We start from the raw sequence: 114,301 nt of genomic DNA on the forward strand, positions 1-114,301 counted from the left end.
CAGTGTGATAAAGAAGGAGGGAGAGAGGCACAGTGTGATAAAGAAGGGGGGAGAGAGAGGCACAGTGTGATAAAGAAGGGGGGAGAGAGGCACAGTGTGATAAAGAAGGGGGAGAGAGAGGCACAGTGTGATAAAGAAGGGGGAGGAGAGAGGCACAGTGTGATAAAGAAGGGGGGAGAGAGGCACAGTGTGATAAAGAAGGGGGGGAGAGAGGCACAGTGTAATAAAGAAGGGGGGGAGAATCACAGTGTGATAAAGAAGGGGAGAGAGAGGCACAGTGTGATAAAGAAGGGGGAGAGAGAGGCACAGAGTTATAAAGAAGTGGGGGGGAGAGGCACAGTGTGATAAAGAAGGGGAGGAGAGAGGCACAGTGTGATAAAGAAGGAGGGAGAGAGGCACAGTGTGATAAAGAAGGGGGAGAGAAAGGCACAGTGTGATAAAGAAGGGGGAGAGAGAGGCACAGTGTGATAAAGAAGGGGGAGAGAGAGGCACAGTGTGATAAAGAAGGGGGGAGAGAGGCACAGTGTGATAAAGAAGGGGGGAGAGAGAGGCACAGTGTGATAAAGAAGGGGGGAGAGAGGCACAGTGTGATAAAGAAGTGGGGGAGAGGCACAGTGTCATAAAAAAGGGGGGAGAGAGGCACAGTGTGATAAAGAAGGGGGGGAGAGAGGCACAGTGTGATAAAGAAGGGGGAGAGAGAGGCACAGTGTGATAAAGAAGGGGGGAGGAGAGAGGCACAGTGTGATAAAGAAGGGGGGGAGAGAGGCACAGTGTGATAAAGAAGGGGGAGAGAGAGGCACAGTGTGATAAAGAAGGGGGGAGAGAGAGGCACAGTGTGATAAAGAAGGGGGGAGAGAGAGGCACAGTGTGATAAAGAAGGGGGGGAGAGAGGCACAGTGTGATAAAGAAGGGGGGAGAGAGAGGCACAGTGTGATAAAGAAGGGGGGAGAGAGAGGCACAGTGTGATAAAGAAGTAGGGGGAGAGGCACAGTGTGATAAAGAAGGGGGGGAGAGAGGCACAGTGTGATAAAGAAGGGGGAGAGAGAGGCACAGTGTGATAAAGAAGGGGGAGAGAGAGGCACAGTGTGATAAAGAAGGGGGGAGAGAGAGGCACAGTGTGATAAAGAAGGGGGGAAAGAGAGGCACAGTGTGATAAAGAAGGGGGAGAGAGAGGCACAGTGTGATAAAGAAGGGGGGGAGAGAGCACAGTGTGATAAAGAAGGGGGGGAGAGAGGCACAGTGTGATAAAGAAGGGCGGGAGAGAGGCACAGTGTGATAAAGAAGGGGGATAGAGAGAGGCACAGTGTGATAAAGAAGGGGGGAGAGAGAGGCACAGTGTGATAAAGAAGGGGGGGAGAGAGGCACAGTGTGATAAAGAAGGGGGAGAGAGAGGCACAGTGTGATAAAGAAGGGGGGAGAGAGAGGCACAGTGTGATAAAGAAGGGAGAGAGAGAGGCACAGTGTGATAAAGAAGGGGAGAAAGAAGCATGGAGGGCGCAGTGTGATCATAAGGGGGTACAGTGTAGTTGTGATGAAGGGGCACAGTAATGTGTATGTGATGTCACAGGGGGCTTGTGGAAATATAGTGTGTGAGGTAAGTGGTGGCTAATTTTGGGTTCTATTTTGTTTGTAGGGTGATGGTGGGCCAATTTAATAGTGGGTACTAATAATTTAAGATGGGGTGCTTTGGGGGCTATTGAATGTGGGGGTGAGTTTGGGGAGAATGAGGTCTATTTATTAAATGCGACTGAATTATTTAATGGCAGTGACGGTTGCGGGAAATAGGTATATTTCTGAAATTTAAATACTATTAATTTATTGTGGGGGCTGTTTGCAGTGAGGGAAATAGGTTTATTTATTAAATGGGAATACTATTATTTTAATGTTGGGGCTGGAGGAAGACCAAATTATTACTCGTGGGTGCTATTGATTTAACATCGGGGCTGGTTGTAATTTTCTAAATAGCCATTTTTTTGCCAAATAGGGCCCCCAACATTCCAGGACCCAGAGAAGTCACAACTAAATAAAGCATCAGCCACAGGTGGTGAAAGTGAGAAGAACAGGTAGGAGAGAGTAGGAGAGTGTGTGAAATGTTGTGATTCTAGTGGGACAATCCCAATTTTTGGCGAGTGTTCTGCCCAATGTAAGGGACAGGCCAAGACTGTGAACTTTTTATGTACACACTGCATTCTTTCTATACTACACTATGGTGCTAGATGTCCTGAAAGTCAGGAGTGCTGGGACATATGTCACGCTCTGACAAGCGGGCACTGCACCCTTGTGTCAATGGTGTACACAACAATGCAGGGTTTTTTTCCGTAGGAGGGTGGCCTAGCACTTTTCACCTGCTAGCCACACCCCAATGATGCATAGCCATGCCCAATAGTATGCCCACACCCACAATTTTTAAAGGGGGACTGTACCAGGGCCCTGAAATCCTCTTGGCAGCCCTGTTTGTATATATAAATAAAAATATACCTTCCCGTATACAGTGTGCCTGGAACGGCTTTGCACTGACAGTATAGGAAGATGCCCATTAATGACACACCAGAGTCCCGTCATACAGCGAGATGCAAGATGATGTGCGGACACCAGGATCTCCATGCAGCATGTGCAATCGCCACATAGTACAATCTATGCACAATAAGTGTGAGGATGCCCAGCTGGCATTTAGATGGGAACGCCACGATCAGTGTATCTTTTACGATAAAAAGATACAACATTTTCCTCAAAGTTTATGCCACCTTGAACATTAATCCAGTCCGCTCCCCCTCCACAAAAAAATAATGTGATATCACAAAACGTAATTTGCTTTATAATTACACCAGCAGTTTAAAAAACACACAAGTAGTCAGTTTTGTAAGTGACCAGAATGGTACTTTTATTATATAAAAAATATATATAATTTTTTATTCTGGAGTCATCAACAACAGTCATTATGGGTCTGATTCAGTATTTGTCGGCAATTCTGAACTGCAACTTTTTGGTGCTAACAACTCCTTAGGTCTGAAGTGGCATGAGGGACGGGCGGGGGGTCATATACAATATACGTGTTTGAGCTATTGCATTCGGATTCAGACTGGGACATAGTCACAGATAAGGGAGAAAAAAAAACATTTATTTGCAGGTGGTCATGGGGCAGGTGTAAGTAGCGGATGATAATGATCGAGGAACACCAGAGCTAGCGTACAGCTTGTACTTAGAGGTTTGCAAATGTTTCTTAGACGCTTTTTGAGACTTTACTAGTCGCTCGCCCATAGATTAGGACTTGCCGAAAGTAGCAACAATTAAAAGAAATCTTTTTACGCATGTCGGAAAGCTGTTCCTGCTGTAGTAGTTATGTTATTCAAATTTAAATAATTCTTGATAACAATTTCGTTCTTAGCTTATAAAATAATAGGTTTTTATACATGTTCACAAGTTGTGTTTGAGTGGGTTTCCTCCGGGTGCTTCGGTTTCCTCCCACACTCCAAAAACATACTAGTAGGTTAATTGGCTGCTAACAAATTGACCCTAGTCTGTGTGTATGTGTGTGTCTGTGTCTGTGTGTGTTAGGGAATTTAGACTGTAAGCTCCAATGGGGCAGGGACTGATGTGAATGAGTTCTCTGTACGGCGCTGCGGAATTAGTGGCGCTATATAAATGGTGATGATGATGACCTAAGTGTCTGAGGGGTGTGTCTGAAAGGTCTGTCTGAGAGGTGTGTCTTAGGGGGGGTCTGAGGGGTGTCTCCGAGGGGTGTGTCCAAGGGGTGTGTTTGTTGTGGACGCATGTTCATCTCTGAGTTCGGCGGACATACACATACACTTGCCTACAACTTTTCCAATTGCAAGTTACGTTTATGTTCCACTCTGAATCCAGACCCTATGTGTTTAAGATGGTTTGTCAGTAACGATAAGCAGCAGTATGCTTTGAAATCATTCATATTAAAAGCAAGTGTAAACATTTATGCAAGTAACCCTTTCATTCCCTCCTTTTGTGCAAAATGAGAAAGCAGAATAATTTATTACACATCTACATTGATAAGGTCATTGCACTTAGCTCGCCCTTCTGCATAGACAGATAATTCATGGATATTTGTCTCAGCATAAGATGTCAAAGATACATTTTTGTTTTTTTAATTATCATTTATATTCAAGTAATATTTTAAAACAACTGTGGCAATGGGAGTTGTTTTCAACAGGCCTCTAATAGTGGAATTAGCTATGGTGCTAACTGTCTGCAGGTAAAAGGCTGCAGACCAAGTTATATACAGGTGTAGCACTGGGCTTAAGTTCAGTAATGTACAGGTCAGAGACATGTTGTAAAGTAAATGTAAAAAGTCATTTACTTGCATGCTTTAACGTGTCTGTATCCACAGAGCTGATAGGGGTGACAGTGCTGATTAGGCGTTACAGAACACCTGAGGAGCCATCCTTTAAAGACAAGATGGGAGTGTCGCCTGTCAGTCATCCAGGCCTGTGGGAGGAGACATCTGTATTTAATCCTGGAGTTGTGCTCTTGTCAGAGGTGACTGACGCTGAACTAGTTGGCCAGTCAGTAGGGAGCTGTACTTTGTCTAGTTAGTGTTTAGGGTCACCAGGAGGTGCAAGTAAAGTTATTGCTTGCTGGTGTCATCCTGACAGAAGTGTTATTTATTGTGATGCCAACAATAAATATGTTTGATTTAAAACAAGAAGTTTCGTGTTGCTGATATCTGCTGGGTGTTCTTGCAACAAAAGGTGACAAAAGTGCCAAGAGAAGGGTGCGGTTTTGTTACACAACTTATACATTATAAAACAATATGGTCTTTGTTTCAAACCACACTACTGCCAAGAGATGTTTTCAAGCAATAAGGCAGCAGCTAAATGTCCGTGGAATTATCAGGAATATATGTGTTATACTCTGTACCCCTGTTGCATAGGTGACAGCAGAAAATCCTAAGCCATTAATACAACTACAGACAACTGATACTGGATAAAGCAGAAATCAGAACAGAACAGTGGTACGGTATTGACCATACATTAGTTTTAAGTATGATAAACCTTTAGATTGTAATTGCCGGGCCCTCCTTCCTCTCGTTTCCTTTCTCCTGTGTCTTCCCCTCTTGTCCCTCCCTCACTACTTGCCCTCGGCTACTTATGACATCCTTGTTATTGCCCTGATATTGCCTCTGGTTATATGACTCGCATTATGTAAACCTTCTTGTACCACTGCTTATAAGGGTCATCCTGGGGTTTCAGTGCTATTTTTGCTATGTTCATTTCATACTTGCCTACATTGGCAAGGACTCCTCCGGGAGATCAGGGGGAGCCGGGCGTGTTGGAGGCTGGACCCGATGGGTCACGTCATTTGGCCCCGCCCCCCCCGCCCCCCCAAAATCACTGACTGTTCCCAACCAACTACATCAGTGGGTGGGGCCACGATGACGCGTGATTCGCGCCCTAAGCCCCGCCCCCGGCACTTTACTATAGGTGGTGATTAAAAACCGGGAGGTTGCCTCGCTCTCTTCCGGAAGGACTCCCAGAAATTCGGGAGAGTAGACAACTATGGTTCATTTTTGAAAACTTTTGTGTGTTTATGAGACCTACGTCTACCCTATCTGTAATACTGCCGTGTACGGCGCAGTGGAATTTTGTGGCGCCCTAAAGAAAAACACTAATAATAATAATAATACTAATAATCTTTTTCTCAATGTGAGATTAACCTCTTGTCATTTCTGAGGGCAGGTAGGATGTATCCCAATAATAACTTTCTGTCTAGTCTGTAGGCACCTAAACCATGGACAACAATAATCATCTTGCTTACCCAGTGTGTAGAGTTATAATGTATAGTGTACAATTGCAATGATTATATATAGAAATATTACATATATATATTACTTACTAAGCAGCATGCATGCAGCACATTTCATTAGAGTGTGCACCCAGGGTAACCTACAGCCCCCAGTTCATTTAATCCCAAATAGCTATGGCCCCAGTTCACATTATGACAAACAGTAGTGACCGGGTCATATTGTGACGGGTGAGGCCTTAAGCTGAACGCCTGTAAACGCATCCGTTTGTCACAAGTCAGGCACTTACCTTAAAGGGTTAAGTCTGATGACATGCTGCAGCCTATGGGAGCAGGGGGGAGGGGCTTGGCTGAGTCTATATATTCTTCCCTCACTGGATGTTCTCCCTCTTTACCTCACGGATCCTGAGGTGAGCGCTGTCAGGCTGAGTCCATATAGAGCTTAAAATGATTCATTGGTTTTTTTTCTTCTGTCAGTCTGCTCAGTGCTTGTTGCCTTTTATTATATTCACTTATCTCTCAGTTTTTCTTCATTTTTCCTCTCTTTGTACCTCACACTATCTGTGTCTGTGTTTTCATCCATCATTCCTGTCACATTTTTCCTCCTGCCCCCCATCATGTCCAGTACTAGGAGAAGTCACCCCTCCAAACAGCAATTAGGGTCCTGCACCGCCCCCCACCCACAGGGGATGGGGGCAAATAGTGATGTGCCTGAAACTACGCAAATTAGACAGAGTGATGGCAGAGTATAGACACCAACCTGTTTCCACTTCTTCTTCCAGACCTAATAGACATGCAGGTAGGATTCCCCTGCACATTCCCCCTCCAGCAGCCCATTAATGAGGCACAGTATCCCCTCTCCAGTCTGTACATGAGGCACAGTATCCCCTCTCCAGTCTGTACATGAGGCACAGTATCCCCTCTCCAGTCTGTACATGAGGCACAGTATCCCCCCTCCAGTCTGTCTGTACATGAGGCACAGTATCCCCTCTCCAGTCTGTCTGTACATGAGGCACAGTATCCCCCCTCCAGTCTGTCTGTACATGAGGCACAGTATCCCCTCTCCAGTCTGTACATGAGGCACAGTATCCCCCCTCCAGTCTGTACATGAGGCACAGTATCCCCTCTCCAGTCTGTACATGAGGCACAGTATCCCCCCTCCAGTCTGTCTGTACATGAGGCACAGTATCCCCCCTCCAGTCTGTCTGTACATGAGGCACAGTATCCCCTCTCCAGTCTGTCTGTACATGAGGCACAGTATCCCCCCTCCAGTCTGTACATGAGGCACAGTATCCCCCCTCCAGTCTGTACATGAGGCACAGTATCCCCTCTCCAGTCTGTACATGAGGCACAGTATCCCCCCTCCAGTCTGTACATGAGGCACAGTATCCCCTCTCCAGTCTGTACATGAGGCACAGTATCCCCCCTCCAGTCTGTCTGTACATGAGGCACAGTATCCCCCCTCCAGTCTGTCTGTACATGAGGCACAGTATCCCCCCTCCAGTCTGTCTGTACATGAGGCACAGTATCCCCCCTCCAGTCTGTACATGAGGCACAGTATCCCCCCTCCAGTCTGTACATGAGGCACAGTATCCCCCCTCCAGTCTGTCTGTACATGAGGCACAGTATCCCCTCTCCAGTCTGTACATGAGGCAAAGTATCCCCTCTCCAGTCTGTACATGAGGCACAGTATCCCCCCTCCAGTCTGTACATGAGGCACAGTATCCCCCCTCCAGTCTGTACATGAGGCACAGTATCCCCTCTCCAGTCTGTCTGTACATGAGGCACAGTATCCCCCCTCCAGTCTGTACATGAGGCACAGTATCCCCCCTCCAGTCTGTACATGAGGCACAGTATCCCCCCTCCAGTCTGTCTGTACATGAGGCACAGTATCCCCTCTCCAGTCTGTCTGTACATGAGGCACAGTATCCCCTCTCCAGTCTGTCTGTACATGAGGCACAGTATCCCCTCTCCAGTCTGTCTGTACATGAGGCACAGTATCCCCTCTCCAGTCTGTCTGTACATGAGGCACAGTATCCCCTCTCCAGTCTGTCTGTACATGAGGCACAGTATCCCCTCTCCAGTCTGTCTGTACATGAGGCACAGTATCCCCTCTCCAGTCTGTCTGTACATGAGGCACAGTATCCCCTCTCCAGTCTGTACATGAGGCACAGTATCCCCTCTCCAGTCTGTACATGAGGCACAGTATCCCCTCTCCAGTCTGTACATGAGGCACAGTATCCCCTCTCCAGTCTGTACATGAGGCACAGTATCCCCTCTCCAGTCTGTACATGAGGCACAGTATCCCCTCTCCAGTCTGTACATGAGGCACAGTATCCCCTCTCCAGTCTGTACATGAGGCACAGTATCCCCCCTCCAGTCTGTACATGAGGCACAGTATCCCCTCTCCAGTCTGTACATGAGGCACAGTATCCCCTCTCCAGTCTGTACATGAGGCACAGCAGCATAACCCCCTTCAGTCAGTGTCATCAAAGACTTTCCCAGACTGTCAGCAGAGTTACACAGATGGCAGTGTGATGATGAGTGCCACCTGGTGGCAGGGAGTAGGCATATTAATTATAATTCCTGTACACCACCTTCCATTGATTCTCACTCAGCAGCTTAATGCCATGTATGATAATAGTGAATCTTATTTACATATGCCAGGCCCTTCAGGTCAGCAATATCAGTGTCACCCCCACTATTCAGTAGGTCACCAACATGTCCGGTCGGGTGTTCCCACACACTCTATGCTGCTCAACTCTCGGGGCCACCATAACCTCGCCCCTGGTGCCCACCACCCCCTGTACAAGTGCACCCAGATACATAAAATATAAAAAAATATATATGTATGTGTGTATCTATCTGTGTGTGTGTGTATGTATATATGTATGTGTGTGTATGTGTGTATATATATATATATATGTTCTTTTACAGATAGTGTAATGATTTAATAAGTGCAGACTGTCACAAACAAGCTGTAATTACACAATTAAGTGATTTATTACTGACAGGAGTAACAAAGCATATTGGGGTGTGATAATGCATTCAATAGCCGTACAGCAACAAAGCATATAAAGATGTGTTAACATATTCAATAGCAATAGAGAGAAAATAATAATAATAATTATATTCTGTGACTCTCCCAAATATCATGTTAATGCAGCTAAGCAGTGAGGCATGCTGGGAGTTGTAGTCCAGGTCATCTTGTACTAAAAAGCACAGTCTTGGAGCTTTGGGGCCTATATATTGTTCCTCGCATATTTCACCTGTTGATTATCATCGGAGATCATAACAGATAAGGAATGATATATCGTGGCCATTTATCAAAAAGTCACGCCGGGACAGAGCATCTGATTGGAGGCTCTGGAATATATATATATATGGTACCTCCAGCGTCAGGCTTTTGTTAGGATGCTAAAATATGCCTAAACCATGCGGAAACAGCCATGTCCACATAGTTTAACACCCGATAAATAGGACCCGTAATATATTAACCCTTCTAAAAAGGCAAATTGGAGGTGTTGCCCATAGCAACCAATCAGATTCTAGCTATCATTTTCTAGACTGTACTAAATAAATGACAGCAAGAATATGATTAGCTGTTATAGCTGTTCCTTTTTAGAAGGGTCGGTAATTTTACCCTTTGGACTACAATTTCCAGTAAGAGGCCTATTGTAGAAATAATTAATTTGGAGGAAGTTGACTTTAAAGAGATGCTTATATACAGCTGCACAGGACAGAGTATTATAACACAGAAGTGCTCCCGCCATGTCTTACACAATATACTTTATACTACACAGCTGGATAAGCATTTTAGGTTGATAAAGGTGTTTACAAACAATGTGATAATTAGGCTGTCAGTGACTCCCCCCGCCCCCCCTTCACACACACACACAGACTAAGCGTATTACACAGGGGCGCATGCAGCAGGGGTTGTGGGTCTCCAGAAACCCCTCCCTTCCGCTAAAGAAGTGCCCCTACATAGCAGCACTGTACTATACAGCAGCCGCGGCGCTGTCAATGAAGCGTCCGTGACAGTGCCGTGGCTGCTGTATAGTACAGTGCTGCTGAAACGGAGCTGCTCTCTCGCTTTTTTCTTTTTTTCGGGTGGGGGGAACCCCCCCTTAAAAATCCTGCGTGCGCCCCTGTTACAGGTTACACTAATATAACATACCTACATACTATATTACCAATATGTGTGACACGTCATTTTTCCTGTAAGGTATTGATTGTATGCTGAAAAGTGTTCTTATAAAAGGCCAGTGGTGGGCAACAGGCAGCCCTCCTGGCCACCTATGGCCCCTCAGGCCTCTCCTGGGGCCCCCAGCTGGCTGCCCCAAAATTGTAAAGTAACCATCATCATCATCATCATTTATTTATTTATATAACCATCTCTCGATCCAGCCCCTCTCTCCAACTACCACCCTATTTCTCTCCTCCCCTTTGCCTCCAAACTACTTGAGTGATTAGTGTACAACCGCCTGTTACACTTTCTCTCTCACTCTATTCTCGACTCTCTGCACTCAGGCTTCTGCCCCCAACATTCCACTGAAACTGCTCTCACAAAAGTGATCGATGATCTACTTACTGCAATGTGTAAGGGTCATTTCTCCATACTCATTCTCCTGGACCTCTCTGCTGCTTTTGACACTGTTGATCACCCTCTTCTCCTACACACCCTTCACTCCATTGGTCTTCATGACACAGTTATTTCCTGGTTCACCTATTAGTGTCTTTACCTTTGGCACACCCTCCTCCCCACTCCCTCTATTTGTTGGGCTCACACAAGGCTCTGGATGCTTTTTTTATTGTAAACCTCTTCTCTTGGGGCACTAATTCGCTCATTTGCCCACCAGTACCACCTCTACGCTGATGACACCTAAATCTATATCTCTTCCCCTAACCTCTCCCTTTCTGTACTATCTCGTGTAACAAACTGTCTTTCTGCAAACTCAACATGGATGTCCCAACGCTAACTAAAGCTCAACATGTCCAAAACAGAGCTTATTATCTTCCCTCCTGCCAGAGTCACCACCTGCCCTCAAATCTCCCTCACTGTCAATTACACCACAATTTCCTTAGTATCCCAAGCCCACTGCCTTGGTGTCACACTTGATTCCAATCTCTACGTTATTCCTCACATCCAGACTCTCTAACAGTCCTGTCGATTCCACTTTAAAAACATTCCCAGAATTTTCTTACCCAAAATGCTACCAAAACTGTTATACATCCTTTCATCATCTCCTGTCTTGACTACTGCAGCCTCCTGCTATCTGGCATTCCTGACACCCATATATCCACACTTCAATCCATCCTAAATGCTGCTGCAAGACTGATCTTCCTCTCCCAATGCTCCAAATCTGCTGCCCCACTTTGCAAATCCCTACACTGGCTCCCGGTGTCCTCCAGAATCCCATTCTAATTACTCACCCTTACCTACAAAGCCCTCAACAACAACACCCCTGCATACATCTTACTTTGTCACCGATAACACACTTCACACTAATGCACCCTCACAACTGTCCCAATCTCTGAGCCATACCTGCTCCTCTTGTTTTAGCTGTGCCCTCCTCCACTTAGAATGTAAGCTCTGTAATGAGCAGGGTCCTCCCTACTCTTTGTTTTCATGTCTGCATTTATTTTTTCTTCCTTGTATGTTCCTGATTTATGAATGTCCTGTTTTCCCTCCCATATGGCGCTGCAGAGCACTGTGGCACCTTATCAATCTACGATAAAAATAATCAGACCTACTTTGTATAACGAAGGTCACGCAGTATATCAGAGAAGGAGGAGGAAGGGCAATGTGCTCTCCCTCCTTCCTTCCTCTGTAGGGAGGAGAGATAGAAGTAACAAGGAAAACTACCTGTAACAGTAAGTGAGGGAGGTGCGATGGGCATGGGTGAGCTTTGAGGGGCCTTAGGGTAAGTCTGCATGTACAGCATTTTGAAAGCTGTAGTTCCACAACATGAGACTCTTGAAGTACATCACGCTGCCCATCACTGTAATAGACACATTAAAGAACCTGGACAACTTTTCTCCAGTGGGAGCTTTACAGAGACAACACCCCACTTGGCTGCAAGTGTGGCACTGACTTCAGTAATAGGGTATACACTAACTGACAGACAGTTACTGCAGCCAATCACAGCTAGCAGTGAATCAGAGATGGAGAAATCCCACATAAATTTATATTTAGATATTTAGAATTAAAGTTTCTAACACACCAACAAGGGAACATCTGGTTACACATTAGGAGGGGCTCCACCCACTACGTCATTCTATCCCACCAATCAGATTCCCCTCTCTGTTATGTCACTAGTCTCTGGGCAGATTTCTTCTGATCATTTCTCTCAGCTCCTGATCCCCAGATATTGATATACAACCTTCCAATACCCATAACGCAGCATGAAGGGGCTCAGTGAAGGTGGCAGTGTAGGTGTGTAAGTGTCTGATCGGGTCACACAGAGCATAAAAGGACATCTGTCCAGCCTCAAAATCCAGATATATCCTCACTATATCACAGGGAATATTTTCCCGTAACCAGATATCCTTACTGTCATGTCTCAGTGAATACTTATCAACAGTCCTATCCAAACACCAGGATTTGTTATTACTTCCAATGCCTGACTGACCACTCCTGTCTATACTGGGATAACACATCCCTACCCTCCAGTTCCATGACTTATTGACATCCACTTCCCAGTAATGTCGCCCTGAGGAAAATCTCCTGGTGCTTATTACATGATTATTCTGAAATCTCCCTGGTGTTTCTGGACGATTCTGGTATAGTGACCTGGATGCAGTTTTCCTATCACCTGATATATGTATATTATTACCAGCTGTGTCTACATCCAGTAATATATTTGCAGGTCCCTGCAGATATATCCCTATATTTATACCTGTCATTATATCAGATAATTCTATTTGTATTGTCCTTGAGATTAGACCCACATCCAGATCTCCTACACCATGGACCTGGTCATCATGTCTCTCTCTGTCGTCAGTATCACACAAGTCACCTGTGTCTGGTTCCTGTAAGACAGTCACTGGATCAGACATGTTACACAGCTCCTCAATGTGATGCATCTTCCTGGACAGTTCGTCCTTCTTTATTTCCAGCTGCTGGATCAGATCAGAGACTGAGAGTGAAACGCTCTCTTCCTGTCTGGAGATCTCACTCAGGACTCTCTTCTCTAGGTCTTCCAGCTGTCTCCTAATGTCTCTAAAAACAGCAGTGACTCTTTCTGTTATACCAGCTGCATTTTCCTGGTTGTCTCTCCTGCGCTCCTGCAGACTCTGGACTCTTTTCTCAGTCTCTTCTCTCTTTGTGGTCAGTTTCTGCAGAACATTTCTCAGTTTCTCCTTCTTCTTCTCAGAGGCCTCATCCAGCATCTCCACCTGATGTCCTCGATGTTCTCCGGCCAAACTGCAGGACACACAGATACAGGCAGCATCCTCAGTGCAGTAATACTCCAGGATCTTCTTATGGACGGAGCATTTCCTTCTCCCCAGGGAAGTGGTGGGATCAGATAAGACGTGTTCTGCTGACTTGCTGTGTACTCTCAGGTGATTATCACACAGAGAAGCTTCACAATGCAGACAGGATTTAGCAGCAGGTACAGGAGAGTGAATACAGTAAGTGCAGAAGATCCCAGTCTCTTCCTGATCTGGCCGAGTAGACAGGAAACTCCCCACTATGTTACACAGAGTTATGTTCCTCTGCAGTGCGGGACGTTTCATGAACTTTGCTCTGCATTCAGGGCAGCTGTAAACTCCACGCCATTTCTGTGTATCCAGCACACGATCAATACAGCCCCGGCAGAAGTTGTGTCCACATCTCAGTGTTACAGGATCTGTATAAATGTTCAGGCAGATGGAACAGTCCAGCTCCTGTCTCAGATCAGCAGACGCCATTGCTGACAGCAGAAGAGAGAAATGAAACTGAAAGTCTCTGACACTCAGAAACCAGTGGGATCACATTCTCCACACAGGGCGAGGCTGAGCTTGTCACTCACATTATATCTACAGGCTCAGTTATACTAAGGGACAAAGCTAATACATAAAGGGACATCATGCAGAAAAATGTACTTATTCTGGAAATCGTATAAGTCAGCTAATAAACTGACATATACTAACAGTCACACAATGTATCACCTCTATTTTGTCTGGATACCTCTCCTAACTACCTTTACCAGTCACAAACCGCACTCTGCGCACTCGTGACTTGGAGGCTTACTGAAAGGGGACCCACAGGATTCCAGCCTAAACCTCAACTCACCTCTCTCTCTCTCAGGAGAGGTGTGAAGGGGAGGGAGGGAGGGAGTATTCTAACGTAAGCCAAGTATTAGAGCAATTGCGTACAGATTCAGGCTGGGGCGTAGTCACAAATATAAATGAAAAAGCATTTTAGCTGCGGCTGATCTGGAGAAGGTGTAAGTAGCGTTCTGTAAATGATTCGCAGACGCTTATTGAGACATTAGTAGTCGGTCGGCCATAGATTAGGATTTGCTAAACCTGTTGTAGCAATGTGGGGAAGTTGTCCCACTCTATTAACTAGGTTATTGAACGTAACATCATGTTACATAGCAATTACAATCATAGCATATAAAGTATAAGGAATGTGTACTGGTTCGCAAGTTGGACGTAAGTGTCTGAGGGGGTGTCTGTGGGGGGTGTCCGAGGGCGTGTCTGTGGGCGGCGTGTCTTAGGGGTGTGTCAGAGAGTATGTCTGGGGGTGTGTCTGAGGGGGTGTGTCAGTTGTCAATGGGAAACATCTACTGCTCATTCGTTTGACACATCTTCAACTCTGACTACAGTCTACATATGCATACACTTGCCTGAAACTTTCATTTACAAATTGCGCTCGTGTTCCACTCTGAATCAAGCCCTATGGGTTTAATTCCTGATCACATAGGAATCAGTGTTAAATTGCTGTGGCTATGTAACAAGGAATCTTGAGGCTAATTTTCTTTAATATGTCTTACTATCTATCATTCTTAAAATGATAGATTGTGTGAGCCTTCCTATCACTGTCACAACAGAACACAGGAATTTTACTTTGCAATGAACACAGATAGATTTGAGCATCTGCAAAATAATAAGGAAGCAATTGTCAGATATCTAAAAAAAAACTGTCTTTCCACCCAGACTGTATGAACTACTAAAGATCGGTATCAAACATTTAATTTATAGCAAAGGTTATTAAATAAGTGGTTACTGCCCATCTGAAAACCTGTTAAGCGTGCTTAATGATCTTCTGATGGCTAGAGACAGAGGCGATTATTAGATCTTAATCTTCCTGGACCTCTCTACAGCTTTTGATACCATGGACCATGAGATTCTAATAGTGTCGGGAGACTTTGTTTGGACTTTATGGCACAGTCCAGAGTGTCTTCAGGAGTATACTCATCTGCCCCAGTGCCCCTGTAGTGTGGTGTTGTACAAGGCTACATCCTACCTCCCATGCTATGTGCAGTATACATGGTACCACTGGGTGAAATAATCAAATGTCGTGGCCTGTTTTACCACTGCTATGCAGATGATCCTCAACTGTATCTGTCCATTGCTCTAGGTACTACGAGCCCAATACCGATCTTAAATTATTATTATTATTATTAATATTTATTTATAAGGCGCTACAAGGCATCCGCAGCGCCGTACAGAGACAAACAAAATCACAATACAATGGGAGACAGCACAGTACAGTAAACACAGCAACTCAGTACGCTCAATGCACAGCTAGAGAGGGCGGGGAAAGGGGAGGGAGGATCCGAAAACGACGGGGCCCAAGAAGGGGGGCGCGGAAGACAGGGAGACCCCCAGGGGGGAGGAGGGAGCGAAAGTGGACGTGGGGTGGAGGACCTTTGAGGAGGAGGGCTAAGTAGCTGGAGAGCAGAGTTAGAAGTGGTGGAAACAGGAGGAGAGATGGCCCTGCTCAGAGGAGCGTACAATCTAAGGGAATGGTTGTTTAGGAGAACTCCAGGAGTGGATGATGAGTGTATGAAGCTCAGCATCAAACAACAAGACTGGGTCAACCAACTGGGTTTAATTTTGGGGGTTCAGTTAGAAAAGTCTGATCATGTGCGGAATCTTGGTGTTGTACTTGATTGTAGCTTTACACTTAACATCAGGTTTCAGCCATGATCATTTCTTCATTCTTTCATCTAAAGAACATCAAGCATTTGATTCCCTCAGAAGATCTTCCCACATACATGTATTTGTGTCCTCACACTTGGATGACTGAATTACAATTTCCTTGGGTCTCCCAGAAAACGAACTGGTACAAAATGCAGCAGCCTGGTTGTTATCCAAATCAGTTCCGTTCTTACCACATAACTCCTGTTCTCCTTTCACTAGCTCCCTGTAAGATGGCAAATCTGTTTCAAGATTATTGTCACTCAAATCCGTACACAACCAGGGTCCTGGGTACTTGAAGCAGGTTTCCGTATACTCCAACTCGTTTACTTCCATCCGCAGTTGAAGGATTACTAACAGCTCCTAGAATCTCCTATACTTCATTTGTCGCTCAAACTTTTAGCTTTACTGCTCCTGCTCTCTGGAACTCACAGCCTCCTACCAGTGTCGGACTGGGGCATGAAGGGTTGATGAAACAGAGACTATGTATTAGAGTACTAAAAGAGACATTCGCAAACCTGAGATGCTCACTGAAACATTCTAGTTAACAGGCTTAATATATAATATATATATATAGTCACGTTTCTAAACATATAAATAAAAAATAATTAAATAAAGATGATGTGATGTTATCACAGAATTCATATAGGCATAGTATTTGTTGACACTCCCTTACTAGCTTGATTCTTTACTGATTTTCCCAGTACGGAGGAAGGTTGGAAAATAGGGCTCTACCCATGCTTCAGGGCTCTTTAATCCAAAGGAAGCACAAGCAAAACACCCCAACTTTAGAAATTTTCAAAAAACAAACTAAATACTTTCATGTTTACTCAAGACTTTCATTGGTGACCCTTTATTTTCTGAAAAGCCCAAATGTTTAGCTCTCTCACTAGCCGGATAGTGGTATCAATGATAACAACCGCATTTGGAACCTAAATTCTTTCTCTTGCCCCTCGGATTCCCCTCAGCCACTAAACATCACAGCAAACTAGCCTGCCACATTCTCTCTGCCGCCACTTGCCAAATTGCCACTGACTGGAAAATACGTCTCTCCACCCCCTATCTCCGTGATCACCAGGATTTGGCAAGTCCACCGAATGTAATATATGACCAGTCTTATGCACAACTCCTCCTAATGCTTCAATAAGGTCTTGGAGCCTGGATGTCCTACTTCCAGTACCTCTTCCTCTTTACCTAACCCGCCCACCTCTTCTCCTTCCCTCCTCATTCTTCCCACCTTTCCACCACTACTCCCAGGTTGGTTCTTGCAATGCCTCCCCTCAAACTTCCTCTTTTCTCCTCTTCTTCACTCGTCTTTTCTCTCTTCCATTTTCTTTCTCTCCTCTCTTTTCTGGGCTTCAGGTCGCCCTTCTTTCCTTTCTTTTTCATTCTCCCTTCTCTCTTCCTGATACTTACTTAACTCACGATAAACTCCCTGTCTTTCCATCCTTATATTTACACGGAGTCTGAGTACGGTTCTCTCCGTTGAACAGAGCTCTCTTTTTATTGTGCACTTTATTTTATTTACAACTGTATTAGATTCCTGTTGTTTTACTTTCTTGACCGTTAATAAAAATTTGTTTAAAAAAACCCCAAAAACAACGGCATTTGGGCCCAAGATATTTTTTATTCTGATTCCACATTTCTGTACCTGGACAGTAAATACAAAACACACAAAAATGAACATTTTCACTATATTTTATTATGGATCATACATATTTGTTTCTTGGCGGCAGGGGGCTTGCAGTGTTGGGGGCTGCATTTCCTGATGTAAAGGTACGACGGGCACAATGATGACTCTCAATTTATTCATCCACTGATCCTTCCAATATGCGCTGGAAGGAAAATGGACTGAACATGTGTCCAGTTCCGGAGTAAAACTTATTCTGGAATTCCACCCTAGAACGAAAGTGACAGGAAGGGACAAGGGAGGTCAGAGGATGCCAGAGAACTGAGAAATGTCAGGTAGTTTATGGGGCACATGTTCAACAAAAGCTACATCAAATTACAAAGGAAGATATTTTCCAAAGTGATGCTGGAGAAGAGGGAAATAATAATTTAGAATCTTATTTCCCACTGGAATTTTGCTTCTGAACAGCTGTTCTCGAGGATCATTAAGAACACCAAATACATTCAAGTGCTTATGTTCAGGGAAATTCTGACAATATGACTTGGGTGGTGAACTGCATTGAGGGAGGTTTGAAATCTTATTGTGCGGACAGACAGGGAAGGTGTAGTTGGTAAAGGGATAGATTCAGGTATAGGAAGGTGGAGAAATGATACTCAATTATTAGTACAGAGGCATAGTGGAATAAAAAGGGACAAAAGAAAACAGGAGTTAAGGGGTTAAACAGAGCGGATGAGCAGACACGTAAGTGTCAATAGGTATAGAGAGGGAGTAACAGGCACAGAAGAGCTTAACAAGCAAACAGAATAGAAGAGACGCGAAAGCAACAATGGGAAGTGATACAGAGATAATAGGCATCCCTCTGACTGCAGAGTGAGGATACACCTTAAGGGTCTTCTGCCAATGACATCCCTTTTATTATAAGACTTCCAGTACCAGGGGCAAATGCAGGATTTGTAGAGGGGGATTTCCACACTAGGCCGCCAGTGGGTGTGACCAGCATGCATGGGGGCGTGCCTATAATATCAGACAGTGCTTGGTTGCTCTCCAACTCTTCCTATCCCCATGATATACTTGGGCAATGGTGTGTGCACTACTGTTAGGTGAACACAGCTCTCCCTTTTCAAGCAGAGCAGTGTGAAGCAGGGGCATGGTCCAGCCACCTCAATTATACAGTGCCACAGGCTTTGAGGGGGGTTTCCAGGCACTAGGAACCCCCCCCCCCCCCCCTTCCCTCGGTTTGCCTATGAGTACCCTGCATCACCAGGTCTCAGGTGAACCCAGGAAAAGACTAATGGGCATACAGGAACAACTACAAAGCGGAATCCACAGCTAAACAAGTTTAGGATCAAGAGAAGGCAAGGAGAATTGGTAGTGCCGGTAAATGGAGCCACAATGACCCAGCAAAGCCTGGATGTTTCTGAAGATCATAAACAGGACTGAAGGCCGCTGGGATTAAATGGTGAATGAACAGCATCGTGGCTTGGTAACAGTCAAGAGTTCAAATGTCAAACAGCCGCAGGAGTAAGCGTGAAATCTGGCGGACACCTGGCTCATAATGCTCTGCAATTGTTATACAGAAAGTGTGATAAGGAATTTCCGATTCATGAAATGCTACACAACACCAGCTACTTCCATACCTCAACCATAACCCCAACGCTGTGCCACTGAGGGCTTCTTATTGGTCTGACCAACATATTGACATTTGATACAGACCTAACCATGATTGCTCAGAAGATAAAGACTAGCGTCTGTGATGTCAGGATGTGAGCTCCAAAATCTCTCCAGGAACAGAGACCTCTCAGAGCTATATTGTTACTCTGATTCAATGTCCCAACATAGAACGGTACCTACCAGTGGAGACGGAGCGCGTGCAGGAAGGCGGACAGCCCCTCCATGACCAGCAAGATGGCTATCGTGAGAACGGCAAAGACAGCAAAAATGATGAAAACGCCAATGAGCCCTCCCCAAGCCGCACTGCTCAGTCCGATGTGCATCACCATGGTCCACAATACCTCCGACAGCTCTGCAGAGGAGGAACGTCAGATAGGTCAGTACAGTGGAGCTACAAAGTAAAACTGGGAGCAAGATGGATAATGTAGAGACTCAAATTATTGAAGACAATTAATACAAAAAGAAAAAGTACATATATTTAGTCTGGATTATATTTATTAACGAGGGGCTTGTAAAAGAAAACCTATGAAGATCTGGATATAAAACATTTTGCGAAGGAGAAGACAAGGAGGTGAAATAAAAGAGGCGAGAGAGCAAGACATGGAGTGAAGAAAGTTGACCATCGTGGCCACCACAGACATGTCTTACGTGCATGCGCCAGACTCAGAGCCCAGAGCCGCAGGTAGGAGGCAGTGTTGGAGATACAGCCCAGGCAGTACTCTATGGTATGGATGGCTTGATGAACAAATATATCCCCAAAATCGAACTGTAGAGAAAAGAGATATATGGTGTTTTGCCGTGGTCAAGTCTTGTGGAGCTAAGGTTTCATTTATCCACTGATTATCTCACGATAGAATTTATTTACAAGATATACACAGATATGTAGTGAGATTTGCAAACTTCCTCCCTTATATCCACAAATAATGCTCACACTGCACATCTCTAAATACACTAAAGTGTGCATTTAAGGCTACTATGTGTCAAAGCCGGATGAATACCACATGGTGCAATAGGCACTATACTCGTTTGTGCTCCTTACACCCCTCATTCGTCAAATAGGGTTAGGGCAATCTGGGCCCCTCAGTTCCTGCCGAGTCCTGCACGGAGTCGTGTTGCCTAATGGGTGATCCGCTTATGCTGTGTGTTAATAATCGATATGTCTGGGACAGATTATACTATAAGTTCTTGTGGATACTGATGGTGCAATCAGCAGGACAGTCCAGCACTAGCACCCCATGTACAACACATACATACAAACTCATATTTTCTATGCTAATCTATTAGACTTGGGCTAAAAAACTTCTACAGGAAGAAAAACACAGAAGTGGAACTGCGGTTCTGAGGAGACAATTTGGGAGTTTTGGTCCCACTATCCACAGACATAAAATCCTCTCATCAGACGGAAAGGGGAATAATAAGTGTATATGAAGGATAACATCTTTATAGACCTAATAACACTCTCTGCAGGTCTATAATAATCCTCTATAATAATGCCACTTCAATGGCCTCAGATGTGTCTTTTTGAACAATATATTTGTTTCCAACACATTATAAGTGTCAACTTCAGTGCTTTGTGGCTCCGTGCAGTACGTTTTGGTTCCAAATGTCTGAGTTGTGTGTATGTCTGGGTCTAGGATTAATCGCTCTATGGACATGCTGGAGACTAACTTTAGACAAAGAATATTAGTTGTCAGCGTACAACCCACCCCCCTTGGTCGACAATCGTACCTCTCCATCATGATCTCCGTGTCCTCCTCCGTGATCCCCTTGTCCTCCTCCGTGATCCCCTTGTGTGTCTCCATGCTTCTCCTTTTTCTCTTCCTTGGTGTGATTTGTTTGTGCATTTTCCACCTCTGTGATCTCGATATGATCCTCGGGTGACGATGATGAGTGAAGCTGTAGGAGATACAAAGGGCAGAAGTTGTGTTTGAGCCGAGAGCTCACTCAACCAGAGGCGGCTCATAATGCTGCCTTTAATCCACACTCAAATAACACTCAGGGCTATTAAGTAAAAGGACACTGAAATGGGGGGGACATGTATTGAAACATTCCACTCTTATGGGTCATTCACAAAAACGTGGCCCTCCAATGCAGTTTTATGATGAGATGCTCCTGTTGTTTTGCGGCTGCGACTAATGGCGGCATCTGTTGAAGGTGTAAAAGCTCATTCCTAGTGAGGAGAGGAGGTGGGTGATCCAGGCATTCCTTGCTGAATGCAGGCTAGGAGCACTAATGTGTCTCGTATTGCGGCCAGAAGCAAAACTGAGATATTAAAATAAGCATGAAGGGCTGAAGATTCTGTATTTGGAGGGGGCGATGCCGGGTTATAGGGTGGTCGAAGAGCCTTTTTCCCGCCACAAGTGGACCTGATATTTACACGTCCTTCTATGCTCCAGGGAAAGAACATTTGCACCTTTGATGCACATTTGATACAAGAAAGCAAATTGTTAATTGTGTAGATCATGTAGTAATACAATAATTGAAAAGTTCTTACTTGGCGCATTTACCAACAACTGGCAAATAGGCGCATATTCTGCTGTAAATAAATGACAAGCGTAACATGCCTAGAGACCGATTTAAAGTCTTCTCACACCTACGGTCCTCCTCTTTCCTTCCCTGATAGTGAGGGTCTGCATCCTCCCCCATTCTGTCCACAAAAGGTGGAAGCAACCTCAAAAAGGTATTTTTAATTAAAAAAAAATAATAAGTTTGGATTAACTTCTTTATGACCCCTGTCTGCTTAACTCTTCCAATTCTAATCAGCACATTGGAATCAGAATTGTAAAGCGCTACGGAATTTGCTTGTGCTATATAAATAAATGTTAATGATGATGCTTAAAGGACAGAGTGAAACGGGGCCTTATGTTGTCAATAAGTAACTTTTTGTTGCATCATATTTTTTTGAAACACAAAAAGCAACACTTCATCACACCCACCAACAGCCCCGGTTTTGACAGCCAAAGTGGGTGTGGTTTGGTCAGATCTGGGTGTGGTTTCAGTGGATTGGGGGCGTAAATTGTCCCATTGATTAATCTCTGCAGCTATTCTTTATTTCATTGTACATAATCAGTCCATAATTTTGAACAGTGAGATAAATTTAATCACCGGGATACTTCTCATGTATTTTTGATAATCGATCCCCGTTAACACGAGGCACAAAGCTTATAATTAAGCGGCACCCACTTACCATACGCTGCGACTTCTGGTGATTGGCTCGTAGGACGAAGGGTTTGATCAGAAGCATCCAGGGAACCGCGATTAAAGCGAATATCACCAGGAAACTCTGCACTTCTTTCTGTAATGGAAAATTGTGGATGAAGACGACAAGTTTCGCTCAAAAATAACATATAAAGATCATATTACTGTGTAAGTGATGATCTGAGTAATACATTATGAGGAGCACAGAGCGTGATAAACCTAAACTGTAAAAGAAATGTAGATAGAGATTGGATTATACTGAATGTATTATGTTGTTATGGATCCTCCACCACCCACATTTGGGCTACAATGCTCAATGCTACTGTCATTTATTAGGTAGGTAGCGTGTCCTGCCAGCCAGAGGCTGTCTTCCACAGACTAAAAGGACATGCTGGGACCTGTAGTTCCACAACAGTGTTCACTGTGCACGCTTCTATGTTCTGTTGCATAAGTTCCAAAGAGTCTCTAGGCAGTGAGCACCGCTCAGACCGAACATGGCAGGATCGCAGGGAGAAAGAATGTGCGTGCCTTTCATGAAAGACTATAAAAGCTTCACTGACCTCTGCAGGACAAAACAGGTACTACACTTCAATAAATTAAATTATTACAGATAGAACTGAAGGATGTAAGTGCTTTCACGTTAATGGACAGGGAGATTATTCTGATATATGTTGTTTACTTTCAAAATAACTGATTTAAGGACAAATATATATTCAAATGAGTATCCTTTAGAATGTAAGCTCTTTGCAACAGGGTTTTCATTCCTATTGTGTCTCAATGTTTGTGTAAATGTTACAAATGAGTAATTGCTATCATATCTTGTATGTACTGATTGCTTCATACAGCAGAGTGGCAGACTTTGACACTTTATAAATGATAATAGTAACTAGGGAAACTCGGGGTAACCACCTTAAAGGTTTCACCACGTCGAAGACCTCTTGGTATGTTAGTTGTAAACAAAGCGAGGATAAGTGAATAATGAAGTAACACAGCAATCTGTGGCTGATGTCTCCACAAGGCGCGCTGATATTTGTGATGCAAATAACTGTCACAGTTTCCAGACCACCCAGCAGGTCACATTTTTCAGGTCACCCAGCAAGGCTGCAAATAAGTGTCACAGTTTCCAAACCACCCAGCAGGTCACATGTTCCAGGTCACCCAGCATGTGCACAGGGAGAGTTCACTAACTGTCACAGTTTCCAGAGCAACCAGCAGGTGCTCAGGTGTAATGCCAACTTTCATATTTTCCAGAGAACAGTGGTAATGTATTCATGGGTGGACAAAATGATGCAACCGATTACAACGCCAATATTTTTCTGCAAATCTACAGACCAAGACCTTTAATTTTGTATATGATGTGCCCTGCTCAGACAACGGCATCATAGAAGTAAGTCACTCATAATAGTCGTACTTCTGCTGTTAATATATAGATGATATATCATAATCCCAACTCTACTTTCATTATTTTAAAGATTTAGGGGTAAATGTATCAAACATTCTTAAAAGGAAAAGTGGAGGCATTGCCCATAACAACCAATCAGATGCTAGCGCTCATTAATCTACTACATTCTAGAAAATGGTAGCAAGAATCTGATTGGTTGCTATGAGCAACACCTCCACTTTTCCTATTTCAGAAGGTGTGATGCATTTACCCCTTAAGCTTGTTCCATGCTTGCACTGGCGCCTGAGTTGTACCTGATGTTCGTAGAGAGGGGCGTTGGTCGAGTCGCTGTAGTTGAAGAGGAACATATTGATGAAGTGAATGAGGATACTCGGGGCTTTCTGTGAGTTATAGACATTGAACCGGCACCACTTAAAGATGATCATGAAGACCAGGTACCCAAAGAGACATATGATGAAGATCATCTCCGGGACAAACTGCAGGATGATATTAATGTGCCTCTTGAAGTGTCTGAGAAGAAGTTAAAATTTTAAAATGTCACATATAGAGTTACAAGTTAACCCGTGCATGATACTCATGCATTCTAGTCAAATCAAGCTACTTAAGGTGTTAAAAAGGTTCTTGTCATGCATTTGGGGCTAGGCCAGGCCTCCTCAGGGGAAGAGCGTTACTTCCCGACGCAAGCACCCTTTTTTAACGTGGTTTTGTCCACATGTCACCACCTCATCATTTTTCTCCATCACCTCATCCTTCATCTTTATCGCCACATCTATCCAGATGTCTATCCAGACACAGGGATCTCTCTCAGCGGTCCTGAGTATCACACTCCTCTCGCTCTGTCACCCCCGGCAACCACCAATCACTCCCCACTGTCACCCCCGGCAACCACCAACCACTCCCAACTGTCACTTCTCCTTCAAGAAATATATATATATTTTTAAAATCTTTATAAACACTTTTAACAATTAACAAATTAAATTAACAAATTAAAAACATCTTAGTATACCAAATTTCAGCCCTTTCTGAGTTTTTTCCCCCACACACACTAAGAATTTAGTAGGTCAGTGTATAACTCTGCCCAGCAGGTGGCGCTGCAGCAAATTTCAGCCCTTTCTGAGTTTTTTCCCCCACACACACTAAGAATTTAGTAGGTCAGTGTATAACTTCGCCCAGCAGGTGGCGCTGCAGCTTGGTTTTGTTTTTTTCCACACACAGACACACGCCACTAGGCTTTTATATAGTAGATAATTACATAACGCCACCATATTCCGCAGCGATGTACAGAGAATATTGAAGTAGTCACACAAATCCCTGCCCTATTGGAATTTCCAGTCTCTGGGGTCCTTTTTTTTGTCAGTAGCCAATTAACACACCACAATATTTCATGTACAACACAGAAGAGATTAGAAAATTCAAACAACTGTTGATAGTTTTAAATGATTTGCCAACCACAGAGCCCACTTGTCAACAGTCAAAAAGAGCGACCGCATTTCAAGGACAGTGGTATTCACTTCTGTGCGGATACCACCCTTCACGAGATAACACAGTTATGTTTAGAGATGGTAAAGCGATACTATGTTTTTTGACGTTTCCCTATATTGAGAAGATTATGATTTTCCTTACACAAAACCTACATGTGGTTCAACAGGCCAACCATCACCCCGAACACCATCTGAGTGATCCCCATGATGACGGACATCTTCATCTTGTAGGAGTTCAGGAAGGTCAACTTGTTTTTCGCAATATTCCAGATCTGAGGAAACGGAAAGACGGTGAGATACTAGGTGGGGTCCGACCCTTCACCCCCACCTTCTTTGGTTCATTCCCAGAATAACCTGAGGTGTCAACGGTTTACCCGAAAAATACCTCTCGGGATCTTTACTTACCGGGTCAATCCCAAATGGATAGGGGTTTCCTGAAAAGACGCCAGGAACTGCCGGGTCCAGCTGTAAGCTAAGGCCTGAGTGTAATAGATCATCCCTAAGGAGCAAGAAGACGGACCTGTGAACATGGCAAGATCATACAATACATGTACCTATATAATTTAAGATAATAATAGAGTGGAAGAAATGTACAAGCACCTGACTATTTACTTGACGCTGGCCATGCACGCTGCCAAATCTTCAGCGACAAAAGGCTATTGGTCCAATATCGCAGCGTGCATGGCCTTAACTTGGAAAATCAAAATCTATTGGGCCCTTATAAGGTATGGTAAAATCGCAGTAGGAAAATAACGGTTATCAGCACATCTATGTCAACTTCCAACGGTACGCACGGGCTGCAGTGAAAACAGAATTGTTCCACTACCTTGACCCACGCATTTGAGAAACCATGTGAGTCGCCAAGTTGATGTCTTCATCCTTTTATTTGTACAACTCAGAAAATACAGATTTTTTTTCTTTTTACAGCCGAATACAAAATCAGAGGAAAAGGGGAAACTTACGTCCAGGTGCGGTTTGTGAACATGGGGCGAATTCTCCAGGATGACCCAAATATGTTAAAAGATTTGGAGAAACAGTCATTGTAGATGAATCCGGTGTAGATGGAAAATATGGACATGAGTAATATCAGGTATCGCCCTCCGAAAAACGTGTTCCAGATCTGGAGAACGATGCAGAACAAAACCCATTATTGTCAAACTGTTGTCACAGACTTGGGAGTTACTTTGAGGAACATTTATAAAGCCGGCACCATCCAAAACGTGGAGATTTCTATCAGGCCTTTGGCCCTAGAGCCTGCGCAACATTAATAAAAACATTTATTTCATCTATATGCTCTACTAGTAAACACAGTACACAAGTAATGTTCTCATCTCACCTCGTTGTCACTTTTTGAAGCTAGGAGATTTTTTTCATTCAAAACCATCCAGACCGCAAAGCCCAGCATGACGGCGCCGTGGCCGCAATCGCCAAACATGACCGCGAAGAGGAAGGGGAAAGTGATGATGGTGTAAGGGGCTTGACAAAAAAAATGAGAAAATTATATTTCAGAAGCTTAACATGAGGGGTCTTAACAAAAAAAATAAAAATGGGTAAACCACTATGTGTGGATCATATTGTACCTCCTCCTATAAGACGCACAAACAACTAATTATCAATAATGGACAATGTAGCAGCGTTAACTTCCGCTAGATAAATTCTTATTAAATGTGACAAATTAGTATCAAAATTTCACAACATTAAATACACAATGTATCATTTTGTGCTTTGCAGTTATCTCATCCATGGTTTTGGATCTTACTTGGGTTCATCTCTCTGTAATTTCCAACACCGTACGCATCCACGATGTTCTGGAAGCCGTAGGTGAACTTGTTGGTCCGGTTGAAGGTCGGCGGCTCAATCCTTGTGGGTATGTTGGTCAGAATGGGAGCAATGGTGGAGCCGCTGCGCTTCTGCAAAAAGAGGAATGCACCGGGTAAGCGTTACGGCGTAACACGTGCCGCAGACATTGCGGTTCCAAGGTTCCGACAAAAACAAGTAAACAAAGTGCTATATACAGACAGAAATCTAGTCTGGAATAGAAAGGATTAAATATATTCATAACTTCTAGCTATTATTTATCTAATACATTCTAGAAAACGATAGCTAGAATCTGATTGGTTGATATGGGCAACACCTCCACTTTTACTCTTTAAAAGGTTTGATAAATCTATAGCAAAATTTATTTTGAGATGACCTGTGTCTCAACAGGAGGATTCTGAAATCTCTCCAGGGACTGCATATAAGTGCCCTGGTCACTCTTCCATTAAAGGTCTTGGAGCGAGCTTTGCCTGAGACTTCCTACTCTAGTACTTTATCAACCTACTAAGTTAAGTAAAATCTCTTTAATCATTATACCTTTGTGTCTGTTATTACACCTTCTCTCCGTCCGTATTCCACGTTTGTTTAACGAACCTCAGTTTTAACTAACTTAAGGAGTATGGGCAACACGGTTGGCTAAGTGGTTAGCACTTCTGCCTCACAGCACTGGGGTCATGAGTTCAATTCCCGACCATGGCCTTATCTGTGTGGAGTTTGTATATTCTCCCCGTGTTTGCGTGGGTTTCCTCCGGGTGCTCCAGTTTCCTCCCACACTCCAAAAAACACACTAGTAGGTTAATTGGCTGCTATCAAATTGACCCTAGTCTCTCTGTGTGTGTATGTTAGGAAATTTAGATTGTAAGCTCCAATGGGGCAGGGACTGATGTGAGTGAGTTCTCTGTACAGCGCTGCAGAATTAGTGGCGCTATATAAATAAATGGTGATGATGATGATGAGTAGAAGAGATATACAATATGTCCCAATGGATCGGGAGTGGGAACCCCACGCATTTCAAGAAATAACCTCTTCTACAGGCACAGGAATGTATGTAGGTGACACAAGAGTGGCCCTATGGCATTGTGCCCTCACCATGCCCTGGTGCAGTGCCTGCTTAATGCGTTCTTTGTCCGCCACCGGGCACCATATCTCAGCGATGACGCACTGCTGGGTGACATCGATATTGCACAGGTTTAGGATGTGGTAAACAGCCTTCATCTTCGTCACCTTAATCACCCAATTTGACAGATTTTGAGCCGCCTCCGAAAGGACGCGCTGGCGATGGGATTCGGTTTGGGTGATGACCTGCAAGGAGAAGGGGACTGAGAGTTAGAATATTTCCCTGCAGGATGAACGTCTGGACCCGCCATTAGGATGTTAAGCTTCCTGTGGCTTTATAATTCATTTCTAACTCAAGCCTAGTAAATAGAGAAGAAGATGAGAAATTAAAAAGTAAATATTTTATACATTTAAACCCATGTTTGTCAATGGAACATATACCCAGGTGGTCATAGGTGTAAGTTACAATATATCCCCTCACTCACGGCACTCATGTCTTCAATCCTGGTGTTCACATCGGCAGCCATGTCCCGCCGTTCAGCCGCAGACTCCGGACACGGGTAGACGGTCGCTTTAAAACTGCATAAAAAACAAACTGTTAATCTTGAGCAAGGTTAGTATCATTTATCACCCAACAAATAGACAAACACTTGATATTTGCAATTAGGATCCAACTAAACACAAAAATGATAATTTGATAAAACTTGAGTTATTTTATAATTTACAGAGATTTTTGGAAACTTTGTAATTCCCAATGTCAAGCTGTAACACTTATGTTCTCATGCAATGCATGAAAGCCACCACTAGATGCCGCCAGCAGCCAACTCCACAACTTACCCCTCACATATTTTCTTAATCTTCTGCTTGAGCTGATCACCCTGGTAGAAGATGATGAAGACGTTCTTCTTTACTTCTTCTTTCTAGTGCAGCATGAAAGAACGGTTTAGTAGGTGATTAAATATAGTGCAATTGTCTGAAACAATTGTAATTTATTTATTGTTGCATTCGTTAATGCACTTGAAAAGGATTTTGGAGACATCTGATTTTTGCACTATTCCTAACAGTGTATGAAGTATTCGCATTTACAGATTACTTTTTGGGAACATTTGTCAACACTGCAAAATATTTTTTTCCTGACAACTGGATAAACATTTACACCTAGCCTTCAATTTTTTGACAACACAGTGGCTCAGTGGTTAGCACTTCTGCCTCACAGCACTGGGGTCATGAGTTCAATTCCCAACCATGGCCTGTGTGGAGTTTGTATGTTCCGTGTTTGTGTGGGTTTCCTTCCTGAACAGCGCTGAGGAATTAGTGGCGCGATATAAATAGCTGATGATGATGAATTTAAATGATACAATACTGCAGTAAAATTAATATGTTCACAATTTTGACACTGGTGTGATGCATTTACGTGTAGGACTACAGAGTTAGCAGAAAGTTATCATTTTTATAATATTAAATATTCGTTTTTCCTGAGTGGCAGTAAATTTACTGATGGTTGGCAGCCGTGATTTAAAGGGCTCAGTTGGCCAAACTAACAAATGGCTTTAGCTGTCGTCACACAGTCTGTGTCACGTGAGTCTTGTTATAATGTGGATCTAGTGCAAAAGTTGATTGGGCTGTTAAGGTGGATGAGCCCCTTTCATTAATGGTGCTATAAGCGTGGGCCTAGTGTGGCCGATTATCCATTCTCTCCTGACTGTACTGAAAGACAGAGACAAGACGTAGAAGGATTAGACTGGTCCAGCATTAGTCCTTACAGTGACCGGGTCCTCCAGAGTGGTGTCCAATTCACTATACTTCAAGTAAATATTTCCCCTGCAGACCCTCCACAGCAGCCTCTCGAACGAGGCCATTCTCTCCCTCCCGATCACCCCGGCCGTGAACCTGGCGAGAGGAGGAGAGGATCATGGGAGAGGTCTGATCAGACACAGAGTAACTGTTCTCAGACTTATATCTGATACTTCTGAGACACTGAACTGCGGTCAATTAATGAAACCGGCACCTGTACCAGGACCCAGACCTGGGGTCACCAGGTGTTATTTAAATAATTAAAAGAAGTGTTAAAAATAGGACAGCAACTTGTTACAATGTATTTCTATGACTTAAAATGTGTATTTTAATATATATATATATATATATTGTTACTAATGTGATCAGTTAATAATAATTAATGATAAAACAGTAACATAAAAAAAATATTGTTTTTATATTTTTCCCCATGAAATACATTTATTAGGATGTCTGCTGAACATAAAATACATTGTTTACAAACACATGTTATAGCATGCATACAAGACTGTCATCACTACTGATCAGGACTTAGACTGGCCCTGTAGCTGGAGCAAGAGAGACAGCAGAAAAACAATTAACTTTGAGACACTCAGAGCTTGAATCAGACGTGGCTGCGTGCACCTGAGTTTGGCGCGTCCTTACTGTAAATTGACTATGACCCTTCCACGCCCTGTTTACTCCCCGGAATCGTAGGCTGTAGTAAGTGGCTGCGTTTACTGGCGCGTGTCCCGCTTCTGGGCAGGCACAGGGTGATTTTACATACGATACACTCAGATGTGGCAGACACGTGTTTTGATGCATCAGGCCCAGAGTGTGTATTATGATTTCCAATCAATGTTCTGTGTCCAGTTATAGATCACTTACACTCAGCGTATACAGGACTACCTCCATTCAGGAGGACTAGATGAACATCGCTTCCACAATACCTCTGATCCCCCCCTTAATAATAACCACCATGTGCTACGTACCCCAATTTGCCAGCAGCAGCGGCGGAGGGGACCGTCCGGAGCTCCAGGAGACTGCTGGTATCTTCATTAAAGAAATCATCAGGCAGGTTCGCTTCAGTCTTAATACAAACATCAAATAACAGATTGTTATCCTCTTCCCTGAACCACAGTGTCAGCAGCCATCTTTCTTTTTCTATTACTAGAATGTCTGTTGGTCCTGTCTCCTCCCCCTCATTTACATACAGGGTCAGCAACCATCTTTCTTTTTATACTACTAGAATATCTGTTGGTCCTGTCTCCTCCCCCTCATTTACATACAGGGTCAGCAAGCATATTTCTTTTTACACTACTAAAATGTCCACTGATCCTGGTCCCTCCCCTTCATTTACATACTGTCTCCTCCTCTCCATTTACATACAGGGTAAGGGCTATCTTTCTTTTTATACTACTAGAATGTCTGCTGATCCTGTCTCCTCCCCATCATTTACATATGTGTCCTCCCCCTCATTTACATACAGGGTCAGGAGCCATCTTTCTTTTTATACTACTAGAATGTCCACTGATCCTGGACCCTCCCCTTCATTTACATACTGTCTCCTCCTCCCCATTTACATACAGGGTAAGGGCTATCTTTCTTTTTATACTACTAGAATGTCTGCTGATCCTGTCTCCTCCCGCACATTTACATACTGTCTCCTCCTGCTCATTTACATAGTGTCAGGGACCATCTTTGTTTTTATACTATTAGAATATCTACTGATCCTGGTCCCTCCTCTTCATTTCCATACTGTCTCCTCCCCCTCATTTACATACAGTGCCAGGGGCCTTCTTTCTTTTTATACTACTAGATTTTGCCCCAGAGCTTCTCCGTCACTATTTCTATTCATCGCTTACAGATCATTAAGTCCCCATCGTTCTTCATCTGCAGCACATTGCCCTGGTCTATATTGTAACTGTAAATATATTCTGCAGAACATCTCACCCCTAATTACCAGGAGCTGCCTCCTTGCCCCCTCCCCCTTCCTACCCCCCTGAGGGCATTTCCTTTATTTAGGAGATCTGATACCTCAAAGAAATCCTGGGTCTTCTTCAGAAGATGCTTCAGTTCCGTCAGCTCCAGGAAGTTCTGTTTCAGCGTCTGCTGGTTCTGATTCACTTCCTGCAACTCCCCCTCCAGCTTCTGCAGCACCGTCTGGGGGGGGTACAGAGAGACTTGGTCACCCCCTCCACCAATGCTCTGCGTCAATCATACATTGGACATGGGTGTCCCTAATTCAGTATGTTTATACCATTTATATAATGACTTATTCATAGAACAAAGCTCACCTCCAGGTCAATCATCTCTCGGGGGAGTGGGGTCTGTGGGGGCTTTTCTGGGTTCCTTATAAATATTTTGTCATTCTGCATCTCGCACTCCAAAAATCCTACAAGTCAGATACTAACATCAGAAATAAATACAATAATCACATTATCCCAACTAGTTACAGGCGAGAAACACAGGTAACTCCTGCAATATAATATTTAGCTCATCAATGGAATAAAAATTACACAACCTCCATTTGCGTCATCAAATTGCCCTTCCCCTGCATGTGTAAAACTCTGTCACTTAATTTGTCAGTTTATCTATAGCTCTTGTACATATAGAGAACCCTGTACTCACGGAGGATCCTCTGCATGACCTCGCACCGCCGAACCTCATTCACAAACCTCCGCTGAAAGTTGTTGACAGAGACATTCAGCTGTAACAGACAGCAGAGGGTTAAATATCTGACAATAGCAAATAAATACTAAGACTGCAGAAACAATGGATTATACTAACAGGAAAGATCTCTCCGTTACTGAGCAGAGTGGGTTGGTGGATTCGTCCAATGAGTAGGCAACTTGCGGAGGCTATGGAACTACAAGTTCCAGCATGCCATGCCCTGTTATTGTTTGTAGTCAGAATGGGTCCCAGGCTTATGTGTTTTATTAGTTTAAAAACCCTGCAGAACAGTACACTATTGTAACTACGTATAGATGTACATTGGGCAGCACGGTGGCTCAGTGGTTAGCACTTCTGCCTCACAGCACTGGGGTCATGAGTAAAATTCCCGACCATGGCTTTAACTGTGGAAAGTTTGTATGTTCTCCCCGTGTTTGCGTGGGTTTCCTCCGGGTGCTCCGGTTTCCTCCCACACTCTAAAAACATACTGGTAGGTTAATTGGCTGCTATCAAAATTGACTCCAGTCCCTGTGTGTGTGTGTTTTAGGGAATTTAGACTGTAAGCTCCAATGGGGCAGGGTGAGTTCTCTGTACAGCGCTGCGGAATTAGTGGTGCTATAAAAATAAATGGTGATGATGATGATGATTCTGCAGATCATCTCATACTTAGCTGAAATCTCAGAAATTTATTTTGGACCCTTAACTCTCAAACATTTAGAGGGTCATTTAGAGTGGAGAGTATGTCTGGAGTTTCTTTCTGCTAGATAAGTATTTCCGTACAGTGTACCCATACGTCCGTATATAGTTTTTACGTATTGTTGATTTGTGACTCTGCACGTCTCGAGAGGTGGAACGCGGGTGAGCTAGGGCCTGTTCACGTGACTGCGACACAGTTGTACGGACACGTAGATGCAGATACATCTTTTAAGAGATGTATTTAATAACACTGTCAGAACACATCACTGCGCCTTCGTGCGTAGACAGGTCCCTGGCGCAGATGCTTCTGTGTTGTTTTTTTATACGTGCGTTATTTTCCCTGGTTGCAATCAAACCCACGACCCCAGACAACAATGCTAACCAGTGTGCCACTGTGTGTCAGTCCCAGGCACCATTTGGATACTTACATCTCTGAACTGCACCAAGCCCAGCTCCCCCAGCTCAGCGATACAGCAGTACCCGGCCTCCACCTGTAGGATGAGCTGGGTCAGGCTCATCTCCTCACTCCGGAACAGAGACCCCATCGTGATGGCAGCGTGCGGTGAGGAACCTTAGCTGAGACTGTAAAGAGAACATGAAAGTCACGTTATGAAATGCGTTGGGTAGAGGCAGATATGGCGGTAAAAGTTTAAGAGAAAGCACAGATCCATTCATCATATAAGACTGGGATGGAGGAAACCCACCAGGAATCTCATTACTAAATACTACAAGTGGCTTCCAATCAGGGGTTGGGCTGGGGGGCAGGGGGGGCTTATTATTTTTAAAGAAAAGATCAATGGATGTTGATGATGCAATTTAGGGATGATGCTCCCTGTTTTGGAAGAACCCCAGAGCATTTTCCTATCTGCAAAAGGACTTCAATTTTATTGGGGTTTTCCGCAGCTAAAGGTGCATTTCAAACAACTTAATCAAAACTTTCAAATGCACAAAAGTGCGACATGTAATTAAGAGTGCCCCCTCTTTGTCATCATTAACTTAAGACAAAAATTAGGCTGATCGGTATTTAAAGCGGAAAACTGGATACTTTTAATTAAGGGGGATAATTAGGAGGGACGGTTTCTGTTGTACCCACAATACCCCAAACGTAGACACAGATTGACGTTGTGGGTGCGGTTCCAAGGACAGGGTGTGTATGAATGCGCAAGGTGGACAATTAGAATTAGAAACGCTCTAGTCTTTTTGTTTTTCCAAAATATTTATTATGGCACTCAAAGCTACGAAAAGGAAAACAGTATATAATAATATAATGTGTGAATATTGAATAAATGCAATGAGAGGTGTAATTTATTGCTGAGAGTATCAGAATTTAGCAGCAACATGTGACCAGTCTGTGTCTCAAGAGACAAATATCCATTATTTATTTTTATATAAATGCCCAAAAGTGCGACATGTAATAAAGAGTGCCCCCTCTCTTTAATTAAGGGGGATGGTCCTAAAGCAGAATTAGGAGGGACTTTGAACTGACAGTTTCCGTTGTACCCACAATACCCCAAATGTAGACACAGATTGACGTTATGGGTGCGGTTCAAAGGACAGTGTGTTTATGAATGCGCAAGGTGGACAATTAGCATTAGAAACGTTCTAGTCTTTAAACAGTATATAATAATATAATGTGTGAATATTGAATAAATGCAATGAGAGGTGGAATTTATTGCTGAGAGTATCGGAATTTAGCAGAAACATGTGACCAGTCTGTGTCTCAAGAGACAAATATCCATTATTTTTATATAAAAATAGTATATTGTATATATCACAGTATATATTTAGATGTGTTACTTAGCATAGAAGCTAAGCAGATACATTAAACAATAAACTAAATCTTTAACAATAACTAAAAACGATCATTATAGCCAGAACTATTACTCACCCGACGCTAGAGATCAGCGTGAACAGGGTCCATGTAATATAAAGGGAGACTATATATCAGGTAATGGTGGAGTGTGATAGGAGTACCAACGGGTGGATTGGAAGCATTTATTGATAATAAGCTTTGTGTACATTGGGAGGGTGTGTATACATTACCCCCAGCATTGGGATAGGGCTGGTGAGAACAGTTCCTTATTGTAGGTTGTGTCTATTTATTTAAATAAAACAATATTGACGCTCTGGTCTTCTTGTTGTGGGTAAACAGTTCCTGTTATTTGTGACAAAGTATCAGCTGACCACAACTGGAACAGTAATGTACTTGTTATTGGGTCACTTACAGCGTCTCGTTCTAAATAACTTAATTTACTGGATGTAACTTGTTTATATTTCATTTTTTTCAACAAAAGGCTGAATACATTGTGTGATTATTTTCTGCTATTGTGGAAAATCGTGTCTATTATGGTGACCTTAAATATTTGCTTAGTGATCTGTAACTATGAGATATTATATATTAGATAATAATATATTATATATATTATATAAGAGCCTTAAGTGCAGCGCTGGTTCTCTGTGTTTGGTTTCTGCTTGTGGTACATGTAGTATATCCTACACATGTCACATTAATAATGTCTGGAATTGATGCCGAAAAATTCATAATCCTGATTTATTTTCAGGGACATTTATTTGAGCTTTAAAGATTTACGCTTGGATAGAAATGTTTATTTACGGAGTGTTTCTATCCCGGGCGTCAGCCCTTGGTACCCTAGGGCAGGGTTTCCCAAACCCAGTCCTCAGGGCTCCCCAACAGTGCAGGTTTTCCGGATCACATGTGACATAATTAGCACCACCTGTGGATCTGTTACAATGTGTCAGTCAGTAATGAATACACCTGTGCTCCAGCAGGGAGATATGGAAAACCTGCACTGTTGGGGAGCCCTGAGGACTGGGTTTGGGAAACCCTGCCTAGGAGATCATTTGGAGCAGTGTTTCTCAACTCCAGCCCTCAGGACCCCCTAGCAGTACATGTTTTCCATATCTCCTTGCTGGAGCACAGGTGTAGTCATTACTGACTGCTACAATGTAACAGATCCACAGGTGGTATAATTATTTCACTGGTCACCTGGCGATCCTGCACCGTTAGTGGGTCCTGAGGACTGGAGTGGAGAAACGCTGATTTAGATAGTAAGAAGGACAACGAATGCTGCGGTCCTCAAAATCCAATCTATGTATCTTCCTGGATAATTACTAGATTATTTCATGGGGTACTAAATGCATCGTTGCCAATTTAAGTTGTACAGATCTATAACTCAAGTTTGTGTCCTTGATAAAGTCCCTATTTGTAAACATTAACCAAAGAGCACAGTACAGTATCTCTTATTTTGTATATTGAATACAATTCTCACTATTTAGAGACAATTAAGAATAAAAGTAATAAATGATTATTAGTAACATTTACTTATGTAGCGCCAGCATTTTCCGTAGCGCTTTACAATTGGGAACAAACACAGAAATAATAGTGCAGACAGACAGAGGTAACTGCATTATAATCAGGATCAGTGAACATACTGTAATGGGGGCTGTATACACACTTCCTGAATGCCCCCCTCCCTCCCCACCTGTGACATCAGGGGCTGGTTGGCAAATTTTAGCTCAGGGGCAAGACTCCACTAAGCAGACTCTGCATCATTTTTTAATGTTAACTCAATTTTTTACACATACCGGACAGAAAGACATTATTACTATGTCTCCAGGTTACATAGATATGTTGCTGTATCTTACACTGATGATTATATTAACAAACAACTGAGTTATTTTTCACATAAAAGTGACGACATTGTTGCATTTCTAGATATAACAAATGTTACAAATGACACAAAGTGTCAGTTATTATAAGAGGTAACTTGTGTCACCGTATGATTCAGGTAACTTACCCGCTGTCACCTCCTCCAGGGATGTGCTCTCTCTCAGCCACAAACTAACAACAGGTATCTTGTTCTCCTATGAAAAGAGCATTAAGAAGGTTTGATGTTGATGGTTTGGGCTGAGAGGGGCGGTCTGTCCTGTTACAGGGAACCCACCCCCCAGTTCTGCCCCAGAACAGAGCAGAGGGAAGCAGCATCTGACTGGTTCCGACCCCCCCATGTCCTCTGGAACAGATCTGAGGTCCTCGCACTGTTGTGTGTTGTGTCAGCTCATGTTGTAGCTAATAACAAACCAAGGACTGCACAACAGCCCTGCAGACTCCACCTGTCAATCATCCGCCCTGGTCCTTAGATGGGGGGGAAATCTCTGTTTTACAGGAGGGTTAATAGACTAAACCGAACTGACAAGTTGCGTTATGTGCAGGTGTGCTAGTAGCTTATAAATATGTATGTGTGGGATCAATTATTTATAAAGCACATGCAAAGTCTGTAGCGCTGTACAAAATTAAATGGTTGCAGTACATACACAGGACGGAAAGACGTGTTAGGAAACTGACCACATATATATGTGTATACACACACACACACACACACACACATCTTGGGCTGCATAGCCACATCACTAGCAGGTGGCACTATTGCGTGAAAAAGTTTAGTAATTAGGCTAATTGATATTGCAGGTCGTTAATGACCCCAGTGACTGAAAACTTCCAGAGACAACAGATATACTTTATTAACAAACTATACACTGTATAAACAAAACTGCATCACCTTATCTAGTGATATCACGTGTAAATCTTGTTCACAGTCATCCACTCACACTGCGTATTAAAACATAAATCATTCATAAATCATTCATTTAAGTGTAAGCCCCCCATTATATTATAATTTAATCTGAGTCATTACGAGAATGGCACATGGTATCTTGCCAATATAAAGCTGGGTACACATCTATGCAATTACCGTGCAGATCACACGATTCACAACCATTTGGTCAGATATTCTAATAGTGTGTACGCTTCCACGATCACGTTTATTGTACCAAAACACAACGTATCTGTTGATTTGGTACAATAAACTACCTAAAAATCACTGTCTACGATGGAACGATGTGGCAGTGTGCACGCAGTCACCACCAGCAGTGTAGGCAGATATCTGTACAGTGTACACACTCACCACCAGCAGTGTAGGCAGATATCTGTACAGTGTACACACTCACCACCAGCAGTGTAGGCAGATATCTGTACAGTGTACACACTCACCACCAGCAGTGTAGGCAGATATCTGTACAGTGTACACACTCACCACCAGCAGTGTAGGCAGATATCTGTACAATGTACAGAGTCAGGATCTGTTCAGCAGATGGATATGAGAAATGAAGATCACAGATCTGAAGGTAAATTGTGTAGGTGTGTACACATGGATCAGCCTGGTCAGCGGGACTTTCAGTCACTGGTGAAATTGTGAAGTCGCCTGTTCACAAGAACATACATTTGTATTATATCCATTATTTCACTTGTGCTTCATTGTACAACTTTTGGGGTATGTAAAGGTTAAGGTGTGTATATATATATACATACCTTTACATACCCCAAATATAACTATATATATATATATATACATACCTTTACATACCCCAAATATAACTATATATATATACATACCACAAATATAACTATATATATATATATATATATATACATACCTTTACATACCCCAAATATAACTATATATAACTATATATATATATATATATATATATATATATATATATATATTAATAAATTGCCCAATAAAAGATTCCTAGGAAATCTGGTCATTGGATGGGTCTTGGTAAATATACCCCTTAAATGGAGCAGGGACTGATGAGAATGATTACATATCCTCTGTACAGCGCTGTGTAATATGATGGCGCTATATAAATATAGACAGCAGTAAATAATAATACATCCATTCGGAGAGATTGGAGGGAGATGGTGATTGTCCCTCAGGTAGAGATTGGGGGGAGATGGTGACTGTTACTCAGGCAGAGATTGGGGGGAGATGGTGACTGTTCCTCAGGTAGAGATTGGGGGGAGATGGTGACTGTTACTCAGGCAGAGATTGGGGGGAGATGGTGACTGTTCCTCAGGTAGAGATTGGGGGGAGATGATGACTGTGAACACAGTAGCACATTTACAAGGTGTTTATACAACAGGTCACCTTCATAGGAACCTGCACAGCCCTCTCTGCATGTTTAGCAAACACTGAACTGGTTTGTCCCAATCTGTTGTGCCTGTATCAGCCTCAGGTCTTCTCCCACCAGGTCTGACAGACACAGAGCCAGCGACTCCTGAGAGCTGAAATCTTATCAGCCACCGAGACCCATATAAAGATATAGAGATATATAAAACAATTGCTCCACGGTTTATATCCTCACCTCAGTCTCTGTGTTTTGTAAATATTATTCAATTATCTCTACTATTTTCTGGTACCATCTTCTCCGGGAATCTGTTCCAAGACTCCACTACTTTTCCAATAATTCCCCCTCTGGCATCACTCTGTATCAGTCATTGCAGTTTGTACAACGAAGGTTTTGTTTGCTGGACCCCAGTGAGCCAAACTTATGTCAATATCTACTATAGGTTTCCTTCTATACAAAACTAAGTTTGTGAATAATTTGCCTGTTTATAACACTGGGACGTAGTTCTCTCCATGGAACGATATTGTTTTACACCCTGTTATGTTGTAACAAAATGCTAAATATACATTATGCCAATTTATAACGGTGTGAAATAATAATTTCACTAAAAAATGAAGCTTCCATCTTTTTCAATTGATCCATTTTTTTATCTCCAGTGAAATAGATTTTATGGTGGATTTTGTTTTCACACATGTACAGTCTATGACACGTGATTTACATGGTGATTACTTCAGACCTTTAATGTACGAGTACATATTACTGTAATATAATGTACAGCTGCAGGGGGCGGGGCTCTGTCACCCAGGTGGCTCCTCCCACTTCTCTGCTCCTGAGCAGCCAGGATGTTACTGCTCAGAAACATCAGATCAGTGTAAGGACTCTGTGCAGTGTCCCCAATATGAAGATCTGTCTATCTGTTCTGCTCCTGCTTCTCCTATGTTATGTCCAGGTGTACGGATCAGGTGAGTGTGCTGTATCTGTCACTGATACATTGTGACAGATAAACTGCTACTGATACATTGTTACAGATGCTATACTGATAAGTACTACAGGTAGAATACAGATAAACTGCTACATAATTATTAGTTATTATTACTGATTAAAAGTATTACACTAACAATCTGATACTTTATAACAGGTTTATACTGATAATCTAACATTGATTCAGTTTTACTTGTATAATATGTATATTTTATATGTATATCTGTGTATAATACTGTGCACACTGTATATAAGACCACACACTCTGTATATCTGTGTATAAGACTGCACACTGTGTATATCTATGTAACACTGTGCAATGTGTATATCTGTGTATAACACCGCAGGATATGTATATCTGTGTATAATACTGCGCACACTGAGTATAACACTGCACACTGTGTATCTGTGTATAACACCACACACTATGTCTATCTGTTGAGACACTTCTGCATTGGGACAGGTGAGGTCCCGGGACGGCTGCAGACAGCACAGTAACACTCCCGGGCTGAACACACACAGATGGTGGATGGAACTAATGAAGTAATTAGACCAAAGTGCGGGTTTATGGTACTCAAACCTGTATTGTGCATATCTGTATATAACACTGTATATCTGTGTATAACAAAGCATGATATTTATATCTGTGTATAACATTGTGTATAACACAGCATGATGTGTATATCTGTGTATAACACAGCACGTTGCGTATATATGTGTATAACACTGTATATCTGTATAGAACACAACACACTGTGTATATCGGTGTATAACACTGCACACTGTGTATATGAGTGCATAATGTGTTTATCTGTGTATAACACTGTGTATAGCACTACACACTGTAAATCTGTGTATAACACTGCAGTGTATATCTGTGTATAACACTGTGTATATCTGTGTATAACACTACACACTGTGTATATCTGTATAGAACACTGCACACTGTGTATATCTGTGTATAAGACTGTGTATAGCACTACACACTGTAAATCTGTGTATAACAGTGCAGTGTATATCTGTGTATAACACTGTGTATATCTGTGTATAACACTACACACTGTGTATATCTGCGTATAACACTACACACTGTGTATATCTGTGTATAACACTACACACTGAGTATAACATACACTGTTTCCAATATCTGGTTTCTCCCTGGATCCAGTACTATCCTTCATTTGAATTAACAGTCGTATCCCTGGATACCCTTTTCCGCTAAAAAATTGTCTAACCCTTTCTTAAACATGTGCATTGAATCTGTCATCACATCCTTCCCTGGCAGTGATTCCATAGGATAAATGTATTATGTTCTGATTTCTTCATCTCACCGATGTACGGCAAGTTTGACAGGTAAATTTAAAAACGTAATGTCTTTAAAAGGCAAAACTTGCCGAATATCAGAAATTGGAGCATAATACATTTACTGCCCTTACTGTAAAGAACCCTTCCGCTGCTGGTTGTGAAACTTCCTCTCCTCTAACCTTAGGGGGTGACCGCGTGTCCTGTGTATAGTCCTTGGGGTACAAAGTTCCCATGAAAGTTCTCTGTATTGAGACGTATTCTGGAAGTATCGGTGGTGATACAGTGATTGATGCCGAGGTATAAACACCGACACTTGTACAATTATATCACAGAGCTGAACGTTGCTGCTTTTAAAATATTCTCGTTTTATAAAGTAATTAGAATTTTCTGACCTTCTCCATTATATATCGTTATCTTCTCATGTATTAATGTCAGAAAATCTGTTGTACCCGCAGCAAGTCAATTGTGTCCAAATTATTAAGGTGAAACCTTCTGTTCTCGTTTCAGCGTCCAATGGTACAGTACAGAGTTTGCTGCAGTGTCCGGGTAAGTTTTATATGTTTATCATTTCAAATTAATAATTAGTTGTGGAATCTCCTAAAACAGACATTACAGAGCGCAGAGGAAGTCAGAGATCATTAATAACACGGGGGATTCCAGATTATTATACTTTATGGACAATATAATCAGTTGGGGAATATTCCTGATTATTAATATATGGGTTCCATAAGCCGCTGTTTAATGGAAATTTAAATGTAAACGGTAGAATCTGATGAGTGTAGAAGAACAGAGGTTTCTTCTGCAACACAAAAGATGGTTCTTTACAGTAAGAGCAGTAACACCTGGAAGGACAATGTTCTATGATTAGTAGTAAAGAAACATCATCATCCAAATATAAATGACTGATCTTCAAATAAGGCATGCTGGGCCTTGTTGTTCCACAACAACTGGCGAATCGCAGGCAGTGGGTTTTTTTTTTAGTGAAAAGTTGATAGTGGCCAATGTCGTTTTACTGACAGGTTATTTACGTCATTCTAAATGGATCTATAAAATAATAGTAGAACAATATAAATCAGGTTCCGAAACAAAACCCATCAGCCAGGCGTCACGTGGAATCCGGTAGTGTCAGAATACAGCTGTATTTGTCTTCTTACTACAGGGTAAAAATGTTACCGATTGTCAGTAAATTTACTGATGATTGGCAACTTTCACCCAGGGTTGCCTAAGCCAGACCTAGGAGGTTGATTACCAAGTGCACGAAATATGCAGCTAAAAACTCTTTAAAATTCCAAAACTGCACCTCAGTGGTTGACATGAAAGTGCTCGTCTGCTCTCCACTATCAGGAGACGCTTCTGCCACCTAGCTGTGCCTCTCGGTGTTACATTAAAATAAACCTTTCAGTTTGCTCAGTCTCTTCTCCTTTATGTCTTAAATGAAACGTGAGCGTGAGGGGACATCGTGTCATTATTACACGTGGCACACGTGTGTGTGTGCAGCTTATTGTTACATGTGTATCCCTCTCCTCTGGAATCTTCCCCTCCTCTTTTAAACATGCTCTTGTCTCCCCCATAATCAAGAAACCGTCCCTTGATCCCACCTCTCTCTCGAATTACCGCCCTATTTTGCTTCTTCCTTTTGCCTCCAAACTCCTTGAACGGGTTGTCTACAACCGTCTCACCTCCTTTCTTTCCTCTCACTCGCTCCTTGACCCGATCCAATCTGGTTTCCGCTCCCTCCACTCCACTGAAATCGCCCTCACTAAGGTCACTAATGACCTTCTCCTCGCTAAATCCAATAGACACTACTCCCTTCTTATCCTTCTTGACTTCTCTGCTGCCTTCGATAACGTTGACCACGCACTCCTTTTGCAAACTCTCAAATCTATAGACCCCTGTAACACTGTTCCTCTTACCTTACCAACCGCTCCTTCTCAGTCTCTACACATGACTCCACATCACCCCCTCTTTCCCTACCTGTTGGTGTTCCTCAAGGCTCCGTTCTTGGCCCCCTGCTTTTCTCCCTCTACACCTCCTCCCTTGGTGTCCTCATCCGCTACTTTGGCCTCCAGTACCACCTCTATGCTGATGATACCCAAATTTATATTTCATCCCCTGACCTCTCCCCTTCCCTTCTGTCTCGTGTCTCCTCCTATCTCTCAGCCATCTCATCTTAGATGTCCCAACGCTTCCTTAAACTCAATATTTCCAAGACTGAACTTATCGTCTTCCCCCCTCCCAGGACTCCCCCACCTCCCCCCCCCTCTCTATTTCTGTTAATAACACTACCCTCGTTTCTGTCCCCCAAATCAAATGCCTTGGGGTCATCCTTGATCCATCCGTCTCACATTCTGTCCCTCTCAAAATCCTGCTACTGTAACCTCCTTCTCTCTGGCTAACCTGATTCTCACCTTGACCCTCTTAAGTCTATCCTCAATGCTGCTGCCCGCCTCATTTCTCTCTCCCGCCGCTCTATCTCTGCTGTCTCCCTCTAACAGTCACTGCAATGGCTCCCCATGGCCTACAGAATTAAATTTAAACTCCTCACCCTCACCTTTAAAGCTCTTAATCAATCCTCCCCTCCCTACATCTCCAATCTCATCTCTCATCTAGCTACACTCCTACCCGCCACCTCCACTCTGCCTGTGACCGCCGCCTCACTGCTTCACTGATCACCTCCTCTCACTCCCGTCTTCAGGACTTTGCCCGGGCTGCTCCCCTGCTGTGGAACAATCTTCCACGTTCCATCAGGTTATCATCTACTCTCAAAGGCTTCAAGCGTGCCCTTAAGACTCATTTCTTTATTCAAGTCTATCAGTTCTCTTCCTAACTCCCTTGTCCTGGCTCTCTCCCCCAGTTAATACCACCCTATTTGTGTCTCCCCCTTCCCTTTATGATGTAAGCTCTCAGGAGCAGGGCCCTCTAACCTTGTGTTCTCCTTCTACTATTCCATCACCCTCTGTACCTCTTGGCCTGCTTCCCTAGCCCTATTTTCTTAAGCTTCGGCCTACTTCCCACTGATTTCTGCCATCACTTTCACGCATTGTCCCAGAAATAATTTGATTTGCATTACCGTGTTACCTGTGTCTGTGTATATATTTGTGTTCTTTTTTGTTCTTTCTGTATCATGTTGTGTCATGGGTCACTGTTTTCTATATATGTCATGTACGGCGCTGCGGACCCTTTGTGGCACCTTATAAATTAAAGATAATAATAATAATAATAATAATAATAATAATAATGTGACAATGGTGGAGCTCCTCTGGACACGTGCGTAAATCCAGGTGTCCAAATCGGCTTCTGAATAAAAAAACTCTGAACTCTCAAACATCCGGAGATGGTTTGTGACCTGCCGATTCCTTAGACCACAGCGCCCCCCTCCCCCCGATTGTCCCATGATGCTTAGCTGCAGTCTTTGACTCCAAGACCCCGAATTGTTACATGCAGACTCTCTACTCTCTCTGAGACCCCCCATCTTTGTGTTTCCTCCCCCACAGAAAATGACATTTGCGACGTGGCGAGCCGGTGTTGTATGTCGGGGATGGACAGTTACGGTTGGATCGCAGCCGCCGTTGGCTGGAGCTTGTGGTTCTTCACCCTCATCCTCTTCTGCATTGGTAAAGTTATGAACTTGCGCCCAAATGAACCCAAATACCAACAGACATAAACGGGGGAGCGCTGAGGAACATTCGGGGGAAGGTCGGAATCAGGAGAAATCCGCAGAATCCAACCCGAGGATTCCAGAGAAACTGCATCAACATAAACGTCCGTCGCCGACGATCATTTCACGTTGGTTTTCCTTGTTTCCTGTCTAGAACTTCACAGTTCTGTGGCTGCAATGTATCCAATACCTCCCTCAACATAATACAGCTTGTAATCAGCGGTACTCCTATTAGTAATCAGCGGTACTCCTATTAGTAATCAGCGATACTCCTATTAGTAATCAGCGGTACTCCTATTAGTAATCAGCAGTACTCCTATTAGTAATCAGCGGTACTCCTATTAGTAATCAGCGGTACTCCGATTAGTAATCAGCGATACTCCTATTAGTAATCAGCGGTACTCCCATTAGTAATCAGCGGTACTCCCATTAGTAATCAGCGGTACTCCCATTAGTAATCAGCGGTACTCCCATTAGTAATCAGCGGTACTCCCATTAGTAATCAGCGGTACTCCTATTAGTAATCAGTGGTACTCCTATTAGTGATCAGCGGTACTCCTATTAGTAATCAGCGGTACTCCTATTAGTGATCAGCGGTACTCCTATTAGTGAGAGTAATCTCATTTATATATTATTGAAGACTGAACATCCTTTGTAGCTGTAATTCCTGTAACAAATGTATATACAGTGATGCTTTTTGCTCATGGCAATAAAAGGACTAGTCGTCTAATCACTGCGGAGGACATTTTGTGGGCTGGACCAATATTCAAGAGAACACACTGGTACGGCCTAAAAATATGGCCGCCTTTAGTGCGTACAAGTGACAGTTGCGCTTTGTGTAATCACTGCTGAATGATAAATTGTATTAATGCATCTGATCTAGTATTAATATGTGTCAGTGATAAGAGAAATCTGATCAAAACTCACATTACAAATGGCAGAATGGTGTCACATTACCGCACGATTGTGGAATAAGGGACAGGGGGACCCGTTATTTTAGGAACCAACAAATATAAAATTGTTTTCAGTTATTTTCATTTCATAAAACATTCCTTTAAAAGTCAACTTGTTTCCACTCATTTTAAATCAGCGGAAGTGATTGATAACAGGATGTGGTTGATATAATCTGCTGTCCAGCGATATAATGTTACAGCCGCTGACTCACACTGGAGGCAGCCATGTTATAAGCTACGCTCATATTAGGACCAAGTAGTCGGTTCACGGTGATGTCACCGGCTAACAGCGACCGGACAGGCTGAATATAGGCCCGGCGCACAAAATGGCAGCCGCCATTGTGTACGACAGGCACGTTTTAAAGGAAAAGCCCTTGAGCCGCTGTCAATGATCATTGATCCCCGTATTTCAGTAATAATACTGAGAACCATTTTTATTATGAAAGGAAACGTCAAATGCCCCAAAAAAACGAATTCTAAATGGAAATAAAATATGAAACCATCAGAGCTTTGGTGCAAATATTTTTTATTCTTTCTGCTCTTTATGACTGTACTCAATGATAACATGCACCAGTCACCAAGTGACAACAAATACCAGCTGACAGCCCCCCCTCTAGTTAAACCCCCCTCACGTGCACATAATAAAAAAAACGAAAACAGAAAAACATCTCAACACTGGAAAAAAAAACAAAAAAAAACACATCTCGAAAACAGAGATCACAGCAAATCCCCCCCCTCCCCCTGGACTGGGCCCGCCAGCCCCCCCCCCCCCCCAAAACAAAACAAATAAAAATGACAAAGAATGTCTACACACAGTTGTGTTTATGGGAGTACAGACCAGCCGAACCGGTAACGACCCCCCTCCCCCCCCCCCCCAGTGGGGCTCGGTCCCAAAACAGGCCGGCGTGTAACTAACCCCTTCATAGCCGGAGAGACCAGCAGATCGTACCGTGAAAGTTCTCAAGGAAAACGGAGAGACGAGAAACGTTTAAGGGATTTTTATCTCCTTCACAAAATGTCAACGGGAACTTTGCCGATTTATTCTGATCCGTTACACAAAGAGTTACTTTGTTTTCCTTTGAAGATGCTAATTCCTGGTCCATTTCCTTCTCCTCTGTGGCCCGATGACCCCCAAATTCTCCAGCGAAATGTCGATGCGTTGACTGTAACTCACGAGTTTCCAGGTAACGGGTTTAATAGAAGCCGATGATCACACAACGTGACAATATCCAAATACAGAACAGTCGCTGCCTGCCCCCCGCCCCCCTGTATATTGCTGTGTTCAAGTAGCACCTTAAATTAACTCCTCCATCGCTGGATGGGTCAGCAACCGTGGGCATTGCGGGATAAACCAGCATGTTCCCGTGACCCACGCCAAGTACACGGGTCAGTTCTCTGGTGCCCCAGGGGGACAGATTTACTTTGCAGGGGAGATGAGGGAATCCTAATGTTTAAATCCAACACGGTCAAACGTCCAATGTTCGTTCCCCAAATGCACTCGTCTCCTAATACATGTCATTGGGGTCCCCTGGATAACTTAAAAGGGATTTGATGTAGTATTTTGCAGCCCTGTACATTATATAAGGACCCTCATTGTGGCGAATTCCATCAGATTTAGGTAAAAGGTTTAAGAAATGGCATTAAGACCATTTTTCTCTCTATAGGTGAATCTGCTGTATACGTTAATCTCCCACGATTAATAAGAAAATATGAACTTAAACCCCTACTTTATCCAACATGACACAGTCATATCTATATACAGACAGCCTGTTCCACCCTGGTCAAGACTCCTCAGTGCAGGACAGGGTATGTCAGTACAAGCCCAAAAGCACCGACCCAAAGGGCTGCCACATGAACAGCACCGGCCAGAAGTTTATTATTTGGATTGGAGCGATTTATAATTGAGTGAGTTCTCTGTACAGCGCTGCGGAATTAGTGGCGCGATATAAATAAATGGTGATGACCATAATTCACAATTCTCAGAAAAGAACGTACGCCATCTACAGGCTGTGGGCATTACTGCATTCCATGATTTACTAATACACTATTAATCATTTATAACACTTTTTATCAATGGGAATATCTTCACTGCAACTGAAGGAACAATTCACTTCCTAAATATAACACCCCAGTGACCTCCGACCCTCACTCCCCTTGGGCAGAATTCTCTCCTCGTTACTCTATAATCGCAGCCCGTGTCTTATAATGAAACATCTCATCTACAACCACAAACAAGTCACTCCCAGGCCGGCAGAATCCGCTTTATTCCTCCTCTCACGCCTGAAGCCTCTTCTATCCTTAACCCTAAACTCTCACAATTACATTTTCCATGTTCTGCTCCATTCCCTGACTGTGCCCCCCCTCAGCTGGGAGCCCACTCCACCGATCCACTACTCCTTCCCACACCCTTCACTGCATTACAAAACCTTGTTACCACTGCCCAATCCCACACATCCCTGAGAGATACTCATTACCCCTCTATACGGCATTTTACCGGGGCCAGCCGTACATCAGGGATCCGCAGAGTAGGTGAGTGGTCCGGTGCCAAGTCTACTACAAACCCATTTAATCTGCCTCATGGTAGTGGGTTCCCGTCCACTAATTACTCTCTCTTACACAGTACCACTTACATAAAAGGGACATTTATTACCTGCAAAGAACATTTTACTCCAGAATGAGATAAAAACTGTTATTATGGTGCGACCGGCCTGTAAGATAAACTAGGACAAGATTGAAACGTGATCTATTGAGGATGTACAACGGCCCCACACCAATTTATAATGCTCTCTAAAGTATTAGAAAGTGTTAATCTTATTAGTATTTAACAATGAACTTCGTACATTTCTTATGTAGCGAATAAGCCCCAGCCCCCAACCTAGGATCACTGCGAGAAGCCCCCCCAGACAACTTCTGAAGCCCCATAATGCCCTGGGGCTCATTCTGGAGTCTGAACATTAAACTGCTGGTTTGGGGGTGGAAGTGAGTTTACAAAATAAAAATACTACACTTCTCATTTAGCGCAATACAAAAAGTTCTGCACTTACTGAAACGAAGACCCCTCTCATCCCCCGACATCCTCTACAGGCTACCATATAACAGTATTCGTCCCACACGCACATAGTTAGAACACATATGCAGATCTGTGTACATAGTCGGACGTCAATAATTTAGGAAAACTGCCCCTCTCTTTCCCACGTGGCAGAGACCCGCCCCGGGGCGGTTTGATGCGTATAACGGACAACGCTGAAATCTGCTCCGACCCCTGGTTTATATACAGGCTTTATTATTGCTGGCGATGTGTGTTAGTGGCACAATGTGATTGTAAGCTCTTGGGCAGTCACCCCTATCAGTTGCCGCGGGTCTGACCCAATAGAGGAACAAAGAAGTTCTCCTGTGAATCTTAGTGCCAGGGGTAACATGCCCATTATCCGGGTCTGACACCCGCTACGCCCGAGGTGGCCCGTGTTGCTGACCCGTCCAGCCGCGTGTTATTTGCGTTCACCTCTAACAGCGCCAGTTAGCTCCTCCCGTCCGCCCGCTCTGGCTTCCATAGGAAGCGGACATCACACCAGCTGGGCGCAGTCCCTATCAGCTGTGGTAGGTGCTGGCTACCGCTTGTTTTTGGGAGAGCCGTAGCAGTTCTTCCCGGATAGCCTTGATGAGGGAGGCGGAGGAGTGTCCCAGGTGGACATCCTCGGCTGAGCCAGAGGGGTAACAGATGGATGGTGGGAGGTGAGAGGGGGGCGGGCGATTAGGACCTCTGTTCATGGAGAACATCTGGGGGGTTCCATAGTCCTGGGCTCCGTGTGTGTTACCCTGGAAAAGAGAAAAGATTTTAGTGAGAGCCCAAGTGGGGCGATGTGAAACAGAGACTGTCCTGTCCTCTATAGCGCAGGGTCATGTGTTCCGCTTCCCTCGCCCTAATGCCTAGCTAGAATGGAAGAATGACTCGGAGGTCATACATTGAGTTTGGGTTCATAAAGATGGTGAATCGGTGATGAGGCCCATTCAGAAGAGGGGAGCAGTTTTAAGAAGTGTTCATGAAAGTTTAGGAAAATCAGGAAAAAAAATGTCAGCTTATAACTAATTCATTTTAATTTGGTTCCCCTTTAAATAACAGCTATGGGGCCTCGTCCAAATTCCTCCTATCTGTAGAGATTGAATTCTTTCTCTGAGCCACAGAAGTGACAGTACCGTCAGCGGCCCACCAGTTCATGCAGTCTAGAGATACGTTAGATCATGCGTCTCCTGTTTGTTGACTTACAGAATCTCTGTGATGGACATTTCTTGGGGCCTCCTCTTCATGATAGTACGAGGACCAACCGGGACCCCCAGACGGTTGTCCGGACCTGGTAGACGCCAGTTCTGTGGATTGAGCCCCCATCCGGCTGGCAATGCCCACTTGAGTCAGCTGGTGGATCTGGGCGGATCCTTGGGTTAGAAAACAACTTATTTTCAAACTTAGAATTGCAAAATGTCATTCTCAGAAAGTGATAATCCGCAGAGATTGACGCGTTTTACCCATTACCGCGGTACGAACTTTAATGAATGTAGCGATCACGTGCGGAAATGTCGCTGTGCAATAAAAACAAAACGTAATTACCTGAAGTGCTTCCAAGGGGCCGGGGTCTAGCCACGGACAGTATGTCCTCCTGATACGTGCGGGAAGGATATTGGGGGTCTGCCTGATGAGATTCCGTCACAGGCAATTCCGCAGGTGGCAGGAACCCAGAACCAAACCCCGGGCTTCTAAGGAAGGAGGGAGACTGAGGTTAGTACAAAGCAACACGAGTGTTTACCACCTCTAACCAGAGTCCTTCCCGATGATCAACTACTCTCTCTTCATAATACACACTAGTTCTCTTCCTCTTGTGATGTTATATTCCAATTCTCCGGCTACAATTTATAATCTGTCTTCTAAGATTATAATAATCTCATCTATCTATAAAGATCTGAGGTCAGTGGTTAGAGAAGAGAGGTATCAATAAGACAACAGGGCTCAGCTGCAGATAAGAGACTAATGACCGATCAGGAACATGCAATAATCACGCGGTTCATGTGTCATTTTGTGCCTATTTTTCTGCAAATGTCCCTATTTATATCATCAATATAGTGGAAGAGGCAAAAGGTTGATGAGAGGGGTTGGCTGGATTGGGGAATTCATAGCTAAAAGTGGGCTTGGCCCTCTCAGGTTCCCCGTTTTGCACCCACGCATAAGAATGATATTTCATTTTCCAGGACAATATATTTCCATGAGATTCAAAGGGCTGAGAGGGGCTAAAGCAGGAGAACATTGCCTGGCCACTGGGCGGCGGACAATCCTTCTCCAGTGTGCTCAGGAGGGTGCAGTAATTTAGAGTCGCCCCCCCCCCTACTTTCAATGCGACGTCTTCTGTGCTGTCCAGGCAGCTTTGATGTATTAAGAACGTGTTACATGTAATATGAAGACAGCCCCTTGTTCTGATGATGAACATAAGATGTAGAACGCGTCATATACTAGGAGAAAAATGTGAAAATTAACAAAGTGTGTGTGGGGGGGTCTGAAGTCTAATTAGACTGGATTTTGAAGTGATTTCTTTGCACATTCTACCTCGCACATTTACACGTGTGCCGCAAAAAAAGTAGAACTAATCTGACTCTTCACATATTTTGCGGTTCGTACATTATTGCTCATGGTGGAAAAGGACCAGAAAGACTGGAAATCAAGCGTGAAAATTAACATGAACAGATATAAATATAAACAAATGTTTTGAAAACTTCTATATCTGTACATAGAAATACAAACTTATATATCAAATCTAAGAAACTGATGAGGTTTGGAAGAGTCTCTGCTGAGTAATTCACCCAAAACTCCCAGAGTAACCTGTAAAACCTCTGTCCTGCCTGAGGTTACGCACATAACACACATGTAAGTATCAGGGGGGGGCGGCTGGGGGGCCGAGATGAAGAGAACAAGCTGCTACTTAACATATCACAGACCAATCTCTCTTCATAATCATTGTCCAAGCACAGCCCAAAGCTCAATGTGCCGTGACTGCCTCACCAGCTCATTAATCCCACCTTCAACGCCACCTCTAGGAAATTTCCAGACACCGCTCACCAACCTCAGCTGCATTCTGGGTAACTGAAAGCAGTTCTGTTTCTGTCTATTTTAAAACAGGTGCCATAACAAGACTTTGGCTACTTAAAGAACAATAAAAGTGCGTAACATGTTTCAGTGCAACTTTAAAACTATCAGATAAAGGAATTTCTTTCCAAAATTGCCAATTTTATTGTATCTCTACCCAGAATCCTTAGCACCTGTACCTCATTGTTAGACGAGACAATTACTGAGATGTTTACTCTAATGAATGAGACAACAATGCCCCCTACTGTCCTAAACCCTCATTGCACCCAACACTGACGTTACCTTGTTAGAAGACTGGGGGCAGAGGCCTGGACCGCCCCAAATTCCACGAATCTCTGAAAGGGAAGAAAAACAAATCTCCTTGAGTGAGATATAACTGTCCAAATTAGACTTCAGCAACTAGTGGAACTAGAAGTCCCAGCATGCTCTCTCAAGTTCTGGTGGGCAGGGCATGCTGGAAACTGCAGTTCTACAACGGCTGGAAAGACACGTTATACCTATGTCTGCTATAGGACTACATCTATCATTACCTTCAGCTTATCTATGTGTGACAATCTCCTCCCCACTACGTGTACAGTCTGTTATAATTGCAATATACAGTTATTTCGACACCTATCATTCTTGAGAAAATCAGATATAAACCTGTGATCCCTCCTCTCTGTCTTGTGACACCCCCTCCCAGAGCCAATGGGCTGGAAGCTGGCAGACCGATGTTACATGGTGTCTCAGGAGCGCAGTGAGCATGCTCCCGCCAGTATGTGGGCTGTTCTCTCTCTCATTAACACTCATGAATATTCATAGCTGTCCGGATGACGACTTGTTCTATGCAGACATGGTGAATGTAGAAGAGACGATAACTGGGAATTAACGCTATGCTGCCTGCTCAGATATCTGTTTATTATGTGACCGTGTGCAGGTAACAGGCCCCAAAACGGAGGCTGTAAAAGATAAGTACCCTGTTCTGATTTTCCCACTTCCCCTCGTTTCTCCCATGTTGCTATTAACAGATTCATTTACAGGAGTTTCCTGAACAAAAATTCCAATAACTTCCCTCCCCCTAAAACATTTACTTACAGGAATTTATTTGCAGCAATCTATCCCTTGTACGGAGTCATATATACATAAATAGTATTGTAGAGCTCTGGGCCTATCTAGTAAGGAGGGCCTGGAGCCTGGAGCCCTCTGCTGGTCACATTCTACAATTGCACTGTTTATAGTAGAACTAACGCCATTATAATGTGCAGTGAAATAACATTAATCACTTACATTGAAGTGGGAGGCTGGATGCGGAGGATACTGGCCCCCCCAGGGTGTAGTCCCCCGGCCTGCGCGGGCAGGGGTACTGCTGAGCGGCTGTTGCCCTGCAGTGCTTCCGGGTTGTACTGCCCCGGGCCCCTGGCTGCTGGGGGCCACCAGGGCGAAGGCGTCGTCCAGCAGAGACTGCATAGTTTGACGGACCTCTTCGATGGACGGCTGTGGGGCCACGTACTGCGCCGGGGGTGGGAGATGCGGGGGGGAGCCGGGATACTTGCCCAGGTCAGATACTGGGGTGGGGTTATCAGAGGGGAGGTCGGGGTCAGACTGTGGAAAGAAAGCACAAAGGTGATTGGTAGATAAACGTGCAGACTCTGTGGCGCGGTGCTGAGAAGGACACAACGTGGAGGTCTTCATAACCCCAGACCATACTTGCCAACTTTTCCTCGTTGGCTTCAGGGAAATCCCGGGGGGAGGTGGGCGTGCGGGGGCAGGGCTTGACGAATCGCATCATATTGGGGCTAAGATGACACGATATTTGCATCATTAAGTGGTGGGGGCGGGGCTTATCTATTGCGGGGCGAGAACCGGGAGGTTGCCCAGCTCTCCTGGGAGGTCTCCCAGAAATGCGGGAGTCTCCCGGGCATTCCGGGAGAGTAGGCAACTATGCGTTAAAGAAAAGCGGCTAATGAATCTCTAGAGACTGAAGTGTTTTTTACATTTCTTACATTACTGAAGTCATGTTGTCTTCCCTGTCAGCCTTTGATTAAATCTTGGTCTCCATGAAAATGGCCACCTCCATAGGCATCAATATATGGACATAGGACACAATTTCTGAACTGTGTCATCATGCCACAGATGGAGAAGCCAACCACGTCTTGTACTGGCTCAGCATCAGGGAGAATGCCAGACTCTTCAGGGAGTGAGGGAGGTCACCCCTATTTCAGGGAGTCTCCCTGACATTCAGGGAGAGATGACAAGTATGGCCCAGACGTTGGTACAGACTGAACATATATAAGTTCAAGTTATACAGGGAACAATCAGTTTATAGGGAGAATATATCTATATGACCTCTGTGGGAAGAACTGGGGGAGTGGATCAGATTCTCAGCCATATAATGCAGATTATTTAACCTTACAAACAGATTGTAATGTACACAGCAAATGAACACTTAGGATAGAAGGAGCAACAAGTGTACACTCACCACGTAGGCCGAGTTACTCACACCCGGCGGCCTCTTGTAGGTACCGTCACTGTCCGTGGTAATTAAGCGATCTCGATCCGCATCCGGGGGACTCGAGGACCCTTGCTGTTTGCGACGCTGCTTGGGGGATCGTCTGGCTCGCGAGCTGTGAATAAGGGGTGTGGTTATTATTATTGCAGTTACATTATGCCGTATATGTATTAATCAGCCACTGAACATACGTTTATCTACAGTACGACTCATTTTGATACTATTAGAAATCCTCTGAGATCTGGGGGCGTCTGTAGATCGTTACAGATTCTGAATCTGCAACACTAAGTCCGACCAATGGTTAACTGTGGAATAATCTGAAATAGAATTATTACGTAAAACTGAATTGAGCAGATGGAACGTTCAGTATCTAATATCTCTTTAGAATTGTTCTCTGCTGCCTCTGTCACCTGGGATGGAAAGAATTTATTACCGCTATCCTACGTTAAGGTAACTAACCGAGGATGGACAAAGGAGGGATGTTATCAATCATCGATAGGTATATAATTCATATACTTTAAGAGATCATTGTTCACTACACTGTCACTTAAAGGTTTTAAATATTTCACAAATTATTTCACAGGATACAAAGTTAGAATTAGGAATAAATTAAAAGAGGTGAAATATTAAAAATAATGAGTGATTTTATGAGTGCTGCATAACAGACACCTAATCTGATATATTCCGGAGAACAGTGAACATAAAGCCCAATTGTGGCATTACTAATACTGACAATAGAGTCAACAGATCTATAATAAAAGTATCACCAATTTACCGTGCTGATTATAACCAAACTTTAATTCTGCAGCCCCACACAAAGCAGGGTACCCCCCCCCCGCCCCAAATCTTCGCAGACATCGTCATCCTGGCCGCAAATCCACTATGTCCCCATGAAATCCGTGCGAGTTTACTGAGTGTTTTTATATCATTTATTGTGGCTATGATTTGCACTGGTCAGGGGTTAATAAATTGTATATATAGGTTACATCTGTACACACCAGTATCTATTTCTATATCCTACGGAAGGGGAGGTCGCAAAACGCGTCGTAGGAACACCTGGAAGCGCTAAGCCTCATCTATTTATTGATCAGTCCTGTGGAACGAGCGATAAGAAAGTACAGTCCCAGCATGCATTGGGTGACAGAACATGCTGGGACTTGTAGTACATTAAGTAGCTAAAGAGTGATTCACAGATTATACATCACTGGCCCCAAGGGGATTACAGCCTCACCTCCTGCGCGGCTCTATGAACACGGCCGGGACACCCAACACCGGATCCAGGATCTTATCAAACTGCATCTGAGCCCTGCGATATATGCGCTGCCGTTCCTTGGTGTCCGTCATTCCCACCACGTCCACCAGAGGGAACTCATAGTGTCCCCTGCGCTTGGCTCGAAGACGGATCTTGTTGCGATGGTGCTCGATCTCCGACTTGTGCCGGAGCGTGGTTTGAATCTGACCAGGAAAGAGATCAGTGTACAGAGACATCACATACACAAGTACACAGTACCCAAAATACACAGAATAAATAATTCCCGTTAACATTTAATAAATCCTCAATACACAAAAAAAAAATAAATACATTTTTGTACGATGTGAAATTTACAAATGTTTACGGAATATTATACAATTCTAATTCTAGGGTTTTTGTGAAATTATGAAACAGGTTGCCCCTTGCACAGTACCACATCCCTGTGAACACACCTCTCTGTTTATCTTGTTAGCCTCCATCTCGCGCTCAGCCACAGACAGACCGTGCATGGGGGGAGCGGCCATCGGCTGCATGGCGATCAGCTGGATCTTGCTGGGTAGGCGCCGGCTGGCTTCGGAGGAACGAGACATCCTGTCTACGTGTTCAAATATGGAAGCGGAAGAATGCTGATCCGCCCCCATGCCCAACACGGGCATCTCTGCGGAGAAAATACACGTTTAACGCGGTCAGGGACAATGTGTACCGCGTAGTACATTATAATGGCATGGTGGAATGGACGCAAGAGCGGCCATCTTGTCACACTCCATGAAGCCGCACTCACCTCCCTTAGCTGTGGATCGCAGGTGGGTCTCACGCGGAGGAGCCGAGGGTCTCAGGGATCCCTCCTCCGCTGATTCCTTTCCGCTGGATGGGTCACTGGCGGTGGATCCGGCGTCTGACGGGGTGACCCTACTGCCAAATAACAGACAAACATGTTTATCTGAAATAATTATCATTGTTATCCATTCACGCGGGTTTATCCCTTCTGTGTTGGTGTTAGAGCGAGAGTGGAGGTTCCCGATACCACTAACAACCACCAAACAAAGCGGGGGGAAGCGCATGACCGTGTGAGCTCGTTAATTATTGTATCCGACCATGAGAGCTTAATAAACATTATGAGCTCCCTCTAAACATGACTCTGCTGTGTTAGAAACTGAGACAGATTTAGGAATAAAGACCCCCAACTAAATCATGATTTAAGGGGTCATCGTGGAGTCAAAATTAAATTATGAATTGCAGCAGATATATTGATCGTCTAAATAGTGTAACGTAGTAGATAGTATACAACATATAGACATATGAAGAACACAGGACATGTATCATGACCATGTGTTCCTGTATCGAACATGCCGATGGCGATCATTAGGGCCACCGGGGCCGAAGGATTGGTTAACGGGTAACATTAAGCCTTGGCAGGACCTGTATGACCAATGCCCGATGTCGCTATCACCTGGATTCTGGTCTATGAGTGCAGGCAATGCTCGTTACTTACAGCTTACAGGTAACTAATGGCGTTATCACAGGAGAGGTAGAATCATTATAAAGGTCGCGTCTCTTACCTGCCCCGATGCCGCCCCACCTTGCTGGGTTTAGCGGAGCCCTTGGACTTTGGAGTCGTGATGTCCCCGTTCTCGGAGGGGGTGGAGTCTTTCAGGGGTCCGTGCAGCACGGGTGGGGGAGGCTCATGGACAACAAGGATCTCATCCTTACTGTGCTGACCCAGATGCTGTTTGGCAAAGTCAAAGCCCTTAACGCTGGGAGCCTGGAGCTGGGGGAAGAGACGAAGTCACATGACACACGGATTCATAGAGGCGAAGTCACATGACACACGGATTCATAGAGACGAGGTCACATGACAGATTCATAGAGACGAGGTCACGTGACACACATTCATAGAGACGAGGTCACATGACACAGATTCATAGAGACGAGGTCATGTGACACACGGATTCATAGAGACGAGGTCACGTGACACACGGATTCATAGAGACGAGGTCACGTGACACACGGATTCATAGAGACGAGGTCACGTGACACACGGATTCATAGAGACGAGGTCACGTGACACACTGATTCATAGAGACGAGGTCACGTGACACACAGATTCATAGAGACGAGGTCACGTGACACACAGATTCATAGAGACGAGGTCACGTGACACACAGATTCATAGAGACGAGGTCACATGACACACAGATTCATAGAGACGAGGTCACATGACACACAGATTCATAGAGACAAGGTCACGTGACACACGGATTCATAGAGGCGAGGTCACATGACACATGGATCCATATTACTGTATACCAGAGACAGACAGTTATAAGCTTTCAGGAACACGAAACTCCTGGAAAGTTACAGACCACGTACACCACATCCTTACACCTGTCCCTACGCAGTGACCCCGGTACCGGCCCTCACCTTCTGCCGCTGCTGCAAGTTGCTCATGGTATCCGGCTGGAAGTCCAGCTTGTCCGTCCGGCACAGCTTCCAGTACAGGATCACTATAATCACCGTCACCACCAACACCGGCACAGCCACGCCCACGATGATCCACAGGTTCTGCGCCTGGCGGTCGGATTCCTGGGCCTGGTTAAGCGCTGGAGTGACAGAGGAGGAATTAATTGGAGGCCTTGGGGGCTTACGGCAGCCGGCCCCGTCTGTGACACCGTACAGCAATACTCACGTTGTGCCACCGCACCCTGCAAGCGGTACCCGAGAATGATGGCCGCCCGCTGGATGTTCACCTCGTTAACCAGGGTGGACGCCTTGTCGGCAGTCAGACGTCGGCCATACTGGTCCTCTATGAAATACACCAACTGAACCGGATCGTCCGAGCCGTCCAGGCGGGAAATATTCACCACCTGGGGGTCAAAGAGAATCAGATTGTATGTATCATTTCCTGCAATCATATATATCATAATATCAGGTAACACCGGACACCCAGATATGTTCCCAGAGTGTGATATCACATCGTTTACATACAGAGTAATATCATTCACTGGCCCCAGACATCTGTATATTATATACTTATATTCCAATATGACCAAGCTCATCTTTATCTGTTCCATCGATGACAGATTATTTATAGGTAGAACGTTCCAACCTCGTTTGGAAGCAAAACTATAAAATTTATTTTAAAATCTGCAGTTTTTTCTCCATAAAGACAACCTGAACCAATCACAGGGCTTCCTGCTAGAACAGGTGTACAGAGTGACTTGTGACACAATGCCGTGTGGTGTATTGTGTGACGTGTACTATGCAATGTGTATCACATGACGTGTACCGCGTGATGTATACTGTGCGATGTGCACCACATGACGTGTACTGCGTGACGTGTACCGTGTGGCGTATACCGTGCGATGTGTACCACATGACATGTATCGCGTGTCGTGTACCGTGTGACGTATACTGTGCAACGTGTACAGTGGTCGATATTCTATCCATCCACACTCACTTGCACCGCGTTGCTCCCAGCATAGCTCGCTCTTTTCCAGCGCCGCTTCTGTAAAGTCGCCTCCCCGATGAGCTGAGCGAGTTTCCTCTCCATCTCCGTCTGAAACGCGTCGTCTCTCAGCTGCTGTTCCTGAACGCCCAGCAGGACTGCCGCACAGGAAGGGAACAAACGGTCACTCAGTACAGACAAGTCTTACGCCCAAGAGTCCGCCCATGATGGAATCAGTCACCGTGTGTATATACATCACATATACCATATACTATGATCACCCAGCTCCCCTGGGTTTTTTGATTAGCTAGAAACACTAATTCTTGGAGTTGCATAAAATCTATATAATACAATAACAATATTAGTTTACTAATTTAACCTTCAGTTTAACAAGACGTTTTGGTGCTAAAATGGGGATTAAAGAGATATGTTATCTGAGGTGGCCGATGAAGTTCATAACACAGCTTTTTAGAACAGTGTAACTCATCTCCGATGGAATACTGTCCTTCAGGATTAGGACACATTAACCACTCCTTTCGCGGGGCACCATCTCAGAAATGCCATTTATATGCAGAGACAATGACTTAGTGACAAATAGACTTTCTGTCATCAGCATCAGACAATGAAATACAGATTTTTACACACTGCGGTGATCACTCACTTGTCCGGAGCCAGGAATCCATCAGGAGCGGAGAGAGATTGAGCTGAGGGTATGTAGATGCTGAACGCAGATAGAAATAACAAAACGAGATATAGAACACAGAGAACTTACTATATAACATATAACTTTTATACAGTACATTGTTATAGTATCTTGATAAATACGCCGATTTGTTACCGCTAATTTAGGTCGATTTATGAAAATATTTACTATGCAAATAATTTATTTTCTGGTCTAATCGGTGTCCTACCCCCAAAAAGCCGTAGCCTATGGTAACACTAGTTTATCAGGAGATGTTACCGCAAAGCAAGTACAAAATCTCTATAATCCCCCGTGATCATGCGCAATCTAGTGGCCGATGTCAAGAAAATTAATTATAGTACTAAAAATAAGTTATGTGCATAGAGATGAGGAATAGATCAGTGTTTTATAGTAATAATACTATCAGGAATTGTCTATAATGTGTTTAATTACAACAGTAATAGACATGATCATCAGCCCTAAACTCACAATAAAAAAACAAAGCCTTTAAGTGTAAATGTCGCACGTCCCTTCCTCTGACCTCAGCGTATTTATCCTCCCTCCGCCTGGGAATGTGGGAAAATCTGTAGCTCAGAATCCTCTTTTGTCCAGACCCCGTATTATTCTTAGCTAAGTCAGTAAAGCGGACAGGAGACTGGGAGGGGGGGGGGGGGGCGGCTTTGTCTATACAAACAGTCGCTGAACATACAATGACATCAGTCACCGATGAGGGGGATATAAAACCACCCACCGGACTGAAATCACGCTCTGTAAACCTCTAGAACAGTAAAAGTGTGATAATGATTTCACAGGTCACAGCATTGTGCTCTGCTGAGAAGCCGACTTGTCACCAGCAATTTGCATCCTCTAATCTATCAATACGACAAACACACTTAAAGGAGACGTCGTCTTTCAAAGATCTACAAGGTAGTACTACTCTCCCCCCCGGTGTTTGTGCACTGTGGACGGGACCCCCTATGTCTGTTGCGCAATACAGTCTTCCATCCCGGAGGATCCGAGATCAGACTGAGCCCAGTTGTGGTCCAGATTATCGCCCCCCCCCCCCCCAGGCCCTGATGTGACTTAGATTTACCACCACTACATATGATGTCTGAGCTTGGATAATATCATTTGTCAGTTGGCTGCACCCAGTAGTGATTTCGGATGGATGGTGTGGCGGTTCTGTGGGCTGACAGCCTCCAACTCTGGCGGGTAACCTCTAATCTCAGGTTCTTCAAGGTGTAAGACTAAATTATATTGGGGATTCTCCTTTCTAAGGGTCTCAGGGGATCGGTGGGTGGGGTCACTGCCAGGTTAGGTGAAAGCAGACAACACCTTTAAAATTTTTAAGAACGTGAAGCGTCAGCGGTTCTTCAAGCCACACCCACATCTGTCCTGACTCCGCCTCTTTCTCATGAGCAACCCTACAGCTTCCTGTTACAGTAACTGCTGAACTATCTACAATTAAACCTGAGAGACTTCAAACTTACACTTTCTCGCCCTTAGACCAGTAGCCAAAGACCCCCCCGAACTCCCCGGCATACTCACGCTCTGCAATCTGTTTCACCGGAAATCCGAGGAAGAAGCTGAACTCCACCAGACTCAGGTTGCGGAGCTGGTCGCTGACATCGGAGCCGTTCATAAAACCGTTGCGGTCTCTGACGGCATAGGAGACCGTGACCGGCGCCTTCCAGATCCCGGCGGGGGGCCGGCTGGATGTAATGTTCACTATCTGAGGGGAAAACAGAGAGAGAGAGCTGCCACCTCAGGTCTCCAGGGGCAATTGGTGGTGGTAAGAGGGGCAACAGAGTCCACCAGAATAGAAGAGAAAGAAATCTTGAATATAGAATGTTGGGGAAATGTATCAATTCCTGGTTTATCTCCGTGCGTTAAGGCGTTACACCCACTCGGAGGGTAAGCCAGGTATACGGTATTGCTGCAGGTGACTGGGGGTGTGGTCTAAGTACACTGGGGGCGTGGTCATAGCACTATAATAGTGACAGTGTTAATATAGATACATTATACTATGGCGGTTCTTGTGATGTAAGAGACAGGACATGTATAACTGTGATACCTGGACCGTGAAGTTATCGCTCTCCTGCCGCAGCCTCCTCACTTCATACAGCGCCAGGCTCAGCCCCTTCTGGATCTGCTCACTGAACGTGCAGAGCCGGATGTCAACCGACTGAGGCACGAACTGGAGAACTGGAGACAAAACAGTTCACACGCGTCACTGAGATACCCGCCATGGTACGGACGTCAGCGCCATCCATCTGTGACATAACCTGGGCATGGGGGCACACTGGCTAGGATAGCCATTGTGGAACCATAAGTCCCAGCGGGCTGAGAGATGCCTCAGTATGGTTTAGACAGTCTATGACAGCGTACATGTAGTTGTTACTCAATTACAGGTTAGAAAACAGATTATTTTTCTGTAAATGGACTCACGTGTCCCTATTCCAGTGTGAGGTGTAGGCACATTCGCTGTTACCGAATCACAAGTGATTAATCTATGTCCAAAGATGCCCGTTTACCTCCCAGAGACCCAGCACTCTGCAGAGCATCTCACCTGTCTGGACGTAGAACCTCTGGTCTAGTCCCAGGAGCGCAGTCTGCAGAGACAGGATGGGGGGGAACCGTCCCAACACGAGGGCGCTCCTGGTCAAAACATTACCCACAGCAATCGCGGTGTAGACGACAGGGCCGGAGGTCACCATAAAGGAAAACCACTCGGACATCGTATAGACCTGCGGAGAGGAAACACAAAGCCATAGTCTTAATATTAGGCCCTGATATATATATATATATATATATATATATATATATATAACAAGCTGTATCGTTCTCAGTACAGACGTTCTCTCTGGAGTTGTGTGTTTCGTAAAATGTGTTATTTGTGTATCCGAGTTTTTATTAATAGGGTTTGTTTGTTTATCCAGAATTAGTCTCTGTGGATGAACTGTTGCTACCGGAGGACGTCTGGGTCACCGCGTTCTGTTGGGTGACGACCGAGGACCGCAGGGACAGCTGTGAGTGTAGAGCAGTGTTGGCTAATCTGTGACACTCTAGATGTTTGTGAAACTACAAGTCCCAGCATGCTTTGCCAATATATAGCAGCTTATTGCTGGAAGGGTATGCTGGGACTTGTAGTTTCACAACACCTGGAGTGTCACAGGTTAGTCAACACTGGTGTAGAGGAACATGATTTGTGCACCAAACAGACGCATCGTTAAGTACAAGCCAAACCCTTTGTATAATCTGTTGTTGGCGCTCAGGGAAGAACAGACCAATTGTTATATTTATTTTTAAATAATTCCCTTCTATATCACTTACTGTTAGTTTCATTGCAGGAAATCTGCATGTATCCTTGTATATATATGTAGATAAAAAGTAATCAATGCAAAAGGAGCTTATAAAAAGACTGTAATTGAGGAAGAGGGTCCTGCCCTTAAGAGCTTACAGTCGCGGGGGCAAAATGTTACATTCAGACTATGCAAAATTTCAAAGGGAAATATAAAAATATATTGGGCCAGACATTAAGGAGCGTAAATGCCGCTGCGCGCCGTATATTGCGTACAATCGTTCTGCGTGTGCCCAGAACCGGACAATACGCCACAGACCGCAGCAACGATTCAAGCTTCGGGAAACTCTCAGGTGCGGGTTTTTCTGTCGAACCTTTTACAGCAGCTACCGCTCCGGTGTAAGTGCTGATTACTAGTGATGACGGCTGTGTGTACAGCTAGAACATGTGTCTGCAATCAGGGGCAAATGTAACAATGTATTTTATGTACAGTAAACATTAATAACATTCTAATAAATGTATTTTATAGAGAAAAAAAATGAATGATGAAAAACATTTTTACATTTTTAATGACTATGGTCCTGATTCATTAAGGAAAGTTAAACAAAAGTAACTAAGGCAAAACCATGTTGCATTAGAGGGGGAGGTAAATATAAAATGTGACGGCAGATTTATATTTGGGGTAGGGCATGTCCTAGATCAACTTTAAATGTCAGTGTAAATATGAAGCTATCAGGTATTTGTGTGCTACATGGAAAAACAGGCAGTATTTTCCTTATGTGCAAAATAATAAACTAACTTGCACCCCTTGTATTGAAACATGTTTTTGTCCAGAAAAAAAAAGAAAACTTCCTCAATTTTTTGATTAACTTTTCTTAATGAATTAGGCCCATTATTATTAACAGGTGACATTAATTAATTTGTTGTTTTTTGTGTGTGTGTTCTGAGGGACTTTATATTTCGCATAAACATTGGACGTATTCTGCAGCGTATTGTCCGTTAGAGCAGAGCGGACCTATGGCCTGATTCATTAAGGATCTTAACTTAAGAAACTTCTTATTTCAGTCTCTTGGACAAAATCATGCTACAATACAAGGGGTGCAAATTAGTAATGTTAAATACTGACTGTTTTTTTCATGTAGCACACATATCAACATTAAATTTCAGTGTACAAATAAGCTATCAAGTATTTGTGTGCTACATGAAGAAACAGTCAGTATTTAACTTATGTGCAAAACAGAAACCTAATTTGCACCCCTTGCATCGTAACATGGTTTTGTCCAGGAGACTGAAATAAGAAGTTTCTTAAGTTAAGATCCTTAATGAATAAGGCCCCTAGACCCATATTCATTAACATCTTTACATCCGCTCCTTGATAAATACGGATGTGCGTATGGCCACTGTTTATATACCTATACACACGCACAGTTTTTGGGAGCTGTTCAGTAAACATACATTCTGCGTTTAATAACAGAAGTGTGAGCTGCCATGATGGACATTCAGTACACTGTCTCTTTAAAAACTCTGATCCACTCCGGAAATTTGCTGGCGGAAGGAGACAATTACTTACAGTCAGGGCCCCACGGGGGAGGATTTCAGCTGTACTCTTCGTACATCCCCTCTCCAGAGACACCATAACACTATCCCCCCCCCCACACACACATTTCTATGTCATGTACTAAGGAATCTCCCGCTCGCTCTGGAAGATCTACAATGTATATGAATGTTTCTATATTTATCTGCCTAGTGAATAATACATGTGAGATCTTCCAAGGTTACTACAAGCGGGGAAACAAAATTACACATCCAGACAAATCGCAGTTATTTCAGAAAACAGACAGCGCCTCTCTTTTATGCTTCGGACATACAGGCGTTTCTATAACGCGGATTTGTGCGTTTTATTGATGGGGCATGCGCGGTAACGCGTTCATTTAAATGGGGGATTCAGGGACATGAGCGTTGTTTTTCTCTTTAGTGTCTTTAGTTCAAAAATGGAACAGGCAACTTTTTACCCGTAACTTTGTGGGGTTTCCAGCCTTCCGAAAACCTTCAATGCCCTCTGTTCCAGGGGTGGGCGAGTTTCTGAACCGTGGGTGAAGCCTTAGTTGGACCCCAGGGTAAAGGGACACCCCCTAGCCTCGCTGGTCTTGGGGTTTAGGGATAGAGGGGGCTTTTCTAAAATCCTTTCCAAAAAATGGTGTCATCACTCCTTTAACATCCAACATATGGAGGGAGCGTCAATAAACCAGTCCCCCTAAACAAAACATTTCTTCCCACAGTCCAAGTCTGAAAAAAATCCTTATTATTATTTATCTAAATAGTTTTCATCAGAACCGTCCAATTTGATAGGCGGAATTTCTTGCTTTACATTCTGGGGGGGCTGGTTCATCGCCCCCTCCAGCTGTTGGATGTGAAAACCACGATCACATCCTATACACCAGAGACAAACATATTGGTCCTACACCCAAGACGGGATGTCACAGCCGGAGTTTAGTCTGCACCAGTGATCTCTGCTTGGAAATAAGTGGATTTAATTCTGAGCAATAGAATCTGAGCTACAATGTTTCAAAGATATTTCATAATGCTTTTCTTTTTCGATAGCAGAGGTGAGAAACCACCTACAGACTAGGAGGGCATGATGAGACTTGTAGTTCTACAGGCTGGCGAGCTCTTTCCACCCCTTCCCACTCCCACTAACTGTTCTCAAATCCTCTCCAAGCTTCCAGCCGCAGCTGTCACTGGACCCACAGGAAGGGGCTAGATATTGTCAGAAACTTAGAGGCGCTCCCTTTTTCCGGGTAAAACAACAAAACAGGCACGCCTCCCAAATTTACTGCGATCCCAATAATGTGTAACAGCTGCCTCATTCAACAGAACAAATCCAGGTCAGCGTCACAGAGGGCGATGGGCGGGCGACTGCGTGGAAACACTTTCCTAAAGCCCTCTAGAAAATCGATTGCAGGTTTCTCTTGTAAACTAATGCCAGAGGAGTGGGCAGCATCTCCCAACCTCCGTCTCCCCTCCTGGGGGATGGAAGGATCCCAGCACCGGAGTTTGTATCAGCCAGAGAAGCTTTATTCACGTCATATAAACATTCTAAGAGTCATATTCTCATAAGGGACAAAAGAGCAAAAAAAAAATCCTTCTACAATAATTCTCAGATCATCAAAAACTTTGTAGAATCATTAATAAAACAGCCATAAGAATTACAGTGATTCTACTGCAAAATACACAAAACACTCTCAAAAATATTTCTGCATTTAAATAAAAAAATTATAATATCCTTGTGAATAAATAGGTAGAACGAAGGCAGCTCTAAAGCTATAAGAGGAAAACATATAAATACTGTCAAATAATATATTATATTTCAAACTGGTTGTTGAATATGTAATTGTGAACAGTATTTACGTCAAGTTAAAAGTCTTTGTTGGCACAGAGAGAGTTATGGAAAGACTGCGCAAGACTGCAGAGTAAGGGGAAAGAGCAGAGTAAGCAGAGAATAGTAAGGAGAGAGAGCAGAGTAAGGAGAGCAGAGTAAGGAGAGAGAGAGAGCAGAGTAAGGAGAGAGAGAGCAGAGTAAGGAGAGCAGAGTAAGGAGAGCAGAGTAAGAAGAGAGAGCAGAGTAAGGAGAGAGAGAGCAGAGTAAGGAGAGACACGGCAAAGTAGAGAGAGAGCAGATTAGGAGAGCAATGTAAGGAGAGAAAGAGCAGATTTGGAGAGCAGAGTAAGGAGAGACAGAGCAGATTTGGAGAGCAGAGTAAGGAGAGACAGAGCAGATTTGGAGAGCAGAGTAAGGAGAGACACTACAGATTAGGAGAGCAGAGTAAGGAGAGACACTACAGATTAGGAGTGTAGAGTAAGGAGAGACACTACAGATTAGGAGTGTAGAGTAAGGAGAGAGAGCAGAGTAAGGAGAGAGAGAGAGCAGAGTAAGGAGAGAGAGAGCAGAGTAAGGAGAGAGAGAGCAGAGTAAGGAGAGCAAAGTAAGGAAAGCAGAGTAAGGAGAGAAAGCAGATTAGGAGAGCAGAGCAGAGTATGGAGAGATAGCAGTGCAAGGAGAGAGAGCAGAGTAAGGAGAGAGAGAGCAGAGTAAAGAGAGCAGAGTAAGGAGAGAGAGCAAATTAGGAGAGCAGAGAAAGGAGAGACAGAGCAGAGTAAGGAGAGAGAGCAGAGTAAGGAGAGAGAGCAGAGTAAGGAGAGAGAGCAGAGTAAAGAGAGCAGAGTAAGGATAGAGAGCAAATTAGGAGAGCAGAGAAAGGAGAGAGAGAGCACATTAGGAGAGCAGAGTAAGGAGAGAGAGAGCACATTAGGAGAGCAGAGTAAGGAGAGACAGAGCAGATTAGGAGTGTAGAGTAAGGTGAGAGAGAGCAGAGTAAGGAGAGGGAGAGAGAGCAGATTAGGAGAGCAGAGTAAAGAGAGAGAGAGAGCAGATTAGGAGAGGGAGAGAGAGCAGATTAGGAGAGCAGAGTAAGGAGAGGAAGAACAGATTAGGAGAGCAGAGTAAGGTGAGAAAGCAGATTAGGAGAGCAGAGTAAGGAGAGGGAGAGAGAGCAGATTAGTAGAGCAGAGTAAAGAGAGAGAGAGCAGAGTAAGGATAGAGACAGATTAGGAGAGAGAGAGCAGAGTAAGGAGAGAGAGAGCAGAGTAAGGAACGAGAGACAGTAGAGTAAGGAGAGAAAGAAGAATAAGGAAAAAGAGAGAGCAGAGTAAGGAGAGAAAGCAGATTAGGAGAGCAGAGCAGAGTATGGAGACATAGCAGAGCAAGGAGAAAGAGCAGAGAAAGGAGAGAGCAGAGGAAGGAGAGAGCAGAGAAAGGAGAGAGCAGAGAAAGGAGAGAGCAGAGAAAGGAGCGAGCAGAGAAAGGAGCGAGCAGAGAAAGGAGCGAGCAGGAGAGAGCAGAGAAAGGAGAGACAGAGCAGAGTAAGGAGAGAGCAGAGTAAGGAGAGAAAGAGCAGAGTAAGGAGAGAGCAGTATAAGGAGAGAGCAGAGTAAGGAGAGAGCAGAGTAAGGAGAGAAAGAGCAGAGTAAGGAGAGAGCAGAGTAAGGAGAGAGCAGAGTAAGGAGAGAGCAGTATAAGGAGAGAGCAGAGTAAGGAGAGATTTTGTTTTGCAAGATGAGATTATTTAAATGAAACGTAATTAACAATGCAACAAAAATAACCTTTCAACGCACAAAATGTCAAATTTAATACCTAAATGAGGTCAAATCGAGCAGTACTTTAAGAGAAAACAATAAAAGTTGAAGTTACTGAAGGGGGTGGTTGTAAGACCGACTGAAGTGAAGTATTCACAGTTTACGTCCTCTGCATTTCTGGTCGAAAACTTAAACCCGCAAACGTCGGGAAATGCATCATTACGCGTTGCCGAGGTTTCGCAAACCGTTATGTTTCTATTAAAGTGTTAAACATGCAGTACTCTTAGTCTGCCACCAGATGTCACATGGGAAAAATTGATGAGCCAGGAACTCCATTCATGAGCAGCAAGAAATTTAGTCTGATCAATGACTTTTGCGATGAGTGGACATTACTATTTTGAAGATGGTTTCCAAGTTGACAAATCAGTAGCCTCTTACTGAAGCACCCTAGCGGGATGTGACGGGGAAAACGGCAGCTGCTCAGCCACAGCAAAATCAGGTCCCTTTTTGGGTGTCTCTGCCACCGATCTTTAAGTAGCCATTAAATTACAATGCAAATGAAAGATGAAACACTTCAGAGGAATGTCTAACAGACAGAAAATGCAAAACCCATAAACACACAGGAATGCAACATTTCAAGATTGTAAAACTGCGATCTGTGTGTGCGCTCTGCACAGATGTCAAGCCGAGGGTTAGGCATGTTGTGGTGATAGACAAGTGATCCGTAAGCACAGACCAGATTTGTACACTGGGGTAACATAGCGCCAGCGCCCAGAGAGACCATAAGTCGGTTTATTACACTCACCTCCAGCTCAACAGAACGATTAAAATGTAGCGTTAGAATTTCCTTGATTGATTCTGTAATGTTCTCAATGTTTGATCCACGAGACAAAACTGAAAAAAAATAAGGTACGGGTTAATTAATATTTTTATACAGATGGCAGATAAAGACCAATCATCCCATCTAACCTGCCCATTTCACCTAATAATGGTTTTCGACCTTTAGTTATCCGGGGTGTATTTAATTCCTCTTTCGCTACTTCATCTGCTTTGAGCTTTTTCCAAGATCTCACTACTCTTTCTCCAAATACTTTTAGAAAGTGTCCACTGAAACTATTTCAGAAACAAATTAAGGTTCAAATGTTTTGGTTTTTTTAGGGTGTCAAAGGCAGATCTGATTGGACGGCTATCTCAAAGGACTCCAACACCATGAGACGGGGGACAGTATACCGGTAGTTGAGGGTGCCACAAGCACTGTGCTTGTTGTAAGGGGGTGTAACATCACACCCTTCTCCAGATGATGAATATATATTGCCAGAAATCTGAATTTCCCAGGCATATAATCTCCCCACTCCAAAACGTTTAATTGTTTTAGCATCCAGTGGTGTGATAAAAAAAAAAAGAGATTATCAGTTAGACCAGGCTACTTACCCGTGGTAACCAGATACGGTTCTGGATTGGAGACATCACACACCAGGATGGGTCTAGTTGTGGTCAGAGAAGATGAAGCTGTAAGTCCAGAGGGAGGCGTGACTGGCACAGAAGGTGGAGAAGTTGTTGTGGTAATTTCAGGGGTTACGTACTTGGCCGTGGTTGAAGTGGTTGTACCCTGTGTGTTATGAGAAACAGTTGACGTGGAAGTAGTTGGTATAAAAGTTGTGGCAATCACCGTCGTCGGATGGGTGGTGGAAGAGGAAAGGCTGCTACTTGGAGTGTGCGAAAAAGTCAATGTAGACAACAAGGTTTGAGTTGGCTGTGTACTCAAAGACACCGGTAAACTTACTGTAGACGGTGAGATTGTAGTTGATAAAAAGTTTAAGGTAGATGGCGAACTTAAAGTGGCTGTGAAGTTCATTGTAGATAACAAGTTTAAAGTGGATTGCAAGCTTATTGTGAGTGGTAAGCTTATGGTGGAAGTGGCCGACAAGCTCGGAACAGGTGAAATGCCGCCTGTTAGCAATGTATTTACTGAAAAAAGCAAGGTATAGGCCTCCAAGGTGTCCAAAACAGATGTAGACATGGACATCGGTAGTTCTGTCGGTAGAGGACCCATGGTGAGCATTGAGGTCTGAAGAATTTGTTCAATCGAAGCACTGCTGGTATGATCAGAATCAAAAGAGTAGGTTGGCAAGGAAGGTGTGGCAGCACTCAGTAAAGTTGATGACAATAAAGGCAGTAAAGTGGTAGCACCAGAGAAACTTGAGGTATAGAGAAGGTCCAATTCGGATTGCATGGTAGGTGTCCCCTCCCAAATCTTTGAGGACTCTGAAAAGACACTTGAACTTCTCTCTGTCCAGTCAGCACTAGACGATGGAGTGAAGGAGAACAGTGAAGTGGCATTTGAGGTGTGCCATGGCATGACCTCACCACTGACGGTTTCTACTAGCGTTGTAAAATGTATCTCCAACATAGAGCTACTGAACATGGACTGAGATATTGCAAGCATAGAGGAAAAGTTCTGAGGTGCAAGTTCCGATAAATCACTGGATGACGTGAGGGGAAAGTCTTCTGGTAATGAAGAAAACATACTGCTAAGATCAGGGGTGGTGGCCACTGAGAGATAGCTGGAGGCCAAACTGGACATTTCCTCAGACACGTCTACCACAGGAGATACGGTTTGGGTGAAATACATGCCAGATTCAGTCAGAACATATGCAGGGGCTTCTTTTGTGTTCATAGATTCAAAAACAGAACTGTCAAGGAATGGTGTCCATATTGGTATTGATGGGGTAGTAAAAGTTGACCCAAGCTCAACAGATGGCATAGAAGACACAAGCAGTTCCGTAAGCGAGGGCGATAAACTAGTAGAGTCTACTAGAGAAGTCAAATGCGTCTCCAGGTCTAAGCTTTGTGACGGAAATACGGTGGCCATCTGCATTTCAGTAAGACTGGAGTCAACAAGTCCTGTGGAATCCATGGGCGAATTCAAAATATACATATAACTTGAAGTCAAGGGAACTACTGGAACTGAAGAATAAACAGAATCGACAACTTCAATGGTGGACTCAACTAGGAACTCTTTGTCGGACACTACACTGGTAGGCCTAACTTCCATAGATCCTGAGGGTTTGATGCTTATTGTTTCCAGGTAATCCTCTGACCACCAAAGAGTGTACATAAAATCAGAGGACAATGTAGAAGAAGGCATGACCAGTGTCTGCTCATACTGAGAAATAACAGTCGGCACTGGACTTTCGACCAAACTTAAAGTACTATCCTTGCTTCCCACCAAGAGACTTTCTGAAACATCTGGAACTTCACTCTGAGATACTTCATTTACTACAGAGGAAATGGGTAAAGGAGTCATTAACAAAGTCACGCTAGGGCTGGTGGTTGAATCATATGCAGTAATAAGCCCTAGATTTGAGAACATGGTATACAAAGGATTTTTGGTAGCAATGCTGGTGGCATCCTCGGTGATGGCCATACTTGTCATTTCCATGCTACTCTCCAGGATAGATGATTGATCTGTCAGAGAGGCCTCTGGTGAGCTGGAAACAACCAATGTACCTTCTACCGTGGAGTCAAAATGAGAAAACGTGGAGATTTGTCCAGACGAGGAACTTTCAACCACAGAACTTTGGATTCCATAATCTGTGGAGGAAACTTCTGAATATTCTGCTGAGGATGGAAATATTTTGGTACTCCAGTGCACTTGTGTGAGACCGCTAATCGACTCCAGCTGTGGAACAATCGTGCTTTCTTCAGAAACAAAATGAAATTGATTATATAGACTTGATTCTAGAACCACAGAGAGTGGTATGACTTGAATGGCAGTAGATGTTTCCATTACATTGGAGCTTAATTCAATGATGTCCGATACTTCGGTTTTCATTGAGTTATGTAAATCTTGAGTGGTGGCCAACGATAGGGGCAGCTGACTAGTAAGGCTTGGCATTAATAAGACATCATCTTGTAGGACAGCCTCACTGGAAAGAGGCCAGGCCGTGTTCGTGGGCTCCACAGAGGTTACTGAATCCAGATGTTGAGGGGTCATCGCTGCCGACGACGCTGGTTCAGCCAAGGTATTATTTACTGGAAAGACATCGACGAGTTCTTCTGGGAGTGACGCATTTATAGACAGATTTGAATTTTCGTTTACTTGCAGGAACAAGGGGCCAAAATGGACAACTGAAAAGAAAGAAAAATGCAAATTAGTATTAAACCTTAATCATCATTAAACACAATACCATGGAAAGTCGATAATAAGAATTCAAATATGTAAATCTTTAAGGCGGTGGCATTCAGATTACCAGACGCAGGTTTCTGTTTTACAAAGATGTAGCAGTTTAACGAACGAGTTTAAATGCGGGATCCTGTAGGAGGTTCGTTTACTAAAAATAAACTTGTGTTTTAGGAAAGTGACAATTGAAAATGATGAAACAGAAGCATTTTTCATACTTCCGGAGTCACTCAAAGCAGGTGTTAAAGAGCTTGCAAATAGGTTATAAATAGGTTTATACCATATCCACACCTACCCGCTGTGAAAAAAAAACCTGTTTTGTTAAAAATGAATCTATATAAATGGACAGGAAATGCAAGTTAGACTGTTTCACGTAACATTTAGTGGTGGAAATATATATCTGCCTTTGGCGTACGTAGGAAAAGACACACAGAAGAAAAAAACTTGCTGGCGTCCCTATTTAGGGATGCAAACAGCTCAAAAAAACTGGTACTTATGCCAGGCGTACCCTTTATAAATGTGTGTATGTACTCCTGACGGAAGCGCAGGATATACAAGCGCAAGGGGCGCTATGACTTGAAAGGAGCAAATTGAGCAAATAAACATCACTGCTTGAAGATTCTGTCTGTGACTATTACCTGCTGTATCCTGTGACCAACAGATAAGAGCTTACACTCTAATCCGTACCCAGACTGCCCTGTGTTGAAACCAGCGTCTCTGTGTCAACGCTCTGCCCGCTACCCAGCAGTCCTGATCCATAGTAAGCGGGCAGGAGGTACCAGCCAGCCCACAGCAAAGAGGCGCTGCAGCAGATATACCAGCTACCCCAGAGAGACGCAAGATTCTTCTACATCTACTGTGCAGTTGGCATTCGCAGTCGGCGAGTGTCTGGTGGCAGGGCGACACCAGTAGGAGGGGTCAGTAACAGTCGGTTACGGACGGTGAGAAAGAAAGACAGAAAAACTGTGCAGGAAGAACATCCCTCCGTTCCTCCCCCCCCCCCCTCCCCCTCCTACAGAGCGGGTGGTGAAGTAAGCCAATCCGGTCACAATGTCTTACACCTGTATACCGTATCCTAAGTGCACAGCTATACCTGTGTATAACCCTATCTGCAGAATTTACCTGCAGACTGTCAGCTGAACATGGGCAGCACGGTGGCTCAGTGGTTAACACTTCTGCCTCACAGCACTGGGTTCGATTCCCAACCATGGCCTTATCTGTGTGGAGTTTGTATGTTCTCCCCGTGTCTGCGCGGGTTTCCTCCAGGTGCTCCGGTTTCCTCCCACACTCCAAAAACATACTAGTGGGTGAATTGGCTTTTATTAAATTGACCTTAGTCTCTCTCGGTCTGTCTGTGTGTGTCTGTGTGTGTGTGTGTCTGTGTGTGTTAGGGAATTTAGACTGTAAGCTCCTATGGGGCAGGGACTGATGTGAGGGAGTTCTCTGTACAGCGCTGCGGAATTAGTGGCGCTATATAAGTAGCTGATGATGATCTTCCTTTGCATGGTGATTCTGGGATTATTGCAGACTGAAGCGTAGCTCTTATTTCCCACTACAGAGAGATCTAACGCTGCATTTTCCCACAATCTATGCTGCATTCTAAATAAAAGCAGCTTTGACTCGATGCTTCTTGTGATAGAGAAGGTATCTAGGGAGCGATGTTTAATTCAGCTGGAGATTACTAACTGTGAATCTATTCATCTCCCGACATTATCCTCTGACAAGGACACAGTTTGTCTTGATGAGCTACAGACCGATAGTAACACATTTAGTGCCAATCTGCATCAATACAAACGAGGCATAAATAAATATCTTCACTTGCGGTTATTCTGGGAACTGCGTCAATTAATGGCTAACGGGATCCCCGGGGAATACACCTAGGTACGGTCACTCTGGCAGCAGTAGCCAAACGAGATAACCAAAAACCGTCACTGTAGACTCCACAGGTCTCCAATTTCCACCAGAAAATGCCTCTTTGGGGGAACAGACGAGAGCTGACCAACCAAAAACAAGAGGCGTCATCACACCAGTAATGGGAACGAAAAAACAAGGCGAAAAACCCTGAAACAGACTTAGTGGTCAACCTTAGTCGTCATATTCTAAAGGTCAACATGACATTTTGTCCAAAGGCCTTTTTTTACATCCTATATAGTCTTTGACCTTTTTTTTTTTCCATATAGGCAGATAGAAATGTCAGAGACTATCGAAAATGAACGACGACTTTGGGAACTTATCATCTAAACAGTCACCTTTTAAATCTAATAGCATAAGGTACTAATCCTTCTAATAAAAGATTTATTCAACCAGATGATCAAAAACTATTGGAACATTTCCCCATCACTCTACGCCCGTCAACATCACACGGGCACAGCATCCAGCTGTCCAAAATGATGGACATAATCCTAATTGTACATAGCACTGATAAGGAAGATACTGACGTTATATCATAATTATAACCTGAAAATTTAACGGTAACTATTTGATTTGTCAGTTTGAAGGAAATTACATTAAATTTCTGAGCCATTTCTATACCATAGTGTTGCATGACGTTGATTGAAAGTGGGTCGACCACCTTTGACTTCCATTTGACATTCCAGTGCTATACACACTTCTAAGATCTAGTCAATCCCCCCATTGTTTCAATCTTTCTATGACCAAAATTTGGATTTTTTTTTTATTTTTTTTACCTTCTTGAGAATACACCAAAAACGTATAATCTGTACCTCCTTCACCATCTGAGAAACCCCCAGAAAACAGGCTGAGGGAGGGATACTCTGATTGAGCCGAAAGAACGTCATTTGCAAAATGCGCAGGATGCAAACCCCAAAACCCCACACCGCCTGAATGGTCCACCTACCCTCCGGTCTCAGGAGAAGCCTACACACACTACAAGAGCGTCTCGGTGTGCAGAGACACAGAGAAGCCGCACTCTGCAAAACGTATACATCCATCCAAGTCTGTCCTCCAACCACCGTAGAGCCAATCCTTCAGCCGACATCAACTTTTCAGCCCGTTTCCTAAAACATTGTTCGGTTTAGTTCATTTATAATTTAGGCACATTGTGAGAGATAAGGGGCATCAGGAATATTTTGATCAGGGGTCTATTATTCTAGTCTAGTGTTCTCCACAACAGTAAGGAGCAAAACAAGCCCCATTAAAGCCCAAGACGAACGGTTCTGAGACGGAGCCAAATTGTCCCTTTTGCAAGTGAAAATGGCCTTACAAGTGGATAGTTGTCCTTTGTTTAATAGACAGAGTATGAGAGAGAAACAGAACTCCCAAAAGATTTTGGGGGTTTTCTATTTCCAAGTTTATTTGTAAGTTTAATAAAAACTGGGGAGATTGAAGTGTGAGTTCTGGTTGCAGACAGGTAGCTCTCGTCTTGCTCATTTACAGATTGCAAATTTTGTAAAAAAGCCTAAAATATTTACACCTTGGTACAATTAAATAAACTTGGCTTTTTCTATAGCTGCACAAGCAAAATAAAAAAAAACTGAGAAACAAATAAACTTATATACACTACTCCTTGTCGGACGCTATTTCCGGCAGCAAGAAGCTGATAATTTTGACTCGTTACAATTTGGACGACCGCTTCTGCAGGCAGATCCCAGATGTCTGCGGTGCCAGAGTTCTAGCAATTATGATTTTGGAAATTTATTGCTACAGCTTTGAGGATTTCCCAATCATATCGCCGTCTCGCCAGCCACACTCGGCTTTACATTTTTAAATAAACGTCATATCGCGAGAAGCTACATGCAGATCCTGGCAGCAGAAGACTCGTCTCCGGATACAGGACAAAGAACACGTATGTGATTTCAGCAAGAAGACATTTTATTTCTGTAAGAGGAGCTGCATTGACTGATGAGTTTCTGAGAGCAGAGCACGAGGGAGGAGTAGGGGGGGGTGTTCATTAAAATTCAGGCCACTCCGTCTCCTAGTAACGGCGCTGTCCTCCCGAGGCCTGTACCCAGTCTCAGACACGCTGCACCAGTACGGACAACGAGCACTACATCACCTCCTACAGAGAATACTCCAGTTTAGTTTAAAACAAAAATAAAAAAAATATTACCATAAAGCAATGTGTTTAACGTTACACTCCCAGGTAGGGTTAAAAATGACAATGCCTAAAGCGCCATTCATCAGAGACCCCGGCTCCTCTCACAGACTTGGCCGAAAACTGGAGTTGTGCAGATTTACATCATTCTGATCAACCCCCTTAGTGCCTTGTATGGAACACTCATACGAGACAAGACTGCTTGAAAACAGGTTTGGCTGAGATGTGATTGATGTTCCTGTTCTCAAGTAAGCAAGTGGTAAACCGGGGGGGGGGGGGGGGTTTCCAGGCTTGGAGGGGGGTTAACTAGTGCCTGGGAACCCCCTCCAAGCCTGGGGCACTGTATAATTGAAGTGGATGGACCCTGCCCCTGCTTCACACGGCTCTGCTTGAAAAGGGAGAGCTGGGTGCACCTAACAGTAGTGCACGCAGCATTGCCCAAGTATATTATGGGGATAGAACGAGTTGGAGAGCTGCCAAACACGGTCTAAAATTATAGCCACGCCCCCATGCATGCTGGTCACGCCCACTGGCGACATGGTGTGGAAACCCCCCTCTGCAAATCCTGCACACACACACAGAGTGGTGGAAGTGGGGGGTATACGGGTAATGTCATACCGCCACTACTCCTACTGCCTTCTTTGTAACACTAGCACATTCCAATCACTTACATTCACATTACATTTTTCATACCGCCACTTCTAAATTTCCTCTCCGACCACTGACTGGTAACGTATGTCAAACGTGAACAACATGGCTGAACGGATCCATTCCCGTGACCTATAATCCAGACCTACGTTGTAGGTTCTGCTCCATCCAGTCCCTGTGTATTTTGTGTACAATCCCCACTTACACTGACCCAGGACTCCTTAACGAATGGGCTGCACCCACAGGGGACTATTTACTGTTGTCGTCAATGAAGACTTCTAGTTACACGAGTGCTATTTAGAAGAAGCTGGAAGTAGATATGTATGTATGATGTATGTATGATATTATGTATGTATGTATGTATATGTTTAGCATGTCAAGCTATTATTCTCTAGTCGCTTTGTATGTGAGTGAATCATCAGCCGGTGCTCACACCCAATCTTGCCCCAAGGAGGTGCAGGACCCCACTCTCTTATGTTTGAGTAGGTGAACAACGCAGTACATGGATTCATCTTTGAGATAAAGCTTAAATACCAGAATAAAGTAAAAAAAAAAAAGCCATATAGTGAAGATAAAACAGTAATAAATGTTTGATGTAAAGAACTGCAGTTTATTTAAGTCCTTCCACTTCCACCTGGAGTTGTTCAGCCACCGACGTTAAGTGCCTCTATATAAACCTTATGTTCTATAATTCATGACTTAAATATCACCAGCGTGCGGCCCCCCAGCACTGTCTGTTCTCCCGGCCGTCTACACTGAATATTCCTGTCACACACGGTGACAGGTGGCAGGTGAGAGGATTTCATTCCCCAATCCGATTTCCCATTCCCAGAGGAGCCGGCCGCAGGGGGGGGGGGGGGGTGAGAGGGCCCAGCAATGTGACTGCACAAAGACATTCCATGGGCTGGGGGGTGTGAGGGGGCTTCAAGTGCCCTGCTGGACCTCTCCGCCGAATTCTAAAGCATCCCCGTCAATAGAGACAATTGATGAGGAAATTAGGGAAATACTCCTCAGTGGAGAGATAAGCCCCCCCCCCCCCCCGGGGGTATTCATCTCAGACCTGTGAGGAGCCATTGTTATTGTCTCTCCATCTATCAGAAATATAACTGCAGTGTAAAAACATGGACATTTCAATGGTTAGATGAGATGGGCAAAGTGAAGTGAGATATATATATATATATATATATATATATATATATATATATATATATATATATATATATTACCATTTATTTATATAGCGCCAGCATATTCCGTAGCGCTTTATTGTATAGAGAACAGCTTATCTGCAGGGGTCAGCAGAGCTTACACGTGGGGGCTCCCGGCTGCCAAATGGTTAATAAGGAAAAGGACTGAGCTGAGCTGGAGACTGGAGAACCAAGGTGGGGGGAGGAGGAGACAGGATTGATGATTCCAGTCACAGAAGCCTGTTCCTTCCTCTCTCCACCTGACAGCGGTGTAATCTCCCAGAAGCCTCAGCGTGAAACGCACCTCGTCCATCACTTGCAATATCCGCTTTCCGACATCGACACACAGCAAAATAACCAATCTCCTTCTGTCTACAGCATAAAATATTCCTACATACTGTCTTAAGAATCCTATATATTGTTCAGGAGTTGTGTAAATTGTATTTTAGGTGGATTTTCCTAGAGCAAGGGCCACATAGTGATCCCTCTGTCCGTGGCCACCACAGGGCGGTGGCAGCCATTTTGTGTGCCGAGTCAGCATCCACTAGAGTGCGGCCTATCGGTTCAGTGGGAACCAACGCCACCGCGCTCTGCATCGGCCTCGGGGCAGACAGGAAACAGGTCCTACCAACCTCATATACGCTTTACAGAACCAACGTGAAGAAGTATTGAACAACAAGGTGCGAGTGTCACTCACAGCAACCAATGATATAACTATCAAAATGGAGGCTTCATCCTTACGTAAAAATAACACGATAATTACTTGTCTCTTTTTCTTTGCAGGTTTTAAAAAAAAAATCTTGCGCCGATGCCAAATCCTCTTTAGAAATTGCCCGGCCCTCTTATATCTGTTATAGTCCTTGTATATTAATAACTTTTTGCCCTAAGTGACATTTTTACTGTCCATTCCGGTACAACACAGATCTCGTGGGCGAACCACAGTCCTGGCCAATGGGAACGTGGATTAGGATAAACCGATATCCGTACATATAACTGGATTTGTGTTACATTTAAATCACCTTCTATAATATATACATTTTGGACAATTTAGATAGAAATAATTTCGATATATCCTAACAAACAGATCATATGAAATTACTTAATTCATAGAGTTACTTATTTAAAAGTTATTACAATGCAGAATAGCACCTATGGAACAAGTGTATTACGGAGTGATTTCTATCTGACGGAGGACGGCGGATCTTTATAACAACCTGCGTCTGATTACAGTAGACATCCGCGCTCACCGAGCCATGTGAGAACGTCACAACCAGGATCTCCAGAATGAGTCACTGCGACCGGGAACGCTGAAAATAATTACCCAATGAAAGGAAGGAATTAAAGGGGCCGCGCCTACCACCAAGACAGCGTGATAAATCCATTATATGTCTATTACAGAGCCACGGGGAAGAGGCCCCTCTAATGATTAATCCTCCTCTCGAGGTGGAAAAGCTAAAATCCCATCCACAGCTCTCAGTAACTGCTGAGCCCATGTGTATCGGCAGTGTCAGCAGGACGGACACGGGGCTAAATTAACCCCCGAAACCGGCTACGGTGCTCTGCCGCCAGGAATAAGATGCAGCCCAATGTCTGATCATCAAGCTGGACTGCAGGATGGGAATGATTGAGTTGTTGTAAGATACATTCCTTCAAAATATGGTAAAAAATTAAAAATGGACACAAAGTATTTAGAACGCCGCAGTAAAGACATTTTAATGCAACCTGCAAATAGCTTTCTGACCTTTGACCTTATGTACTGTGTCAAGCAGTGAGGGGCCACAGATGGCCCTCTGAGCCTTTACCAGTGGCCCCCAGCTCCATCCATCCAGCTTTGTTGCAGATTTGTTTGTTATAACGTGTTACACTTTAAGTTCGGCCCTTTGTAGGTTAGAGGGCCACAGCATGGCCCCTGGAGAGTATCAGGTTGGCTATCGCTGGTGTAAACCCAGATAACACAAGGACGCGGGAGCAGATGTCACGTACAATAAACTTGCATAAAAGAGTCCAACCAGCGACAACTTCATCATCATCAATTTATATATCGCCACTGATTCCGCAGCGCTGTACAGAGAACTCACTCACATTAGTCCCTGCCCCATTGGAGCTCACAGTCTAAATTCCCTAACATACACACACACAGACAGGGAGACTAGGGTCAATTTTAATAGCAGCCAATTAACCTACTAGTATGTTTTTGGAGTGTGGGAGGAAACCGGAGCACCCGGAGGAAACCCACGCAAACATGGGGAGAACATATAAACTCCACAGAGTAAGAGCGGATATCTCTTTATCACGTATTATTAGGAATACATCATAGTTTGTGTACTTGTGATTGTTTGATTTTATATCACGTTTGTACACAAGTTCCTTGCTTCACGTTCACTTTATAACAGATAAAAGCGATGTCCAGCGATGCGGGTTTGACAAAGTGGGGATGTTGCCTATAGCAACCAATCAGATTCTAGCTTTCATTTATTTAGTACCTTCTACAAAATGACAGCTAGAATCTGATTGGTTGCTATAGGCAACATCCCCACTTTTTCAAACCCGCAGCTTAGTAACTCTAACCCCGGGGATCACTTCTGGCTTCCGACTCTTTAAATGTTCCAGAGTTCTACGTTACTTTATCCCTCCTGGTTCATGTGGTGACATCACAACGCAATTATGCTGGTTGGCGCACACTCACACATACACACACTGGGGCTGAAGCTACGTGGGATGTGCGCCAGTTTGCACAGCGAATCTTGTGCGAAAACACTCAAATAACAAGGGAACACAAATACGCCTATGCAGATCAGCGTCTATCTGACATCTACTCCCACATACGCATGGAGGGGCGGGGGCAGGGAAGAGGCGTTATAATGTTGGCGTGTTCACGCAGACCTGCAGAAACCGGTATATATGCCTGTTAGGAGTCTGATCTTTTACACGCGGATGGTGACGACTTGACCGACACAGAGACAGGCAGAAATACGCTAGTCTAATTAGGTCTAATTTACTCCCATTTTGTGCCAATCTCGGCATCAGCCGCAATGTCACCGGTATGTAACACAAGACCGCACCACACGAAGAGCAGAGCTCGGTCTATGTAACTCTGAGTACAGAATATAGAGACCCTGCGGCCGATGCACAATGTCTCATCCGGTTTGTATGAAGAGTTACGCAGCGGAGGAAGCAGCCCAGCTCTGTAGGTCACAAGATCCCCTGCAGCCACGCAGCTCATGCACACGGCATCTACACACGTGTGCTGAGGGACCGCTGATTCATACGAACACAGATGATAAATCCAGTCACTCACACGCTCTGATCATCCCGCACCGCGCATATAAAGATCAACCGGCTCTGTCCGTAATTTCCAAGGTGCAAATCTCAGTATTCTGTTTAAAGTCTAAAAGCTAAAAGCACAGGCCAACTGCCCAACAAGACCGCATTGCTCTCTGTGGTGGGAGTAAGTCTTAGTATTGATTTAAATCATAGAGTGCGGACAACTGCTCAATCCCACTTCCATTGTTTTGTATGACTAATGCTCAGTAATTTGTAATGCATGGACACAGTGCCATTAATCTTGATCTGTATGTTGGATGCAATTCTCCTTCTCTTTTCTTATTCTGCACATATTGGCAACCGCTTAGTACAAATTCCCAGTATTCCATTTCTGCACGTACGGTCAAGCTGCACAGTACAACATCTCTCTGCATTATAAATCCTAGACTCTGTTTCCAATTTCAACGTGCAGCCAACTGCACAGTGCCACTTCTCCTGCTCTGTAGGCTTCGTGTAACTCAGTATCCCTTCGTCTTCTGCAGCACTGGACGGCTGCACAGTACGACTCTGAAACATGTGCAATAATCCTGCGCCATTAAACTAGAGACTGTGAATCACCCCCCCCCCCCCCCCCCTGCTGAGTCAGCGCAGCCCCCCTGCCACCTCCACCTCTCTATATCTGACAGTTATTCCAGCGTTGTCTGTTCTGGATTTCCTATGTAAGGTTACACCGCTCGCATTGATCCTGTGCACCTGCACTGGAAGTAACAGGAGAGGCGTTCCCAGAAATATCCAGGAGGGGGGGGCAGCACCAGGGCTCAGAAAAGAGCAGCAATTTCCGGAGTTTTGGACGCCACGGCAGCTGTTCCCAATGAAAGCTGGGTACACGGTGTTCTGTGCCGGTCTTTACCCTCCCAGACGCTTAGAATCCTCATTAAACCTGTGAGATGAGGTGTGATATGGACAGACCCTGGTGCTTTGTAGCCGCTCCGGAATGTGATGCTGGAGGGGCTGTAATTAACCTTGTGGGAAATCTCTCAACCTTAAGCGTTTAACGATGTCTAGTGAGGTAACAGTGACAGAGCATTGGGGGGAGCGGGATCATTCTTACAGGTCCGGACCCCGGACACGCTGGAGTGAATGGAACTCATTAGTGAACAGAGCTGTCAATCACAGCCAGACAGCTTCCCACAATGCACCAGTGTTATCTCTCCCAATAAGTTCTGTGTTCAATATTAAGTGGCAAGAATAATAGATCCATGATCAGCCTCATTAACGGACACGTGTGTATATATATAATATATATAGATGGATGGATAGATATACACAATCAGCCACAACATTAAAAACACCTGCTTAATATTGGGTAGGTCCCCCTTGTGGCACCAAAACAGCTCTGACCCATCGAGGCATGGACTCCACAAGACCTCTGAAGGTGTCCTGTGGTATCTGGCACCAAGACGTTAGCAGCAGATCCTGTAAGTTGTGAGATGGGGCCTCCATGACTTGTTTTTCCAGCAAATCGCACAGACGCTCGATCGGACTGAGATCTGGAGAATTTGGAGACCAAGTCAACACCTTGAACTCTTTGTCCACATGATGTAAAAGAAAACGTGATCATCGGACCAGGCCACCTTCTTCCATTGCTCCATGGTCCAGTTCTGGCGCTCACATGTCCATTGTAGGCGCTTTAAGTGGCGGACAGGGGTCTGCATGGGCAGTCTGTATTCTGACACCTTTCTATCACAACCAGCATTAACTTGTTCAGCAATTAGTGCTACAGTAGCTCTTCTGTGTGATTGGACCAGATGGAATAGCCTTTGCTTCCCACGCGCATCAATAAGCCTTGGGCGCCCATCACTCTGTCACCGGTTGCCCTTCCTTGGACCACTTTTGGTAGGTACTAACCTCTGCATACCAGGAACACCCCACAAGACCGTCCGTTTTGGAGATGCTCTGACCCAGTTGTCCAGCCATCACAATTTGGCCCTTGTCAAAGCCGCTCAGATCCTTACGTTGCCCATTTTTCCGGCTTCCAACACATCAACTTCAAGAACTGACTGTTCACTTGCTGCCTAATATATCCCACCCCTTGACAGGTGTCATTGTAACTAGAGGATCAATGTTCACTACACTTGTCAGTGGTTGTAATGTTGTGGCTGATCGGTGTATACATATGTGGATGTCTGCCGGTACGTACACAGCTGTGAGCCCGGTCTCAGAGCATCTCCTAATTTTTATAGTTTGGTAGATTTTGCAACATTGGGTCACCTACAGTCGTGGTCACATGACTCCCCCTGAGCTCCATGGCCTAAGTTAAACGCACTCACGCAAACGTACTCAGAACAAGACACGAAAAAAAACGGATGTCTCAAGTTGCGCAATGCTCAAAAACAGTTGTATTTGCGCCAGATGTACACCAGCTGTACGGGTGTGAATATTTATGCCGTGGCGTTTAGACGCAGTAGACAGCGTTAGTATTAAATGCTAAAGTCATGTTATTTGTGCATAATATAATAGTATAATTAAGAGTCATATAGACAAAAGAGAATAATATCTTGACAGGTATTAATAAATGCAAAACTCACATTATATAAAAAGCACAGACACTCCCAAATCCATTGTTTACCGCTTTAAAAATCCAATGGAAATCTATTTTACTGCAGTCGACCATATGGAAATGACAAATTAGTAATGCAAATAGATGGGCGCAAAGTGATGTCATATGGCCGCAACGGTAATGTATTACGTACTGGCGGCTGGAGAAGTCAATACGTTCAGCCAATCAGAAGCGTCTACTTATCGTCATCAATGACTATCATTGTACCAGTCCTCCAGTAGTGGTATCTGGGGATGGAAAGCTGAACTTTTAAAAAGCTTTCTGTTCGTCAAACAAAAATGGCTGCCACACACACAATCTGCCACACAGACACAGACTCCCAGCTCTCAGAATGTCACGTGATGGCAGAGGGTGGAGACGGAGGATGTCACGGTGCAGACAGAGCTCAGAGGGGCTTTCCAAAGCCTCTCTGCTCACAACATCACGTGTCATGTGACTGTGGTTGCGATGGTATTCCAGATTCATAAATCACTGTCAATCAAATGATGTCTTACCATCAGTTAGTAGAGGGTGATTTCTGTTCCTGAAGATAGTACTAGACTGTAAACTACTTAAAGTCAACTACAAACCACTAATTCCATCCTGAGATGTGCGCTCTGTTCTAATTATTTCTGTTTAAATTGCATAACTCTTGTACATTGAAACCGGAAATAAAGATTCATAAATATCATTGGAGCCAACAACAGGGATTAATCCCAGCAAACAGCCGGCGTAGCAAGACGTGACCACTTAGCATGAGGACAAGCGATGTGCATAGCTGCATAGCCAACATTCACTGCATCATATATTATTGTTCATTATAAATATACATTCCCTGCTGATATAACTGCAGTGTTGGTTTACAAACATATTTCATTTGTTGAACGGACGACAAACTGAATAGTAGCCAAAAAATGTGATTGTGAATCATTTGAAGAACTTCTCTGTGCACAAAACACTTCCTGACGAATGGGGGATGTTCTTATCTTGACTCTTTAAACAAATCAGACGTTATATTTAATTTAATTATTTTGCGGTGATTCATTTTGGTAAGAAGGAAGTCTACAGACCTGTGACGTTACACACCTATTATTTGCTAAACACAAATCGTATATAACAGAGATGTCTAGAGAATGGAAGGGAGATAGCACAGGAAAACATGTGGGGCACAGTCAGTAATGTCAGTAAAATCATAACTGACACGCTATGCTTTGAAATTTAAACTTTTTATCCTTCACGTATATGTTTACTATATGAAAAATGACAATTTTTGGACTTAATATAACTTACAAGCATTTACATTCATTTTTAAACATTAACACCCACCCAGATCATTTCTTGCCACCTCTACCCCCACACACGCGGATTCACACATGGATAGAAATAGAGGGGTGTAGAGTTTTTCAGCTGTCACGAAAAAAAAGAAAATTCTTTTAAGACGACAAATGTTACGACTATTTGTGCCGCAGATTTCAGTCTGGGATTCCAGACATAAGATTAACAGAGTTTAAAACAAAAACACAGGCGTTCCCCCAGCTTGGGACAGTTGTTACATTTCATTTACAGGATGCAAAATGACACTTTCAATAATTCTAAATGTTACTCGACTCTCAATACAAGTTGCAAAGAAATAAAATACTAAACCGCTCAACGCAATTAGACTTTTGTGACGTCACAAAGCCAAAAACAATGATCTGATGGATTTCAAACAGGATGATTTTTGGGCCCACAGTCCAATTATTATATTTATGGATAAACTCCAGAACAGCCTATCTAGCGTTACTTTTGGCATATTGGAATTACTCTGTATTTTTAAGGGCAATTAAAAACAAGTCTCCCCCCCTCAGACAGCTGTAGCCACCCGCTGATTTGGGACTCAGAAAACCACAAGATACTTAACCCCTTGTAAACTAACATGGAGCGCGACAGATAATCAAATGCAGAAAACAAGGGGTTAATAGTTACATATAAGAAAGATCAGTACAAAGGGGGATGTTGCCCACATTACACACAGTACATAGGTCTCTGCTGTGATATTGGGTGTGGGGTCTTCTTGGGGATCTCTGGATAAGATATAAATCGCTCTGAAAGAGCCCAGAGGACGCCAAGTGTTAAAATCCCCCACGTTATTGCTATTAGTAACACGGGGGGATTATGTCTGAGCTGCGTTTGTCAGCCGCTGGCTACGCGCCCGAGGCTTGTTTCATCTTTCATGAATGAGAGCAGGAAGTAAAATCACCGTCCGTCTACCCGAAGCCATCGCCTGGAACGAAGGATCCGTCCAGTCCTTGTGCAGGACAGAATACACCCAGAAATACATAATGTACGCACAGGACAGACCATAATATACACTCATTATTGTCTGTCCGACACACACATACATACACAATGCGCATAACTGATAGGAGTGTCTCCCGGCCGCGTACGCAGGAGCAAGACCACAACTCCTGGGAGAAATGTGCTCAAGATCTGAAAAGGTTTATACTGTACGGGGAGGAAATAAACTCCGTTTAAGGGTCAATTTCTGGCTTCTGAATATTAAACATTGAAAAAAATCAAAATGTATCTGGACAACATACATTACAAATGCCCAATAAGCACAGGAGAGACATGTTTGCTGGCATTTCACGTGTACACAACGGAACGGCGATGACCAGCGCACAAAGTATGATAACATGTCTAAGACGCAGCTTACAGCGCACGGCCACGGATATTACACCAACAATTACGTCAAGTCTAACGAGCTAGGTAACTAATTGGTTGATAAATAATATAATAATCTATATAACACGCCACAAGGCAGACGTAACAGAAGGACAGACAAGAGAATATGGGTCCAAAAGAATTTGGGTCTCGTGAGCAAAGCCCTCCCCCCTCGTTCACCGTCTCTTTGAATGTTCTTTACAACACTTGTAATATACTTTGCCTATCACGTCTTGCGTCCAGTCTTTATCTTCCTGGCTGTTGGTCGTCTACGTGTCTACTACGCTCTACTTCCCGGCTGTACGGCGCTGGGGACTTTGTGCCCGGGCCATAGGGCTCCCCGCGATGGCAAGTGTCTTTGCCGAAAGGCTAAGGGGGTCCTCTAAACCCCCGGCAGCAGTCAGAGCTTCACCCTGGGGCCAAATCTTCAGCTCCCCAAAAGAGGGAGCCTCAAAGCCTCTATCTTCTACCCCGTCGACTACGCCAAATGTTAATTCTATTACATCTCTATATATGTCTCGAATGGTCACTGTGTTGGGCCTCTTCTACATATTTATGGTTCTAATGGTGACTCTGTGTACAGCACCTGACATACACACAGCCACATGACCTGCATTGTATTCATCCTCCACCCTAAAGGGTTAATAATGCTAATTGCCCTAATTAGAATAAATTGGGTGATTAAACGGTGCTGGCACATGACATTCACATCCCATGATTTATTTAGATGTATATGTGAGAGTGGGGGGGGGGGGTCTGCCTGTTCGGGGGGAACTTTAACATCTATTTGTTGTGTAACCTGGCTACGGGTTAGAGCCCAATTCCCCTTGGCGGAGCACAGAACACTAATTATGAAGCTTTGTTGAGCTCCGTGTTGGTAAATACGCGGTAATAGGCTCTCGCCCCAGGGACTGACGTGCAGTAAAACATTCCTATTGGGCAACAGTAGTTATGGAATCAGGAAACACTGGGTGCCCATAGCGGAGATGACATTTCGTGAAGTTTGGAGTCTATGATCATCACCATTTATTTATATAGCGACACTGATTCCACAGCGCTGTACAGAGAACTCACTCACATCAGTCCCTGCCCCATTGGAGCTTACAGTCTAAATTCCCTAACATACACATACACAGACACAGACTAGGGTAAATTTTGATAGCAGCCAATTAATCTGTATGTTTTTGGAGTGTGTGAGGAAACCGGAGCACCCGGAGGAAACCCACGCAAACATGGGGAGAACATACAAACTCCTCATAGATAAGGCCATGGTCGGGAATTGAACTCATGACCCCAGTGCTGTGAGGCAGAAGTGCTAACCACTGAGCCACCGTGCTGCCCAAATATGATGCCACGATTGTGCCCCAATTTAATACGTATAAACTTTCGCCTTTACACCTACCAGCAATCCTGCAAAAGTAGGCTCAGGTATTTATTTATAATATATTATGCCCAAAGTAAACCAAAGTGAGATCCGCAATGTCACATCGCTGCCGCAGAGTGCTCTAGCGAGCGTTCCTCAGGCGCTCCACGACTAACTGCACCCCCCATAGAGTCTACTATCTGTCAGCAGGAGCTAAGGGGTTAACAGCGTCCACCCATCACCCGGCTCCGTCAGAAACCTGGATTCTCTCTGAAGAGGCGACTGAAAGCCGAACACTGCTGTAGGGGAGACGGAATAAAGACATTTGTATGAGTCCAGCTGAACAGGGAAAGGGTCAGCTATTGGTGGGGGCTATGTAAATACACTGCTACTTAGGGCAAGCCAACAGCATGCATGTTATGTGTATACATTATGTGTGCATGTGTGTATACACGTTATGTGTGCATGCGTGTTATATGTATACGTTATGTGTGCATGCGTGTTATATGTATACGTTATGTGTGCATGCGTGTTATATGTATACGTTATGTGTGCATGCGTGTTATATGTATACGTTATGTGTGCATGCGTGTTATATGTATACGTTATGTGTGCATGCGTGTTATATGTATACGTTATGTGTGCATGCGTGTTATATGTATACGTTATGTGTGCATGCGTGTTATATGTATACGTTATGTGTGCATGTGTGTTGTATGTATACGTTATGTGTGCATGTGTGTTATATGTATACGTTATGTGTGCATGCGTGTTATATGTATACGTTATGTGTGCATGCGTGTTATATGTATACGTTATGTGTGCATGCGTGTTATATGTATACGTTATGTGTGCATGCGTGTTATATGTATACGTTATGTGTGCATGCGTGTTGTATGTATACGCTATGTCTGCATGCGTGTTGTATGTATACGTTTTGTGTGCATGCATGTTATATGTATACGCTATGTCTGCATGCGTGTTGTATGTATACGTTATGTGTGCATGCGTGTTATATGTATACGTTATGTGTGCATGCGTGTTATATGTATACGTTATGTGTGCATGCATGTTATATGTATACGCTATGTGTACATGCAGGTTCCCGGGGAGATCACACACACGCACTAGAGCGGGACTGGCTTTCATTAAGAAATCATTGTTCTGGTTCCAGTCTTATCCCATTGTCAGATGTTTGGAAGATGTGAGGGTTGAAAGCTACAAGGAGCTTTCACAATTCATTTTTTTTCTATTAAGTCTAGTACAATGCCTGCTCAATCTGGCTTCTCCAGAACAAGTATAGTAATCATCATCACCATTTATTTATATAGCGCCACTAATTCCGCAGCAATGTACAGAGAACTCATTCACATCAGTCCCTGCCCCATTGGAGCTTACAGTCTAAATTCCCTAACATACACACACACAGACACACAGACAGACACGCATAGAGAGAGATTAGGGTCAATTTTGTTAGCAGCCAATTAACCTACCAGTATGTTTTTGGTGTGGGAGGAAACCGGAGCACCCGGAGGAAACCCACGCAAACACGGGGAGAACATACAAACTCCACACAGATAAGGACATGGTCGGGAATTGAACTCATGACGCCAGTGCTGTGAGGCAGAAGTGCTAACCACTGAGCTACCGTGCTGCCCAATTATTATTCTTATGTTATTATGATTATGTGACCCACATAATTTGCTTTGAGATTATTATATTACTAGATTCGCACAATATTTTCACACTGTCCAAAGGATAAATATATGCGCGGTCTTCATCACGTTTCTGTCCGAGCACCGTACAACTTGGTCTGTGCAATCTGGTCTTGGTGATGACACTGACGCAGATGAGTTACTGAGGAGTCTGGAAGTTGCTTATAAAGAGCAGGTAAAGGAGTGGTCAGTGTATACAGAGCGTTGTATGGATGAGCGCACTGCGCTGTGCTCGCCGCTGCTACATCTACAACATACATTGTAAAATTAGAAATATAATCCCCCCTCCTCGCTGCTGCCCCCTGCTGGATGCACACGGCTTCCATCACACCTTATACTGGAAAATACCTCCCAATCCCCAGGTAAAATACACCACCACCTGCCCACATAGAGTGTCTCCACCCTGCGGATAATGGCACACCACAAACACCGACTGCCACAAACACCAACACACCGCGCGTCACAAACACCGACACATCGTGCACCACAAACACTGACACACCGCGTGCCACAAATACGACACACCGCGTGCCACAAATACGACACACCGCATGCCACAAATACCGACACACTGTGCACCACAAACACCGACACACTGCGCGTCACAAATACCGACACACTGTGCGCCACAAACACCGACACACTGCGCGTCACAAATACTGACAGAACGTGCGCCACAGTATTCCTTTACCAGACTCGTGTACGCTACCACGGCAAAGCTCAGACAAAATGGCTGAGACCCGGCACATCCACTCAGAGCAGGTTTAGATAATTGGACAAAAATTGTGGTCTGGGGACTGAGATGTACATCGGGGGGTGTACTTTGGTGGGCGGTAAGGGGATTCAATTTAAATAAAAAATTTGAAGAAAAAAATAAATAAAATGCAAATAAAAAATATAAATTCTGTGCAAAAAAGTATCTATGTGGCCATGTATGTTGTGTTATTGTACAAGACAGCACGGGGCTTTATTATTTCTACCTCTGTGTGGTTTTTTTGTAACGTGTGAGGTAATAACGTGACCCTGCAGTAATTATTATTAATATTGTTACTCAGAGATCCGCGACCTGCACAAATGTACTCCACCTGCGCTACAGAGCGTTTATATAGTTGTGGAACTCGGATATCCTTATAATTTACAGTAGTGGGGACATTATCATATATATAATGCGTGCCACAAATAATTATACCACATTTGGCACAAATAATGTCGTTCCACGCGACAACACCACAGATACAAGCAGGTAACGATAACTAAGGTGTCATTTTAAATCAGAGCTACAAATTTCAGCAATTCCATACACTCACAGTAGCATGTATAATATCTATGGTCTACAGGATTATTTTATGTTCCCGTGACATTAAAACAACTTCACATATAAAAACATTACTGAAATCACCACATTGCACAAATGTATGTAACACGGGGCAGACGAAAAGCCGTTTTAAGGAACCAGACAAGTGGACCCCCGTTGAAATCATTATAAATTACCCCAAATACATTGTCTGACTACAGTGAAGTCTTTAATCGTACAGGACTAGAAATTCATTCTCCCCCCAACTCTCTTCCATCACTTCGTATGACAAGAGAATCCCACTCACTGACTGACTGGACATTAATGTATTTATACTATATATTTGCAGCCTCGTACCAGCCTCCACCCCAGACGTGGAAGGATTATGCAGGCTTAAGGTGTAAGAGGCGGCACAAAAAGCCTAGGCTGCAGAGCTTACTATCTAATCCATGAGGGTGGACAGCGAACAGACTTACGCCATGACCCATTGGCTGCATGGACAAGCCAGTTAACCCTTTCGTTGCCGGCGGCTGCGCAGCAAATATATATCTACCCTCTAACATATCAGCCTTTATCAGGGTACATAATAATTACCTTTAACTACTGAATTAAGCACCTAATTATTTCACTGCGTTCAACCCAGCACACTGTTATGTGACTTAAATTGTTCTTAAGTAAGTAACAGAAGGGGGTAATTCATAGATTTTTTTTCATCGCCTACTGAAGCGTTTAATCATCAGTTTCGTCGCCCAAATTTTACACACCAGACTCGTATTTGTTTCACGACAAAGGCTGCGTTTTAAAGTGCGGCTGTCACTTTAGACGCAGTGGAGGTAGCCATTTTGTGGGGGGGGGGGCTAGACGATTTGCGGTGAAAACGCACCCAATCCAGGGGCAAACGCCGGATAGAGGGGGGTTTCCACACCACGCCGCCAGTGGGCGTGACCAGCATACATGGGGGTGTAGCTATAATTTTAGGCAGTGCTTGGCTGCTCTCCGGCTCTTCCTATCCCCATAATATACATGGGCAATGCTGCGTGCACTACTGTTAGGTGCCCTTTTCAAGCAGAGCAGTGTGAAGCCGGGGCAGGGTCCAGCCACTTCAATTATACAGTGCCCCAGGCTTGGAGGGGGGTTTCCAGGCACTAGAACCCCCCCCCCCCCCTCGGTTTGCCTATGGAATCAATTCACTAGGAAGTAGTGATGCCAAGTGGTGAAGGCACCTAGTAAATTGCATATTGGTTCCACCCACAAAAATGGCTGCCTCCAGTGTGGGTAGGCGCCAGGTTCACCTTAAATATTGATGCATAAAGCTTTAAAATATCTTCGGTACACTGTCAGCTTGTGATGGGCGACAAATTATTGATGAACCGCTTTCATTTGTGCCACCGGGAGGTGAAACATGAATAGGACACAGGTCATGTATATAACACCACACACATATGACACAGGTGGCACAGGCGTAAGCTGAGACATATGGTACATGCCCGCATAGGATATTATACAGCCACGCATCTGATTCTGACATAACCCCACTGTGAGTACCACCGAACAGCAGATTTGTATTTTAGTTTTTAACCTAACGTTGTTATTTCGGATATTTTAGCACTCATACCAGCCCAGCATGTTACATAAGTTATCACACAACTAACAAACACTAACATACATAAGTACCCATTATAAGGATATTACAGACCAATAACAGTCAGCATGTAAACTTAACTCTGCGATGTGTGGATGATTTATAGGGGGTCTATATTATATTAATGATAATATCAGTGGTAAGTGCTGATGCTCCTGGATCAGACCTATTAATCACTACAAGGGTTAGTACCAGTCTGTCTGGCATTTAAAGGGTTCATTTGCCAAGAGCTTAGCCTAACTTACTGTACCAACTCCAGAGGCATTTATCTGCCCCAGACTAGTGGGGGAAATTATCGCTTTGTCTCCCTCTATAATAAGAGCATCGAACGGTTTATTTGCCCCAAACAAAAATTCATATACCTGTAATATTTAATTGTACCAAATCAAACCCATCTAGTCTACTCCTAATTTTATCAGGGGCATCTAATAATATATACCCAACACTACCAGGGGCATCTAATAATATATATCCAACACTATCAGGGGTATCTAACAATATATACCCAACACTGTCAGGGGCATCTAATAATATATACCCAACACTACCAGGGGCATCTAATAATATATACCCAACACTATCAGTGGCATCTAATAATATATATCCAACACTATCAGGGGTATCTAACAATATATACCCAACACTGTCAGGGGCATCTAATAATACATACCCAACACTATCAGTGGCATCTAATAATATATACCCAACTCTACCAGGGGTATCTAATAATATATACCCAACACTACCAGGGGTATCTAACAATATATACCCAACAATATCAGTGGCATCTAATAATATATACCCAACAATATCAGTGGCATCTAATAATATATACCCAACACTACCAGGGGTATCTAACAATATATACCCAACACTATCAGGGGTATCTAACAATATATACCCAACACTATCAGGGGTATCTAACAATATATACCCAACACTATCAGGGGCATCTTATAATATATACCCAACACTATCAGGGGCATCTTATAATATATACCCAACACTATCAGGGGCATCTAATAATATATACCCAACACTACCAGGGGCATCTAATAATATATACCCAACACTACCAGGGGCATCTAATAATATAAATCCAACACTATCAGGGGTATCTAACAATATATACCCAGTAGCAGTAACTTGTAATGATATGCACTCAGCACCAGGGACATATAATACTTGGTGTACAAACAGTAAGTACTATGGGCATCTAGTAATACACACCCAATATTACCAGAGGCAGGTAGTAATATATATACATAATAGTACCAGAGGCATCCATTGATATTCATACAACAGTATCAGTGTTATATAATATTATGTACCCACTACCACAGGCATCAAATGCTCTATACCAGTACCAGAGGCATCAGTACATCTGGGCATCTTACACTATATACCTGGTCCTAGATATAACTATTAGTATATACCCAGCAAGGCAAGGGGCATCTACCAGTATAACCACCAACACCTAGGGCACATCCTGACATTCTCACCCCTGATTATCACCCCTGCCCACTATACTACCCCTATGCATTATACCACCCCTGTGCATTATACCACCCCTATGCATTATACCACCCCTGTGCATTATACTACCCATATGCATTATACTACCCCTATGCATTATACCACCCCTGTGCATTATACCACCCTGCCCATTATACCACCCCTATGCATTATACCACCCTGCCCATTATACCACCTCTGCCACCCCTGTGCATTATACCACCCCCGGGCATTATACCACCCTGCCCATTATACTACCCCTGAGCACTATACCACCCCCGGGCATCACCTCCCCCCGCAGCACGGTGCCCCCTCCCCACCACCACACACAGTATTCTGCACCTACCTTCCGCCGCCCCCGGGTACAGCTGCAGCCAGATCCCCAGGAGCAGGAGGGTGCAGGCGGCCGGAGCTCCCTGCAGTCCCCGGTCCATGTCCCTGTCCTGCAGTTACCGGGGAGGAGAGGGCGGCATCCCGGGGCCGGCCCTGCACACCGACCGCTGCTGCAGCTTCCCCTCTATCCGGTGCTCGGTCCCCGGGGGGAGGGGAGACACCCAGCGGCCGTCCGGGGGTACTGCAGGCAGGAGGGACGAGACAAAGCATCGTGTGCGGGGAGAGGGGGCTGTGTTATATGGGGGGGGGGGCTGTGTTATATGGGGGGGGGGGCTGTGATATATGGGGGGCTGTGTTATATGGGGGGGCTGTGTTATATGGGGGGCTGTGATATGGGGGGGGCTGTGTTATATGGGGGGGTCTGTGTTATATGGGGGGGCTGTGATATATGGGGGGCTGTGTTATATGGGGGGGCTGTGTTATATGGGGGGGCTGTGTTATATGGGGGGGCTGTGATATATGGGGGCTGTGATATGGGGGGGGGGCTGTGTTATATGGGGGGCTGTGATATATGGGGGGGCTGTGTTATATGGGGGGCTGTGATATATGGGGGGCTGTGTTATATGGGGGGGCTGTGATATAGGGGGGGGCTGTGATATATGAGGGGGCTCTGTTATATGGGGGGGGGCTGTGTTATATGGGGGGGCTGTGATATATGAGGGGGCTCTGTTATATGGGGGGCTGTGTTATATGGGGGGCTGTGATATATGGGGGGCTGTGTTATATGGGGGGCTGTGATATATGGGGGGCTGTGTTATATGGGGGGCTGTGTGATATAGGGGGGTGCTGTGTTATAGGGGGGGCTGTATTATATGGGGGGGCTGTGTGATATAGGGGGGGCTGTGTTATATGGGGGGGCTGTGATATAGGGGGGGTTGTGTTATATATGGGGGGCTGTGTTATATGGGGGGCTGTGTGATATAGTGGGGGGCTGTGTTATATGGGGGGCTGTGTGATATAGGGGGGCTGTGTGATATAGAGGGGGCTGTGTTATATGGGGGGGTCTGTGGTTTAGGGGGCTATGTGTGATCTAGGGGGGGCTGTGTGTTATATGGGATCTGTGTGATATAGGGGATATGGGGGGATTTGTGTTATATGGGGGTTCTGTGTGGTATGGGGGGCTGTGCGTGATATAGGGAGACTCTGTGTGATATAGCCCCCCCTCATTCCCCAGAGCTAAATGTTGCCAGCCATCCTCTGCTTATACAGTTAGAGCAGTAACACACAGGACCTGTCTCACCCTCTCACCTTATTTCTCTCCATAACATAGTTAGCTCCGGGTACAGGCCCGGCGCTCCCATTAGGCAAGGTTAGGCACTTGCCTAGGGCGCCGGGCTCTGGAGGGCGCCACAGAATTCTAAAATACTTTAAAACTGTGCGGCGACCGCTGACCATACCAGTCACGGCCGCCGCACAGCATTCAGATGGACGGGGAGGGGGGGAAGAGGCTATTTTGTCACCACCGCTGCCTCTCTGCTCCGTCTCCTCCCCTCCACTTACTAGTGTCAGTAAGTGGAGGGGAGGAGACGGAGCAGAGAGGCGGCGGTGGTGAGACAAGGTAAGGAGAGGAGGGAGGAGGGCGCTGCTTTTTTAAAAATGCCTAGGGCGCCGTGGACCCTAGCACCGGCCCTGTCCGGGTATATATTGTTAGATGCCCATAATGGGGTACTAAAGGCTGCAACACATTTGTTGCATGTTTAAGCAACCTGTGGCTCTCCGGCTGCTGTGAAACTACAAGTTCCAGCATACCCACAATCATTAAACCCCCACACAGATTACCCCACTGCAGGACAGAGATACCTCCAGGATGGTCTGTTATCTGCTGAAACTTAGGGTGATTTATAAAGACCCAAATCTGAGGCCACTGTGCAAATGCTGTTTTGTGATGTCACACAAATATCTTTTTTACTGGTAAGCGCACGTCAACGTACGTGTGCGTCTAAGTGGCTGCAGTTTATTGATGACATAACTGAGGCTCAGACGTTTAGTATTTCAGAAGAAATAAGGGAAAGTTCTGATTAATTTCAGGGTGCGCGGCCCTAAAGTGATAGACTTAGATAGTTTGGTGCTGGGTCCTGGAGCGATTGAAAATAAGATGGTACAAGTTACTGCCTGTTGACAAATTGGAACTTATGTGCTAAAAATTGCGTTTAAACGCTGTGCTGTACTTGCATTTTTAACGCAAGTGCAAAGCAGGCAAACACGTATCAAAATAAATCTAGCTTTGCAGACCCGTTTTGGGGAAGCTGCTTGTTTGATATCTGCATTCCCTTATGTATCAAGTGTAACCCACACTACATAGATTGCAAGCTCTTGTGGGCAGGGCCATCTTTACCTTTATTTTAATGTCATTGTATATCATTTGTTTCTATCATGATCAAAATATAGCGCTGCGTAATATGTTGAAGCTTTGTAAAAAGGTAATCATTTTAATGATTCATGTAAATCATTCATTCCTATGGCCCATTCATTTAATTGAGGTTTTGCACTACAAGTAGAAACCCCAATTAAATGAATTGCCCATTGTCATGAATGAAGTACTAGTAATTGTTTTATTCCCAGATCGGTAGAGATTCAAGTCACCTTTATTGATGTTTGATCAAAGCTGGGAGTCCATGAACACCCCCTCCCTCTCAGAGTCAACCAATCACGTCACTCCTAGTGTGGGAAACTGATTGTGATTGGCGGAGCAGCTTATTCTATAGCGATGTAACCTTTGGATTGCAAATATGGAAAATTGTCTTTGTCTTATGAATATTAATTTTTTTTATTAATCTATTGGTGAACAAGGGTTATTTTTAACAATCCTGCGGTGTTCGCAGTTGTTGCATCAAAAGAAAATGTAAAACACTTTTTTAATATTTAACATTTGTTTTAAAATAAAAATATTTACATTTTAACCCAAAACTTGAACACAGGCTGCAAATTTTAAATTCATATTCCTTGTGGGTTCTGAGTGAAGCTGCTGTAGCGCCTCTTCCTGGTGACTGTGGCTGGTGTCTCCGAATCTCTCACTTAGGATCAGGACTGCTGGGTAACAGTGACTTAGGACGCTGGTTCATCACCGGACATCCAGGGAACGGATTAGAGTGTTAACTCTTCCCCCCCTTAGTTTACACTTTTCTGCTTTAAGCCCTACTATTGTATCTAAGACTTGAAGGACAGCTCAACTCCAAAATTGAAATTTTTATGCATGAAGCTTGGCTGTAAAAAACCCACTGCGCTTCTGATCCCTCCGTTAGACAGTTAAAACTCCTCCTAACTCTTTAGGACAATGTCGTATTTCCTGATGGATTATGATTCAGGGCAAAAAGCTGAAATTTAGGTCAGTTATGCAGGTGTTACGTCAGTGGCCCTACCCCTTAAAGAAGCTTGGGACATTGTTCAAAACCCCTTACTTACACACTGCTGGCTCAGATAGAGAAGCACCACCCTTCTACTGCAGAAGACTAAAAGGATGAGGGACATAGATAACACTTTAGTAATTTCCGGTATATTATTTAGCTCAGTATTATACGGCCTTTGATATATAATAATGTTAAATCAAGTCTTCACTTGTTCTTTACATGATGAAACAGTCAAAAGTAGAATTTGATTTTACTTCAAAAACAATCTACAGTGAAAAAAAAAAATATTGTTTTGAAAAGTTGTATTAGGTGAATATTGAGTTAGTGGTAGTAATCAGTTTATTATAAGCATACATTATATGAAATGTTCCTGTGTGCGCCCCTCCCCCTCCCCCCTTTGTGTGACCATGTGCTTGGTGCCCTGTTAATGTTTCATTATATTGGTTATATTATATTACCCTCAGCAGCAGAGCCTGAAATATTAATGAGGCCGACCACAGAGGAATGTGAGCCCTGAGTTATTCATCTGTTCAACCCATAAATGAGCTGAGGTGGACCAGATCCAACGCTGTCCAGAGACCGGGGCGAAGGTGTCTCGCAGGAGGCGTGGCTGCGCATTAACCCCTTTCAGCCTGTCTCTCATAAACGCTCTCAAGATGAGCGTGCAATTCACATTGCAGTGCAAGTACGCAGGACCCTCTCCCCTCCTCTCTTCCATTTCTGTTAATATATCGGTTTTATTTCACCCTGTGTAGCGTTGCTGAATGTGTTTAATGTGAATATGTTATAAATAAAGCGCTACGAGGATAAAAAAAAGAATAACAACGTCCAGTTGTGCATCAAAGCTTCACACACACACACAAGTGTCGAAGTCAAATAATTGGATATGGTCATTTCAAGTTAATATCTATCAATCCGATTGTCCGTGTCTGAAATTATGCGAATAGCTACGGCGCGGAGGAGCGCAACTAACCACAACACGTGCAAACACTTATACACACATTTACACAAACACATACACATGTAATTAGTTCATATTAAATATAGTTGCAACACATTGTTATTTATAATGAAATGTAGCAGAGTTTATAGTTAAATATTATAATGTTATATACACGTTAGTCAGATCTAAGGTTCAGGATACAGGAAACATATCATGTCCTGTATCATTCTAATCCCCTATTTATCCGCAGACGTCCGGTTCAGTCGCCTAAAGGATCGCACCTTGCGTATGCTAGTTATGGATTATAGGGAATAAATGATCAGAATGGTATTGTGTGTTTAATGTAAATAGACCAGTTTGGACCAGTTTTCGGCAGGAAGATTAGTATGCATCTTCCGGAGAGCTGACCCCCACCCTTGGATGGCATCGTTTGAACTGGCCAATGACCTGCATTACACTGGACCTTCCTGAAGCCTGAACCTATGGAAACATGACATCATCTGTATTGTTTTCATTGTATCACTGACTGTATATAAGCAGGAGTTCTGGGATCAGCAGACAGTCTCTTTGACCACAGACTTCAGGACGGAATGACTGTATCCTGGATCCAGGACGCAGCGTATGTATCGGTTGTACTTATTTTATTGAATTTTTACTCTGCTGCTTTTTGCTATTAAATCGCATTGTGCTTTGGAACCACAAAACTTGAAGTGGACAATCTCCAATGGATAGCGACTAGACGTACATAACAGAAGTATTAGAGAGATAACTGATGCCACTCTCTCGTGACCAATCTAACCCAGAAAACAGCTTTAACCGAGCAGTTTGTTAGGAGAAGACCAGAAGAATCCAATCTAATAAAGTGGGAGGAGTTTGGACTACGATGTGATGTTTGTACCTCTACTGATTTTCCCACTTTCCCCCAAACCCGGGCGCGAGAGTTTGCAGATTGGTCTCTGAGAGAGGAGTGTAAGTGCGCTCCTTTATATGTAACATGCAAAAAAATCTCAGAGCACCGGCACAAAACCATGGCATTCTGCGCTGCAGGGTGTTTTGTAAACGGGGCCCAAAGAGACAAAAGGATATTTTATGGAGTTGCAAAAATTTTGCTCAGAGTGCAAATGCTGTTTTGTGACATCATGGTCCTGATTCGTGTTCGGAAGGACGTCCGCTTGCGGAGCGTATCTTGTGTGAAATAGCTCCCTGAAACGGCCCTTACACCAATGAATGCAAATCATGTCTGAATGCAAATGTTACTGTTGTCTACGACTTGAAAGGGGGGAGGGGAGGGGCGGACTATTGTAGGTCGTTGGCCGCGTACAGAAAGGCTCCGACACAGATGCGGAAGATTCAAGTTATGGGTTTCTCGTAACTGCCGACTGATAGCGACGACACGGTATAGTCTTGGATTATAAAGTTACACGTGTGCGTGTCTTGACAAGACGTGTATGCAAATAAGATAGACTATAAAAATACATTTTATGTCCAGTACACATTGAAAACATCGTTATATAATTCATGTAAAACAAAATTCTACAAATATCAATTAAATATTTCTATTCATAGTTACTGTTAACAGTTTTTATTTTATGGTTACAAAAACTATTTCTGCATTCTGATGGGGTCTTATATTACACATATGTTTGAATGTTTGCTGTTTGTCTCTCTCCAAGATCCGCTTGGATTTGACAAGTTCCGTTCTCTTCTTTAGAAAGAAACTTACGTGCAAGTTGTGTTCGGATTTGAATCGGGCTCCGTGTATCAATTATTGCCCTGTTGCGCCTGTCTGTATGGATCAGCACATGTAGAGGATGGTCGTGGGGGGGCAACTTGTGACATTACACACAATGAGGTGTCTTATATTGTACTCACAGACAAAAATAACATTTCAGGAAGAGACATTTAAATTAGCTTCAAGGGGGAGACTGCACTGGGAAGTAGGGGCAAAGGCAGGATTTGTAGAGGGGGGTTTCCACACCACGCCACCAGTGGGCGTGACCAGCATGCATGGGGGCGTGGCTATAATAATATACAGTGCTTGGCTGCTCTCCAACTCTTCCTATCCCCATAATATACATGGGCAATGCTGCGTGCACTACTGTTAGGTGCACGCAGCTCTCCCTTTTCAAGCAGAGCCGTATGAAGCGGGAGCAGGGTCCAGCCACCTCAATTATACAGTGCCCCAGGCTTGGAGGGGGGTTTCCAGGCACTAGGGAACCCCCTCCAAGCTGTGTGTAACAATACTTTGCTACACACAGGTCTGAGGTGGGTAAAGCGTCTACCACGGAGCTCAGTCTCCTCTCGGCACAGGCGTCGGTAAGTCTGTAGCTCTTCTAAAAATACTTAAATCCAGGGCTTTGCCCCCCGGGGTCTAGCGATACCTCTATGTAGCAGAACTTTGCTTCCTGGGGCTCCCGCGGTCCTTCTGGAATCATGGCAATCCTTCCGTGGCTACAGGGAGAGAGTCCGGTGCTCCGGCAGCTTAATTCCATCAGGATTACCCTAAACCCCGGCAGTGGTCTCCCCGGACCACCAGGCCAGCGTTTTATATTTTTATATATACATATTACATATATATTTTTAAAAATCCATCTGCATTACTGGAGGCGGTAAAAATAGGTTTCTTCCCAGCCCAAACAATGACCAAGCGCTCTTAGATCTTGGCCTAACCCTTTCTCCCAACACAATGACCTACGTACTTCACTTGTGACATCCCCATCTGACATTATCTGTGTCTCCCCAATTGTAGTACATGGATGCCCCAAGTCTTACTAAAGATGACTGCAGCATGTAGTTTACTATGGGCTATAAGTTGTCCAGTGAGTTCCCCATGGCACAATCCTAAAATTGTATAAGCCAAATAAGAGGACGAACATTGATTGTGCGAGGAGGCACCGCAATACCAGCTACAGATGACAGGTGGCAGTGCTCCATCCTGACAACTGCACATTCCTTTTCACTTACTGCAACGGCAGTTCCTAGCACATCTAGGACACATTGGCACACAGCAGTGGCAGAAGAGAAAAATGGGGGTCCGCCCTCCCTCCCACCCCTCGCTATGTTGGATCTTAAAAAGGAATTCGAAACTCCCGAGATCCGACGACGTAACGATGTTGTTTTGCCTCGTTTTCGATTCCGAGGGCGCGCGAAATTACCAAGCCGGCTCGGTACTCGTATCAGTGTGTTCAGTTCTCAAGGAACCGAGCCTGAGCATCTCTACCAGATGATACGTTACTGAGATGAGCTCTGCTTGCTGGGGTCAGAGGTGGCAATAATCGGCCACATTATTCCACAGTGCAGGGGGAGAGAAATTAAGTGAAGACAGCTAGCGAGTGTCAGCTCTGGAGACAAGAACGTTACATTTCCAGATAAATAAATAGATATTCTTTTCCTGGTGCCCACTATTCCTATCACCTGTATGCACCATATCACCCATCACACCTGCTCGTGGCTGGGACCCTGGTCTGCCCACTTTAACCCATACGATCCAGAAGGGGAAGACACTAAGCTAGAACTGGATGATTAGCCCGAAGGCAATTCCATTCCAAGCATATAGCACTGGCCCATAAGTAGCGGCCCATTTTTAAAGGGTGGTCTCACCGCCGGCCCTGGGCGGGCCCTCTGGGGATCACTGGGCCCTAGGCAACTGCCTAGGTTGCCTTGTGGTAAATCCGGCCCTGATACACACCCTTAGTGCTACCTTAGAACTCCATCGCGCCTCTCTAAGTGCAGGTTGGCGTAAAGGGCAGAATCGCACTAATTTGCGTGTACGTCTGCGGAGCGATTGAACGCAGGAGAAGCTATGCCAATTGGCGTCTGTCCCACAATGCATCAGCCCAACTGATCTGAGAATGTACCTGGTGCGATGACGAGTCGGGGTCCACAGAATGAATCTTCTCTGGGCTCAGAGTGAATGAATGAAGGTGCTGATCACATTGGACCAGGGCCATCTTTTCCATTGGGCACGATGGGCAGGTGCCCGGGGGCCCCACGTTCAAGGGGGGCCCATATGCAGGGCTCTTAATTAGAATAAATAATCCTGCAAAAGAAAAAACCTGCAAAAAAAAAACCTTCAAGGGTCACTGAGCAAGTACATCTATCTATCTCTATCTCTATATATCTATATCTATATCTGTATCTCTATACCTCTATATATATATATATATCTATATATGTAGGGGCCCAGGTGCACTGCTTTGCCCGGGAGCCCATAATGTTGTTAAGATGGCCCTGCATCGGACAATGATTCCCAGCCTGCTCTTACCGTTCACCTGATCACTGTTCTTCCCCGATGGGAAAATATCCCCGAAAAACCATCTCACCCAGAACAAAGTGTGAATGTGGCTTCAGAGAATCACGTCAGGAGGATATTTACTAAGAAGTGGACGCTGCGGAATTAGTGGCTCCATATAAATAGCTGGTGATGATTATAGAATCTGCTCAGGGAGATTAGATGTAATAAATAGAAAATGACATCAGTTTTGCACAGTCCTTTGTAAAGATACCGTTTTTTTTGTTATTATAATATATATATTAATAAAGCGCCAACATATTACTCAGCGCTGTACATTGTGGGGATCATGATACAAATACAAGTGAGATTAACTATCAGCGCTGTTCTCATCTCCTTTCCAGAGCTCCGCAGCTCCTTGGTGACATCAGCGGCTACCGCACACTGGGAACAAGCGTCCTGGCTCTGTGTTCGTTAGCGGCAGGACACTAACGGAGAACCCCGGCTACGCACAGTTACGCACACTGACAGATGACAGGCGTGCTGTGCAGCACGGAAGCAGCGGACTCCTCTACAATCAGCAGAGATGGACGCACAGATGCAGGGCTGCCAAGAGGAATTCAGGGCCCGGGTACAACAAATTCATGGGGCCCCCCTCATAGTCGACTAAGCGCAAAAAATTTCGGGGGTGTGGTCATACATTTAGGGGCGTGTCAATGTGCCGTTGGGGCGTGGCTAGCCTACCGACGGCGCAAAATTTTTCGGAGGTGTGTTCATGCATTTGGGGGCGTGGTAAATGCGCCATTGGGGCGTGGCTAGCATCAAAATCACTAGGCTCTCAATTCGCTGGAGCGTCACATATGTCCAAGCACTCCTGACTTTCAGGACATCTAGCACCACAGTGTAGTATACAAAGAATGCAGTGTGTACACAAACAGTTCAGTCTTGGCCTGCACCTTACATTGGGCACAACACTCACCAAAAATTGGTATTGTCCCTACTAGAATCACAACATTTCACACACTGTGCTGCTCTCTCCTACCTGTTCTTCTCACTTTCTCCACCTGTGGCTGCTGCTTTCTTTTGTTGCGGCTTGTCCGGATCCTGCAATGTTGAAGGGCCTATTTGGAAAAAATGGCTACATTTAGAAAATTACAGCCAGCCCCGGCGTTAAATCAATAGCACCCACAATTGATAATTAGGTCTTCCTCCAGCCCCAACATTAAAATAATAGTATTCACATTTAATAAATAAACCTATTTCCCTTCCTGCAAACAGCCCCAGCAATACCTATTTCCCGCAACCATCACTGCCATTAAATAATTCATAGTCACATTTAATAAATAGACCTCATTCTCCCTAAACTCACCCCAACATTCAATAGCCCCCAAACCTCCCCATCTTAAATTAATAGTCCCCACTATTAAATTGCCTCACCATCACCCTACAAACAAAATAGCACCTATTAATTAGCCACCACCTACCTCACACACTACATTGCAACAAGCCCCCTGTGCCATCACACACATTACTGTGCCCCTTCATTACAACTACACTGTGCCCCCTTATGCTCACACTGTGCCCTCCATGCTGCTCTCCCCCCTTCTTTTTCCCTCTGTGCCTTTCTCCCCCTATTTTTTTTCTTTGTGCCTCTCTTCCCATTTTATTTTCCTCTGTGCCTCTCTTTCCCTTTTATTTTCCTTTGTGCCTCTCTTTCCATTTTATTTTCCTCTGTGCCTCACTTCCCCTTTTATTTTCCTCTGTGCCTCTCTTCCCATTTTATTTTCCTTTGTGCCTCTCTTCCCCTTTTATTTTCCTTTGTGCCTCTCTTCCCCTTTTATTTTCCTTTGTGCCTCTCTTCCCCTTTTATTTTCCTTTGTGCCTCTCTTCCCCTTTTATTTTCCTTTGTGGCTCTCTTCCCATTTTATTTTCCTTTGTGCCTCTCTTCCCATTTTATTTTCCTCTGTGCCTCTCTTCCCCTTTTATTTTCCTTTGTGCCTCTCTTCCCCTTTTATTTTCCTTTGTGGCTCTCTTCCCATTTTATTTTCCTTTGTGCCTCTCTTCCCATTTTATTTTCCTCTGTGCCTCTCTTCCCCTTCTTTATAGTACTGTCCCTTTCTGTTCTTTCCTCCTCTTGCCTCTCCATTTCTTTGCTTACCTTTGTCAGCTTCTTTCTTTTCTTCTCTTCTCTTCTGTCTTCATGCTGCTTTCTTCATGCTGGCTGCGGCGCTCCTCACTGACTGACGGGCGTGACTTGATGACATCACGCCCGACAGTCAGTGTGAATGGTGCAGAGAAGAACGAGGAGGGACGCGGCGCCGATCACGTGAGTATTAATTTTTTTTGGTTTGTTTTTTTTGTCCCAGCTCCCCCCACCAACGATCTTGCCGGACCGACCCCCGCCCCCCCCCCCCCCCCCCCCCTCCCCCTCCCGCGGAAAAAAAAAAATTAAAATGAAAAGACGGAAGATGAAAAAAAAAAACAACAAAAAAAACCAAACAAATTTGCAGCGAAGGCCCGGTCCGGGCCCCCTGGCAAGCCCGGGCCCGGGTAAAATGTACCCGCTTCCCCCCCCCTCTCGGCGGCCCTGCACAGATGACCGCACGGTGGCTCAGTGGTTAGCACATCTGTCTCACAGCGCTCGAGTTCGATTCCCGACCATGGCCTTATCTGTGTGGAGTTTGTATGTTCTTCCCGTGTTTGCGTGGGTTTCCACCGGGTGCTCCGGTTTCCTCCCACACGCCAAAAACATACTGGTAGGTTAATTGGCTGCTATCAAATTGACAGTAGTCTATGTCTGTGTGTGTTAGGGAATTTAGACTGTAAACTCCAATGGGGCAGGGACTGATGTGAGTTCTCTGTACAGCGCTGCGGAATTAGTGGCGCTATATAAATAACTGGTGATGATGATAAATGGTGGAGGACAGTCGGTGACGGTTTTAAAATATCTACAGTCACTGGTTTGTGTTTTGCATCTCAGCCTTCTGCCATCTATCCTGGTTCCAACTATATAATACGTCCGGTAGCAGCACAGAAACGCCAGTCGCCATTGGTCGCTGATATTGCCGCCACTACCATCATCCCCACCAATTGTTATCCCGCCGCTACCCGCTGTATCATGTATCATCGCGCCTCTTTACCTTCTGTCTCGTGTCATTGTGGCTCATGTTATGATCTCCCACATATTTGCACCTCACCCCAGCTGTGACAGCCCCTAATCTACATGGTACAGACAGAGCAGAGAACAAGGACACTGTATAAAGCCGGTCCCATGTGTGCACCATAGACATCTATACTCACAGCGCTGTAACATCCATATCTGTGTAATTATCATTCTTGCCAACTCTCCCTGAATGTCAGGGAGACTCCCTGAAATAGGGGTGATCTCCCTCACCCCCTGAAGAGACTGGCATTCTCCCTGATGCCGAGCCAGTACAAGACGTGGTTGGCTTCGCCATCTGTGGCATGATGACACAGTTCAGAAATTGTGTCCTATGTCCATGTATTGATGCCTATTGAGGTGGCCATTTTCATGGAGACCAAGATTTAATCAAAGACTAACAGGTAAGACAACATGACATCAGTAATGGAGACAGAAATGTAAAAGACAATTCAGTCTCTAGAGATTCAATAGCTGCTTTTCTTTAACGCATAGTTGCCTACTCTCCTAGAATGTCTGGGAGACCTCCCGGGAGAGCAGGGCAACCTCCCGGTTCTCGCCCCCGCAATAGATAAGTGGCAGGGGGGGTCTTAATTACACAAATATTGCGTCCTCTTAGCCCCTGCTGTAATTGGCCAAAATGGTGACAATCGTTTACGGGGTGGGACCAAAATTATGCGATTCATCAAGCCCCGCCCCCCGCGCGCCCAACTCCCCAGGATCTCCTTGAAGCCAATGGGGAAAAGTTGGCAAGTATGCAAATAATTCCTATCCTATACTTCCCAGACAGCAAGGGCCCCAACATGCACATTAAACAGTTAACCCGGGTTATATATAGATATTTAGCTATAGGTTTGTGTGTAACATTGTAACAGGAACCCTAACTACAGACTCATCATTGCTGCCTAGGTCATACATTTCTAGCGAATTACTGACAAACTAAGTGTAAATACTGTGTTCAGAGGTTTATCTGTATTCTGCTGCCGTATAGATGATTGTTTGCACTGTTTAGAGTTATTTCTATCTTTCTGTGTAAGCTAAAGAAAGTGTTTTATTTTGAATTTATTCCGTATTGGTACAAAGACATTATTTACATGATAAATGTTTATTATTCTATATTAAAGCTGACTGAATTTGACTCTCCGGTTTACAGCTTTGGACAGAGTTAATAAATCCAGAAGTGATTCAGCCTCTCTGTGTAACTTACCTATTATAATCTCTCTCAGGGGGGTAGGCCCTCGTCTCTCTGCCGTAGTGTAACTGGAGGGAAGAAGAGAGAGGGGCAGCCGACGTCAGGGATCCACAGCAAGAGCCTGTCCCACAAGTCACAGGGAACCATTGACCCTGTGCTATCCATTATACACCACACACCGCATCTACATCAGGTACCACGATGTCACAGCAGCTTAAATGACTGCATCCTCAAGTTCCTGATCTGTATGAGACACTGTTCTAAAGATATGGGTGGACCTTAGATATCTGGAATAGTGGGAACGGTTTCACATCCTTGGTTCAAAGCTGAAGGTTTCAGTTTTGGGGTTTTGTTTTCCTTTAAGATAGGCTGACCCCGAAAGGGGCAGAGGGCTTCTGAAAAGTGGGTGCAGATTGGGTGCAGATGGTTCTCCGTTTGGACAGATCAGGCAAGGATTATTTTATCTAGATTAATGTCGGGAGCTTGCAGCAAATGTAACACACACTTAGTTATGCATACCTGTCCTGATTTTGGCAGGACAGTCCCAATTTGTGGGGACCGTCATGCAGTGCGTGAGAGACCACTTTTATCCCGACTCTCAGCAAGTAGGGAGATACATAAACGCTCACGCGTGGCATAAGAGACAGGTGTCTCTGGTGCACACGGCAATTACATTTTGGAGGAGGGGTGTTGGGAGCCTTAGCACATTAGAAGCAGTAGACACACCCTCAGGACAACATTGCCACGCCCATGGTGACATGGCCACACCCCCCCTAAAGTTACATGGTCACACAACCTTTTTCTTGTGGCCATTTGCAGATTTAGGAAAGGTAAATGTTCTCAGATATGAGATAGTCCTTATATCATCCGTGTTTATGTGTTAGAATATATTCAATAAATGGATATAAATAAAATGATAGATTAATTTCCTAGAGACATTGCTTCCTGTGCTGGATTAGTAATTACTACTTTCAGGTCAATTAGGAGCAGTCAGATAATAACGTTTTATTTAAAGAAAAATGCTGTTTGTAACAAGAATAATTGATCTGATGTTTATCAGAAGCACTTTGCAGCCTTTTCTAAATAAAACTAAATTCTTCCCTTGTTGTTCTGATCCATATTTGCTCTATGTATAAATTAGCAAAATAGCAGGTTAATATATTGAAATAAACTCCAAGTATATTAAGTTCAGTTGCCAAATGATGTCTAAAATAAAATGTCATCCAGCAGTTTATAGAGGCTTCCAGGGAAGATTGGGGATAATCATATCCCTGAATCCCTGCTTGGGTTATAAATAATTAATAAACTCATTAAATATCCCTAGTGAGCATCTTCTACTGCCATCTAGTGGCCACCAGCTGCCTCCACACTGGGGGTTGTCTAGCTGCCAACATATAAAATCAAGTTCCACAGACATGTTGTTGGTGGAAGATGCATGTACGTACGTACGTACGTACGTACGTGTGGCATGACCTGTTCACAGCAAAGTAATTTTTTTCATAAATAGCAACACACACATCCCAGAGAATACAGATAGTGAGAACTGTATTTTATAAACAGTATAACAGAAATTGCAAACGTGCAAGTGGCTAATGTGGAAAAACAGGGACATTTCCAGGGACAAATCTCTAAAAGCTGCCGGTGGCCCCAAAACGACAGATGGATAAAGTGAATTGGGATATAAACTAGGACGGGTAATGAGCTATATTGGAGGCAGAATAATTCTGACTTGGTCAATATTGATGTAGCCAGTGACTCTATCATTGATCTCAGGGGCAAACGCAGGATTTGTAGAGGGGGGTTTCCACACCACGCCGCCAGTGGGCGTGACCAGCATGTATGGGGGCGTGGCTATAATATTAGACAGTGATTGGCTGCTCTCCAACTCTTCCTATCCCCATAATATACATGGGCAATGCTGCGTGCACTACTGTTAGGTGCCTATTCAAGCAGAGCTGGGTGAAGTGGGAGCAGGGTCCAGCCACCTCAATTATACAGTGCCCCAGGCTTGGAGGGGGTTTCCAGGCACTAGGAAACCCCCCTCAGTTTGCCTAAGGATATAGTTGGCACAGACACGAATGCACACAAAGTGAAGCAATGTTTCGCAGGGGAACTCTACTCGGTGTAAATATTTCAGTATGTTGAGCTGTTTTCACTTCTTACCTTGGTCATTGCAAAATAGATTTTCCATACGTTTCTATTTCATCTATTGCTGTTTTTGGTTTAAAAATAAATAAATCTGATGCACAGTTGCCCTGTGTTTCAAGATTCATTCTACAGGGCTATTCTCGAAGAACTATCTGTCCCATGGTGCCTTGCTCCAGTGCCAGGAATGAATCTAGTTACAGAGATATGCGTACGGACAGCTACTCCTGTGTGTCTGAGGTTTCATGGTGACGTGTCCAGGAGGGGTTTAAATTATTTACTTATATAGTTTAATACACAAACTACTCTTTATGAACAGAACAGAAATTGCCTGAGCAAATAATGATTTCAGGGAAGTTGTGTCAGGTGATACCACGGAGGCAGCCATTTTGGTGGCTGAGCCAATATCATGGACCACGTTATACACACTGCTGCCAGTTACTGGTCAGTGACTGTGTTACATTGTATCATGGACCACGTTATACACACTGCTGCCAGTTACTGGTCAGTGACTGTGTTACATTGTATCATGGACCACGTTATACACACTGCTGCCAGTTACTGGTCAGTGACTGTGTTACATTGTATCATGGACCACGTTATACACACTGCTGCCAGTTACTGGTCAGGTGACTGTGTTACATTGTATCATGGACCACGTTATACACACTGCTGCCAGTTACTGGTCAGTGACTGTGTTACATTGTATCATGGACCACGTTATACACACTGCTGCCAGTTACTGGCCCAGTGACTGTGTTACATTGTATCATGGACCACGTTATACACACTGCTGCCAGTTACTGGCCCAGTGACTGTGTTACATTGTATCATGGACCACGTTATACACACTGCTGCCAGTTACTGGCCCAGTGACTGTGTTACATTGTATCATGGACCACGTTATACACACTGCTGCCAGTTACTGGCCCAGTGACTGTGTTACATTGTATCATGGACCACGTTATGCACACTGCTGCCAGTTACTGGTCAGTGACTGTGTTACATTGTATCATGGACCACGTTATACACACTGCTGCCAGTTACTGGCCCAGTGACTGTGTTACATTGTATCATGGACCACGTTATACACACTGCTGCCAGTTACTGGTCAGTGACTGTGTTACATTGTATCATGGACCACGTAATACACACTGCTGCCAGTTACTGGTCAGTGACTGTGTTACATTGTATCATGGACCACGTTATACACACTGCTGCCAGTTACTGGTCAGTGACTGTGTTACATTGTATCATGGACCACGTTATGCACACTGCTGCCAGTTACTGGTCAGTGACTGTGTTACATTGTATCATGGACCACGTTATACACACTGCTGCCAGTTACTGGTCAGTGACTGTGTTACATTGTATCATGGACCACGTTATACACACTGCTGCCAGTTACTGGTCAGTGACTGTGTTACATTGTATCATGGACCACGTTATACACACTGCTGCCAGTTACTGGTCAGTGACTGTGTTACATTGTATCATGGACCACGTTATACACACTGCTGCCAGTTACTGGCCCAGTGACTGTGTTACATTGTATCATGGACCACGTTATACACACTGCTGCCAGTTACTGGCCCAGTGACTGTGTTACATTGTATCATGGACCACGTTATACACACCGCTGCCAGTTACTGGCCCAGTGACTGTGTTACATTGTATCATGGACCACGTTATACACACCGCTGCCATTTACTAGTCCAGTGACTATGTTACATTGTATCATGGACCACGTTATACACACTGCTGCCAGTTACTGGTCAGGTGACTGTGTTACATTGTATCATGGACCACGTTATACACACTGCTGCCAGTTACTGGTCCAGTGACTGTGTTACATTGTATCATGGACCACGTTATACACACTGCTGCCAGTTACTGGTCCAGTGACTGTGTTACATTGTATCATGGACCACGTTATACACACTGCTGCCAGTTACAGTGACTGTGTTACATTGTATCATGGACCACGTTATACACACCGCTGCCATTTACTGGTCCAGTGACTATGTTACATTGTATCATGGACCACGTTATACACACCGCTGCCATTTACTGGTCCAGTGACTGTGTTACATTGTATCATGGACCACGTTATACACACTGCTGCCAGTTACTGGTCCAGTGACTGTGTTACATTGTATCATGGACCACGTTATACACACTGCTGCCAGTTACAGTGACTGTGTTACATTGTATCATGGACCACGTTATACACACTGCTGCCAGTTACAGTGACTGTGTTACATTGTATCATGGACCACGTTATACACACTGTCTGCAACCCTACTTATTGATAGAACATTCTCTATGGTACCGATAAAGGACTAAATCCTCCTGCTCTAAACACATCTGTGACCTAACAAGTATAAAACACAAAGTGTGAGTTCCACGTCGGATACACTTATTATACTGAATTCCGTCATATAGATACCAATTTTGGCGTTTATGTCCCCGATTGAGTAACGGCCAATACATCCGCGATATCTGGATCTCCAGCCCTGCTCAGAGCAGATGTGATTCCTGATCACTTTCTTGCCACATGATTTAATAACCTATTAATTGTGACTAGCGGGCTGGTTCATAAATGTTATTATAAACAATATATTTTATTAGATGTTTCTCATACCAATTATTCATGTATGTAACGAATGTATTTAATTTAAGAGTAAGATCACACATATCGCTTTCTTTAGATAACCACCATCTAGACAGGATTGTAAGCTTGTGAGCAGCCTTCTCACCTCTTTGTCTGTTTTACCCAGTTTGTTTATTAGTTTACTGTGTTTGTCCCCAATTGTAAAGCGTTACGGAATATGTTGGCGCTATATAAATAAATGATGATGGTTTGTCACTTTACTCATCATCGTACATGTTTAGTTTTCGGGTGTACAGGGAACTGTAAAGAAGTAGTTTCTACCCAAAACTGTTAATATATATATATTTATCTAGGTAAATTAAGCTATGTTGCTTGATTTTTGGATGCATATATTTTTTTCTTTGTGTAGAATGTTGTTGACGACTTGCCTGACGCATTCATCCATTTAAAAAAACAAAAAACTATCTTCCACCACGAGAGGTGAATCGTAACTCAGACTGTAAGGCCGGGGGAATCCCCATATACAATATGGAGAATCAGGGGTGATAATGTTGCGGACAAGCCCAAAAGATCACAGTGATCCTGTCAGTAAGAGGCAATGGACCGTTCTGCATCTTTATACTTACTGACGGAAGGAAGGGTGAGATCCAGTGGTGGGATTCAGCCGGTTCTCACCGGTTCGCCAGAACCGATACGTAACTTTAGGCTCGGTTCGGTGAACCGGTGACTATAGGCTGAGTCCACCCGCTGCGTTGGTGGGGGGAGCAAGGTCCTTGGAAAAAAAACCTCACCTCTGCGCAGTGTCGGCACCTCCTCCTCCCTGCTCCGTCCGCACTGAATGTCGGGCGTGACGTCATCGCGTCACGCCCGACATTCAGTGAGGAGCGGCGCAGAGAGGAGTCGTCCTCGGTGGCAAGAAGACAGAATACAAGAAGAGAAGAAAAAAGCTGATAGAAAAGGTAAGTGAAGCAACGGAGCAAGGGGAGCAAAGGAAGGCAGCATGGCAGAGTGTGATGAAGGGGGCCTTTACTGTGGCATAATGTGAACTGGGGGCATTACTCTCGCATAATATGAACAGGGGGCATTATCCTGGCATAATATGAACTGGGGGCATTACTCTGGCATAATATGGACTGGGGGCATTACTCTGGCATAATATGGACTGGGGGCATTACTCTGGCATAATATGGACTGGGGGCAATACTCTGGCATAATATGGACTGGGGGCATTACTCTGGCATAACATGGACTGGGGGCATTATTGTGGTATAATATGGACTGGGGGCATTACCGTGGCATAATATGAACTGGGGGCATTACTCTGGCATAATATGAACTGGGGGCATTACTCTGGCATAATATGGACTGGGGGCATTACTCTGGCATAATATGGACTGGGGGCATTATTGTGGTATAATATGGACTGGGGGCATTACCGTGGCATAATATGAACTGGGGGCATTACTCTGGCATAATATGAACTGGGGGC

General features: G+C 44.2%; 4 protein-coding genes across 5 annotated transcripts; 1 reads left to right on the plus strand and 3 right to left on the minus strand.

Moving 5' to 3' along the window:
- Nucleotides 1–9,862: 9,862 nt before the first annotated feature.
- On the minus strand, nt 9,863–13,702 carry LOC142153242 (E3 ubiquitin/ISG15 ligase TRIM25-like). Its single transcript, XM_075210639.1, has one exon. It carries the CDS (start codon nt 13,684–13,686, stop codon nt 12,088–12,090), a length of 1,599 nt encoding a protein of 532 aa, XP_075066740.1. The 5' UTR covers nt 13,687–13,702; the 3' UTR covers nt 9,863–12,087.
- Nucleotides 13,703–17,588: 3,886 nt separating this feature from the next.
- On the minus strand, nt 17,589–37,208 carry ATP6V0A4 (ATPase H+ transporting V0 subunit a4). The gene is made up of 21 exons (XM_075210640.1): nt 37,123–37,208; nt 33,733–33,886; nt 32,567–32,645; nt 32,233–32,330; nt 31,973–32,098; nt 30,928–31,025; nt 29,926–30,052; nt 29,000–29,082; nt 28,648–28,741; nt 28,196–28,408; nt 27,048–27,198; nt 26,625–26,764; nt 26,251–26,408; nt 25,694–25,787; nt 25,442–25,560; nt 24,101–24,317; nt 22,395–22,502; nt 20,936–21,103; nt 19,856–19,973; nt 19,388–19,559; nt 17,589–17,805 (listed from the first exon to the last, which is right to left on the minus strand). Exons 2-21 carry the CDS (start codon nt 33,847–33,849, stop codon nt 17,712–17,714), a joined length of 2,574 nt encoding a protein of 857 aa, XP_075066741.1. The 5' UTR covers nt 33,850–33,886; nt 37,123–37,208; the 3' UTR covers nt 17,589–17,711.
- A 2,856-nt stretch (nt 37,209–40,064) lies between these two features.
- Nucleotides 40,065–46,304, plus strand: TMEM213 (transmembrane protein 213). Its single transcript, XM_075206069.1, has 3 exons — nt 40,065–40,257; nt 42,089–42,127; nt 45,076–46,304. Exons 1-3 carry the CDS (start codon nt 40,065–40,067, stop codon nt 45,243–45,245), a joined length of 402 nt encoding a protein of 133 aa, XP_075062170.1. The 3' UTR covers nt 45,246–46,304.
- A 669-nt stretch (nt 46,305–46,973) lies between these two features.
- KIAA1549 (KIAA1549 ortholog) lies at nt 46,974–95,319 on the minus strand. Of its 2 annotated transcripts, none has more exons than XM_075210642.1 (20): nt 95,134–95,319; nt 70,052–72,751; nt 69,426–69,514; nt 62,756–62,933; nt 62,261–62,391; nt 61,735–61,918; nt 60,166–60,225; nt 59,517–59,662; nt 58,746–58,923; nt 58,481–58,659; nt 57,619–57,827; nt 56,841–56,968; nt 56,512–56,717; nt 56,039–56,262; nt 54,778–54,922; nt 53,586–53,900; nt 52,602–52,654; nt 50,796–50,941; nt 50,457–50,623; nt 46,974–50,008 (listed from the first exon to the last, which is right to left on the minus strand). In XM_075210642.1, exons 1-20 carry the CDS (start codon nt 95,219–95,221, stop codon nt 49,781–49,783), a joined length of 5,754 nt encoding a protein of 1,917 aa, XP_075066743.1. In that variant the 5' UTR covers nt 95,222–95,319; the 3' UTR covers nt 46,974–49,780. The 2 variants fall into 2 exon arrangements, with proteins under 2 accessions (XP_075066743.1, XP_075066742.1); XM_075210641.1 differs by having other exon boundaries at nt 56,841–56,971.
- Between the last annotated feature and the right edge of the window lie 18,982 nt (nt 95,320–114,301).

The sequence above is a fragment of the Mixophyes fleayi genome, chromosome 4 (genome assembly GCF_038048845.1).
Source record: "Mixophyes fleayi isolate aMixFle1 chromosome 4, aMixFle1.hap1, whole genome shotgun sequence".
In the NCBI taxonomy this organism is placed as follows: domain Eukaryota; kingdom Metazoa; phylum Chordata; class Amphibia; order Anura; family Limnodynastidae; genus Mixophyes; species Mixophyes fleayi.

Coding starts and splice junctions, on each gene's coding strand:
- TMEM213 (XM_075206069.1), top strand. CDS start 40,065: ATGTACAGCTGCAGGGGGCGGGGCTCTGTCACCCAGGTGGCTCCTCCC. Junction 40,258..42,088: donor TGTCCAGGTGTACGGATCAG/GTGAGTGTGCTG, acceptor TTCTCGTTTCAG/CGTCCAATGGTACAGTACAG. Junction 42,128..45,075: donor GAGTTTGCTGCAGTGTCCGG/GTAAGTTTTATA, acceptor CCTCCCCCACAG/AAAATGACATTTGCGACGTG.
- LOC142153242 (XM_075210639.1), bottom strand. CDS start 13,686: ATGGCGTCTGCTGATCTGAGACAGGAGCTGGACTGTTCCATCTGCCTG.
- KIAA1549 (XM_075210641.1), bottom strand. CDS start 95,221: ATGGACCGGGGACTGCAGGGAGCTCCGGCCGCCTGCACCCTCCTGCTC. Junction 61,919..62,260: donor GCGATAACTTCACGGTCCAG/GTATCACAGTTA, acceptor TTTTCCCCTCAG/ATAGTGAACATTACATCCAG. Junction 53,901..54,777: donor TGAGTAACTCGGCCTACGTG/GTGAGTGTACAC, acceptor TTCTTTCCACAG/TCTGACCCCGACCTCCCCTC.
- ATP6V0A4 (XM_075210640.1), bottom strand. CDS start 33,849: ATGGGGTCTCTGTTCCGGAGTGAGGAGATGAGCCTGACCCAGCTCATC. Junction 25,788..26,250: donor TTCACAAACCGCACCTGGAC/GTAAGTTTCCCC, acceptor CTTGCTCCTTAG/GGATGATCTATTACACTCAG. Junction 17,806..19,387: donor CACGCGCTCCGTCTCCACTG/GTAGGTACCGTT, acceptor CTTTCGTTCTAG/GGTGGAATTCCAGAATAAGT.